At 31.7% G+C, this 121,896-nt stretch overlaps 11 protein-coding genes, 4 long non-coding RNA genes and 1 other non-coding gene across 28 annotated transcripts; 7 read left to right on the top strand and 9 right to left on the bottom strand.

The window, feature by feature from the left end:
- The first annotated feature begins 629 nt into the window (after positions 1 to 629).
- On the top strand, positions 630 to 2,585 carry LOC108322387 (carbonic anhydrase Nec1). The gene is made up of 7 exons (XM_017554461.2): positions 630 to 764; positions 920 to 1,128; positions 1,274 to 1,380; positions 1,728 to 1,842; positions 1,935 to 2,096; positions 2,237 to 2,293; positions 2,408 to 2,585. Exons 1-7 carry the CDS (start codon positions 677 to 679, stop codon positions 2,492 to 2,494), a joined length of 825 nt encoding a protein of 274 aa, XP_017409950.2. The 5' UTR covers positions 630 to 676; the 3' UTR covers positions 2,495 to 2,585.
- Positions 2,586 to 8,386: 5,801 nt separating this feature from the next.
- Positions 8,387 to 10,662, top strand: LOC108322452 (probable pectate lyase 12). The gene is made up of 4 exons (XM_017554553.2): positions 8,387 to 8,517; positions 8,713 to 9,173; positions 9,666 to 10,314; positions 10,399 to 10,662. The coding sequence occupies exons 1-4, from the start codon at positions 8,387 to 8,389 to the stop codon at positions 10,556 to 10,558; spliced, it is 1,401 nt and encodes a 466-aa protein (XP_017410042.1). The 3' UTR covers positions 10,559 to 10,662.
- A 69-nt stretch (positions 10,663 to 10,731) lies between these two features.
- Positions 10,732 to 14,268, bottom strand: LOC108322453 (uncharacterized). 4 transcript variants are annotated; one of them, XM_052872732.1, is made up of 5 exons: positions 13,999 to 14,268; positions 13,768 to 13,878; positions 12,585 to 12,656; positions 11,508 to 11,576; positions 10,732 to 10,964 (listed from the first exon to the last, which is right to left on the bottom strand). In XM_052872732.1, the coding sequence occupies exons 1-5, from the start codon at positions 14,152 to 14,154 to the stop codon at positions 10,914 to 10,916; spliced, it is 459 nt and encodes a 152-aa protein (XP_052728692.1). In that variant the 5' UTR covers positions 14,155 to 14,268; the 3' UTR covers positions 10,732 to 10,913. The 4 variants fall into 4 exon arrangements, with proteins under 4 accessions (XP_052728692.1, XP_017410043.1, XP_052728694.1 ...); XM_052872734.1 differs by having other exon boundaries at positions 10,801 to 10,964; positions 12,585 to 12,612; positions 13,999 to 14,265; XM_017554554.2 differs by lacking the exon at positions 12,585 to 12,656 and having other exon boundaries at positions 13,999 to 14,261.
- A 1,975-nt stretch (positions 14,269 to 16,243) lies between these two features.
- On the bottom strand, positions 16,244 to 22,155 carry LOC108322447 (serine/threonine protein phosphatase 2A 57 kDa regulatory subunit B' beta isoform). The gene is made up of 2 exons (XM_017554547.2): positions 20,598 to 22,155; positions 16,244 to 17,282 (listed from the first exon to the last, which is right to left on the bottom strand). Exons 1-2 carry the CDS (start codon positions 21,681 to 21,683, stop codon positions 16,962 to 16,964), a joined length of 1,407 nt encoding a protein of 468 aa, XP_017410036.1. The 5' UTR covers positions 21,684 to 22,155; the 3' UTR covers positions 16,244 to 16,961.
- An 8,631-nt stretch (positions 22,156 to 30,786) lies between these two features.
- On the top strand, positions 30,787 to 33,054 carry LOC108322431 (uncharacterized). Its single transcript, XR_001831601.2, has 3 exons — positions 30,787 to 30,963; positions 31,110 to 31,183; positions 32,902 to 33,054. It is a non-coding gene; the product is annotated as an uncharacterized LOC108322431 (long non-coding RNA).
- Positions 33,055 to 36,597: 3,543 nt separating this feature from the next.
- Positions 36,598 to 38,910, bottom strand: LOC108322416 (protein NUCLEAR FUSION DEFECTIVE 4). The gene has a single exon (XM_017554490.2). The coding sequence runs from the start codon at positions 38,620 to 38,622 to the stop codon at positions 36,877 to 36,879; it is 1,746 nt and encodes a 581-aa protein (XP_017409979.1). The 5' UTR covers positions 38,623 to 38,910; the 3' UTR covers positions 36,598 to 36,876.
- Positions 38,911 to 39,240: 330 nt separating this feature from the next.
- On the top strand, positions 39,241 to 39,769 carry LOC128195400 (uncharacterized). The gene is made up of 2 exons (XR_008246848.1): positions 39,241 to 39,368; positions 39,517 to 39,769. It is a non-coding gene; the product is annotated as an uncharacterized LOC128195400 (long non-coding RNA).
- A 2,468-nt stretch (positions 39,770 to 42,237) lies between these two features.
- Positions 42,238 to 44,049, bottom strand: LOC108322388 (protein NUCLEAR FUSION DEFECTIVE 4). Its single transcript, XM_017554462.1, has one exon. It carries the CDS (start codon positions 44,047 to 44,049, stop codon positions 42,238 to 42,240), a length of 1,812 nt encoding a protein of 603 aa, XP_017409951.1.
- A 6,744-nt stretch (positions 44,050 to 50,793) lies between these two features.
- On the bottom strand, positions 50,794 to 53,728 carry LOC108322410 (uncharacterized). Of its 6 annotated transcripts, none has more exons than XR_008246847.1 (7): positions 53,113 to 53,728; positions 52,980 to 53,028; positions 52,122 to 52,411; positions 51,888 to 52,001; positions 51,738 to 51,778; positions 51,335 to 51,412; positions 50,794 to 51,096 (listed from the first exon to the last, which is right to left on the bottom strand). It is a non-coding gene; the product is annotated as an uncharacterized LOC108322410 (long non-coding RNA). The 6 variants fall into 6 exon arrangements; XR_008246846.1 differs by having other exon boundaries at positions 53,147 to 53,728; XR_001831598.2 differs by having other exon boundaries at positions 52,122 to 52,253; positions 53,113 to 53,723.
- Positions 53,729 to 57,830: 4,102 nt separating this feature from the next.
- LOC108322389 (uncharacterized) lies at positions 57,831 to 60,585 on the top strand. The gene is made up of 12 exons (XM_052872730.1): positions 57,831 to 58,030; positions 58,308 to 58,389; positions 58,471 to 58,547; positions 58,619 to 58,734; positions 58,872 to 58,983; positions 59,070 to 59,186; positions 59,351 to 59,442; positions 59,540 to 59,606; positions 59,686 to 59,767; positions 59,860 to 59,951; positions 60,057 to 60,200; positions 60,312 to 60,585. The coding sequence occupies exons 1-12, from the start codon at positions 57,896 to 57,898 to the stop codon at positions 60,456 to 60,458; spliced, it is 1,263 nt and encodes a 420-aa protein (XP_052728690.1). The 5' UTR covers positions 57,831 to 57,895; the 3' UTR covers positions 60,459 to 60,585.
- Positions 60,586 to 61,988: 1,403 nt separating this feature from the next.
- Positions 61,989 to 64,910, bottom strand: LOC108322356 (ACT domain-containing protein ACR10). Its single transcript, XM_017554431.2, has 6 exons — positions 64,551 to 64,910; positions 64,248 to 64,466; positions 63,713 to 63,818; positions 63,133 to 63,469; positions 62,615 to 62,899; positions 61,989 to 62,495 (listed from the first exon to the last, which is right to left on the bottom strand). The coding sequence occupies exons 1-6, from the start codon at positions 64,702 to 64,704 to the stop codon at positions 62,358 to 62,360; spliced, it is 1,239 nt and encodes a 412-aa protein (XP_017409920.1). The 5' UTR covers positions 64,705 to 64,910; the 3' UTR covers positions 61,989 to 62,357.
- Positions 64,911 to 71,313: 6,403 nt separating this feature from the next.
- TRNAI-AAU (transfer RNA isoleucine (anticodon AAU)) lies at positions 71,314 to 71,387 on the bottom strand. The gene has a single exon. It is a non-coding gene; the product is annotated as a tRNA-Ile (tRNA).
- An 810-nt stretch (positions 71,388 to 72,197) lies between these two features.
- On the bottom strand, positions 72,198 to 74,638 carry LOC108322358 (dual specificity phosphatase Cdc25). 3 transcript variants are annotated; one of them, XR_008246844.1, is made up of 4 exons: positions 74,483 to 74,638; positions 74,250 to 74,388; positions 73,721 to 73,888; positions 72,487 to 72,623 (listed from the first exon to the last, which is right to left on the bottom strand). XR_008246844.1 is itself a non-coding variant. In XM_017554433.2 (3 exons), the coding sequence occupies exons 1-3, from the start codon at positions 74,593 to 74,595 to the stop codon at positions 72,450 to 72,452; spliced, it is 426 nt and encodes a 141-aa protein (XP_017409922.1). In that variant the 5' UTR covers positions 74,596 to 74,638; the 3' UTR covers positions 72,198 to 72,449. The 3 variants fall into 3 exon arrangements, 1 of the variants encoding a protein (XP_017409922.1); XR_008246843.1 differs by lacking the exon at positions 72,487 to 72,623 and adding an exon at positions 72,631 to 73,626; XM_017554433.2 differs by lacking the exon at positions 73,721 to 73,888 and having other exon boundaries at positions 72,198 to 72,623.
- A 7,578-nt stretch (positions 74,639 to 82,216) lies between these two features.
- Positions 82,217 to 102,975, top strand: LOC108322362 (uncharacterized). 3 transcript variants are annotated; one of them, XM_017554440.2, is made up of 13 exons: positions 82,217 to 82,716; positions 82,872 to 82,947; positions 83,050 to 83,139; positions 83,230 to 83,274; positions 83,409 to 83,489; positions 84,338 to 84,434; positions 84,615 to 84,673; positions 92,899 to 93,009; positions 93,110 to 93,249; positions 93,328 to 93,367; positions 101,415 to 101,477; positions 101,552 to 101,742; positions 102,363 to 102,975. In XM_017554440.2, the coding sequence occupies exons 1-13, from the start codon at positions 82,310 to 82,312 to the stop codon at positions 102,838 to 102,840; spliced, it is 1,878 nt and encodes a 625-aa protein (XP_017409929.1). In that variant the 5' UTR covers positions 82,217 to 82,309; the 3' UTR covers positions 102,841 to 102,975. The 3 variants fall into 3 exon arrangements, with proteins under 3 accessions (XP_017409929.1, XP_052728689.1, XP_052728688.1); XM_052872729.1 differs by lacking the exon at positions 101,552 to 101,742 and having other exon boundaries at positions 102,363 to 102,518; XM_052872728.1 differs by lacking the exons at positions 84,338 to 84,434; positions 84,615 to 84,673.
- A 5,151-nt stretch (positions 102,976 to 108,126) lies between these two features.
- Positions 108,127 to 109,984, bottom strand: LOC108322412 (probable xyloglucan endotransglucosylase/hydrolase protein 32). The gene is made up of 4 exons (NM_001329810.1): positions 109,775 to 109,984; positions 109,580 to 109,680; positions 109,222 to 109,439; positions 108,127 to 108,504 (listed from the first exon to the last, which is right to left on the bottom strand). Exons 1-4 carry the CDS (start codon positions 109,968 to 109,970, stop codon positions 108,138 to 108,140), a joined length of 882 nt encoding a protein of 293 aa, NP_001316739.1. The 5' UTR covers positions 109,971 to 109,984; the 3' UTR covers positions 108,127 to 108,137.
- On the top strand, positions 108,455 to 112,049 carry LOC128195398 (uncharacterized). The gene is made up of 2 exons (XR_008246842.1): positions 108,455 to 108,545; positions 111,278 to 112,049. It is a non-coding gene; the product is annotated as an uncharacterized LOC128195398 (long non-coding RNA).
- The last annotated feature ends 9,847 nt before the right edge of the window (positions 112,050 to 121,896 follow it).

The following is a 121,896-nucleotide window of genomic DNA, read 5'->3' as shown; positions in this document are numbered from 1 at the left end:
TCCAAACTGACTTTACTATTTTAATTCTTTTACAGAGTACCTCTCTACGTCAATAATTCCATAAGGTGAAACATCGAACTAGGTCAACCACAAACGAAAATTGAACTTGCTTTTTCCCACTGTCTGACATCGTAAAATATTCCATCTTGTATCTTATAAAAATCAGATAGTAGAATGATTCTCTTGGTTTTTGTTGGGCAGGAGGTTACCTTACGTTATAGGTTACACAAACACCCATATAACATTGGAACCAACTTTACAAGAAATCGACATCATTCTTTACCTAAAATCTTAAGACAATAAGTTAACGAGTTTTTCACTCTTTATACACGGCTATACTTTCTCATTTTTATCCAACGTAGAACTTGAACTGAGACTTGGATACCCAACAATTTTACCCAAATTAGCGAATTAACGTAATCAGAGGCAAATTGGAGAAGCTGAAAGGAGAAAGATTAATTAATTAAAGAAAAAACTTTGGTGACATTCATATAAAGAAAACTTCAAATAAGATTTCTTCTTAATTAAGACCACCAGACCAAATCCAAAACCACTTCTTGTACTCTTGGCAGTGTATAAATACCCAAGCACATGCACCAAATCTCTCCATCAACAACATATTCAAGAGCTAATAATCTCTGTGGCACTCAGCATTCTCTCAAAAAACACCTGAAACATGAAGCGAATTTCGATTGCAATTTCTCTGATATCCATCTTATTTTGTTCCGCAATGTTAACTAGAGCTCTTCATGAGGATGAACCTGGTAAATTTTATTGCTATAACCTCTCTCGCTCAAGTTTTCAATTCGCTAAATTCGCTCCATAAGAAACATAGAAAAATAAAAAATGAAAAGTAAAGCTACATATAAAGTATGATTAAATATTGGTGTTGTAAATATGTTTTCTTGATATGGTGCAGAGTTTGGTTACGATGAAGATAGTCGAAATGGGCCTGAGTACTGGGGTGATATTAAAGAAGCATGGGCAACCTGCAAAACAGGGCAAATGCAATCTCCTATTGATTTGTCCAGAAACGTTGTGCAACTGATTCCCAAGGCAGGGGGTCTCAAGTATTGGACCTATAACCCTCAATATGCTACTCTCTCCAACAGAGGTCATGATGTTGCAGTAAGTAGTTAATGCTGGTTGCTCATATTGCATTAAATACCATAGAACATAATATGTGACTGATTTACTTTATAAATTTACTAACTTCAACAATCATATACTAAATTTGACTTCTGGTTAAAATTTTACGTTCTCATTGATGCAGGTGGATTTGAGAGGGGATGCAGGCTCAATAGACATAGATGGATCATCTTTTTTCCTCCAACAAATCCATTGGCACTGGCCCTCCGAACACACCATTGACGGCCGGAGGTTAATTTCCCTTCACAATCACTTCTTCTCGTTTCCTTCTTCTCAAATATAAATATTCTAAATTATTCATGTTTTTTAAAGCTTTATGAAGTAGAAACTGACTTCGTCAAGAAGATTTGAAGTTCAAATTATATATATATATATATATATATAGAGAGAGAGAGAGATAATCTTGTCATATCATTAATGTTTTACTTGAAAAAATTTGTCTTCATCTCTTTGATACCTGAAATGATCTTGTTGGAGTTACAGACTGTAGTTGTTTCATATATATATATATATATATATATATATATATATATATATATTTTTCATGGATGACATGTTCTGATTTTGGTGTTTACTAGGTATGACTTGGAGTTGCACATGGTGCATGTTAGCCCACAGCCTGATGGAACAAACAAGACTGCTGTTGTTGGTGTTTTGTACGAGTTCGGTTCTCCTGATCCATTGCTCTCTAGGGTACGTGCAATGATATTTACGATAAACGAAGAGAAAAACTATATGTTATCTTGCATGGATAATATATATATATATTTATACATTACTTTCAGGTGGAACAATACCTAGTGGACATTCCTAAAGAAAAGGAAGAAGAAAGTGTTGGAGAAATTGATCCCTCAGAGATCATGAGTGGTAAGATGTTCTACAGGTACATAGGATCACTCACTGCACCTCCTTGCACCGAAGGCATCATTTGGACCATTGATAAGGAGGTATATAGCTAGATACCTTTTCTATACGTTATCCTTCTTATTCTTAATTAAGTTCCCATGCACGTAAATTTCCTTTAATACATTTACTAACTATCATTATTACCTTCTAATCATTCTGCACTTTTACCAAATTTCATCAGATAAGAACTGTTTCGATAGGACAAGTGGAGTTACTGAAGAATACTGTACTTATACCTGTAAGTAATTTCTTCTGAGTAAAATAAACCCTAATTCAAAATTAAGTTTTTATTCCTTGAAATTTGTTCTTGGACTTCATCTTGAATTAATCTTTGTTATGTACTCTGCCACAGTATGCTCCAAGGAATGCAAGGCCACTACAGCCTCTAAATCAGAGGAACGTACGGCTCTACGTTTCAAAGAATAAGCCTCAGTATTAGTTTGAGCATTGCTCTATTTTTGTTTTTTATTATTCATTTTACATTGTTTTGCTTCATTCTTTTTATGTAAAATAAGCGTTTTCCCGAGGGCAAGCGCATACAGACGAATACATATTTTGAATTGATTTTTCCTCGATTTATTGTTTATTATCTCTATATCGTTGTTATATAGAACCAAAAGGATTGTTTGATATTTTTCGGATTATAAATTTTGTTGACCGAGGAAGAAGAGTTATACTTGGTCTTTTGGCTTATCCAATTTAAATTTATAGTTGAACGATGGGTTTTGAACTTTTTAAATAAGTATTTGGTTGCTTTCATTAATAATTTTATACATGCAAGCATATCTTCACATGAGATTTTTAGCATAAAAGTGAATACTGATCTTCCTTTCATTAATAATTTTATAATGTTGAGATAAATTTATAATTTTTTTCTTAAAACAGTATAATAGTTATGAATTAGAATTTATTTAACAAAATGTATTGTCTAGTGAGTGTATTATTTCGCTTGTTATTAGACCACATTTGATTATCCATTAATGTTATGTGTGCGAGAAATAAAAATATGAAAGTAAATAAAGAAAAAATAAAAAAAGAGAAAAAGAATTAAGGATGTCAAAAATAAATAGAAGAATTACAAGAATAATAAAAACGAGGTTAAATTCTCTTTTTGTTCTAATTTTGGTTTCAATTATTCAATTTCACTTATACAAAAATACTTTCGAAATCACCTAATAGACTTCACTTTCAAGGAAAATGAAATCTTTTAAAATGTTGTGACACTTTTGAATTTTTTTTTGCACAATTATAATATTCAGCTCTTTAAATAATCGAGATTCATATGCTAGAGTTACAATTTCACAAATTTTACCTCCTCCACCAAGTTTTTCCATTGTATCGCTTACACTCAAATATTACGAAACGCTTTTTACAATACGCCATTCCTCCATGCAAGAGTCACACTCCTTCACTTCCTTCTCTTCCTCGTTATCAAATGTGAACCACGGTTTCGTTTTCGTTACCACTCCTACTTTCTCTTCCCTTTCACCAAACGTGAATTGTCACCTCTTTCGCAAACACTCCTCCATTCTCCTCCCTTCCTTTCTCTTTCATGTCACTAACACAAACTGTGTTGTTGCATTATCACTGCGATCCTCTCTTTCCTTCCATTTTGAAAGCAACAAGAGGTTCTTTCTCTTGTCTTGTGATTTTTCTTTTTTGTTTCATAATTCTTTATTCTTAATATAAGTATTATTTGTTTAGGTTCTTCACACAATACGCAATTCCTCACTTGGTGCTCTAAACGTTTTTAAGGCTTGTAGTTGGCTTTAAGATTTTGAGTTAGTTATAGTGAATTTGTATAATAGTTTACTAGAGTAGTTTCTTTGATTGAGTTTTATTTTACTTTATATATGTACATTACAAAACTTTAATTCAAAGTAAATTGACAAAGAATCGTATTTTGTTTGTGTTTTGTAGCTACTATTGTATGTGGTTATAAAACATTTTTTGTTACCCATAACGTCTTATTAGAAGATTTAAATAAGAGAGACACTTTCTTTTCTTAGACGTTGTTTGTTTAAAACTTTTCATACAAAGCGATATTTCTTTTAATCCTTTTTTTAAACTTCAAAGCCAGAGTTGCTTAAATTATTTAATCTTTAGATGATCTTGTCTTAAGACTATTATGATCCCGAAGCCTAATGTCCTACCTTTTTTATTTTGCTTGAATATATGCTTTGGTTAATTGAAGTAGAATTTTCAAAATAACCGGTTTCAAAGTCTTTTCTTGCACCAATGTTTGATCCCTTATTTTCTTTATTTTTTGTTCAACTAATTCTCAATTTTTGTTAAAACAATTCAATTAGATCATTTTCGTTAAATTAATATTATTATTATTATTATACATGTTACATATCATCATGGTATTTTTATAAAAGAAGAACAGAAAAAGAAAACAAAGAGAGACAATGAGTATAATCAGTATTTCAGAAATAAATAAAAAATATATAAAAAAAAAGAAAATACAAATTAAAATTGATTATAAAATAATAAATATACTAAGCATTAATATTTTTAATTATAAATATAATTTTTAATTAAAAAATTAAAAGATACTTATAATAGTTTAATTAAATTTTAATTTTAAATATAGTTATAATTAATGTAATAGAAGTACATTAATATTAAAAAAATAAAATATTTTTTCTTAAATATAATTTTATAATTAATTTAATAAAAATATGATAATACTAAAATATATTTTTGAGGTTTTTTTAAATATAGTTTTATAATTAATTTAATAGAAAATATCAGTAAAAAAAATTTACAACTTTTTTTTTAATTTAAAGCGAATATTTTATCTGTTTTATCCTTTAATAGACTACAATACTTTGATAGTTCCAAAATAACACTGTAGAACGCCAAGGCCCATATAGATCCATTCTATGAATTGCAGAAAATGAATTGCCATTAATTACGTTCTTTGTGAATGAGAATCTTCAACCTCACCTGCCACAAATTGGGGATTACTCATTACACTGTCTCACAGACAGTGGATCCCACATCACTATAACAAAGTCAAAAAGGTGCACATAAATTCTCCCAGTCCGTAGCAGTGTGCTGCATCTTCGCAAAACCTCACTTCCAATTATTATCATATCTACTGTAAATTATATAATCATATAATTTATTTAACATTTTCTTGAACTCTCTTTTTCTTTCACAAGAAATGGTCAAAATAGTTATTAGTGATAAGTGGTAATTATATGAACGTGATAGAGAAAATGTAGGATAATTATGAGTTTTAGTACAACCATAAACTTTGCTTCAAATGTCAGTATGTCGTCCATCACCACTTACATTCCTTAATGACTCCCTAATTCAAACCAAGAATCACAACTCACGTTGAAATTACAACTATTATTAGGTAAATGTCATTTGGGATATTGCATACCCAAAAGATTCACTTTCCTGTATATCAAATCCTCAACGTGAAACGTAAATGGGTCTATTGGACAATAAATTATTCACACTGTGATTTTTTCTTTTAAGTTGATCAAGTAATATAGTTAAATATGTTGGAAGTTCTTCATTGATTAAAGATAAGACTAATTTATAGTACATAAGAGGATACAAACCCCATCTTAAAAATCGATTTTATGGGGTTGAATTAGACTTAAAATCCATCTCTTAACATGTTATCAGAGTGAGTCAATCCTGACGAGATTTGTGTGAATATATTATTTCATCCACTATTGGATTAGCATGAATGTTTATTCTTACGCTCTCGAACTTCTTAACAAGATCAATAAATATATATTTAGAGTATTTTTCATTTTAAAACTTTATCCATCACATTTATCTTTAAAATGTGTCTTAAAAAATAAAATAAAAATATTTAAATTATTTTAAATTTCGACACTTACTTTTTAAAATGGAACTTTTTTGTTAAAAGTAATATGTTCTTTGAGTATTTTTTTTTATTTAAAATTATTTTATACTTTTATTCCGGTCTCTTATTTATGTCTTCCTCTTCATTTATTCTTGATTTCATCCACCTCACAGTCGTGGCAAGGCTCTATTTGAAAGACATATTTGAGATTACATGTGTTAATTTTATGAAGTGAATACACGTGACAACAAATGCAAATTGAGTTACCTAATTGTCAAAACCAAAACACAGGCATTTTGAAATTTAGTAACTGATGAGGAGGACCCACACTCAGAGAGGGTAGCAAACTGTCTGAAAAAGAAAATAACAATATAAAAATAAAGAAGCAGTATCTCGCGGATATAGAGATGTTTTTTTCTACTTTACATATAAGAGACGAAAAGAATATATATATTTGAATGGAATATGCAGCAGATATTTATTTTACTTTCGTAACTATTTTCCGGCGTCATAAAAGCCATTTTATATATTTGGTTCAAAACTACAACAGTTTATAAAGGTTTTGTGGGATAATATAAAAAAAGACAACACTTTGCAAAGCAACTGTATGATTAGTGTGTAGTTGATATAGATACGTATATTATTATTTTCTTTTTTCAATTTTACAATTTTCTTTTGTGGCTTCTTTTGACCTTTTTCTTTAATGTTGGGGCCATAATATGTCACCAAAAGAAAAGGTTGAATAGATAATGTAAGCACTCTCAAAAGTTAGCCGTAGAACAGTGACTGCATGTCATCCCCCATTGATTTGGGTAATAGCATTTCCACAATTTATCCCAAATTTATGAAAACTGATACTTTCACAACTTTCATATACAACACTTTTAACTCCTCAATTATCTGATTCTGTTATTATATTAGAGTTATTAAATGGCTATTCCCATAGTATAATAATCTTGAAAACATAAAATAAAGTCTAACTTTTGTATGTCATGATGTCTCTGTACATTTTTTTATGGGTCTGTAAATTCAAATAAATTTGGCTTATATAGTTTATGATTATGTAAATTCAAATAAATTTATTGCTAAAAATATAAGTTTATGTGATCATGTTTGTGGAATGTTTCACTCTACTTCACTTAATTCAAATAAATTCATTTTTTAATCATTTCTCCTATTTTCTATTTCAAGGTTAAGAGCATTTTTATGTGCACTAACAATAATATAAAATTAAAGCATGTTGATCCCATTAAACATATTGGTTGCATGCAAATACTTGATTAACTTTTAATCTTAGACCATCTTCGTTGTAAAGACATTAAGATTTTATTTTGGCTTAAATATACTCAATTATTGTTCTTAGAAGACTTATACTTTTATGATTTTTTATATGTTGTTTTCATTTTTTACAATTTCAAAAAATTATTATAAATAAATATTTTTCATTCTGGGATCCAAGTTTTAAATTTAATGTCATAACTAAAGCTAATGCATTGGAAATGTTGTTTTAACAAGTATTCTTTATTTTTTTATTAAGTTTGTAGGAAATAGTTTTCAATATAAAATAATACAAAGGACAAATAAGTAGTTAAAGTTTAACCTTACCACACTTTATATAGGGAGAAAAAACAGTCTGCACTAGTTTTGATATCTTAAAAGAAATGAATCTTTAACAATGAATTAAGAAATATTTGCGAAACATTAAAATATTTGTTATTTAAGATATACGTGAATAGAAAATTTGAAAAGTAACAGCAGCAAAATTATAAATAAGTTTGTATTTGTGTCTGCATTCAAAATCAGCGCCTTGTTACATGGATGCTTGAGCTTTCAACCATGCCAAAACCTCGTAACCTGTGCCGCCCATACGTAGGTATAGGTCCAATAGTCAAAAGCCTATTTCATCTTCTTCCATGCATTCATCACTTCATTAACGCTCAGAATTAACGAAAAATCCATTACTAAGTATATTCATAAAAATCTCATACGATATTATGAAAAAGGAAAAAGGGAGATTGTAGTAATATTGATGATGATTTTGTTTGGAACAGTGACAGTGTCTGTGTCTACCTGTCCCGCAAACAAATGAAGAGACCATTTCCTCGAGAGCAGGGTGATTCCTTGACAATGCGCGACCCTTTCTTCTACTTCTCTCACTCACCGCTCCCTTTTTTGCCTTTTTCCATCAATAAATTAATCAAAAGAACCACTCTACAATCATTATTTTTCAGCACCACCGAACATCGTAAAATACCACCACGTATAATTACTATACTTATACACAAAAGTTCGTTTATCCCATGCCTCTGTTCACACTAAACCTCGTTCGTTAGTTATCATTGCAATCACTCACTTTCCCTGCTTATTAATTCGGCTAACCCAACACTGGCTAACACTTTTCGACTACTTGCCATGGTACAGTAACTAGTAACTCTCAGAGTGACTCGGACTGAGAGCATTGCGCAACCAAAAACTGCAACCCATTCTTCATCGACAATGCTCCAGACAAGCTGCCTTTTCCTACTCTCACTTCTAACTTCTTTTTCACCACTTGGAACGGCAATGCTTAACCTAACCCTTCCAGGAGCACATCCAGACCCCGAAGCTGTTGCCCACGAAGTTCATAGGTACATACATTCACACTATGTATACACTGTATACTACATGCTATGCTCATCATCGTAGTTTAACTCGATAATGTAGTTAGTTTTGTACAATATTACATAAATATAGAGTAGATCTGGAAAAAGGGTGACGTTCCATCGCTAGTTGTACCTTTTATAGAGGATAGAGTTTTGACCCTTGTTTTGGTTGTTGTGCAGGAAGGTTAATGCTTCAATTGCAAGAAGGGAGATGTTATCAGTGTCAGAGAGAGACGAGTCTTCGTGTCTAACGGGGAACCCCATTGATGATTGTTGGAAATGTGACCCGGATTGGCCCAACAACCGGCAGAGGCTGGCTGACTGCGCCATTGGGTTTGGTCAGTATGCAAAGGGAGGGAAAGGTGGTGAGTTTTACGTGGTCACCGATTCCTCTGACGGGGACCCTGTGAACCCAAAACCTGGGACGCTGAGATACGCTGTGATACAGAACGAGCCACTCTGGATCGTCTTCCCCAGTAACATGATGATTAAGCTGTCCCAGGAGCTGATTTTTAACAGCTACAAGACCATTGATGGACGCGGTGCTGATGTGCACATCGTTGGAGGAGGCTGCATTACTCTGCAGTATATAAGCAATGTCATCATACACAACATTCACATCCATCATTGTCATCCCTCAGGTCTGTTGTTTTCCTCAACATAATGATACATTGTTGATTGAATGAGAATAACTACAATTATAATGACACCAAATTGGAAGGTTGTGAAAAATGATACATTTTCTTTTTCTTCCAGTAGGGACATCCTTGTTTTATCCGATCGAATCCCCATCTCAGTGACCAAGTCGCTGGGGCTTGATAAATAGATAAATAGATAAAGTTGTGTTTGTTTTGGAGGGGTTTTGTATAAAGTTATAAAGTATTTCAAGATTGGTTTGCTTTATATTTGGACAAGCTTTAAAAAAGTAGTCGTTTTAGTTTTAGTAAATATTGATAAAAATCGTTTGGATAAGTTACTTTAATGATCATACCTATACTCTTTCTTTGGTAGTAGTAGCAGCAATTTTAGGGTTGATTCCTGCATTTCTGTACATGGTTAGATTCCAACATCTAATGAGGATGATGGAAAGAATAAAATTGAGTTACGAAGATAAAGCGGGTTGCACTGTGCAGGGAACACGAATGTTCGGTCAAGCCCGGAGCACTACGGATTCCGGACAGAGTCGGACGGGGACGGAATATCTATATTCGGGTCGAAGGATATATGGATCGACCACTGCACGCTGTCGCGGTGCAAGGACGGGCTGATAGACGCGGTGATGGGGTCGACGGGGATAACCATCTCGAACAACTACCTCTCACACCACAACGAGGTGATGCTCCTGGGCCACAGCGACGACTACCTCCCAGACTCCGGCATGCAGGTAACCATCGCCTTCAACCACTTCGGAGAGAAGCTGGTCCAGAGAATGCCCCGCTGCCGGAGGGGCTACATCCACGTCGTCAACAACGACTTCACGGAGTGGGAGATGTACGCCATCGGTGGCAGCGGCGAACCCACCATTAACAGTCAGGGGAACCGTTACATGGCACCCCAAAACCCCTTCGCCAAGGAGGTTACGAAACGAGTGGACACCCAACAGTCAAAGTGGAAGGGCTGGAACTGGAGGTCCGAGGGTGACATTTTACTCAACGGTGCCTTCTTCGTGGCGTCTGGCGAGGGCCTCGAGGTCAAGTACGAGAAAGCCTACAGCGTTGAACCTAAGTCAGCCGATCGTATCTCTCTTCTCACCATGTCCTCCGGTGTTCTTGGAAATGCCAGGTATCAATGAATTAATCTTTCTCTCTACATGTTATCTAATTCTTGTTTATCTATTTCTGGTTGATCTCACCTCACCATGAACAGGGACAACAACCTCGGAATGTGGAGCAGAGGACCTGGTGATGAATCTACGGAGTCCGGCATGGAATACACCGACGACATGTCCACCACTGCAACAATCCTTCCACCGTCTCTTTTTCTTCTCTTGTTGTCTTCCACCATAATCTTCACGGTTATTCTATAGCAAAACTAACCAATCATGTCACGCTTTCATTTCTCTTTTCATTCGAATCAAATCTGCCTGCTCCTTAAGTCTATCCATGGATCAGGCCTAATTAAGACTGTATATATTCATTCTCCTCCACTTTCATAGCTAAGTTGCTGCTAAAATTTTGCAACTTCATCATCACCAATGAATGCGGAAAGGGGAAATATACTTTCTGATTGCCATTAATAAGCTGGGAATAAGTACCGAACAAAAATACCTCACTGCAATTTTCTCACATACAAAATCAGCCAAATGTTACAGTGTCTATACTTCTAATTCCTTAAAAAAATTCAAATTGCAACTATTTCATTTCTTCGCAACACACGAATCATCAACGCTCTACGAATGATTTGTTCATTAGTTCAACGGCATCATCCATGAACTGCATGCATAATAACAACTACGTCAATCATAACACCTCATCGCATATTTACAAAGGCATGTCTCACGTAAACATATCACCTCGGAAATCAAACAATAAACAGACAAATTATAAATTAGCAACCAAATAAATCTGGCAAAGATGACTATCTAAATTTAGGTAGTTTGAACATAAAGAAAGGTCACTGGAAAGCACTAGAAAGAAGAATATATTGTGGTTAATCTGGTGAAGAGGAGACCAAGAAGGACCATTGGAGAATTTGGTCTTGAAGGATCTCAAGTAAATAACATATCTGACACTTTGATCTTTAACCAAACCAAATGCATTGTATGGTCAGCAGACTCCATGTCAATATATGATTCTCTCATTTGATACATTCCTATTTGCTATTCAAATGCAGTATATCAATTCAGAAATATGCAACAAAATCTATATATGATATATTCCTTATTTCATCAATATTGAAATGCAAATAACTCATTAAGATTGACGTCAGGAAGGCCAAATTCCTTTGCATGTATGAAAAAAAAAAAAAAACCTCACCTTTCCAAGCATCTTAAGTTCTCGCCCAACTGGTTCCAAAAACTTCAGGTCAACATGGATTGGCCAGACCTGTCCAAACAAGAAGGCAAAAGTTAAAACTGCACCTCTATCCCAAAAACAATATATTTCTAAAGAGCATTACCGCAAAGAAAAATATATACTTTTAAATACAATAGAAGGGAAAGCTTGGCATCAATGAACATAACAACATGCTTTTAAATTATAAAACAGGACGATATACAGCGCTTCTTACCCATTTAGTAAGAACAAAAAAGAAAGTTAAAACAAAAATTAACAAATAATTTTAAAAAACAAGAGCAGATTACACCAACCTCCCTTCTATTTTGCATTTCTTATCTTCCAAAATAGACCTTTATAAATACGACCCACATAAACTGGAAACTCTAAAAAAATGAATAAAAATAGTCTTATAATAGATTGTCACTAATTGAACAAAACCTTCTATTGTATATAAATTACAATTAAATAGCTGTACAATAGTACAAAATTGAAAGTACTAATATATAAAAGATAAAATTTTACGATATCATTCAAATAAAAAATAAAATACACAATAAAAAAAAAATTATTAATAACAAAATAATGAATAACGATTACATTAAAGAGCTAGGTTGATAAATGGTATGAATGTGGTTGCCATGCCAAGACCAATTAAAAGGAAATGGTTAAATTCAATTCAAGTAAACAAAGTCAAGTTGCTATTACATTTTGAATAAAAAATGCAGGAAAGACAAAGACGAAATAATAATTCTGACTATATTATATCTGATGACACATGTTTTTCCACTGATGCTCAGAAAATTGGTTATTTTGAAAGAAATGGAAGAGTATCCTGGTTTCATGGATAGATTTGAAACAGAAGTATCCTTGCTAGTTCTTTGTGTTACTAGTGGAGAGCATTTGATAGACAATAAATCAAAATATAACGCAGTAGGTGTTATGAGATGAATTGTCATGTTAGGAAATTTTTTGAAACATAATAGGTAATGATCAATATATCATAACAAAATTGAAGATTAATGGAAACACTAAGATATACAATGAAGATGAACATACCATTTGTGGAGCAAACAACATAGAGGATCTGATAGGACAAATGGTAATGATTGTAAAGTGTATTTCAAAGTTCTGAAGCGTATGCATCAATGTAATCAATATTATGATTGTAGCCCATGAGTTAAGCACCGTAAACAACAGTCAAACTCCCCTATGACATTAACAAAACAACCAAATAAAAGGGTAACGAGTTCAAAAACTCAAAGAGCATTAACTGTGTGGCTATTTTGATTGAAGGAAGATATACAATGGTTGAGACTTTGGAGCCAAAATACTTACAGGACAAATCCCCAAATTTTATCAGTGAAAAACAGTCAATCTAGGCAAAACGCATCAGTCCTTCTCGTTGTCTTCCCAAAAGAAGCATGAAGCTTGCTCAAGTACATTCTAGCATTACCCATCAATCATTCACAGCGTCATTCCACACGAAGGGGAAACGCTAGATGTTTTACAAGGGAGCAAAAGTAAATAAAATGTGCTCAGAGGGGCAAGTGGTTGAATTCACATATTTTTTTAGGCTCAAATAACTTTCAGCTTCTTAACATATGAATGATCTTTATTTTGAGTACCTAATAAAAAAAATTTTTCAATATATTATAGAATTTTGGTTTAAGCATCTGAAAAACAATATTTACTTATACCACTTCTATACTACTGTTGACTTTTTTAATTGATTCATGACATAGTTTTAGATTTTATTTTTATCATAACATCTTTATACTAACGTATATCATTTCTCAACAATTCAACTTGTATAACTAGTGTTTTCAACATGGATAAAAAAAGGGAACTTGAACTACATTGCTTAAGATACTAGGTAACCAAAGTCAAGAAATATATTTATTGGGTATTCAAAACAAAAAATAAATTTGTCTATTTTCAGTCCGCCCGTGGCAGTGCAAATTGATCCTAGTATAATATGAATTAACAGTGCACAATGCAAAATTGAATTACATAGAGAACTCATCGTCCATTGAGTTGAGTTATATGGAAACATTGTTATATCAATTGCTTTTGGGGAAGTCCTTTATAAAAGGAGTGATTGAAAATCCGGCAAAAAGCCATCAATAAGGTTAAAAGGAAAGAATTGAATGTGAGAAGAAGCACACAAAAAAACAGCTGATTGGGCATAACTAAAGCGCTTGAAAAAACTGAAGAGGCAGAAGAAGAGAAAGAAGAGAACCTGAAGGCCAAGTAATTGGAGGGGCATTTTCTGACCAGGTACGAGGCAGTCGGGTCCAGCTGCTTCCACTATGGCCTCATCACCCAATCCACTCCCTATAGGGTCTGGATGCTGAAAAATCACAGCAATTCCCAAAAATATGCAAAAAGGGTTATTGAAACGCAACGATGAGAAGTGAAAAACAATGAGAGAGAGAGAGAGAGAGAGAGAGAGAGAGAGAGAGAGAGAGACCCTCATGACGGAGACGGCGTAATCGGTAAAGGGTGTTTGTGAAACGCGAAGAAGTGGAGAGTGGTGAATTTTGGGGAAGGGTTTCGCAGTAGAAGAAGACGCTCGCCATGGCACGTCCTTTTGAAACGAAGCGCCACTTCCTCCTTTCTTCGACATTTCCACGCCACTACACTTTCTTCTTCACTATTCTCTTCCTCCTCTGCTCTTCTGATACGCTCTTCACACACTCACACGTCATGTGATAAACGAAACTATCACAGACACAAATATATGATTTTCAATTTTATCTTTTTAGATCTTAAAACAACCAAACAACTTCCCATGACCGTCAATAAACTCATTCACCAAAATTAGGTTAAGTTTATTGAGAAAATTATTATTTACAATTTTTTTATTAATTAACTATAGATTTTTGGATGACCAGTCTTGAACGAAAATAATGTCATATTGATTTATGTCAAAACATTTCATGCAAAAATAATAATATTATTTTTAAATTAATCAATAAATTACTTTCTGAAATTATTATTTTCTCGCAACTTAATAAGAAAATGCAATTTTTTTATATCTACATTTGAAACTTGTTAATTCTATATCGGTTTAATAGTTTTTATTTTCACTTTAACCTAAAGTTATGTAAAATTTTGACATAAAAATTTATTTTTGATAAATTTCATTGTAAAGTAGGGGACAACATTCTTATACTAATGTAGTGTTAGCTTTCGAACTTTGAAAATTTATATACATATTCATTTGGCTTGGATTATTCAGATATTTTGACTCACTGGAATATTTAGTTTGATATATTTGATCGGTTATATATGGTATCACTTTATTCAAGGTAAATTTATATGATTCTCGAATAAATGAATATTACATATTTCTGTGAATGATCTTTCTTAGTTCTTGGATTTTTTGAGTTCTCCGCTCCTTTTAAGCTTAGGTGCTTTTGATCCAATAGAGTTGTATCTAGATAAGATATTTCAACGATTGTCAACTATAATAAATGCTAGCATATCAAACCGTCAATGTCTTACTTTGATCACATATTTCTATAATATAATTTTATTTTTTTTAGACCTAACCAGGGTCAAATTACTTAATAACCATTGTTATTTGACTTAACCGAGATTGATATGTATTTTATGGATTTATTTGACTTGTTGTCATAGTATTCCATCTTGGATATTACACTGACTTGAATGAATGTGTTGGCCAAGTAAAGAATACTACAAGTTGCCGGTTATTAGAATTCAAGGTAACAGAGTCTAATAACATCATACTGTACATTACTATTGTCCAAATAAATTATAAAATATTGATATACATTAATATATTAACAAACATAGACCTAACCCAATATCTTGTTAATATATTAATATTTAATAATTTGTTTGGATACCAGCAATAGATATACAATATTATATTAACAAAGATATAACTAATCCAGTATCTTTATTAATATAGCTAATAATATGTTTGGATAAGTATTAGAATAGTCTAAGTTCTGTATTGAGTAAAAATAGAAAAATAAAATATTATATAAAAATAAAAATTCATTAATTCGTTGTTTAACATTTTAGATAGTGTCAATCTTTTATGTGATTCGGTTCATATTTGATTGGTATTGTATAATATCGTATTTATATAATTTTGAATATTCATTACTTGAATAAGATTACATAATATCTTCGTATACCTCGTTCACACATAATTTTAAAAAGTTAAATATATTTTTTATCTCTTAATTTTTAATAAAAATTAAAATTAATCCATTTTTAAAACTTTGAACTAATTTAACTCTTCATCTTTAGAACAATAACGTAAATTTAATCTTTTTATAATTTTTGTTTTTAAAAACATTTAAAAATAGCATTTGAATTGTTTCTTAAAATTTGTGGTTTATATTAAATATTTTTAACTAAAGGTGAAACTATTTGCTATTTAGTATCCTGTTTATTTTAAAATATTTTAACTATATAAATAGCAATATAAAATATTGAAGTTTCTACATTAATATTTCCCTATTTCTCAATGTTTTTTTTATATAAAAAAAGTAAAACAAAAGGTCGTGTGAATAGGTTGTTAAGGTAGAGAAACTCATTGATTTGTTTGTGATTTTAGAAGAACCATTTCTTCTTTGAGTGCAACTTTGGAGTAGGCCTAGCCCTGAGAACAATTGAAGTAAACATATGCAGGAATCAAGTACTTAAGAAGATTAAGAGACTTTTGTAGAACAGACTCATGAGCAAAATAGGGATAAAATATCAATCTAAAACAGGAATATCAGCTTCAAAGAGAACAAATCTCAACAGTTACATCAAAAGGAAAATCAATACAATTAACTGAGACATTTTGAAAGGCGTTCCAAATCAACAACAGGAAAATCTCCAATGCCTTTGATCGGAGATCCAAATTAGGGGAGTGATCATCAATGGTTGGCTACATCGAACATGTTTGCCGCAATGCTTGAAGGCAACGTTGCCCTATTGTACAAGTAAATCACCAGCCCTTTTATATGATACGTACATAACCCCCCGTACAAAACCAGCTCCTCACAAAAATCAGTGCCAAACCAAACCTGCCCTAGTTCCCCAATCAGGCACCCTACTTTTTGTGCCATAAACACAAAGGGCACTAGAATCTGTTTCCAGAAGGAAAAAATTATCCGTATTTCTCTCTGTAAGTGAAAAAAAAAATACAATAAAGTATTTCATTAAACATTCTTAATCTGCAGACATTGCTAACAACGTCTAATTGATTATCCAACTGCACTTTTAAGCTACATTAATCAATGCTTTCTTCAACTTGCGGAGTATCCAACTGAGAAAATAGAGAGGAAAAAGAAATTAAGTGGGAAAGAAAGAAACCAATAAATAATGTGGCACCAAAATGGCGAGGAGCACATGTAATCCTTCACCGATCCAATTCACAGTCCCAGTTCAGGCAGAAAAGTAATTTGACTAAGCTGTGACCATATCCACCCCATTCTGTGCAGCTGCATCTGTCAGTCTTTTCCAATTCAATTCCCGCTGCTCTTCTAAATCTTTTGCTTTAGACTCCCTCTCTGCATACTGTCTCTGACATTCTTCAAATAATTCTGCATCCATTTCTATGAACATTTTCTGAACGTTCACGGTCAGTCCGTGAACAGCCTGGTTCCAATGACTCTGGATATTTTTCTCCAATGCTTCGAATATTATGGGTAATACTACAGTCCTGTTTTGGGCAATTAAGCTGACAATGTGCTCATTATTCCACAAAAAGAGAGTTCGTTCTGCAACCTGCATTGCCAGGTATGCTTAAGTATAGGGTTCAGAAGGATTATTATATAAAGCTAAAAGCATCAATAGACCAAGAATTACAAAACAAAAAATAAATAGAGATTCAAAGCACTCAGGATTCTCACTTCCGTATTTTGATTATGACTGGAAAGATAAGAATTGTAAGAGATGATTACAGAATCAAATCAAACAAATAATTTAAAAAAAGAAACGTGAAGACATCCTGGATCTTGTAATGATAAAAGACCATCATTATAGCACCTTAATGGAAGAATCATTCGAAGATCACCTTAAATATTTTTAAGGTAAGAAACGCACATCCTGGCAAATGTACACTATTGTACTTTCCACAAACACTAGATGGTCGTGGTCAAGACCCTGTTAACATTCAAGTCTTCCTCTTCTGATTTGCTTAAGCTCAAATTATCATTAATGACCAAGATCGTATTTGAAATCTTGACCACAAACATATGGAGCTGGGAATCTTGAAACAGGAGAACTATGTCACTCCTTCCTCCCTGTCTTCAGTTTTATAAAGTAACGCTCAAGTCTTACATCCAAGGATGAAACAAGTGCATTGAAGGGAAATACAAAAAGTTTATAATAATAAACACCCCCACGGTTTGCTTAAGTTTTTGTGAAATTTGTATTATTGCCAAGCTTCAATACCAAATGGCATGAAAGATATCCATAGAAATGCTGTTAAATCAAATTCTTTCTCCCTGACAATATCCAAAGAAATCTAAAAGATCATCCTAATTGCATGCTTTTTGTAGATTATAATCTTGATTGAGAAATCATGGAAAGTAATTAGCATTAAGCTTGAACTTTGGAGGCAGACCAAATGTTTCTATTTTAAATATTTGGGATCTGTAATACAAATGAGGAGGGTGAACCCTAGCCCAATAGTAAAGTTGTACCTTGGTGACCAATTGGTCATGGGCTCAAATTATAACATATGGTAATGAAAGTTGGGTTTTAAAGAGATAACCTCAGAGAAAGGTGGGAGGAGCAGAAATGAAAATGTTAAAGATGCATATATAGAGATACAAGAAACAAGAAGATGTATATAAAAGAAAAGATTGGTGTAGCGTTGATTCAGGAACTTGTAAAATTTAGACACTTTTCCTAGGGGCATCATTCTACATCAATAGCTTTTCAGCTGGAGACAAGATACAATGCACTAAAAGTATTATCTGCACATTAAAGACATGGTGATATTGCACCTCAGTGATATTAGTGAAAACGAGACGGACAAAACCTTTTTAGCCAGAGGTCAAATCAATACACAAGGTAATAATTCTGAACAGACACCTACTCAAGTTTAGTAAATAATAATTATAATACAAATTATGGCTTAAACACAAAGAACTTGCTTCAACTCATCTCCGGTAAATAAGAGCTATATTTCACTAAAACAGAAAAAAAGACAAAGGAAGGAAGGAAATAAAGAAGGTCAACAGAGCCAGAGTTTTCTGGAGCTTTGATTAAAGAAGTGCCCTTAGGTAAAACTTCTCTCAAATTTGTGATTCGGAGGTCTGATTAATTGCATTTAGGTCAAGCTGTGAAACTAGGTAGCACTTTTGATGATAAAGAAAATTCGAGGATATTTGCCAAATATAAGAGTTTTAAGTGGGTAACAGAGGATCGAAGTTAAAGCAAATGTTATTTAAATTTAAGCCAAAACAACATTGCCAAATGCCACCCAAGCATTTGTAAGAAACCAAGAGGCAGTAGTTTCAAACTTCCATTTAATGTTTAATCAAATGAAATGCATGGTTGTCATAATTGTTATAATTAGCAGTACCTTGTTGGGAACAAAGAAAAAGAAGGAAAAAGATGAGTTGAAGGATAATTTATCCTTTGCATCAACATTTATTGACTCAATTGGAAAGTCCTCCTGATTTAACAAACTATCTATTTTACCTTGAATTAACAACATAAATTGCATTAGGCCACTAACAAATCCAGTGTAGAGTTTGGCAGTTTAGGAGTTACAAACAAATCATATGAACATATTACTAAATGGCTTTAAAACAAATTATTTGATAAATAAAATCACGTCAGATTTTCTTTTATGTGTGTATCGATTTGTTCCTCAAGGATTCAGAATTTCAGCATTCTGATTCAAATTTTAGAATGAGTGACAAAAATGAGTGTTCATAACTAACAAGTAATAAGGATGAGTTTAATGAAGTGAAAGTAGATTAGCTTACTATGAATAATTGACCCTAAACCAACCAGCTCCGCAAAAATAAAAATCAGTTTCACCATTTGGTTCCTTTGCCATTCTTAATACATCTGAACATGAACCTCACCAGAATAATAATAACAATATGATTGTAACATTAAGGGGAAAAAAGAAAACTATAACTCAAGATTTCTTAAATAATACACAAATGAAACCACAAACTTACTAAGTTATCGAACAGAAAATTTACTACAATCACATTGTAAGCCATTTTTTTTTTGTCTGAAGATAATAAAAAACACATTTTTTTTTGTCTGAAGATGATAAAAAACACATTTTTTTTTCTGATTTGAGATTTTTAACCACTTTTTTGTCTAGACTAGAGGTATCCTCCATTGAAATCAATCTTGTTCAAGTCAGAAACATCAACAACATCACGAGGCTGGCAATCCAGAATGAATTTTTTTTATATTGCACAATGAAATCTATAGGGCTCGGTAGATTCCACTTAAAAAGTTGCAGTGCCAGGGTGTCATTTAATATTTTCCTCCTCGCTCCTCGCTCCTATCATACCATATCTACATTCCTTTATCCTCTAAGAATTTATAACAACTAATACCATCTTGAACTAGTGTTGGGGCTAATTCAAACCCAAAAGCAAATTCATGAGATGGGGATTGTCCAAGCCTGGAAATATTATGTTCATATCTCTTAGTTGACATGGGATTTTGACTTATGAATAGCTATTTTACCATTTCTACATGCTAGGGGAAGTTTGCTAGAAAATCTTGGTTTTTCCCATCAACCAACACATCATTAAGCTGGCAAATTTAAAAGGCACAACTAAATTATCCAAAAAAAAAACTAGGGGGAAATAAATGGATAAAAAAATCACAGTGTAATTTAGGACCTAAAGGATGCGACAGTTTAGTTACTAATCTAGTACCTAGGGCTGAACCTTATATTAAGCTTATAATTATACCATACATAGCCCCAGATTAGATGTATCTTCATAAACAAAGAAACAGTTGAACAAATTGCACATTCATAACCCGGCTACCCAAAGGTAATGTTGAAAAAAGGATTGCATCAGCAAAGGTGATGAAAAACAAATCCACACGAACCTGAAAGTGAGAACTATTGAGGCAGCGGGCAACCTGTCTAAAAAGAGGGACCATGCAGCGCTGGAATTCCGCAGCTTGCGTGGCCTCCAGCACCTCCTCCAGTTCCCCAAGAAAGAGAACCTCCTTCTGGCAATTAGTTACGGGCCAATACTTCAACAAGCCCCTAATAACTGCATCCGCGAGCTTGAAATCCTTCTCCACAAACTGCGCAATGCAATACGACAACTGCTGGTGATACACCGCAACCGGCTTGGGCTTATGCAGAGGCAGAAGCGCCCTAGATAGAAACAGCTTATGTTCTTCTTTCATCGGCAGAGCAAACCCATTGATAATGCTCCCCAGAATCTCAAGAAGCTCCCCAATACCGCTATGCCGCTCCGTCTCATATATAAACCGAAAAAATATGTTGTTAATGGCCTTCCTAATAAAGGGGCGATGAACCATGAATTTCCCGTACACGCGATGTAATATGGTTTTTAAGTACTCACGCTCACGGGGGTCCTCAGAGTCAAACAAATCAAGCAGTTTGAGGACAAAAGAATGATCTATGTACCGTTTCGCAACCTTTGTGTCAGTATCAGAGGAAACGATGTATCTGAGGAGCAGCTCGTAGACAAGCTGAAGGTGCGGCCACGCGGGATCGAGGCACGGCTCCTCTTCCTCCGGATCGGTGGGTTCCTGGCCGGTGTTCTCGTGCGACGCCGGCGGGAGGCACCGGAAGATATTGACGGACACCATTTTGATCATCTCCTCCTGGCAAGTCTCCGTTATCTTCCCCGAACCCGATTGTATGAAATCCACGAGCTCCATCAGCGTCTGCCTCTTGATTTCCTTCTCACGAATGCTCTTCAGCGTGTCCGAGAAGTCCAGCACGTGGCAGCATATCTGAAGCTTCCGAATGAACAGGGTCTGCCGCTCCGACACAGGCACGTCGCGGAACAGCGGCAGCGGCTCTATGGTCCCCGTAGGCGGCGGCACCACCACCTCCGGAGTAGCGGCCGTCACCGGCGGACCGAAGGAGGACGGATCGCTCGGGTCCGTCTTAGAGGGCTTCTTCTGCCCTCCCTTCATGATTCGCTTAAACATTTTTGGGAAACGATTGAAGAAACCCTAACCCTAGGCTAATGAATTCGGAAGAAGCTCCTTCCCAATCCGCAGCTTGGCCTCCAACGATTTTCGCATCACAACGAGAGCGAAGGACGATGGATCTGACAAGGGAACCGCGCTCCGGGAGGATCAAAGTGGCGAATGAGCGGAATGGCTACGGTTCGTCGTGCGGCGATGAGTTCCGGCGAGTGAAGAGATGGCAGAGGGAGGGAGAGAGAGTGTGAGATAGTGAGTTTATAATGAGAACTAAAATGAGAATGAGAATTGCATAAGGTCAGAGAAAGGAAAGTGAAGAATTGTGTTGTGGATTACGATAATGGATTTGATTAATGTTAGAAGAAAAAAGGAGACTTTGAGATTGAGTTAGACTTTAGAGTCATTTCTACATTTTTAATCATCCTACATGCCAATTCAAATATTGAATTCAACTTCAGCTTTGTCGATTAGATAGGATTGTTCCGTTGCTTCTTCTTTTTTTTCACTTTTATATATGTTTCGCACTCTATGCCATCCTACACTATACATTGTTTTTTCAATGAACACCTTCCATTAACTTACTTTCTGCTAATTCCGGTGAAAACTATTAAAATATAGTAAATGAATTCTTATATTCTTCATGAATCTTAAAATATATTATCCTAAAGTTATTGAATTTTTTTTGTGATAATTATGTTAAGATACTGTTTTATTTGTTCAGTTGATGAACTCATTCTGATTCACCTACTATGAAAGATTTAGAAAGTATGTATGAGATATTAATGGACGAATTTTACATTAACCCTGAAAAATATACGTTTTCAATTTGGTGCCGATTAATTTTCTATTCTAAAATTAAATCATTTTTCAATTTTTTTTTTATTTTAGTTAAAATTTCCCCTAAAACATACTTTTATGAACCTAGTACAAAAATTTTAAAAATTAAATTCAATGTATATTGATAACTCGCTATTTATATTTGCATGGTGATAAAATTTGATTGTACTAAGAGAGAGTAAGAGTAATTAATGTTAGTGTTGTATATAAGATGGATCATGATTATCTAATATAATGTTTCTTATTTCAAATTATTTTTTATTTGTCAACGTGAATAAATAGATACTTTATCAAAGGTATTTTTATATTAAAGTTAATCTGGTTCGAAGATTAGGATAATAAATATATAATTAATGACATTTTTACCTTCTTACTTTATATTTTTATTTATAATTTTTGTAATGATTTTTTTATTATAGTTTGTTTAATTATAATTCAAACTCCAATAATTTTGATTAGGGATTTAATTGGAATTGCATACCATATCCTCTTATTAACCGTTCGTGTAATTGAGAATGGATAGTGTTAGATCATTTTTGGTTGACTGAGCCTAGAAGAAATTCATAATAGTGACGATTGATTATTTTTCAAAATAGGTCGAGACAGAGTCCTTAGCAACGATTATCACTCGATAGGTACAAACCTTTGTGTGAAAAAATATTATCTATTGATTTGGCCTAAGAAACATAATCATCACTAATAACGGTCAACAATTTATTGACAAGAAATTGGAATATTCTACACAAATTTAAGTATAAAACATATCACCACTTTTATAGAACACCCTTAAACGAAGTGTTAAGTTTAAGCTATGAACAATAGCATTGTAGCCAAGCTTAAATGACAATTAAGCGAGACTAAAGGAACCTAAAAGGATAAGTTGCCCGAAGTACTATGGGTGCATCGTTGCTCACTACATGATACAACTAGAGAGACTCCCTTCAATTTGACATATGGCACGGACGCGATGTTGTCTATTGAAGTAAGAGAATCTTATCTCAAAAGACGATACAAGATATGAACATCAATAATGAACAGTTACAAGCAAAGTTTGATAGTTCGAATGAACGAAAAGAAGTAGTTGTTATTCAAAAAAATATTTTATTAATAATTTCAAATCAGAAAAATATTTTTTAATCTTTATGATGTAAGGTAGTAAATTTTATATGATACTCTGACAATAAAATTTTAAAATTCATCCCATAACACATGTGATTTTATATATGAAACTTGCAATATCCTAATAAAGGTGCCAATGAATCTAGAAAATCAATTAAAATGTAATTTAGTTACACTATCTGAATTTATATTACATTAAACCATAGTACGTGTTTACATTGTGAAAAATTACATGTGGAGATATAATTGACATTTCACAAGGTTTAAGTGATTAGTACTCATGCATGTGCAATAGAGGTTATCTTTCTACCATCAAATTTGATCCAGATTCCACCTTTTTAATTCCATTTAATAAAATCAACTCATTAACTAAACTTTTGTACTCAATATTTACTATTATTTGATGATTTTCCTTTTTCTTTTTTATTTACTTCAATGTTCTATCACATGGTAACTTATTAGAAATAAAATAGATAAATGTGCATATTTAAGTGTTTTTGAAATGTTGAGTGATTTATCATTAAATATTTTTTTATGAAACTATGAGAAAAATATTAATAATAAATATAAAATAAGGAATGAATTATATTATCAATATTTGGTGCTTTTATGAGCCATAATTGGTTATCATATATGGATGGAGTAACTAGACAATTAGTATAAGTAATGACTATATTGTGTGAGCCTGATATACATGTACAAATCATCCATCGAATTTATAACTCAGGTAAGCATCGATATGTAAGAAAAATAGTATGGGAACTAATTACAGGATTACTATATTAATTAAGATTAAAAGATTATTAGGTTACCATTAGAAATATTTAATACCTTTTAATATATTGTATTTATTATATTATGTTTTAATCCACTGACTTAGAGTCAGAATGTCTTTTTTCTAAATAACCGATCATACAAACAAACACAAAAATAATGAAAGAGTGACCTATCAACATCAACCAACACGAAAATATGCATAGAAATGTTATCAGAACCCTGAAAAACAATACATATGTATATTAGATTAATGAATAATGTCATTACAACCTAATATTAATGAATTTTTATATAGTAGATTCAACCACCAGTTAAATTATTTAAATTATAATATAGTGTTGTTTTAATTATTGATCAACTAAAAAAAACATTAAAATTTAAATAGAAAAAGAACATAGCAAGTTAAAAGAGATATATCACCAAAAAGTAAAATAGTATTGTAACATAAATGAAATGATAGTAATTTAAGATGCTTCTTATAAAACTTTTGGTTGTAAGAGTAGTGTATAAAATATACATTCAAAAAATAATAGTATCAATATTGAAAATGTATAATGAAGGAATAATAAGATTGAAGCGAGGATTTATATATATATATATTCTAATTTTTGTATAATAGTATATTTTTATAACTGTAAAAGTAGTTTTTTTAGATGTACGGGAAGTAAGTTATTTTTTATATATTTATAAAAACTTAGATAAACAGGAGATTATATTACGCATAAAAAGTATTTAATTAGGGAAAAAATTACAAGAACTTTTTAAAAAAAATCATGAATTAAAATTAGTTTATACATATAACTTTTTTATGATTTTTTAAAAAATTTATGTTTTAATTTGTATACAAGTTAGTTTTTCTTTTTTCTTTTAAAATTCTTATGGGATCATAAGGTCACATATTTTGTTTTGAAATTTAAGGGAACACAGGGATGATTATGATCCAACACTGCGATCATGACCTACCATTTTTGGCTACGTGAGAGTTAGCATAAAAACAGTACCGACATGTAAGATTATAAAAGTTTTTTTATAAATTAAAATAAATTTAACCAAAAAAAGAGTGTTTTTTACAAAAAGAAAAAATAATGTTAAAAAAACTGAAACAAAAAATTATGAGAAGCATGTCCCCTATTTCATGGAAAATGAGGAAAGTAGTGAATAAAATAAATAGATGAAATTGAAAGGAAGTAATGATCAAATTTTGAATAAACGTTGTAATGAAAATAAGAGGAAAGAAAAATTTGATGGAAGATGCTTTTGGTTGGGAGAAATGCCGACCGAAATAGGTTATAATTGGTTTAGTGGTATTTTTCCATTGCCATATTCTATCTTACTAATTTATATCGAGCTCACAGTGTCGAATTTTTTCACTTTATAGATGATTTTTAAACTTTATTGAGGTGAATAAATTATTAGAATTTGTTCGTCTTATGTTCCAAGTTGTTAGGTTAATTTTCAAATCCTTTTACAGTGTTTCGATATCCTTATCACATCGTGTTCATCATTTAAATTTTTCATTCAAAATCTTTAAATTCCTTTCACAGTTTTCATTGGAAATTTCAAAACACTTAGAGAACCAAGGTTTACGATAGCTCAAGTGAGTTTGATTTGGCCGGTGATTGAGTGTTGAGTTTTTGTTTCTAGGATAGAAAATGAGTTTTATGTTATATGGTTAGGGCAGGAGTTTGATGACAGTTCGAAACACTTATTCTTAAGGGTTCAGTTCAAAACAATGCATTCTCACACAACATAAACAAATGAGTTTTATAGACAACTTTCTTACAACGTTATATTCTTAAACATTACATATGTTCAAGATAAAGAAGAACAAGACATGTCTCAGCTGAATAATGTTCGAGTTCCATCTTTGAGAATATCTTATTTCAGAAACATCATATCTTCATTAACAACCCCTTTAAATGTTAGGACAATCATTACATCTATAAAAGGATGAAACAATACGCCAATTATTGAAATATTCAATAATAACATGCCATTCATTAAATATTACAGTTTAACTTATCTTGACGTCGTTTTTGTTCACTTCACTAAATATTATCGCTCAACACGTCTTGACGTAGTTTCTGTCAACAAGTTAACCAAATTGAGATTTTGTACAAATATGAAAACCATGAATTTTAATATTTTTAATTTAATTGATTTTTTAAATTTAAACATTTTTTTAAATTTAACTATTTTAGAATTTAAATAAATAAAAATATCTTCTAAATAAATAAAACTAATCTACGAAACAAATAAAAATTATTTATGATTAAATTATAAAATTTTTTATTTTTTATTTATATAATTATATTTTTATTATCATAAAAAAATAATACACATAAGGCCTGTGTTTTCATCGGTATTGATAATATAAAATATTTTATGTGAATATTTAGTAAAAATTAGAATTGTCAAAACAAGTAACCCAGCTCGACTCGGCTCGGCCCACCACTGGTTGGTCACTCACCACGGGTTGGTCACTTAGTGAACTAACTCAACCCGACTCACTTATTAGAGAACTAAAAAAATTCGAACCCGACCCAACCCACCACAGGTTGGTGGGTTAAACGGGTTGACTCACTTAATTATAATTTTTTTTAAATAAAAAAATTATAATTTGTTTTAATTCAAATCGAAATAAATTTTATTCTAAAATGATGTTAAACTCTCCAAAGACAATTCAAAATAAATAAAAAATATCATACAATCCAAGCGTAATCCAAAAATAAGTGAAAAAGCGAACAAATAAGTTTTTAATATTGATAATTTTTGTATCATTTGTCCGTTCATAATATTAGAGTGTTGAATAGATAAATCTATAATATTTTCCTCCCTTGAAACATCTCTTTTTTTGTCCTCATCTACAATATAAAAAAAAATGCTAACTAATAATATTGAAACACAAAATAATACATAATTAAATTAAATTATGTGGGTTGCTGCGCCAACCCGACTTACCATAGGTTCAATCTAGATGAGCTGGGTTCTAAATGAGACGGGTTGAAAATTAACCCATATAAAAAATTACATTTTTTTCAAAACCAACCCGACTCAAACCCGTGATGGGCTGGATTGACTCGCTGGTTAAGTTTTTATCTTTTCACTTTTTCTTATGACATGGAAAATTAAAATAATTACTTCTTTATTATTAAATATTTGTAGGAAATATTACTAATATTCATAAATTAAATTGTTTACTTAATTCACTTCGACCAAAACAATTCTTTCCATCTTAACCTTAACCGGCCAGAGGTCATGCAGTTTAATTATCATTCAATGGAAAGTCATATACAATAATCCATTAGTTTTATTTATTTATTTAAATATGATTTTAGTTGATAAAATTATTATTATTTTCTTCTAAATATTATTAGTCTTTTAAATTCATGACATATTATTTTTAGTTTCTTGATATAGAAAATATTGATGATATAACAAATTGTTTCTGTTGGATGGGAATGAGGATGGATCCTGCACATTTCTCTTGTCTGGACGAACGTTTGATCCTTTACTGTTTTGTGTGACGGATTAGTTTGAGCGAGGTTGACCTACAAAAAACACTCTAACGTTCAAGTTAGATGTTTTTCCTATGAAATTCTAATGTAATCAAGTTATGGAAAAAAATGTTTTACTCCAAAATTAAACCTCTACTTGCAGGGTTTACAATAATCAAACTTATACATCTTAATGGTCATTAATGTAAACATTAATCATTCATCAATATTAATTACTATATTGATTGCACTTTAATTCTGTTCCACAGTTGTCGTGCTCGACGAGCTATGTCGTTCTTCTCCACACCTCAACCGTTTGGTTAGCTCGAGTCATAACACAATAACACAAATAATGTTTAATTTAATATTTGTTATATAGTATTTATTAAATGATATATAAGTTGATTAAAACCTTAAATATATACTTAATATTTGAATTGATTTTTTTAAATTATTTTTTGGTTATTAAACTTTTTGCTTGGAGAGTAGATTTGAGGAAAAAAAATCAAAATTGGATTATTTGAATTAAAGAAAAGATGGTGAGATTTGAAGAAAAATAAGAAAAACATTTATGAAAATTATTAAGTAATGTGATGAATGTGATAGATTAAAAGATAATTTAATTGATAAAAAAATAAAAATACCATTTTATTCTTATATATAAGTAATGTAAGTTAAGTTGTAAATAATGTAAATTATATTATAATGAAATGTGAGTAATAATTATATTAGGAATTTATTATCTAAAGTGTAATTTATATTATAATTTAAATAAAATCAAGTAATAATTTGATATTATGAATTTATTTTAAATTGAAATGTAGTAGTTAAAATTAATATAAATTAAATGGAAGTACTTTTGTTAAAAAAATTATATATTGACAAAAATAATTTAAATGGAATTGTTTGAAAGTTGATAACAACCTTGAACTTAAGGTTACTCAATATCAAACATATATATTGGATTGGTAGAAGTACTTAAAATATTAAAAGATGTTATTACTTTACTTTACAAACCACAAAATTTTTTATAACAACTATGGAACTGAACCATCTCAATTCATATAACCAATCAATCTCAGTGTAAAAAATGTTAATAAATTTTGAAAAAAAAAATTACAATATATAAATCGAAACATAACCAAATTTTATATTAATTATATTTACTTCTACCATAATTTTCTAAAAAAACTTATAAATTACAAATATATAATATTTTGACTAAAAAGTGTTAGTTCTATTCATTCATACATAGTTAATATAAATTTTCGTATGCAATAAAAATTTTATCCTAAATAACATATTAACTAAATTAATCTAAATATAAATGTAATTTTTAAACGAATTTTCTAATTCTCTTAAAGCCAAAATATAATAACAATTAAAACAGCAAGAGTACCAAGGATAATTGCTACCACTAGGTTGCCAATCAAACGCCTAAGAACAAAGATAATCCTCTGCTCAAACTTTTGCAAACCGATAAACATCCTTTTGTTATTTTTCATAATATATAAATAAATATCATCTTAAGCCAAAAATCAATAATTAAACACATTAGAACCAACAATACATATTAAACTTCCTCCATAAATTCATCAATTAAATAAATTACCATCTTAAAAGCACTACTAAAACAACGAATTTTACCATTAAAAAAGAAAAAAATCAAAATTTTCTCTACATAGAATCACGTAAAAAAGAGAAATGTTAGCTTCCTAAAAACATGTTTTCTCTCAATCCTCAATTGTCCAAATTTTCTGACCTACAAACTAATAAGTGCAAACCCAAAACCTAGTATCTTACGTGTTTAGACTCATCTCTACTGCGTCAATAAATGCCTTCAATAATAATAAAAACTTCAAAATTCCACTTAATGTATAAGAACACTAGGCAAAAGTTGAACCTACCATCTATAACCATATAAGCTACAACATCAAGTTAACATAAAACCATCTTAATAAAATACGTATCCATATCACATATGTTAACTCTAATTCTATAATTTTGAAAATAATAACCAATAAGTGTGATAGGTGAGAGTCAAGCTCATAACTCCTTTATAAATAAGCTCCACACAATTGAGCTATAACTTTTTCTTTTCATGACAAAAGGTAATTTAAATATATTACATCACTCCATTAACTTAAATATTTTCCTAGTAATTTTGGTAAATGTGAAAAAATAAAAAGAAGAAAAAAAGGAAGAAGAAAAACCAATTCACAAGAATTTACCAATGAAGTTATTTTTAATAATTATCGATAAATTTTATAACAATTACCGATAAATTTATTAAACAGATTTTTTTATAATTGGTAGACTATTAATAATTTTGATTTATTAATATATTTTAAATATTATTAATAAATTTTGCATCGATAGTATCATTTTTTTTTATAATAATTTTAATGATAATTATCTGTCCAACCGTTATTAATTCCTTTCATTTTAGACTTTTAACAATGATTTCTCGTTCAACTGTTGGTATTACTTTTAACAATAATTTTTTAAAATCACCTTAAAACGTTTCTTTTATTTTCACACTGGCATTGTAATTTTTTATCACTGACATTTTTTTTACCTGTCATGAGTTGTTAATAGATTTGTTTTCACTAATGATTGTCTCACTGATATTGACTAAAAAAAAGTTTAATATCTAAATATTTTATGTTGAAAATGTTATAAAAAAAATGAATGATTTATTGTTTATTAACATCCAATATCTTCATTATATTTATTCAAAAGAATATCTTCGACACGTATATTGTAAGGACCTAAAAATTTGGACCCAGGATTATTGGGCCTTAATTGTGGCAGCCAGACCTTTAGTAATTTGGGCTCATGACCTTGGTAAGGGGACTCTCCTAAAAAGAAAAAGCTGAAGTTCATTTGCCAATTCTCCTTTCTCTCTCTAAAACCCCCTTTTCCAAATTCTTTTCTGCCTTCTCTCTAGCTCCACACTGATTTAGCCATTGCATGTTCTGTTAGGTGGTACCCTAGCGACCGTCTCGTAGAGAGCTTCAAAACCATCCGATTGGTTTTACGTTCTTCAGCCGGTAAGTGGCTTCCTCTTTTCTCCGCTATTTTCGAAATCTAGGGCTTATGATTCTACTGCTTTTGTGCAATTAGAACTGTCATCTTTCCAATTCCTGTCAAGTTTGAGCTCTAAGGGTTGTTCTCATCACCAATGTGATGGCTGTAGGGCACTGCTTAAGTTCTTCCCGGGGTAGGATACTGTTGAAAGTTGTGTTGTGTGCTAGACTGCTCAACTTTAAGGTAAGGGGAGCTAATTATTTTTGTATGAATTTATTTTATAAAAATATATGCATATGAATGTTGAACTGGTGTGCTATTGTGAAACTGTTTTATGACTTTTATTGTATTGGGTGTTATAACTGAAATTGTGCATGTTGTGATGTGATGAATTTAATCTGTTTTGAATGAGTTTGTTGGCTGAAATTGATCTTGTTGGAAGGTCTGGAGTAAGGGTTCTGTAATAGTATGTATATGGGTATTAAATAGATGTACATGTATTGTTTGAGGTTGCTGTGAGAGAGGAAGTGAAAATATTAAAATTAGGCATTTCAGATTTAGAGTATAAGAGAACAGGGTAGATAATTTAAATAAATTAATTGTTAATTGTTGAGAGCTTTCTTTGTTGGTAGGATAGAGGAACCTTAAAAACCTGAGTTGGCACATCCCTGATCATAGAGCAGCCCTAGCCTAGTCCAGTCAGTTGTGACTAGTCATATGTACTGGCGTCGAAGGTGAGTTTGATGCGTTCAGACATCTGGATTCTCTCCTGTGACCAATTAGAGTAAAGAAAGATCTCTACTAGGATGAAAATAAAATAAAACAAGTTAATTGTAGATACATAAAGTTATCATGTGTTAATTTCTAGTCAATTATAATTTTAGAAAATCAATCACGTTTGGAATTTAAAGTAAGGATCCATATATATAAATATATATATATATATTTAATATAATATATATTAGTTTAATATATATATATATATTAGTTTAATATAATATAAAAATATATATTATATATACGTAACATAGTATATATATTAAATATATGTAACATATTATATACCTAACATATTATATATTATATATTATATATTATATATGTAAATTGGTGCATGCAGTGGCTATATATATACATATTATATATACGTAATATTAAATTAATTTTTGGTGTTTTATAAATGTTTGAAGGGTAGTACGTCATTTAATATTATTATAACATATATTGTATAGGAGTTTAGGCATTGGAAATAAATTATAAAGATTCTGGTATTGAGAAATTTAGATTAAATTTATGGAGCTATTACTTTTATAACTTGTGATGATTGAGTTAATGTACATTGTTGAGATTATGTATATGTTTGTATGCAATGTAAAAGTGAAAGATTATATGTATATGGTTTCATATGGGTCACGGTTGGTTATAAGTATGGTTGATGGACGTAATTTCATGGTCCTCAAGGGAGGTTACATGGTGGTGCCCTGTGGTTGTTGTGATGACCGTATGAATGGGCGGAGTGTCCTTATGGGGTTTATCCTGACATTCTAATGATCATCCATGTTCAAGTAGAGAGTGATGAGTCATGTGGTGAGAATAGCAGGAGGTCCTAGCCCATAGGTTCTTGGGTGAGTTATAACGGACTAACCTCGTGTGGCAGCTGATGGTTTTCCAGTTACTACATCACCCGGGTGCACAAACCCCTGGAACTTGACATTTCATACTAGTCCGGATGGTCAAATCACGTGGTCGGTCATTGGTATCAGGATAATGCATTCGGTCCTAGTTTGTATTGTGTTATGATCCTTGCATGCTTGAAATACTTGATTGTTACATGCTTATAAATGTTAAATTGATATGGGTTGTATGATTTTTATATAACTAGCTCACCCTTGCTTGTTTGTGTTTGTGCCTTCTTTGTCTATGTTTTCTTTTGCGATGATCATCCACTTGGATGTGAGCAGAGGGAGATGAGGCATCTTTGGAGTAGGAGCTGGAGGGTGCCAATGCTGTTGAGTAGCCTAGGAGCTTATAGATTTACCTACTTCTATTCTTTTGAAATACTATACTTTTTTGTAATTCAAGTTTTAATTTCCTAGCTCTTTTGGAAGGATAAATGTAATCCTATTGCCCTAATCACTTGTCCTAACTGCTTTATCGTATTATACTTGATGACGTCTTATATTATATAATTCCTATATAATTGGGACGTTACATTTATTCCAAAAGAAAATCTGTCAAAAATGATAAAATATATCACACTAGTATCTTTAAATGAAAGTGTGTATCATTCTTGAACAAAATTTAATCTATTGAAAATTTTATATCGTTTAGAGATAAAACCAAATTATAATATATATATATATATATATATATATATATATATATATATATATATATATATATATATATATATATATATATATAAAAGTGAGATGCAAATCTCACCATTTAAACCGATTTTGTGGGGTTGAGTTAGGTTTAAAAAATCAAGCCTATATCCTAACGAGATCTATGTGGATATTCTGTTCCATCCATTGTCGGACTACTATCGAATCATCCATTAATTCTACTCTCACATCTCACACTCAAGATGTATATATTATTTTCTAATTTAAAAAATAAGAGATTTCAATATTAAAAAAATTAGATTAAAATTTGTAATTCTTATCATTTCTTTAAAATTTTGTTTAATAAAAAATATATCCATTTGTTTGGCTCTTTCACAAATGTATCGATCTCAATGTCCAATTGTAGTTAGGTAATATGTTTATCTTTATCGTTTAAGATTTTTTAAGGGTTATTCTAAAATTATCAGTAGATATATTTTAATTTATTTTGAAATATGTTACATTTTTTTCAACGATATCTTTATCTTCCTTTATAAAATAAAAATAACTTCGATAAGGAAATCTCACATTGGTTAGCATAGATAAATTAAAATAACATATACCTTATTGAAGTTGAGCTATCTTTAAATTTATTTTTAAATATAATAATTACAATATTTGATTTAAAATGTATTTTAATTCGAATATCTCTTACTGTAGTTATTACAAGCTGACTCCATCTCCAGTCACCATTACTTCCTCTACCTTTAGCCCCAACTTTTCATTGCTTTGCATCGATCTCTTATTCTCTGGCTTTCTATTTGGATAATTCCATTTCATCCCAACTTTTAGTGTTATTACCATATTTATTTATTTTTTGTTAATTTTCTGTTTTTTTTGTTAGGCATAGGAGGCAAACGCACGATAATATGAATAAAAAACAAAAATAACGATAAGATAACACACATTATAAGAATACAGTTATCGTAAAAAAATAAATTTTTATATTAAAAAAAGTGAAAAAAATTAAATAAATATAAAAAATTTATGTATATTAAAATATCATTTCTTAAATATAAAATTATATTTAAAGGTGTTGAATATAGTAAAAAACTATATATGAGATTAATCTCGCTTGTGTTAAATATACACATAAAATCATCTATTTATAATAAAAGAAATATGAGCTACGCCCAAAATAAAAATAAGAAATAATAACAAACAAAATAAAAATAAAATAAATATAAAATAAAGATAATAATCTAATACTCTCCTCAAGTTAGTACATACATATGTACCAACTTGTTACTAGTATAATTAGTCTGGATGAAAATATCTACTTCTGCACTCGAGTAACACTAAATTGTTAATGATTTGTAAGACGATATAAAAGACGAAATATCAATCCAAAATACTCTCGATAAACAACAAATTTGGAATGTTGCTTCATGTAAATCTCTTCTTGCAAATCGTCGTTAGGGAATGTCACCAGTGGATAAATTGTTAGAGAGCCAACACGACTATAAATAAACTAACAAAAACCATCTTTTCCATGAAAAAAAACACATATATGGACAGGTCAAATGTAATGGTGACAAAAGAAATGTTAGAAGAAACAGCAACGGAAGAAGTTATGGATGAATAAGAGAGAGAAATCTTAAAAAATCCATGATTCTCCGATCAAGGCACTTGAAAAAAGGAAAGGAGAGCAACCTCGATGCTCTGAATAGTTGCCTAAGAGGAGACGAGAAGTACAACAACACACAATGAACGTGATCTCGACGCTCTAAATTACTAATAGACATGTCACCATGCACGACGAAAATTTCAATATTTTTTTTAATTTATAATGAAAAGATGTGTGGTAATTGATTACAAGGCCTGATAATCGATTACCGTGTCCTAAAATCGTTTTTGGAGTGCACGACTTCACCTCTGACCACTATGTCAGGGTGAAATCATGCAGGGAAAACACGATTTTTTCATTTGAAGTTGTTTGACTCTGCGACTTACCTAAATCCGTAATTTCAAAATTTTTTGTCTTGATTCGTAATTTTTTATTTAAATTTGTCTATATAGTATAAAAAAACAAGAAATTTACTATCATACCATTTTGCTTAATGAATTGAATTATTAAAGTTTACAGTTTCAAAGCAACTAACCTAGATTCCTTGACAAGGGAAATCACTTAGGTTTTGTTGACTTTTGGCGTTTCTGACTTATTACTTACCAAAAGGAATGTTCATGATATACACGTAAACTTTTTATTGTTGACAAAACATTCTGGTTTGTGGTACGTAGGGGTTGACATGATTGAATGAATGAATTGTCGTGAACACAGTCACGAGTGACGAAAAGGGTTTGGTCCCACCCACGTTATGTTTCTGGATCCATATTCATCTTTCAACGTACAAGTCTAACTCCAGGAGTGTTCACTACTATATATCTTCATGTGGCTGTGAATTAAGGTAGCTGCTGGCAAAGCCATTCCACTTTGCCTTCGTCACCTTTTCCACTGTCACGCCGATAGGTATATGTATATATATATAGAGAGAGAGATACGTATGTGGTTCTCTTTCACTACTGTATTTCATTTTGGTTAATCTTCCATATTCATGAACCACATGTTAAAACAATCAGTTTGTTTATCGAATATCAGGATTCAACGAATGCCAAATTAATTTGGATGGATTTGTTCATGGGGTATACAATTTGCAGCAATAAATTTGAAAAGCAATGCGCTTGGAGACCTAAAAGTAAATATAAAATTAATTAGCTGACCTTTATCTTCCTCATGAAAAGAATGTAATGTAATTATCAAGTGGTCCACTCGTGGGTCTCTTTTTATGAGGAACACAAATTCACAATAATTAAAAACAGAACTTTATGAATTTAATGTAATTATATATATATATATATATATATATATATATATATATATATATATATATATATATATATATATATATATGGTGGAAATAGTTCACAATGTCATCTTTAGATTGGCTTTGATCATGTGATCTGTAATGTAACTAAACAATAACTTGTTCTTATAGGTGAGAACTGAAAGTGTGAGAGGAATAAATTTGAATCAAGTAATTTTTTTTTGTAATATGATCCAAATTTTAATTCTTTTTATCTCTTATGCTTGTCATTGTAAATGGCAGTGTGTGTGTGTGTGTATATATATATATATATATATATATATATATATATATATATATATATATATATATATAAACTATTGTATATAATTCAAAATTCAAAATTAGTCATATTTTCTACCAAATTTTATTACTTATGCTTCTTGAGGAACTTGTGAAAGGTAAATACTGAGGGGAATTCTAAAGATGTAATTATCCTGAAATCTTACAATAACTTCACCCTTTTCACCATAAATTTGACGTGAGAGAAAAATATTAACATGCAGTTCTTTCCTGAACAGATAAAAATGCTCTAATAACTAAAGCTTCTGATACCATTCACTATTTACTAATTCTACAGAACCAAACTTATTAATGTACAACGAAAAGCCATGCATTTACTGCAACTAAAACTTAAACACACTCTTGTATAGTTTTTCTCTGGTTCCTTGAGTGTCCTTGTATTTCAACCAGAACATCTAACACCTTCCTTTGTAATCTCCGTCTCATTCTCTGTTGTTTCATGTTCCCTTCTAAACTTTCTATAGATATCCCCTTTGTAAAATTTTCTAGTCCTCAGCGCCAAGATGAACGAGGCTAAACACGCAACCAACGTTGAAGCTGTGATTATGATAAAAGCCATTCTGTAGCATTGCACTCCTACACAAGTTAGGTCCTTCCCTTCTTCTCTCGTTAGTCCTTTGGCCTTCAATTGTTTCAAAGCCTCTTTATCATACAAAACACCAGCCACTTTCACGTTTAGAATGTACGATCCAACAGGGCTTGCCGCGCCTCCTAAGTTGTATAACGTGGAGTAGTATTTAAGGCCAAATATTTCTGATATGATTGCAAACATCAGTGGCCACTGAGCTCCAAAACAAAACCCAATAATCACCGAAGACAAGTAGAGAGAGTTTGGGACGCCAAGGGCTATCAGAATATGTCCAACACAAGAGAGAAGCAAAACTAGAGTGACCATATAGGGACGAGGAACTTTGTATTTGACTAAGAGGACTTCAGAGGCATAACCTGCAGCTACTCTTCCTAAGTAGTTCCATATGCTCACCAAGGACACAAAGGTTGTCGTGCTTTTACTTGGGTAACCCAATGAGTTTCCAATCTGTCCTAGATTGTCTATGGCTGTTAGTGTTCCGCCAGCACCGAACGTTGTTGCAACGAACAAAGTCAGCATGTCCACACTGAAAAGTGCTTGCAAAATTGTGTAGTCTTCTCCCCTCTTAGGGGGGTTGAGTATGTTCCTGAAACATGAAATTTTCTCGTGTGAACTTGTGGTGGTTGGTAGTACTTCTTGCTCGACGTTTGGAGGTGGAATAACTTCAGTGACTACTTTCAACTCAGGTGCTGAATCGGTCAAACCTTCCGTTTTGGCCTTTAAATGATTTACCTCCTCTCTAAATACCACGGCGAGTGGGAGAAGAAGAAAGGAGAGAACAACAAGGCCATCGACTGTGTACTCAATCCTTGAGAAACTAAGCTTGTTTTGTACAAGGATCAAAACCATGAGAAACCCTGCAAGACAAAGTGAAATATAAAGAAGGTGGTAGAAAACTCTGTTGTTCTTAGGCTGGTGGACTGTGTTGAATATCCGAATTGTTGGAAGGAAAAGGAAGGAAACAGCGGCAGGGAGCCACGCAATGAGTAAGATAAGGGCCTGAGGGTTGTGATCACCATAGAAGGCATGGTAGAGCTGTGTGATGATGGCACCACTTAGACCAACGTAACCTTTGAGTAGGCCTAAAAGACTGCCACGGCTTCCTGGGAAGTTCTTGACACATGTGACCAAAGCACCAGTGTTGGCAAAGGTTTGAGAATTTGCACCAATGCAAATGTAGAGACACATTTTCCAAAGTTGGGGTTTGGCAATGCGGCCAGAGACTGCAAGCCATATCATGAAGTAGCCAAAGAAGTTCATAAGAACCCCTATAGAGAGTACCACCCAGGGTGGTGTTATCTCGTTGACCAACCCGGATACGACTCCAACGTTGGCACCTAGGTCTTTGAAGAAGCTGAGCAAGTTGAGAGTGGACTGGTCGTACCCCAAAGAGGTTTTGACCTCATTAGAGTATGCTCCAAACATATAGGTTGCCCCAGCAACGGACATGATAAGTAAAGATGCAAACAGCATGAACCAACGCCCGGTGATAACGTTGTAGCCGAGACTCTTCATTCCTCTCAACTCTGCCACCACCATTTTTCACTTCTGTTGTATTTTGGGATCAAACACTTTCTTGTGGTGTAAGATAAAAGAGTGTAATTGAAGTGAGATGAGGCTACCCAGAACCACGAATATATATATACAGACAGAAACTTTAACAATTTCGGCCAATCTGGTTGTAGAGATTAACACGAACCACGTGTTCCAAAAAAGAATTTGTAAGATAGGGGTGAATGTATATGGATTGAGTGGGGTGTGGGAAGATTGTTTCCCTATATGTGAGGAAGAAAAAGTTGCACACGGAACAAATGATTATAGTTTGACGCGGTGGATTATGGAAATAAAGGCCGGTGGTATCAGGGGAAGGATGTTATCAGGTATTTTAGGAAAAGAAAAAGGTGTGATAATAATTTTGCGGTAAGTACAATTATATGAATGGAGAAAGTGACTAGCACTAAACGTGGTGGTCCTAAGCAACCACTATTGGAGAAGAGCCTGGAATTAATGGTAAACTGGAGGTGGCCACCGCTTTATACAAAAAATGTGCAAACCAACGCTTTAGATTTCGCCATGACCACTTCTGTTAAGTATTGCCAAGACAAAATTTGAACTATATATTGAATACAACTTGTGTGTCCAACATAACTCTTGAAACTCTACTATTGTCTGGACGAGGATGTCTGTGACACAAATAATTAATCCTGTTTGGTAATTACTCGACGTTAATATCCATGGCTTCTTGCTTTATTTTACGTGGTTTGGGTACTCTCTATCTCTAACTTGTACGTTTTTATCTTATTCTTCTTCTTTTTTTCATCCATTTTTTCGTTCTAATAATGTGACCTGAATCGTTGGGTTCGTTTTTGTTTTCTCTTTTTTGTTCTCGTGATCGACATCCTCTCCAAACTCTACCCGCTCCACTATCCAAAGAGAAGACAAAAGAGTGAGGATTCGATGAATTTCGTTCGAAAATGTACCTAAATTCTGGTCCGGTCCAATGCAACATGGCTAACAAAATAGTGAGATAAGTTGATTTTGGTAGGCCAATGTAAGCCGTGTCCCCGTGAGAGTCACTTATTTCAGCTATCACTTTCGCCTTACAATTCCTGAAATGAGTTCTTATGATATTTATGATGAAGGCGTGAATGAAATTGATATGGTAGATAAACGAGGAATTTGATCACTGGCTAGCAAGTCTTCAAAGTTATTCATTTTGCTTGAAAATTCTCTAATACGATATACTTTTACATTTTTTGACATATTTAATATATAATATAAAAATAAAATGGTTATAAATATGTAAATTTTTTTATTTTCTAAGTCGTGTAATCATGACTTACTTTTAGTTTCTGTTTTTTTTTCTTATGTACATTACGAAATATCATTTATTCATAATTTGGATCAATTTTCACATGACGTATGATCCATAGAATAGAGTTATTCATTGCACAAATTAGAAGGAATATGTCTCATGATAATTTTAGATAATTGGCATAGCTAGATTTGGGTGTGATGAAGCATGCTGTAAAAAACTAGTAAGACGGTGTATTGGTAAGCCCATTTAAGCGAAGCCCATATGAATTCACTTGTTTCAGATGTTGTTGTTGCTTTTCTTATGCTACTTTTAGGAAAGTGTAATTTTTTAACAATGATTGGTTTATCTGGGCTTCTACGATAAAGCAATAAATGAAATTGTTCACAGAGGCATCGATTTAATGGCTTTTTTATTTATTAGAATTGGATAATTTTATTATGAAATTACTAATGGTGTAATTTATAAAAAAAAGTGGGGTTAGATAAGTTATGACAAGCAGAATTTTATAAGTAAGAAATGTGTTATGTCAAAGCGATTTTATTACAACTAAAATGAAGTTATATTAACTTTAAATGATTTCTAAAAAAATTAAAGTTGAAAAAATATTAGTTCAAATTTTATTTTAATTTAATTTGAACATTTAATTTAAATTAATATATTAAAGCATTTTTTAACACCAATAACATCATATTTTTAATATAAACCTACTAATTTTTTTATCTAAACACTAATAATTAGCATCTTCTTTTAAATTAATTTCAATTCATCAAATCTGGCGACAAATGTATAATCTTTTACTTTAACTATTATAATTTTGTTTTCTATCTTATCCCATTTATCAAATTTTTCACTAATTTCAAATCTATTAACTTTCACCTCTATCTCCGAAAGTAAACATCATGATAGTACAATATCTGTTTCCTGAAATCCTGGCATGGAGTCTCGTTCAAGCTCATCCTCCACTGTCCTGTGAAAGTTTGTTAACAAATACTATAATGTTGCAATGTCATTCAATCCGGGTAAAATTGGTCTCAAAATTTCTCTCATGCCTTTCTGCGCTTCAACTGACACATTTCTGCTGCTTTCAAGAAAGAGACAAATTTTAACACAAGAAAAAAAAGCAAAACACATGTGCTGATTTGTGAGCTGAAATGACAAAAATTGAGAGTGGTAGGATTTAAAAGACATGGAAATTAAAAATAAAACGAGGAATGGAAAGAATGGTTAAAATCGAGCTTGTTTAATTTGATGAAATGCCTTAAAAAAATTATAAAAACGGTGGAATTCATGTTAAAAAAAGTTAAAACTAAAAGGCAATTATAGTTTTTAAAGTTATTTTGTGAGAAGAGTGAAAAATCACGTAGAAAAATTTATCAATTTTCCTTTTAGAACTAATAAATTTATGAACTTCTTAAAGATTTATTTTGGTTTTTAAAATTATCTTTTTTCATTTAATTTCTTTAAAAGTTAACTATTTTTTAAAGAAATAGTGGATAATTAATACCAATAAAAATACAAAAAAAAAGTAAAGAAAAACTTTTAAATTGTTTTAATTATTTCTTTCTACTCGTATAAATTATTTTATTTTAATCCATATGAATAAAAACAGTATTTTTTTTATTTACTTCGTGCTTATTACTTTCCTTTGTAACAAAACGATAAATGTTGGAAAGTATAGAGTCTCTGCGCATGGACATCGTATGCGATCATATGAGTGAGGCATCGTGGTGACGAAGATATCCATTAATATATGAGCAGTATCAGCATCGATACCAACAAAAGGACAAATTACGTTCATTGACACGGTCAAATAATAATATTTTGATTATAATTATATTATTTTTTTAATTTAAAATCATAATATATATTATTATATCATTAAAAGTAGTTAAACTAACTTTTTCCTTAATATATATCTTCTCTTTTGTAAGTGGGTGGTTGGTTCACTTTCTATGATTCAATCTTCCCCATTTCCCTTGCCACGTTTCGGATAACTATGTTTCACAATTCAGTTTATAAACAAGAAAATGTATCATTAAATTAATGTAATGCTTTAAAAGTTCACACAAAAAAAATACTTACATTAAACTATATGTTCTAGGCATAAACTTAATAGTGATGATTTAGATTATATAAACGAGATCACATGTTCAACTTTTGAGAATCATAATATTAAAAGATATAATAATTAAAGTTCATATATTACTATTCCATAATAAAATATTTTTATAAATATCAAATACAATATTTTAACTGCAAATATTCCATTTATTTAAGTTAAGAGATAGGCAAAAGATAATAATAACAGCAACTAAACCCTAAAGCAAAAAGCACTTTCATTTTGTGTTTTTCTTATCCTGTTCTCCTAATGCACTTCCGTGTCCTTCAGTTTCTAGCAGAACTCTGATACCAGTTTCGGTGATCTCATTCTCTTCGGTTACATGTTCCACTCTGAAGTTTCTATAGATATCCCCTTTGTAAAATTTTCTAGTTCTCAGAACCAAAACAAACGAAATAAAGCAGGCAAACAGCGTCGCCGCCGTGATTATGACAAACGCCATTCTGTAGCACTGCACTCCAACGCAGTTAAGCTCCTTCCCCGCTTGTCTCGAGAGTCCTTTGGCCTTCAACTGTTTTAAAGCCTCTTTATCATACAAAACACCTGTCAGTCTCACGTTTAGAATGTAAGATCCAACAGGGCTTGCCACGGCTCCAAAGTTGTACAACGTGGAGTAATGTTTAAGGCCAAATACTTCTGATATGATCGCAAACATTAGCGGCCACTGTGCTCCCAAACAGAACCCTATAATCACGGAAGCGAAGTAGAGGGAATTTGGGGCGCCAAGGGCAATCAGAATATGGCCAACACAAGAGAGAAGCATAACAAGAGTGAGCATGAAGGGACGAGGGGCTTTGTATTTGATCAACAATATCTCAGAGGCAAAACCTGCAACTACCCGTCCCAAATAGTTCCATATGCTTAACAAGGACACACATGTCGTGATGCTCTTCCTCGGATATCCCAATGACCTTCCAATCTGTCCTAGATTGTCTATGGCTGTTAATGCTCCGCCAGCACTAAATATTGTTGCAGCGAACAGAATCAGCATGTCAATACTGAAAAGTGCTTGCAGAATGGTGTAGTCTTCTCCCCTCTTTGGGGGGTTGAGTATGTTCCTGAAACAAGAAGTTTTCTCGAGCGAACCTGTTGTTGCTGGTACTTCTTGCTCCACGTTTGGAGGTGGAATAATTTCAGTGACTACTTTCAACTGGGAGGTTGAGTCGGTCACACCTTGAGTTTTGGCTTTCAATTGCTTTATTTCCTCTCTGAATACCACAGCAAGTGGGAGAAGAAGAAGGAAAAGAACCACAACCCCATCGGCTACGAATTCGGGCCTTGTAAAAGTGAGCTTGCTTTGCATTATGATCAAAACCATGAGAAACCCAGCAAGGGCAAGTGAAATCCATAGAAGGTGATAGAAAACCTTGTTCTCGTTGGGACGGTGATAGTAAACGTTGTTGAATATCCGAATTGTTGGAAGGAAAAGGAAGTTAACAGCAGCAGGAAGCCACGCAATGAGTAAGATGAGAGCTTGAGGGTTGTGATCACCATAGAAGGCATGGTAGAACTGAGCGATGATTGCTCCACTTAGACCAACGTAACCTTTGAGTAGGCCTAAAAGACTACCACGGCTTCCTGGGAAGTTCTTGACACATGTGACCAAAGCACCAGTGTTGGCAAAGGTTTGAGAATTTGCACCAATGAAAGTGTAGAGACACATTTTCCAAAGTTGGGGTTTGGCAATGCGGCCAGAGACTGCAAGCCATATCATGAAGTAGCCAAAGAAGTTCATAAGAACCCCTATTGAGAGTACCACCCAGGGTGGTGTTACCTCGTTGATCAACCCGGATATGATTCCAACTGTGGCACCCATATCTTTAAAGAAGCCGAGCAAGTTGAGAGTGGTTTGGTCATACCCCAAAGAGGTTTTGACCTCGTTAGAGTACATGCCAAACATATAAACTGAACCTGCAGCAGCCATGATAAGCAAAGATGCATAGAACATGAACCAACGCCCAGCGATAACATGGCAGCTCAAGTTCTTCATTTCTCTCAAACAACCACATGAGAACTCTCCAACCACCATTTTGCATTAATGGGGTTAAACTCTCTTTCTTGTGGAGAACCAAGTATACATGGGTGGGGAAATTTATATGAAGAGTTGAAAGTCACACCTAAGTTGTGGAAATTAAGACACTTCAATATTATAATATAATATTTTATTATGAAATGTAGATGTATAAATTCAAACTATATTTTTTTAATATTTTATTGTGTATTTTTACATGTTACTATTTTCTTTTACTTTTCTTTTCTTTTAATATTTTTAAGATCTTTTTTTTCACTCTAATAATTTTTAAAAGTTTACTAAATGTGTTCACTTTCACCCTTTATTTAGATTAATTTTCTTTTCACACTAATTCGACGATAATTATTTTTAATTAGTTTTTGTGTATCTCAAACACATATAATGTTTGGTTCTATGCTATCCTCTTCGTCATACTCCCTTTCGGGAGATGTTTGGTCAATAAATCTTATTGTTTGTGGGGGTGTCTTGTCAATAAATCTTATTGGTCGGTAAAATTATTCTTTAAAAAATAATATTTGACAAATGTATTAGGAAATCTAAATGTAAAGTAATTATGTTAAAAGTTTGAGTTTGTATAAATAATTTGTTTGCAACCAAGTATTTTTACAAAAGAAAACAACATTTTAACAAGAATATAGTAAATCTTTACCCAACATTTTTAGTTTTAAAATAAACTTAACTTTCTTACGTTTTCAATAAAATAATACCACTCCTCCTTTAATTTTTAATTAAATAGTTCCATAAGTTATATTTTTAATAAATATCACTCAGATTTTTTATATAGACAAGATTTTTTAATTTATTTAAAAATAATATGTTAAAAAATATTTCAATACAAATTGTATGAATATATATTTTATATGAAATCTAATTATTTAATTATTATTTATTAACAATATAAAAATTGTATTTTTATTTAATTATATTTATTATATCAAAATATATTATAAAATCATCAAAATATATTTTTATATAAATTTAATATAAGAAAAAATTGAAATAAAATAAAATAATACTTTATTGATAACATAAAATATGTAAATGTTTATTTTAAAATTAGAAAATGTGAATGTAGAATGTATTGACATAATTTTAATTTTTGTTGATAAAATTTTTAAGTTTTAATATTTTAAAACTTTAATTTTATTTTTATAACTATTTTTAGTCATTATATTATTTAAAATAAAATAAAAATGTGACTGTTACTAGCCAGTGTAATATGCGAGAGAAAAGGACGTGAGATAGTAGGTCATTTTACTTCCTAGACAGAAGGTGGGTTGGTGTTAAACAGTATGATGAAAACGATGGATGAATGGGTAGCTTCCGACTTCACCAATTCATCACTACTTAAAAAAATGATAACATAATATATAAGAATATTGTAATAAATTTGTTTTAAAAATAGTATACTTTTAACTTTTTTTTAATACATGTCCAAAAATCTTAAAATATAAGTATTTTAGGGTATGTTTTTACCCACCTTTGTGTTTTTATTCTGAATATATAAAAATTCTAAACCATTAATTACATAATTTATACAATAAAAATTATAATATATAAATATAATATTACTAAAGTAATTATAAATATATTACTAAATAAAAATATAAGTCACAACATCCAAAGAATATCCTTTTCAACTCAAGTATTAGAATGCCCAACGTAATCCATAAAGATGCAACTGGAAAATGGTTGAAGGGACTAAAAAAGATCCTGCACTCGTTTACCTTAAATGTTCATAAAATAACATATTTTGCCATTCTCAACGTTCATCGTTGTCGCCATTTCTACCACATAACATTTTTATCCCTTTTTTACTTTTATTTTATTCATTTTCTTATATATTACGACGCAATAATTACTGATCCCACTTCCTTTTCATATTCATGATTACTAGTGCCATATTAGTGTCATTGGAATATGATTAGGTTTCAACTTATCCCTTGAAAAATGTTTTTGACCATTTTTTTATAATCTTATTTCAATTTAGAAATGTATAAAACTAAATTAATTTATATAACAGCTAGTTCACAAAACTTCTCTCGTATATTATTTTAAATACTTTTATTTTTTTAATTTAAGTATATACTAACCTAACTTAAAGAGGTTTTTTCCTAAAAAAAATATGAAATTCAAACTATTTGAACTTGTGAAATTGCATGTAGAACGTGTGTACGATGAGGAGAATGGTCAAATCTATATGTAATCACAAATAATTAATTATCTATGATACTTTCACATAGTAAATATTAAAATTGTCAAAAAAATAGGTAACTTGACTCGACCCGGTTCAACTTACCATTGGTTGGTCATTTAGTGAGTCAATCCAACCCGGCTTACTTATTAGCGAATTGAAAAAATTCGAATCCGACCCGATCTACCATGGGTTTGTGGGTTAAACGGGTTAACTTACTAGCCCATTTAATTATAAGTTTTTCTAAAATAAAAAATTATAATTCTTTTTAATTCAAATCTAAAAAAAAAAAATCACACTAAAATGATATTAAACTTCAAAGATAATTCAAAATAAAAAAAAATATCATACAATTTAAACTTAATCTAAAAACATGTACAAAAGTGAACAAATAAATTTTTAATATTGATAATTTTGGAATCACTTATACATTTATAATATTAGAGTTTTGAATAGATAAATCTATAATATTTTTCTATCTTGAAACATCTTTTTTTTATCACCATCTACAATATAATAAAAAAATGATAACTAATAATATTGAAACACAAAAATAATAATAATGAAATTAGATTAAGTGGGTTGGTGAGCCAACTCGGCTCATCACAGGTTCAACCCAGTGAGCCGGGTTGAAAACTAACCCGTATAAAAAAATTACATTTTTTTCAAACCCAACCCGACTCAAACTCATGATAAGCCGGGTTGGCTCGCAGGTTACAACCTATTTTGACAGTACTGGTAAATATTTTTACATTCATTTGATATTGTTTCTTATTTTTACTTTTTTTAAAATATAAAAATTTATTTTTTTATAACTATTTTACTATATATATCAAATAAATATAAAACTATATTATCATCCCATTATTTTTTATTATTTACATGAATGAGTTAATGTATGGCGACATCTCTTATACCTTGTGTTAAATTATTTTTTTTCTAATTTAAAGTATTTTTATTGAATGCAAAAACAATGTTAAAATATTATCCATATTTACTTTCAATAATTTTTCTTTTGACCTCGGGCTATGTAAATATTAGGGAATGGCTCTTATGGCCTCACATCAAACTTAAGTTAAAAGAAATTAAATTTTCTAAATTATTTGATAAAAAATGTTAAATTTTAATTCACTCATTAATATTAATGCTATTATTATTAAGGACTATATATAGTATAATGATTCAATTATTATTGCATTAAGTTTATAGGATAATTGTTTAGGTACATATAATGCTTTAAAACTAAACACTTGGTATTTGTTTTAAAATAATATTTTTTCATAGAAATTTAAAACTAAACCTGTTTACTTATATATTAGCTTCAAAAAATAAAGTGATAGAACTGAAAAATACCTCGTACATTATTGAAGAAGACATTAATGGCACGTTGAAAGCTCATGAAAATTCACTTATAAAGTTAAGAAAATAATGTCTTGATCTTTAGAACAGAATGGGGAGGTAGGGTCTCTGAATAAATTTTTGTTATTTATTTGAATGAATTTAGAGGTAAGTGAGAGTAGATTTGGAAGTAAATTTTTTTAATTTGTCACATCAATCAAATCCTACACTAATTCTTCTAAACTTTATTTCCAAATCCACTCTCACTTACCTCCAAAACTCAAATAAACAACAAAAAGTTTACCTTCAAATATTCTCAAATTCATTCAATTACTCTCCTTCAAATCCATTCAACTGAACAAAGTCTAAATGATGAAAGTAACAAAAATTAACACCAATATATATGGATAAGGATCAATCTTGAAGTTGTATGTGAGGAGAAAAGGAAAATAAATTTGAGAAGGAACATAGCAAAACCATAATATTACTATCACAACTTTACTCTTTTTTTCTTTTCTGTATCAAGAAATTCAAGATTTTCAAAGCATTAAATGTACATCATTTTCATAGCATCTTATTGCATAAAACAGACATGAAATAACCCTAGTTGCCAATAATGACTTATTGCAATTATTGAAAGTTTAGCGACTATTATATGTGGTTCTATTATTGAAATGTCATATTCTCATTTTAGTTTGTTTATCAATTACTATTCTATAGCTGTCACACGATTCACACTGTCTAATTCAAAATTAATGTAAAACAAACTTCCTAATCATAACTACTACTACTACTACTACTATTATTATTATTATTAGCATTTAAGTATTATTAGCATTAGCATTATTAGTATTAGTGTTTTTTTTATTTATTATTATTTGGTATTATTATTAATATTAGTATTATTATTAATAGTAGTAGTATCAGTTTATTATTATTATTTTCATTATTATTAACATTGGCATTAACAATATTATTAACATTGATATTAGATTTATTATTATTATTATTATTATTATTAAAGTTAAAACATTTCATTTAATATAATATTTAATTCGAAATTTTAATCATATGATTACGCATCATTAAACATAACTAATTATATTTATAACTATAATAATTATAACACTTAAATATAATTATATAAATAAATTATTTATTTAAATATGATAGTAATTATATTATTTTTTAATATAAATTTAAAAAAAAAACAAAAAAAAGAGAGTCATGACCTAACAATATAAGAAACTTATGAGTTAAGATATAATCTACTTTCGCTATAACTAAATTTAATTTCTTCTGACTACTTATCTAAAAATACAATTCTATCACTGAAAATTTATTTGACTTGCAACGGAAAATTCAATCCATAGATACTCCTTTAAAAAATAACTTTCAATTTTTATGGATATCATGAATATTTTTAAAAAAATTATAGATTTTTAAATTAAAATGTAAATGAAATTACAAAAATATGTAAGATATAATGTTAATTAAATTAAATATAAATTAAATTTTAATTTAATTTAATTTAATTTAATAAAATATTATTTTAATTAAATTTAATCTAAAATATATATTAATATTTTTATTTTATTTACTAATAATATAATATTCACATTCGATTTCATTTATATGCCGATATTAAATTATTTACTATTTGTTATTCACGAATATACATTTAAGTATCTATATACTTTTATGTGTTTATATACTTTTCATAACAGATTTTATGTGTAAATACTCGGATGATACAAATATTTTTGTCATCCTACTACTAAAACTTGTATTGATCATTACCAATGATATTGAAGAAATCCTTCGAATTAACCACCAAGATAGAGCTTTCATATAAACCTTCCAATTGAAATTCAAATAGATCAAAATCTTCCAATTAATGCATTCGAGTGTAAATATCCGCATTATTAGTAGGGTACACTCTAATCGACAAACGGTACACTTATATAGGGATTTTAATGACTACACCCTACTAATTTCTCTTTGCACCCTTCCTATTTCAAATATATCTTTCGATCTCTAATTTCACAACCATATTAACTCACCAAATCAGTCTGAAATAACAATTTTCATTACTAATATTATCCTGACCAATGCCAACACCGTTTTAATATTTCTGTATCTTTAATTATATCTACATGTGATTTTATTTAAAAAAATATAACATCAATTTCATATTGTATTTATTTTGTAGGACCATATTACACAATGTATCTATCTTTTACTATAATATATAACTCAAAAGTTTAACACAAATTTTAATTATATAATAATATTATTTTACTACATATAATTAATCATAAATTTTATAATTTAAAACAAACATATTGATATCTAACCATTATTTTTTAATTTTATTAATTTTTATTATTATTATTATTATTATTATTATTATTAATATAACCCATCATTATTATTAATATTAGTATTACTAGCTGTATTTTCAATCCATTACTTTAACATAAAAAATTAATATTAAAATAATTATTTATTTTTAATTTATTTGTTATAAAAAATAATAGTACTTAATTATTTAATTTTCCTTCTATTATTTAAATATTATAAATATAATTATAATTAATTATAATACTTAAATATAATTATGTAAATAAGTTATTTATTTATAGGAGTTTTACAAAAATCGCCAAAATTAACAAAGATTTTGTGAAAACCATCGAGACTGGCAGGAGTTTTGTAGAACCGTTAGAATTGATAGGAGTTTTGTAAAAACCAACGAATTAGCAAAGGTTTCACTCAAATCGTCAGAAATGTATAGAAATTAATTTTCTTTTATTGCCAGAAATGTATAGAAATTAATTTTCTTTTATTGACTGTGATAAAATTGATTTTAATAACAAAATGGACAATCAAAAAATATAAACTAAAATAGAATGTTATTATATAAAATAAATTATATTAATCAATATATTAATATGATTCATACAATTGTTCTTAGATATTAATCATAAATCATAAGCCTTCTCAACACAAATTTACAAAACCTATTTGGCTACACTTCTCCACCAAGATAATCATACAATACATATGTAGTTTAGCTCCACTGTTTTTTAAGACTCCACTATTTTTTTAAGACTTTCCGCCATTTAATGTTTAAGATCCTCCAAACGTGGAATCAAAGCACGTTTTGGAGTTTTTCAACATCATCCAACCAATCATTATTGAAACCACAATTAGGCAGATCTTTTAACAATTCAACAAATTCAGAGTGGCTTAAGTGATCTAAGCAAGTTTATCTTAAAAGGAAGGGAAAGGTAACCATAAATGTCATTCAAAAGAAAAACAATAAAAACACATTCAAGTGATAAAATTCATGTCATCTCTCTTAGAACAATATGAAGATAACAAAAAGTAAAAGAGATCTTCTAATAACCTGGATAAGCTTCTTGAATGTCTCCAACACCAACATCTTCAATGATTTCCAGTTCTATATTCACAACTGAAAATGGTAAACATATTTGAGCTTCACCATCTTCCTACATAGATTCAATCAATCAGTTACAACATCAGCTTCCTACGATATCTCTTTATATTTTATGAATAGAAAACATGCAACACTAGTTTTTAGCATGGGAAGTTATATATATATATATATATATATATATATATATATATATATATATATATATATATATATATATATATATATATATATATATATATATATATATCACTACATTCAAAAGTAGCTGATAAGTGAAGTAATGAACTAACTGATTCTGAAACAGTTGACAACGCTATTGTCTCTGCATGTGGTGATATGGTTCCTTCTTCACATGTTCTCTTTATTCCCTACATAAAATAAATAAGATATTAAAATACTTGTTCACATTATGTTTTCTTTGTAAGTGGAAAGAGTTTCTGTTAAGCATTTGTTTGACATGGAATCCTGTTGATCATTTAAATTAGTATTTGATTTTTGTGTAGTATTTTTTTATTACATCTACAGTGTAATAATGTGAGATTAATTCTTTTAAGGAGGGTTGATAGAAGGACTTTTGTTTTATCCTCGTGGTTGTTGACCGTTCAAAAAACAAAAGCAATTATTCAAATGGGAGGGTTAAAAGAAACTAAACAAGAAAAACAAAAAAATAGGCAATGCAGATCATAAACTTACCTTTTGATGTCCTCAAGAATTGCTTTTGCACCTCTAGATATCTGCAGAAGAAAATCCAGCATCTCATCGATAATATATATATATATATATATATATAGTAGATACCAAACTATTCACATAAATTACTTTAAGAGCACAAATTGCATATACCTTATCAGTTGGTCTCACAGGCACACTACTGTCATTATTATTCCTTTGGTTTGGAAGGGGCTCTATTAAGAAATGAGGCATGGATGTTGATGAAGTTCCTGATGAGACATTCACCTACATGTTAAATGTACCAATTTTGTTTTATTACAAGGGAATAGAATGTGATGAACAAATGACAAAATGAAAACCACAAAAATTCTAGTAGTCGAGGAATGCAGTGATTAGTTCTTTAACCTCATAAGAAACACTGATGCTAGTAGAAGCTGGCTGGCGCAGAGAAACAGAAGAAACAGTCCCAATTCCAGTTTAGCTGCACAAAGCCCTTGACCTCTGCTGTGAAAATGAAAATAACTTTGCTATAATGTCCTGAAACAAAGAAAGTCTACAATCAAGTAACATTTAAATTTAAATTAATGTACAATTATAAATAACATATTAATAAAAGATAAAAACTACAACTGTAGGACAGCTGCAGCAAAAAAAAATGAAACTCTGTGTGAACTGGTACTAAAACTTAGTAGAACCTACAAAAGCAACACCAGTAAAAAGAACGTTAGAAACAACAAAGAGATGTTAGTGAACTGAGATAACTCAGCAAAACAGGGTTAGTAAAGTTAGATAACTGACTAAGGCAGCAAAAAAAATGTTAGTCACCGAAAATTAGAACAACTGAAACTGTTAGTATTCCCAGAGAAAAGCTTGGTTAGTAACATTAATTCGTAAAATAAAATTCAAAACTAAAATAAACTAAACTAACTCCTACTTATAGCAAAATGTAATCACACATATCAAACTACTACAAGAAACATCTTAATAAAACCATTTAATAGAAATTAGTAAAATCTAAACCTACCAATTCAAAGGTTAAAAACTATTTAAACTACTTCAGTAAGACAGAAAACAGATTTAAAACTACTTATGACTATCTAAAATATAAAGAAAACTAGACACAACAATTTGTTATACCAAACCCTCCAAAAAAAGAAAATCTACTACAGCAATCCACAATCTTTACACAACAATAGAAAGGGACTTCAAACCTTGATAGTTCACCAGAGCGAAAAAGAAAACAAATAATAGAACAATACAAACCTCCAATTACTTGCTCTTCTCAGTAGATAACTAGTGTGCATCAGATGACCTACACAATACCATAACATAATTACTGAGAAATCCCAAAAAACAAAAACAAGCAATGAAAAAGGGAATGTAAGGAAGTTAGCACCCAATCGGCAAAAAATTTGATGATGAAGGCTCACACTTGCATCTCCAAGACACAGATATAATCACCGGCTTCTTCTAGAAGCTTCGGGGAACAACACCTTCCGGCAACTGGGGATTAACCGTCCGAGAGAGCGCGCCTTCTTCTGCAGCGGCGGGGCCATTCTCCGAATCTCCGGTGCCCTCTTCTTCATCAATTCAGGCGGGACTTCCTGGCCTTCATGTGGTGCCTCCCCTTCCACCGGCGAGAATCGCGCGGCTCTAGCGACTACGGCCTTAGGCCGTGGCGGCGAGGGCACAGTCGGCGGCTCCGCGGACATCGCTGGCAGCGGAAGGCTGTGGACATCACTCGCATGCCATGTCGGTTGTTTCGTGCGCGGCGTAGGGTTTCGCTTTTTGTGTTTCATTGATTGAGTTCATCTGATTCGCGTGCATAAGAGACGGCAGAGGAAGGGTTAGGGAAAGTTAAGAAGGGAAAGAAAAATAAAGACAGAAAAGTGGAGAAGAAAGGATTTTGGAGCTTGGTAGTGGAGAAAACGATAAGAGAAGTGGAAAGAGAGAAAAATTAGGGATTGCACAGGAGAGAAAACGAGAAGAGAAGCACCAACAGATAAATAAGAGATTGCAGTGGCGCGAAAAAGGAAAAATGAAGAGTTAAATATTTAGGGGCGGTTACATAAAAGCCGCTGGAAATTACTGGAGGTTCTATATTACATTATTTTTATAGTAGCACTAAATTAATAATTAAAAAAGTATAACAGTAAACAAAAAAAAACACCATTTAGACATTAAAATTTTCTATTATTATTTTAAGTAACAAGATAGTAAGATAAAAATTTCATTTAAGTAAATTATTTTAAATATGAGTAACGTAAATAAACTAAGTGCTATTAAAAAAAGTTATCTTATTAAATAAAGTTTATTAGAATTTCATATATTATTTTATCTATAATTTAGATTAAAAAATGTATCACCACACTCTTAGTTAATTCTTATGTCTTTCTTTGCAGTTTCAATCACCAACATAAAGGAAAGCCTCACTTCTAGAATTGTTAAAGAATAGTTAAATTCATTTAATCTCATAAGCCAACAACCACGCATCTACATATAAATAACATACCTGTGACACCATGTTTATTATTTTACCATACTTAAATTATAATCTTGATAATTAATTACTATTTTTTTATTTTTATTAAATTATGAAAAAATTTAACTAAAATATAAAATCAATTTAAAGTATATATATTTAAATTTAAACTTCACTTTAAAAAATAATTTTGTGATTGAATTAGATTTATAATTAATATTTTAACGTAAATGTTAAGTGAATGAAAGTGATGAAAAGTCTGTTACTAGAAACTAGGATATCAAGATATGGCATCATCTTTGGGTGCTTATTAAGAAAATGAGTAATTAACTACTTTTTTGAAAGCTCTTGTCTGTTTATCATCTTTGTTTTATATTTTACTCTATTTAGCCGGACAATTAGCACTATCCAAACACATTCAAAGAAATAATTCGAAGTTTAGACTAATCATAACAGCTGCTGAAACTGATATAACAAATGAGAGTGTTGACCTCTTCCCTGTCTTTCTCTCCAATGTCTTTATATATATATATATATTTGTTTGTGTTGAAAAAAAATTCAAACTTCCATCTGTCGCTTTGTATTTGTAATGTAATATTAAACACTTCCACCTTGACGATGAAGCCAACAAAGCCGGCCTTCTGCTTCATTAATTTGGACCTCTCTGTCACATTAATTCTTTATTTCTATCTCTCCCTATAATTGTTGTGTTCCACTGCAAGAGGAAGAGACAAGGACAACATTTGAAGTTTGTTGAAAAGAATTCAGTATTGATCGATGGATGAAGGAACTAAGAGGATGGAAGAAGGCCTGAATTCACCATTGAATGAAGATGGTAATAAGAATGATTTGAAGAAGCAGGTAACCATTAAAAGCAGTAACGGAGGTTCTACCGTTGAGCATGACAGAGACACAATGGCTGTGGATGAGTCGGCGGAGCCACCACTGGTTAAGAAGAAGACCAAGAGAGTTGCGACGCTCGATGCATTTAGGGGTCTCACCATCGTGGTTAGTCTCCAAACCCTTTTATTTCCCAAACATTCCGCACACAACTACTATTTCGTGCATCTATCTTAATATTTAATGGAATATTATGAATACAACAATTGATCGTGTTTCAAATTTTGTAGTCACAAATTTATATTTGTTTTAGTAAAAACTCAAGATATCTTTAAGTTAGAAACATTAAATATACACTTTTCTATAGTATTTTAGTTTTAAAATATTTAATATCCGTCCTATTATTTGGTGGTACAGTGCACTTGTAGAATAAGATCGAATAAAATTATAATTTTTTTCTCCGATGAATCTCAATCCAAATCTAATTATATTAGACTTCAAGACTTCCTATCTTGAATCGAGAAAATTAAGTCACCAACCAATGAATATATATATATATATATATATATATATATATATATATATATATATATATATATATATATATATATATATATATATATATATATATATATATATATATATATATAAATCCCAAAAACTCTTATTTATCTCTCTCATTCTTTTCAATTGAAAAAATTGGAAACACATGTCTAACCCTAATTCATCTTTCTCACTTATTTAATTTGTTTCTTTCTCATCTCCATACTCTCCCTCACCCACATACAACACCCGCGACACCGTAATTTGTTGTTCTGTTTGTTCATTTGTTTTCCACTTTAATAACAAAATAATTAATGATGTTGAGGTTGATTTTTTATTAGAGGTCTGTCTTATATATTTTTCCTTCTTATTATTATTAAATTTCATTTTTAAATTATTAAATTTTATTTTTAAATTATTAAATTTCATTTTTAAATCAAGTTACGTACGCGCTTATTTATATATATATATATATATATATATATATATATATATATATATATATATATATATATATATATATATATATATATATATATATATATATATATATATATATATATATATATATATATATATATGAAAAGATATAGAAGTAAGTCTCTCACATAATGAAGGTTCAAACAGGTCAACTTAATTAGGTTTTCTCTAACTAATGTCATATGACAATTAATTAATTAATTATGTAATATAACAAGATGAATGATTTAAATTGATTACATTACTCCTTTTTAAGAAAGTAAAATTTAAATTTAAATCAATTCTATAATTATTTTAATATAGAATACATATTTTTGGATAATTCACGAGTAGTTCTATAGTGAGTGAGAAAGTAAGTTTAATAAACGATATTATATGAGGAACTTCATTACATATAATAATGTTAATATTTATTTTGACATATTTTAACTTATTTTCTAAAAATTTTAATTATTATAAATATATATAATAAAAATGTAATTGGTTTAATAGTTAATAAAATATTTTTTTTATTTTTTTTATACTTCAAAATAGTAATTAATGTAAGATATATAATATTTTTACGTAATTATTCATAAATATACAATTTCAAGATCAAGATATCATTTCTGATCCAATTATAAATTTCATCCTCTAAAATATTTTTCTGAGGTTGAGATAGATATAATGGAAATTTCACAACTACTAGAAAAAGATAATATTAGAATACAATTTGATTTTGTAATATTGAATTAGATTTAAAATTCATTCTTTAAGATTTTGGTTTTATGAGGTTGATTTTATTACAAGAATTTCGTTAATTATCGACGACTTATTGTGGATGACAATAAATTCATCAATGAACTCAAATTTATTAACAGATTTTTATCGCTTTTCAAAATTTAATTTTCAAGAGATATTTTTATCGATATCAAATTTGTTTGTAACATACACTGAAAAGATCGAAGAATATTTTCGTCGATAACTTATCATTACAATTACTGACAATTTTATTCTATTAGTAAATCCGCTGAAAATTTGGACAACAAAGTTTTTGTATATTAAGGGAATATGTGAGAAGAAAATAAGTAGAAGAAGAGAAGGAGGTGGAGGAGGAGAAGGTGATGCAACAATGGCTTCATGGTGTCTTGGTGGTAATGCGGTGTTGGCTCAGTGGTGACCTTTCGGTGGGTGAGCATTGACACAAAGGCTTATCAATGATGTAGAGGCTTGTCGGTGATGCGAAGGAACGCTAGTGATATGGCGATGACATGGAGACACGATAGGGGTTACTGGAGTTAAAGAATGAGGTGAAGGAGGAATAGGAAGAGGAAGACAAATAGGAGAAGGAGGAAAATGATGAGGATGATTTGGAGGTGGAGGTGGTGGTATGATCACGGCGGGAGGATGATAGGAGGAAAAAGATGAACAAATAAAGGAAAAGGTTTTTTAGTGACTTAAACTTAAAGTTCTCTTCTTAAAATAGTTTCAATGTCATTCGAAGTCTATTATAACGAGATTTATTGTTTGTTGGACCTATTATATTACTGCTATCGAAAAATTTGTTTTTTAGATCTATCGTGTCATTGTTATCAAACTATCCATTAATATTTAGTCTCATGCTCAACATATATATGTTTTAACATGAGAGGTTTGTGGTAGAGATCTCGTATTAACTAAAAATAAAACGAGTTTATAATATATAAATAAATAGAAACATTTTTAGAATTAATTTTATAAGATTGAGTTAAATTTAATATTCATTGCTTAAAAAAACTTATAGTCCTTCCTATCACTATTTTATGAATAAGGATTAATTGGTAAACATTTTTCGCTCTTAATTTATGTGCAGTTGATGATATTGGTAGACGATGCTGGTGAAGCTTATCCACGCATTGATCACTCCCCATGGAATGGATGTACTTTGGCCGATTTCGTTATGCCTTTCTTTCTTTTCATTGTTGGGGTTGCCATAGCCCTTGCACTCAAGGTATGAATATATGCCACCATGTTCTGTGTTATACAATTAGTCAAATAACTCAATGTAATAATGATTCGTGCAAGATATATACAATTATCAAGATGCTCTTCTTCATCTCCTACTAGATTAGTTTTCTCAAATGTCCTGTATTATTGATTGGGACTATGGCTTTATCTGAATAACTAGATAAGCAAGTTATGCTTCACTTTTTTCTATATTTTTTTAAGTTACTCATCTATAAATTAACATTTGGATGGGTTAAATGTTATTGATGGACATGATACAGAGAATCCCCAAGAAAAGGGATGCTGTAAAGAAGATAATTCTTAGGACAATGAAACTTCTCTTCTGGGGTATAATTTTGCAAGGTAAAACCGAAATTGTTGCATTTTCTGATACATATAAATCCTGATGCAGTGATAAATTTGATTATACATAACATCTTACAGGGGGTTACTCTCATGCTCCTGATGATCTTGAATATGGAGTTAACATGAAATTTATCCGATGGTGCGGCATTCTCCAGGTATATATTCTTCAAATTGAAGCAAATGCATATAGGGCTAAATAACCCCGTTTCTGAATCTTTGTTTGCAGAGAATAGCTCTTGTATACTGTGTTGTAGCTCTAATAGAGACATTTACCACCAAGCTTAGACCCACAACGTTGGGTTCTGGACACCTATCCATTTTTACTGCTTATAAATGGCAATGGTGAGAAATACAAAATCTTCAAACTTCAAATGTGCTGCTTGATTGATAGAAATTAACAGGATTCAACTGAAATTGATAATTGAAACTTGTGAACTAGCTTTGATAAACATTAACATTTTTACACACGTGTGGCTTAGGCTTGGAGGTTTTGTAGCATTTCTTATTTACATGATCACAACCTTCACTCTCTACGTTCCTGATTGGAGTTTCGTGGATCATTTTAACGGCGATGAACCGAAGAGATACACGGTACACAATCAAATGACTGGTGCAAATCTTTGTTCTATTCTATCTTCATAAACCTTAAACCTTTTTGTTTTTCTTCGATGTATTAGGTCATTTGTGGGATGAGAGGACACCTAGGGCCAGCATGTAACGCTGTCGGACACGTGGACCGACAGGTTTGGGGGGTCAACCATCTTTATTCTCAACCTGTGTGGAGACGCTTAAAGGTTAGTGTTGACTATTCAGCACTTTCTGTCACATGATTCTGCTGCTAAATTTGTCCAATACTTTTATTTCAATTTTTGTAATTTTCAAACTAACACTATTCTGCTATTATTCTACACATATGCATTCCACTATTGTTTTTCTAATTTTTCTATGACGTTTATAGGCGTGTACCCTCAATTATCCTGGAGATGGTCCTTTCCGTGAGGATGCTCCAAGTTGGTGTCGTGCTCCTTTTGAGCCTGAAGGCTTGTTGAGGTTTAATTATCTTCATCTGTTCAAATAAATACTTGTAAAAAATTATCTCAGTTTATATCAATCAGAAATACTTAACAAATAGTTTTTGTTTGATTAGTTCTATATCAGCGATCATCTCTGGCACTATTGGGATCCACTATGGGCACGTCTTGATTCACTTCAAGGTTACAAAACTTCATCACTTTTATACAAACATCTGTTATATATATCTAAACTTAGTTATAAATGTATGAAATTTCACAGGGTCATTTGGAGAGGCTAAAACACTGGATCTTAATGGGGCTTGTGTTACTCATCATAGCCATAATCCTTCACTTCACAGATGGTAATTACGCCAGTCAAATAAAATCCATCTAATTAGTTAAACTTGCAATGCAAATAAGAGTAATCTTAACATTTTTTTGTGGCATATTGCAGCCATCCCAATTAACAAGCAACTCTACAGTTTCAGCTACGTTTGTTTCACAGCTGGGGCAGCTGGAATTGTTTTCTCTGGGTTCTACATACTGGTAGGTACAAGTGTGGAATGCTTTAACTGGAGTAGACAATAAATTCGAAGTTACTACGTACTAATTTGGTTCTATCTGTGATTGTGACTGTTAATTTTAAAACAGATTGATGTTTTGGGGCTCCGAACTCCATTTTTATTCTTGGAATGGATAGGAATGAATGCTATGCTAGTATTCGTGATGGCAGCTGAGGGCATCTTTGCAGCTTTTGTAAATGGATGGTATTATGAAGATCCACGTAACTCCCTAGTAAGAACCAACCTTTATGATTTATCCTACATAGTTAATTTCAGAAATTGTTTAAGGTAGGTAGAAGAAGGTGCTGACTTATACCGTTGCATGTGAAACAACAAAAACCAGGTACACTGGATCAAGAAGCATGTGTTTGACAATGTCTGGCACTCGGAGAGAGTGGGAACCATAATGTATGTCATCTTTGCAGAAATCACATTCTGGAGCGTGGTTGCTGGCGTCTTACACAAATTACGAATATATTGGAAACTATAATTCCATATATAACAATCATCCAACCTCTGTTAATTATATTCTTCTTTTTCTTAATAGCTTTCTCCGCAATTTGCCAAAAGTTTCCTTCATCATTCCTTTGTTAGAGTATATTAGTTAGGCCAAAGTTTCGTTCATCAAACCTATTAGCAAACTATAATATCAGTTTGAACAAAATATGATTGAATTCTTCCATTTTTTTCAATAACTTTTGTATTAATAATAATAATATTATATAAACTGATAACTATAATTAATTGTCTTAATTATATTATTTTTATTTTATTATATTTCTTTTATCAGTATATATTTTTTTCATTATTGATACGATAAAATGTCCAAAACAAGTGAAATTTTGAATGTTTGCGAATAAATAAAAGTTTCATACTGAGTCCCCAACGAAAGCTTTCTATATCTTTTCCCTCACCACCTTTTCAAAACGACACACAGAAGGACAAGTGAAGGGCAACCAAATTCTATCTTATTGAAAATGAAAAGAAAGAAAGAACCATTTTTCTACAGTAAGTGGCACTAGATAAAAATATAACAGAACATTTTAAAATATAAGACAGCGTTTTTTTTGTCAAGTATTTCAAGATTCTTGTTCCTCACGGAGTCTATATAAGATGCCGACAAACGGGGATAACAACAATCAGAATCTTAAAATATCGGTTTGTGACATGTATGGGAAGAATTTTTACGGCTTAGAAACAAATGGGGTCTTTTCTTGATGTTAACGTGTTAAGTGAAAACAGCATAAAAAATGAGATCTAAAGATATTTTGTTTAGCAGCAAAAGACGAGACAAAAACCTGTGATAGTGTTTCTCCATTTGCAATTGCCATGGAGTCTCCATATTTAACAAGATCAGTGATCAAACTATGTCTACGTCAGTGACCGAAAGGTGTCCTTATAAAAATGCAGCGGCAAACAATGGCCAAAGACCGCTGAACATGTGCTTAGAAACTCATGAATCAATAGACAGAATCAGCGTTTGCCATATGTGGATGTGACATGATGCTCCCTATGATGTTCATGTAGGTGACATCTGGTGAGGTCCTTGTTGAACTAACCTATTAAAGTAGAATACAAGATAAAATATTACAATAGGGGACAACTTGCTCGTAGAATAGAAGCTGTATCTAAGGAAAGTGACTTGATAAAAAATGAACAAGCATAAGGAACAATCAGCAGTTAGGTGAGGAAACCAGCTACCAATTCATGGTTGCATCCTATAAAATGAGTAAAGATGGCAGCAAAGGACATCAGTCCATAAATCAGACAAACTTTTGTCAACCTATTTTAAACGTGTTATTGTTTCTTTAAGAAATTCATTAATCAACACATCAGGGTCCCAGATTTTCAACCTTGTGTTTTAATCACAAACTGTCTTTGTATTTTCAATTAAAGATTTAATAAAAGCAATAAAAAAATCATTTCAGTGTTTTCTAGACACGTCTTTAAAAACAAAAAATGAAAATGAAAAAAGGCCACAATGTTATAATAAAAAACTGATGCAGAAAACAGTTCCAATTAGTTTGTGAGGATGCTTTCATTTTTGTAGAATGCAACCAATTAAAACTTTATATATACATATAGGCATATAGTACGAAAGAACGGAGTATAACCACTTTACAATAGTTCACTTTTTCAGTTATAAATACTCTAAAGAATCCACCTTTCTTTCTCCTTTTTTTCCCTATACTTGCTAGTTGCTACTACCCTTCTTTCTACGCTAAGTTAAAATTACAAAAGCTCAAAAAATACAGCGTGAACACGACCACTATTTGCACAATATACATTTCTTCGTTACAACAAGTTACATATCATAACTACATGATAATCATCTTATCTGTACACAGGAACAGGTTCATCTCAGATGAACAATGCCACCAGCCAAGAATCACACCCAACCCATCAACATCTTCCAAACTCCTTTCTCAATCTTGTTCCTCGGAACAGATGAACCCTCCCCCTCATCAAGCAAGATTCTGTAAACTTCCCACTCCCTATCTCCAATCACGTGTCTTCCAACTTCAGCCTGTTGAAACAAAAAATAAATAAAAATTGGCATGTTGTCATTCTAATTTTGTGAACATAGTTCTAGAAATTGGGAAAGGGAACAGTAGGAAGTAGCATAGTGATTAGATCAGTAAGTACCGAGAAGATGCAGGGGCCAATCATTTTGAGAGCAAGAGTAATGTCATAGAAAACAAGGGGTCTTCCTTTGCCAGATAACTCCACAGGGTTTGCAACCAGCAGCTCCGTATCAGGGCCCCTGCTTACAACGGTTACTCTGAAGGGACGAAGTAGTTCAGTCCTAAGGCGTGATGACAAAGACTTCTGCTTGTTGGGGTCAACTATTTTTTTCCCATCTGCTTGCACTATGAACAAGTCAAGCTCACATTTTCCTCTGGGTTTTGTTGAGAATCTCCCATAAGAAATCTGTTTAAATGGAAAATTAGGCCTAGTTTTAAGAGACTTGATAAGAGAACAGCTCATGTGGAAAGAATATGTAATTTCACAGCACAGTGTTCGCATGCAAAAGCTTCACATATAATATGAAATAGAAGTGTATAGGCTTACCAATTTTCTCTTCCGACAACACTATCGAAATCATAGCAGTTTAAAAGTATGACTAAAAATTATTGTATTATCCAGCTCTGGAATTACTATACCTGAATATTGTAGTCCTTCAGAGTTCTCATGATGTCATAAAGAAGACCTTTGTGATCTGGGCATATAATTTGGACGAGCGTATGAGCAGGACTCAACGAATTGTCCATTACAATAGAAACAGAATCAGATGTGGAAGTCCCGCTTTGTAATGAAGCAGGTAATTCCAAATCAAAGATATCTTCTGTGATTGCACTTGGAAGGAAAGAAGATGCTTGAGAACAAGCAGTAATTTCTGGGCCAACCAATTCAATGTCAATGGTAATTGAGGGATCCCCCAAAACAACTGACAACTGTTCAATTGTGTCGTCGCTTCTCTTCTTTGTGTGTAGAAGTTCCCTGATTGCATGAATATAAGATTATGCAGTATGTTAGTTTAGTGAAAATATAAGGAATTGTAATCGAAGGCGCATTATACATCAGCAAATTAATCTCCACTCTCATCAAATAAAGTTCAACATTCTCTAGCAAAAGAGTAATGCTTCAGAAATGGTCAATTCGATTGAAATGGTCTACCAATAAAAGAGTACCCAATTACAACACAAGCATGCACAGAAAACTGAATGTATAGAAATGTTCAACCTGGTATCCGTGATAAAAAACAGATCCACCACTCTGCCATCAGGTGTAGTAGAAACCTTCACTTTGTGTATGATGAGCTCTAGCTCACTAAGAACCTCTGTAATATCTGTCCCAAATTCAATAATAAAAGCATTTAGTTATTTTCTCAACTTAAATAATACACAACACGGCGTCAACCAGATAACTTGTGACAATTAACAATCAGTGAAATATCTAGAAAACATAGCGAAATCCAGGGCAGGCAAAGAATCCAAGAATAATACAAAATTAAAACTTCAGAGTTTGAAAGTATTTCACACTGCAAAACAATAAGCTTATTTGATAGTGGCATGATTTTCTTGAGCAACAAACAGAACCATAAGACCGTTCACCACTCCAACCAACAAGTGGGAACAAAAGGATGGAGAAAAATAACACCAAGATGCAAAGCTATAAAAGTGAAAAGCAATAGCACATCAGAAAACTAGAAACCCCAATCCCTGACAAGCAAATTCAAGACAACAAACAAGTACACGCAGTAGGATTCCAAAATTACCATGTAAAAGGCCTTTTCGATCATGGCAACAAAATTTCAAGAGGAACACATCAGAGGGCTTAGGAGGCTGCAATTCTGAACGGTAATACGAAATCCCAGAAGCTGAGGAACAAGAAGGACACGCCTCAATTAGCCTCTTCTTCAACAAACTCCAATTAGTCCTTTGCTTCCCCGCCACCCAGAAAACTATGTAGCACCATTTGCCATCAGTGGACACATCTTCATCGCAAACAAACAAACGAAACAATCTCAGCGTGTAACAGACACCACACAGTTAACTGAAACAGAAGATAAGTGGATTACCTCCCCGTACAATGCTAAGACCGAAGAAGAGAATTATACGACACAAATCACAACCTAGACCGGTCTTGTCGGGGCAGTTGACTGTTATTACGGTGCTTTCACCTTCTTTCTCGGCCTCCCTGATAAGCACTACGTCGTCGTGCAGTATCCCCATAATCTTCTTCTTCTTTCTATGTTTCAGAAGGGTTGGTCCTCTTCACACAACTTGTTTCTCCTACTACAGTTCTACACTACTCCTGCTCTACTCACACAGAGAGAGAGACACGGAAATTGTATAGTGAATGCTTCTCTTTCTCCTCGTTGAGAGGTAGTGGATTGTGACTAATGAACTGGGTGGAAAAAGAAGCTGAAATTACATTCATGGCCTTCCCACTCTCTTAAATTACGCACGCTTTCTTAACAAACACTGAGTGCCGACTAAACATGTTTAAGAATACTTTTTGCACTCACCTTGGGAGACAAGGACGTGTTTGTTTGCTACGCAACCTTTGCCACTGTTTTGTGCTATTCGATTCTACTAAGTTCATCTCCAACTCACGTTCACTTTCACTACTCTTAAGAGATCTATTTGTACTATTATTTTAAAAATATTATTATTCTTATTATTATTATTATTATTATTATTCCTAACTAACTATAATAAATAAAAAAATGCATCTCACTTAAAATCATAAAAAGTGAGGCGCTAACAAATACTTAAACCTACTATTATATTTACTAAAATTATTTAAAATCTTATTATTTGTTAAAATTTTGTATTAGGAACTAATTGAGAAATTGAGTAATAGAAAGAGAGAATACGTGGCTTCCTAGAAGTTTCATAAACTGGTGCGGAGTTGAAAGGAGCCATCTCGTGCACGCGCAGAAAGCGTTAGAATATAAACATGTTTTTAAGATTAAATAAAAGAAGCCACGTCACGTGTTCCCAACTAACAAAGTTTTTAAAATACAAACGGGTTAAAATGTTCCAAAATATAAGTTGGAATTAACCATAATTTAGGTTTTACCATAACAAACTTGTTTTATACATTCTAAATATAAGCTTTTCTGTGACCTAGTTCTTCAAAATCTCAAGTTATTTACTTCATAGTTTCTAGACGTCTGTTTTTATATAATTTGACTCTAAAATTAAACAAATTATTTATTTATTTTCTATTAATATCCGAATCTGACTCCGTGATTTATGTAGAATGTCATGTAGATTATGATCTATCAATATCACTAATATGATTTTACTTCATGAATTAAAAATCACATGCTATAAAATTAAAGAGTTAACAAAATCTTTTAGCCAAATAACTTAAATAAACAATGTCTCCCATATCACTAATATGGTTTAATTACGATGAGCCAAAATGGCTAAAATTATGAAAAACTTAAAAGATTAAATACATAATAAAATTTTGCAGAAATTGAAATTTCACATTTTTAAAATTACATATACCAAAAAGAAATTTAAATAATCGGTACACAAATATTTTTAATGGTGCTCAAAAATACAAACATAACAAGCGAATGGTGTGCTTTTTAATTTGATGTTGTATGTGTTGAAAAATATATGAGTGTGTTTTTGGTCGAAGGAAGAAAATATAAAAGAAAGATTATATATTCTTTTAGAAAGAACAGAGAAAATCTAGCCTCGTGATTCTGTCTTCCCCAATCGTGGAATGTGGGTGTCATTGCACTTAGACCCAAAATAAGAAGATATTATTATTATTATTATTATTATTATTATTATTATTATTATTAATAATAATATTATTATTATTATTATTAATGTTAAGTTAATCCATGTAATAAATAGTATTTATCTGTGGAACCCACTGTCACAGTCCCACTCCCACCACTTCCAACCAAGTCAACAAGGCAGCGTATTTAGTTGAACTTATTTTATACTTTTCTACAAAATAATTCTGTGACTTTAGTTATAATTGAAATAATAAAGTAGAAGTAAAATTTATTTATTTTTCATTATTGTAAATTATTTTAAATGATTTCAAAAGTATAAATTATGATTTTTAAATAACTTTCTGTAGCCATGATCAAATAATAAAAACTGTTATTTTTTTTTTACAAATCAACTTTGATATTTTCTTAAATCCACCCTTTAATAATTGAAATAAAGAGAGTCATTATCTGTGTTTTTGATTAATAATTTAAAGGACGTAGCTGTTTTGTCGGATTTCTTTTGATTCCACTTAATTGGAAAGAAAGGGAAAGCCATCCATCCATGCACCAAGTTGTCTCCACTGGCAGCCTGCTCGATAAGTAATAAATAAATAACAAATAAAAATTATTAAAAATGTTTAATAAATAATAAATTATATTCAAAATCTGGAAAGGGAAAGAAAACAGAAAAATTAACAACTAGCGTATATTCTCTATTTTATAAATAGATTTGTCAAAAGTATATTAAAAAAAGATAAATAAAAGGAAGTGACGTCATTCCCTAACGTCGCTATGACGTTGGCGCGTTCTGATTAACTGGTCCAGAACTTCAACTTTATTCTTTGCTTTAAATGCGTTGATAAAACAAATTGAACATCAGGATCAGCTTTAAAGGAATCAAAATTAATAAAAATGTTTACTTTACATTTTAATTTTTTAAAACAATATAAAATTAATGAAAATTTTATTTAATCATGTGATATAATGAATAGTTTAAATATGATTTAAAAAAAAGTAAAACTTTTGATAGATATGTAGTTTTCCATGGCTTTCTAATTCAAGAATACTACTGTATGTTCTTCACATAAATCACAATAGAGATATTATCCATGAAAAACTGAAAATAAGTTCTTTAATCTCATTTTTTTTTCCATTATATCTCTTGATTTTTTATTTTCTTCCATGATTAACCGTATTCCTGTTATTAACCAACTTCCATAAATTTGATTATTGTAACTTTTTTTAAAAATAACTTATCATAATGCTTATAGGTTCTTCTATTTTTATTAAATTATATTTAGATCATCATTATATATTTCGGAAATTAAATTAATTTATTTATTTATTAATTCTAACTAGATAAATATGTGTGTGTTTTTTAAATGTTATTTTTATGTTGAAAGGTTTTCTTATAAGTTTACAGACTTAATTAAATAAGTCAAGGGAAAAAATAGCTTAGTTCGATTTATATCATAGATTTTTTACTTTGTTATGTTTTGTATATTTTTTTATTAAACCGTCCATTTATTTATACCGTTGCAATTTGAATTTATCACTGTAGGTTGAAATTACTAAAACAACTACCTCCACTTGATAATTTTATTTCAGAAATAAATTAAGAAGAATCGAAGAAAAAGCATTTAAAAAAGTGTAAAACTCTCACTCAAGTGACTCCTTAGTGGAAAAATAATTGAAAAAAGCATCAAAATTGATTCATAGTATATAAAATGGAGTTAATGGGGTTAGAGTTCGATCTTACTGTATAAGTGGGTGTATATTTCTGTATATAGATATTAATTTATATCTACTTGTTCATAAAAAATAAAAAAAACATGCATCCATAGTATTATTTTGGACGTCATTTTAACTTCTGAGATTCTAAGTATCTACTGTTTCCATCCTCATTTATAAATAAAAAATATTTTTTCGTAATTCTAAACAAATTTAATTAGTTTTACTTTATTCAAAGATATTTTTTAGATACTTAACTGTAATTAATGTCATTAATTAAATGCTCGTATAATTTATTGCAATTAATTATTTTTCTTAACTAAGTTTTATATACATGATAGTGAGGGAGGCGGAAACATATAGAAAAAGTGGTGAATAATGAACATTATATTTGATTTTTACCGTCCCAATCAAAATGAAAAAGAAACTAATAAATAGAAGAAATCATCCAATAATGTTTAATATTTAAATAGTATTACTAAAATGACTTCCAAAAATAATACTTTAAAAAACATTTATTTAACTTCTCTTTTTTATAACTTAGTCCCTCCAAACATTTTTTTTAATCTCTAGCAATGTATGCAGACAACGTTGTGTTATCAAAATATTTTACAAACATTCAATCAACGTCAACTTTAAATAATGAATTTAACGTATAAAGTCCAACTATTTGAACCACTATTAACTAGTGTACAATATTAATATTAATTAAATATGATATTATTGAAGTGGGGAAAATATACAAATCGATTAAATAATTATTAATCGTAGATTCTATTACGTACCTAAAAAAAGAGTAGATTCCTATGTGTGATCAATGTCGTATGTATCTATTGTGGATAAGTGCACAAAGTATGTGCCCACCTTTTCTTTCGAAGGAAACTTACGAGAAATAACATGCTTTGTCGTCTTCATGATCCCATTTTCGTCCACTTACAATAAATAATATTAATTCCAAATTAACTTTATCTGCACTATTTGTATTATTATACTACACGTAGAGAAAAATTATATTTACATAACAATAAATACATGGAAAGTAACACGCGAACTTGTACAGTGAATTTTATATTATTTAAAATATTTTTGAGTTTTTTTTTTTAAATATGTTTAGTTTTTTAATTTTGATGTAAAAGTGGAATTTGCCTCTATCATATATTTTATTTGATTTTCAAATTTTGAAAATAAATAGATATAATCATTTTTAATAAAAATTAGTTAAATATCTTTTTACATGTATTTAGGATGACTTTTGGGATTATAGATGATAAATTCTACCTCCAATGTTAGTTTCAAATATAATTTATTATTAAATGTTGAATTGAGAGAATTATATTCATTAAAGTTGAAAATTTAAAGGGTATCAAAATTTGAAATATAGATAAATTTTAATTTTACATGCAGAATTTAAATATTACAAACATATTTAAAACTTAATTATTTGTATCAAGTAAGTTTTAAAAAAATTAGTATCGAAATTAATGACATCAAAGTTACATAACAAGACAATATCACATATCACAGTCAATACTAAATATTATTATTTTGATTTTAAAATGACACCAAATTATTATTTATCTAAATATTATATTGATCTTTTATTAAAAATGAATTTTTAACCTATTACTATATTATTAATTCATATTTGTTAATCCATGTTTTTTATAAGATTAAAATTAGTTGATAATATTTATACAATCGAAATGGTCTTGAGATCAAATTTATTATTTGTATAAATATTATAATAATATTTATATTAAAATTTATTAAAAAATATAGATTAAAATATACAATAATATAATATGTTAAAAAGTCATTTTTAATAAAAAATATCAGTATAACGTTCATAGAGATAATAAATTTGGTTCCAATTTGCAGAAAAACAATATTGTTTCGTTTTTAAAAAACTGGGAGTAAATTAAATTAAAGAAACATATACAACAACTAAATTAAAATTAAGATAATGACATTTAACATTGATACTAACACATGACATTGTCGTGTCACACTACAATGTTATGTATCACACTAAGAACTTAACATGTGAAAAAAATTATAAAAATTAATAATTTTAAAAATTCTAAAAATTACATATTGTTATTAATGCTGTTAGTAATTTTTTTAACGAATCTTGAGACATTTTTTAATAATTAAAAGTATTAATCTAAAAATTTTCAACTAAAATGGTAAACAAGTACGTAATTAAACATATGTTTAATATATATTTTTACATATTATTTTTTTTAACAAATATTAATTATCAAATTTATTAGTAGAAAAGTTGGACGAATAAACTTTTTCTTTTTTTCTTCCAGACCCTTGAAGCCAATTTTATGTATATCAATAAAAATAGTTAAACCCACAACCTTTCCTCTCCATTGTTTCTAACTTTTACTTCTACATCAAGCTTATAACTTCATACATTTTTACATGTTGACAGTGAGTTCTATGAACTTTGCTATGATTCTACCATATTTTATTTTTCTTCATTTCTTGTGTTGCTGAATTCACTCACAGACAGTGTCCGATGTAACGTGATCGGTTGGTTGTCTCTTCTTCGAAGCTGTATCAGTCAAATTGTTCAGCCGAGTCAATTCTTTTGTTGGAAAAACCAAGAATATCAATTTTTTAAATTCATTTTTCTCGGTGCCTAGTTTATGTTTCTCGCACCCTATTATTATATGATATTTACAGATTTTCGTATTCAAACTTTAGGACAACCATAAGCACAACCACCGAACTTTGACAATTTTCAAAGCCCTTTTTGGAAAGTGGAAAACAAGTAATCAAAAGGTTGAATCTTTCATTCAAGGATGGAATCTTAAAACGAATATAAAAAATACCATCTTTACTTTAAATTTAAATTTTCTATACATGTATTGTTAAAATAAATAACTAATTTACAGCATTATTAAATGTGTTTGTAGCACATGTTGTGATATTCAACAATTATTTATTTGACTTGTATCGACAATAGTCACGATAGAAATGTTGTAGCCGGTGGAGATAATGAAATAATTTAAATTAAACATATACTAAAGAAACCCTGAATTGGTGCAGTGGGATGTATGATACAGAATAAATAATTCTATATAATATTGAGTTGATGCAGGCAAAATGTGTGGTACTAAAATATGCAATGAAATTTATAACTTAATGTTTCTAGAATCTCAGTAATCCAGCCAAGTAAACAAGTCAAGAAAAACATAAAAAATCATGCAGGTCTCGAACTTGCAACCTTCACGTTATTAGCACAACACTCTAACCAACTGAGCTAATAGGCCGTACGTTAAAAATGTAAAGAGTTTTTGCTTTAAATTGTTTTTATAATAAATGGAACTATATGAAAAAAAATGAAATTTTGTGGCCCATGCAGGTCTCGAACCTGCGACCTTCGCGTTATTAGCACGACGCTCTAACCAGCTGAGCTAATAGGCCATATGTTAGAAATGTGAGTTTTAAATTATTAATTCGGGATTTGTGATCTCAACAAGCTAATAACCCTCAATACAAAGTACAAACATATTTGCGGCAAACAAAACTCAGTCAATCACCATACTAATTAAAAAGTATAGAGCCAGAACATTACATATCTTTGATGATGATATCCACCATTTATAAATTAACTTGGTTCAAAAGCCTGACACGTAGGATGCTGCAAGATGTTCCTCGAGATTTTTATCTGATGGAAAATCTTTAAGATTAAATGTCATGCTAATCTAGAGTAAGTGTTGCTAACCAGACAATTTCCTATATCCCATTCTAAAAATAAGTTCAGTTAAAAAGATAAGTGAGGAAAACATTCCAAAACAGGATGGATTTTAAGGATTTTGACGGTGTTCAGTCCAAAAGAAAAACATTATTTGATTCCTTCCAAAGCATTTTATGGCACAAGTAACTACGGAAATCCTTTTGCAAACTTAATTTTGACGCTAGGACCGGTCTTTCAAAAAGTAACAAAAGTAGCTAAGGATTATACGTAGTTCTGAGAAATTCTTTTTTCTTCAGTCAAGTGGAACTCAAGCTAATTTTCGTAACATGCCAAAGGTTAAATTTGTTGTGCCATGAGGCCACAACCTTGGGATTCACTGATATGGCCGTTAAGCACATCCAATTTCATTTTAGCAAACTTGTTACGGACAACTTTAATTGAGTTTCAGGGAATTCCCAAGTCTTCACTACGACTAGCCCATGAAAATTGCCAAAGTAGAATCCCCTCAATCATTGTTATGCAATACATTAGGAAAGTTCACAAAGAAAAGAAGTACCTTGGTTATTCTTAGCAATTCTCATAGTAGGATTTTGTTACATATTAAGTGATGGACAAAACAGAAACACGGTATTCAGTTTACCTATGATGATATATAGGATTCTACCAAGATATAATGATGCAATCATAGCGGTCATCCAACTGTTTTTACATTTTGTATACAAATGCGTGCACCCACAACAAATTTCATATGCCTCCTTGATTCCATGCAACCGCAAACGCGACTTTGATTAAGGCTCACACTCTCCTTTGCAAGGAATATTAGTGCAGCGGCAAACAGGTCTACCAGAAGCTTCCCACCCATTGAAGCCACGTTCCAACACCATAATGTTCTTTATCCCTGTATCTTCCTTGTTCTCCTCGAGATAATTGACAAGCCTCCTAGCACAAGTTGGGCCACGAACCTACAAAATAGCTTACGACATGTTCAGTCTAGAGAGAAACATTCTTGTATTGTACAAAAAGAGAATAGGAAGACACGCCCCCTTACAAAAAAATTGTCAAATTCTATGAAACTTGTTTCTGACATGTAGGTTTTACGATGTAACTACGAAGTTATATGTAAAAATGTAATGTCTGCCTTATCCATTGTATCTTGGAACCAACTCAAACGAAGAAGCTTTGACACAAGAGTTAAATATCAACTGCGTCAGGTATTAAATTCTGAAAAGGCACGGGTAATATGAAAGCAAAAAATAATCTGAGTAAATCAGCATATGCATATAAGAAGCTAATCAATCAATTATGTAGATTGCAACTCTATATGAATAGATCATCCTCAGAAAAGGAACCAGTTATAGCATATTTAGTGACACACTTTGGCATGGCCAATGGAAGACGGTAAAAACAGTCAAAAGACAATACTGCAAAATTCGATTCCTTATTTTTCTTTCTAAAGGATTTTTGTCCCCTCAAATAGCTGCAGGTCTTTCGTCTCAAACTGCTGCCTTTACTCAATATTGACTTTCTTTTAGCCAAATCCCTTCCCTTCTGAAACACTTACTTTGCATCAAACTACTATGTTAGGAAAAACGAACCAACCAACAAAACGAAAAGAACAGAATATTTGACCAAACCCAAAAGAATTAAAGAAGAGAGGAGTATCATTCACTATCAATAATTGTTACAAAGAACCAGAGCCAAGAGGTCCTTTGGAGATTGTCTCTCAGCCTTACAACAGTTTTTCTCCCCCTCTTCTGTTTACAGCTTCTCTTTTTATTTGGTCAGCCCATTAACTACTAACAACTGGCAGCTCATCATAAATGACTAACTAACCAAATCTCTAATCTTTCTTCTTTTTCTTGGAATACACTTTCCCTACTCTTGACCTAATGCTTCATATCATCTATTAACTGATACATGCACGGACCTTGGTCCCTAACTCTGTGCCAGTTCGCGTTTATTTGACTACAACAAATAAGAAAATTCAGTTATAAACCAATAATGATTGCAAAGCCAACTAAAATAAAAGTTGACATCTAAGGACACAGCAGCTACAAACCTGAGAAAACAAACCCCAAAATGAAGAACAATGCCTCTCACAAAGCGGAGATGCTCACAACAGGAATTCTTATCGTCATGATTTGTGCCTAGAGAGAACCAGTGAGAAGCAGGGTAAAACACTGCCATGTGATAATGAAAACCGTATTCCACCACCTCCGACTTCCCACTGACAAAATATAAAATATTTCCCTCAAGTTTGGGCTAAAGTATGACAGATGACAATTTTCAGCACATGATCGATGCAATCAAATGTCCACAAAACCAACTTGCCCAGAAGTCTAACATTGTTAGACGCACGATTTTACACACTACACACGCAAGAAACAGCCCTTTAGATTTGACAAAGTCCAACTCCTGTAGTAAATCAAAAAGAAAAAAAAAATCCAGATTCCTAAAAATTTCAGTCACATCGTTACACCAATACACCCAATGGACAGAAGGATCGGGATTGGATCACTGGAATTGGAATAACACAAATCGAAGAAGCAGAAAAGAGTATAATAAATAATTAAAGAGAGAGAGAGAACCTGGCTTAGAGCGCAGTGGAAGACGACGGTATCTTTGCCTTTAACCGCCTGAACGAGGTTTGAAATGTTATCGGAGAAAGTATCGCTTGCGTAATGAAGAGACCCCGATATGTGTCCATCGTAACCCCTCTCATCGTCCCTAAACAATAAGGAGTAAATAATAAGGTTTTGAACAGAGCCAATTGATGAAAAGAGGAAGCAATTAGCAGATAGTAAAACATAGATAATGGTACCTGACATCGACGATGGCGATGCTTGGATGGCGTCTGAGAGAGAGAAGTTGTGTGCCTGTAATGTACGATATACTGCGAGCCATAATCTCGTATCGCCTCTCCACTCTTCTCATTTCAAATTTAACTCAAATTTCCACACGCACCAACCCAATTTCCCGTTTTTTTTTTTACCTAGTTCTGTGCACGTCTTCTTTGTTTTTTGTTTTTTTTTTTATGTTATGTTTGTCTGAAAAACTAATTTTATACTAACAAATTATTAGAGTGAAAAGAGTTAAATTAATGTTAAGTTGAATTGGATACAAACAAACAAAAGAACAGTTTATTAATGATTTAGTTCTTTAATCTTTTCTCATATTTAGAGCTGTCAAATGAGCCCCTTTAATAAGATTTGGCCCTAGCCCATGTGGGTTGGGGCCAAAAAAACCCACAAAGCCAAAAAAGCACTTTATTTAAAAAGTCCACAGGGCTAAAAACTCCTAAAGCCCTATAGGCCAGGGCCAGCCTATGGGCTTTCCTGTTTACAAAATTTAATGTCTAGAAACATAATATCATCATACAAGTAATCACAAATTATGTATATTTTTTTATCCAGCTTTCATTTTATCTTTGTTAGTAATAACTTATAACCATAATTGATTCATGTGTAATTATATTTTTTTACCAATAAAATTAATTTTCTACTTCATAATTGTTTCTATATTAATTAGTTTAATAATAATGCTTTTATACAATTATTCCTTAATTTCCAAATTTTGTTTTGATAATTTTTTCATCTTAATTTTGGTTTCTTAATTTGACGGTTTAGAGATATCCACATAAAATAGGTTTAAAAGTTAAAAAATTTAATTTAATTTGTAAAATTTTGATGGACTAACGAATTTATTTATAGATGGTAATCTATTTTGTCACTAGTTTAAATTAATATCATTCGATTAAGAATTGTGATCAAAATTACATTATTTTTAATTGGTGTGAACATGTTAAAATTTTGACTTAATAATTTTTTAACTTTTTTAATTTTCCAAATTTAATAAAATTAATATTTATTATTTTTAAAGTTATATAATTCTTTAAAAAAAAATTTATGAAACGTATAATTTAGTCATTTACATCAATTTATATATTTTTATGTCTTTTTCATATATTTTATATTATATTCATTTGTCTTTTTTATTAGTTTCTTATTAAGAGACATTGATGTAATTTATTATTATAATTATTATAATTTTTATTTATTTTATATGTTAATAATTAAATACAATAATAATTTTAATTTTAGTATTATAAATTATAACATTATATTTATTTAAAAATATTGTATCTATTATTTAATTAATTTTTATTACAATCGGCTCAATTATGATAAATAATTCAATAAAAACGATCTTTGTTGGATAAAGATAAGTCTAATTTTAAAATATTAATTTAATCTAAAAGGTTAGAAAAAAAAATCTGATTTTATAACCACTAGGATTACATCTAGATCTTGTATACTAACATATATGATATTTATAACAATTTTGCCTAACAAGGATTTTCACTAAAAAGTTAGTTCTTTTATTATGTGAAATTAATTTTAAACTTTATAAAGTTTGTGGTTTAATTTTTTATTGTATATATATCTATACAAAACATTCAACAAAAGAATTTTATATGACAAACTATAAAAAATAAAATTTTTACACCGATATTAAAAATTCATCCAATCAGTAGATTTGAATTTAAAATCTATCCATAATTAATATTTCAAATATTTATATAGATATCAGAATTCGATTATTGAAAAATCAAATTTTCAACTGTGTTACTTTTATAATTTCTTTTTTGAAATTTTTTTTATTTTCTTTTAAATAAAAATAATAATAAAAGTTTTCTTTTTTAAATTTCAAAAATAATAAAATTATATATTTAAAATATACTTATAATTAAAAAATAATTTTAAATAATTTTTTATAAAATCAATATTTATACGTTTATATTTAATTAAAAAGATATTAAATATCATGTAAATTTTGGAAATTATTGAACTTGTAAAGTAAATAAAAGAAATAACTAAAAAAACATTAAAAGTGAATTAATTTAGTTTGGGGGCTAGTCCCATCCTAACCCTATCCCAGCCCACTATCTCAGCCCACTTTATGTGGGGCTTTAGGGGTTGGGGCTTTTAAAAAGCCCCCTATTAAGTGGGCTAGAAAAATTGGGGCTTGATTTTAGAAGGGGTCAGGGTCAATCCATGGGCCAGAGGCTCAAATGACACCTCTACTCATATTGACTTGCCCTTAAAAATCAACAATAAGTGGCTAATGTCAAGTATTATTTTCTCCTGAAATAACCTTGCAAATAATAAAATTATATAAATGTTTTAGTTTAGATTTTAAGTTGATGTAGTTTTACTTTTTTACATTTTTTAAGTTCGTATATTGAGACATTAATTTGTGTTTTTTAATATTCAGCATAATTTATTACATCCAAAAATATTAGTTATGATGTTATTTAATTTTTTAGTTACTATTTAAAAAGGAAAGTGTTGCATTCTTTAGGAAAATCGATATGGAGATTGGACAACGGTAAATTATTATGAGGAAATTCCTGCAGGAAATAAAAATATCATTTTCAGCTTTAACAATTTATTTTGATACTCCTAGTTTTAATCCTTGCTATTAACTTAATTGCTAAAATAATCAAATTTATTTTAGTGAATTAAGTGAGTACATGGAGAGACTTGATTAAAATTTTAATATGATTTTAGAAATTAATTAAATAATTAAAAGGGTGCTAATTTTTAATTAAATTTTGAGGACGTCTAGTTAATTTAATTCGTTGTTTTAATTTCTTAAAATTGATAAATTAATAATGCATGGTAAAGGATACTAGTATATATTTTATTAATTATAGGAAAAAGTGTCAAAAGAATAATGTAATGAGAGACATGACAGAAGAATATAATAGGTTTAGTTTGGTGCAATTCAAGGTAGAAGAAACATTTGTTTATCATGGAGATATGTTGTAGTTAATTACAAATAATTATTCTTATTGAAAACCTAGGATGAAAAACTATGTATACTATAAGGATTTATATAATTCAATCACAAGTGAGGAGATGCAAAAGGGAAGATCTGAGAGATTTTAAATCATAAAGTTGTGACTATAATTGGAAAATACATCACTAAAAGCATGAGCATGTGTTGATTTATATCAATGCATATAAGTTGTGGATGAAACTTGAATTCATGATTCAAAAGAAAATTTCTATAAACAAAACTCATTTTGTTAGACAATTGACAAAGTTACTCTCTTAGCTTATTTTCAGTTACATTGATACTCAAAGTTATTCGTTTAGTTTGAAAACAAACTTGAAAACATATGCATGAGTTTACTTGTTTGTCCATCTCTAAGCAACCTATGAACAATAGAAGTCGTATCTATTTGTTTGTTTGGACAATGTACTTTTATTTTTCTTTTAGCATAAACATTGTTATTTAAAATTGTTTGATGTTTATTGCAAGTGAGTATTTGACCTTGGAGGCAAACCTCCAACCCTTTAATAATATGATACTTAATTATTTTCGGATCTAAATTTCATTTTAATAGAATTTTTATTTTAATTTATTTTAGATTTGTGTCTTCGGTTTAAGTCTGTGTGAGAGATCTTTTAGAATTCGACCGAAATCTCTTTAAGAAGGGGACGATAATGATAAACTTATTAGGTCCAAAGGAACTACATCTCAAGAGAAATAAACTCCTACAAGCAATCATCCACCTCATGAAAGGATAAGGATAAATTTAAGAAATATGAAGTTACTCCTATCATTACCAAACTTATGAGTATGAATCTTTGAGTGGTACGAATTTGATGACAAATTAATTTTAAGAAAAAAAAAGTATGATAGAGTACTGTCTCATGAATCTTCAAGTGATAACAATTTGAAGACAAATTTAGTACGAATTTGAGAAAAAAAATTATCTTCAAAATGGATAGTATGATAGAAGACTATGTTCCAATCCAATACAATCCATGAAGCTTGGAATTCAAAAGAGATGCTTGACTCATAGCACAATTAATAGTTTTATGCAATTAAAAACATTTGTAATTTTCTTTTAATTTTAACAATTTGTAACTATTGTTGGGTGAGTGAATTTGTTGGGCGACGAGTTTAAGTCTATTTTTGAATTTTATAGTTATTTTTTATTTGATGTCTTTATGTTTTCTTTTATAATTTCTTAGGTTGCTTAATCATCTGGGGCTATATATAGAGACACAAAATAGACATCTTCGATAGTCATTATATGAAAATTATTTTTTCATTGAGATATGATTCTTTTGATTTATGGATTAGAATTTTGGTCCTTATAAAAAAATGAATTTATCACAAAATACATCGGTAGACATCTTCGATGGTCATTATAGGAAAATTATTTTTTTTATTGAGATATTATTCTTTTGATTTATGGATTAGAATTTTGGTCCTTATAAAAAATTGAAATTTTTTGTCATAAATTTTCCTTTCTTGTCAATCTATTAGTTTGAGGCATCTTCAACTTTGATTCTTATAAAAAATGACAATCTTTATGACAAATCTTTGTTGATTTATCAACTATTAGATTGTGGTATCTCCATCTTTGTCTTATTTAGTATTTTTTATTTATTTTTTAAGGATCTAAATTCAGAATTTACTCACGACTAATGTATTAAATGTACTGGTGAAAATTTTCACCTATCACACTTACTTCATCACAATTCTTTAATGATGTTCTAATACTCACAACCAATGTTTTTCACCAATATTCTTCACAATAAGGTTAATCCCACTAGCTTCATAAGTATGATCATCTTTCATATTATACTATCTACCATGTGAAGTCTTGACCCGCACCACTTAAGTATCATACTTTATAGAACTGGTAAGATACTAATTGAGTCAACATAATTTTACCTCTCAAAGTTTCCCTCAACACACTTTAACATCTAAGCAGTAGTATTTTTCCACTAAAATAACTATTGAAAGTCATCCATACATTACTACTTCAAACAAAATTCTAATTTAATCATTTAATAAAAGATTAGGTTCAAAAAGTCGTCCATCACATCTACCGTGTTGCCTAACACTCACAAATATACTCATTTAATACCTTTTATAAATTTAAGTTTCATCAACTCGAACAATAAAACATCATAACACGCCGGACATAAACCTAAACATCAACAAAGTCTTTTTCTCACATTATGCATATTTTAGTTCACAATCAAAGATTGTTATACATGCACCACATTTCACTGCCCACACTATATTTCCTTTTCTCCTAATTCACTATTAATTCAAATGTATCATAATTTCCATTTCCTTTTCTCCTAATTCACCATTAATTCAAATGTATCATAATTTCCTAACATTCACATTAGACAAGTTATCATTTAATGTTAACACCTTTATTCTTCTCTCCCACATTCATAACAATAACTTATTAAGATCACAACACTTAATATTTGTATATTTTCGAACTCATTGAATCAATTCCCCAACACCCACATCAAATCACACTCCAACATTCAAAACCCCCAATTCAATTTCAAAAATAGATTTAACATTTATAGAAAATTAACAATTTAATCAAATTATGTTTGTGATTAAAACATTTAAATTATTAGCTATCTTTAAGGAGTTAGTTAACATTCTCCTTGAACATCACCATCGTATTACTTAAGTTTGATTTATTTACTCAATAAAATCTCTAATGATTACAGATTGCAATTCTATGTTAATCATGAAACAAGAGTGTGTTTAAAACACAAAATAATTATATATAACTAAAAAATTTGCATGCATTGAAGATTATAGTGGTTTTTAAAGAAAATAATATATTATATTCACCTAAAGATAAATCGAAAAAATAGTAGTAGAAGTCTTTGTTTTAATTCTTAAAATAAATATGAAGGTTGTTAGATCTTAGAATGAGTAGAGATGAAGGAAGAAAGAGCTGTTAAAGAAGATTAGTATAAGAGTTTTCCCAAGATTATTTCTTAAAGAAACCCATTTTTAAGTTTCTTTAACTTTTACAATAAAAAAATCATTTTAATATATCTATATATATATATATATATATATATATAAAATAAAATATATATTTTTATTTTAAATGTGTAATTGTTATTTTATAAAATAAATATAGTTACAAAACTATCACTAAAAGTTCAAGCTTATTAATATAACAAACTAATAATTAACAAAAAAAAAAACGTCAATGAAAATATATATAATTTTTGAAATTTCATTTTTGAATTAACCAAGAATACTAAATACCTAATACGGAAACTAGTGGTGTTAGAACAGGTTACTCAGCTTGACCGAGTCCGGTTCACCATAGGTTGACTACTTAGTGAGCTAACCCAACCCGACTCATTTCTTAGTGAGTCAAAAAATTTCAAATTCAGCTCGGTTTACCACGGGTTAGTCGGTGAAAGGGGTTGTTGAATTACTAAATCATTTAATTACAAGTTTTTTTTTAAATTAAAAAAATAACATTTTATTTGGTAATTCAAATCAAATAAATTTCATTCTAAAACGATGTTAAACTCCAAAGACAATTCAAAATAAAAAAATAACATACAATTCAAATGTAATCAAAAAACAAACTCAAAAGTCGAATAAATAAGTTTATAATATTGATAATTTTTGTATCACTTATCTATTTATAAGATTAGAATCTTGAATGAATAAATTTATAATATTTTAATAAAATACATATATTTCTTTATTTCAATTTACAACACAATAAAAAAAATATTAGCAAATAATATTAAAACAAAAAATAAAAAATAATTAAATTAAACTAGAAGGGTCAGTTCATCACGGGTTCAATCTGGTTGAGCTGTGTTCTAAGTGTACCGGATTGAAAATTAGTCCGTATAAAAAAATTTCAATTTTTTTAAACCCAACTCGGTTTGAATCTGTGATGGATCGGATTGACCATCAGGTTGAAAATTAACTCGTATAAAAAAAGTTTCATTTTTTCAAAACCCAACCCAATCTGAATCTGTGATGGACTCGATTGATTATCAGATTCTAACCCATTTTGACAACATTAAATATGACGAGAAATACATAATAAAAAATAAACACACAAAAATTGAAACTAGTTTATTACATTAAATATTTAATTTTAAATTGAAAAATCCAAAATGAGTAAAGAAAATAATGGAATCAAAATTACATTAAAGGTTTAATTTAAATAAATAGTTTATTTACACCTACATATCTATATTTTAGATGTTCACACTTTTTTTTTTAATTTTACCTGTTAAATAACAATTTATTAAAATTAAAATAAACTTTTATCAATTTTATCTTGTTTCTTAATTTTTTTTATTTGATCGTTCTTTTCAAATTTAATAATTTTTTAATTATAAATTATGTAAATAAATTTTTTTTATGATAAAAATATACATTTTTTAATTTAATTTTATAATAATAATAATAATATTTTTATTTTTATTATTATCATAAAAAATATGGATGTATTTCCCCTGGTAAAAAGTAAACACTATCCATATTTTTTTATTGAATTTTGTTACTATTATATGTTTTTATATTATTTTACTATATTAAAATTATTATCGTAAAATGTCTTTTGAAGGGTGGGTTTAGCTAGCCATAGAGAGAGTTCAAGGTGAAAACATATCTCATTTTAAATTATTTAAATCCCATAAAAACAGAACACATAATTGGCGCGCTTATTTCTGATTTACCTCCCAACGTTTAAACGGTCGTGTAAGGTCGTCTTTAGGTTTGGGGCCACTCTGCGAACTTGCTTAGCCTTTCCTCTCTTGGAATGGCGTCTCCGATTGAATTCGCGGACTACGAAGAAAACCTGATCGTGGCGCCGCAACTTATTGGAAACCCCGCAGACTATGGAATCACTGACGATGAAGAAACCGAAGGTGAAGACGAAGACGAAGACGACGAAGAGTACGTTCCCGGTGTGGCCACCCCTAGGGTTTCGCATGACACTCCTCCAAGCGTTTCATCCGATAACGTAATTGTTATCCCCGACGAAACACAGGATTGCGTGGGAGAGGAGAGGAATAAACGCCGTAGGTTCGAAAGAGGCGGGGCTTCTTGTTCCTTCGCGACTGGGAGCAGCAACGGTAGCCAAGAAAGCGACCATACCAACATTGATGGTCTTTTTTGCCCTATTTGCATGGATGTTTGGACCAATAACGGCGAACATCATATCTGGTGCAACCGCATTTCCTTTGCCCTAAATTATACACTCACACACGCCCACTCACAGTGACTGATTGTTAATTAGAAGTTTTTATGTTGGTGAAATTGTTGAATGTATGTGAACGATGTGGTGAATTTTTTTGAATTTTTGGGGTGAATGAGTTCAGTTGTCTTCCTTGTGGACACATATATGGCATGTCTTGCATCAAAAGATGGCTTCAACAACGCAAAAGTTCCAGCAAGGTAAATACACACTATGTTTAGGTGAGGCTTGAGTGGTGCTTTCTGAAATTTATGCAACCTAAAGTGGTTCTATATTTATCTTTTGTGTGTTTTTGGTCCCAGTGTCCCCAATGTAATAGGAAATGTACGTTGAAGGATGTGAGGAAACTGTTTGCTTCCCGAGTAGTTGCGGTCGAGGAAGAATCTCAGAAGGTTTGGCCATGTTTATGTGCGCATTTTATGTGAAAAGAAACCTTTTAAGAAGATAGGTTACCTGATTGATTACTTTTTCGCTGTTGGCAGAGAATTCAGTCACTTGAGGCCAAATGTGCTGCCCTTGACAGTAAGGTAGTGGGATACTGTGCAATATTATTTTACATGCTATTTTTTCTTCCTGGCTTTGTGTGGGTTTTGAACTTTTGATCATGCTCGAATATGAATCTGTATTCTTGGTTAAAACAATATATCAAATACATTCTTAGGTCAGTGATTGGTGCAAGAAAGAAGAGGGATGGAAACTTCGAGAAGTCACCTTGCATTCTCAGGTTCAGACTCTTACACAGGTATAACTTCTGCATTACTACAGAATATACAAACATTTTGTTGGTAAATCTGCGGTTTTCCAAATTTAAAAACATTTTTCATTTTCAAGTTCAGAATCTTACACAAGTATCACTATGCATTACTATAGAATATACAAACAATTTGTCAGTAAATCTTTGGTTTTCCAAATTTAAAAATCTTTTAAAGACTATGGTTGGAGCCACTCATATTACCCTAATATTTTATTTTATATGAAATAGATGATGATGCCATGTCATGTTTGCCATGCCACACCGTTGCATGTTCTAACCCTAACCTACTTTTTTGGACCATTACCACTCTTGATGTTGTTGTTTGCCTCTTTACTTCCTTTATAATCAGTAATTTAACATCTTCCACTCTTTTGTTACTTTGTCTGAACCTATTAGGATATAAGAAAAAGGGGGAGTAAGTTAATAGTTAGAATGTTAATGAGATGGCTAGTTAGATATGAGTAGGAGAAGAGGAAATAGGAGAGAGGGAGATTTGTTGCCATTGTATTGATCAATGGTTGGCTCTTAGTGACGGGGCACCCTTGGAAGGTAATTTGGTCTCCTATTCATTGTTCTTCTCACCCTATTCCATTAAATTATTTTTTTTCTTCTCATTTCAATTTTTAGTTTGTAACAGAAACCTTGCATCAAAAACCATTTTCATAGTTTCGACAATTTGATGTTGAAAATTGAGGCATTTGCTTGAGGAGCATTGCGAACAGACATTTATGCAGTTTAAACTGGTTTAAATATTTCGTCCAAATCATAAAACCCTCTTCGATCGTTTTGGATCTTTGTATGTATGGCTTAAACTGTTATGTACATTTGGCCTGTAGAGAAACACTTATTTGGAGCAGCTGCTACTAGATATGCAGAGCAGGGAATCTGCATCGATAAGTCACAATGGAAGCTCTCAGGGGAGATGCGAATCTGGTATTCATTCTTTCAGCATTCAAATGAGATGACTGATTTCTGCCTAATAAAAGTTGTCTCCTTTTGCTCATCCAGCACCACTCCCACTTTCTTTCTAAAACAACAAACTCTTTTTTCAAGAAAAAGTTGCTGTTGATTTCATTGATTGCTCAAGTTTATTTCCCTTAATGTAACTTGTAGAGCACAACATGGGCCCAAAGTACTGTGGAAAGGGATCCATTTGTAATTTTGAATTGCAGGTATGCCATTATATCATTTCGCCCTCTCCTCTCCTACCTAACATCACCACTTTGGAAAAGTTTCACCTTGTTCTCCTTTTGTCTATCCCTATTTACCTCTTAAACTTTTTTCCCGTTAGCCCCCCAAAGTTTGTTTTAACTTGAAATAACTATGTGTAACATCCCAAAATATAACATGTAACTATATAATAGTCATCACATAGTTAATATGATAGATCAGTTAACAAGATAGATTTGGAGTATAGAGTTATTCTTACAATCATTCAAAGAAAACTATAACTCTAACTTTATATACAACATGTACTAGTATCAAAACTATGTACAATATTGGTGTATCAAAAGTCCACCAAGAGACTATAAGTACTCTAAAGAAAACAGTCTAAAACACTATACATCAGAAGCCACTCCGCCTAATGCTTGCTCGACGGACACGTCATCTTGCTCTGCTCACACCCACCAGATGATCATTGCCACAAAAAATACACATAGAACAAACAACCAAGAAACATGCAAGAAGGGTAAGCTAGTTGAAAAAGAAGCATTCATGCTAAAGTAAACACAATATACAAGTTCAAGCACACCATAGATTTCACATTATTTCTCTTCACATATACTAACTCAGGCTTAGCCAAACCCATTACCATCTAGTATAATTGTCGAGCCATGAATAGTTCTGCACCTGTGTGGTGAAACAACTGACCCACTCAAATCTACCACACAGAGTTAGTCCTTAAAACGCTCTTTGACACCATGAAGAACGACCCCATACTAGGATCTCCTGCTCCTCGCACGACATGACTCATCACTCTCTAATTGAGAACAGATGATCATTAGAGGTTCAAGATAACAATCATATAAGCTTCTTACAATTTATACTAGTTTCCCATAAAATCACCAATAAGAGATTCCTCCTTGGAACTCTTCCACAACTTTGAAAACCATACTTTCACTTTAAATCTCAATTCATAACTTTGATACTCATAATAACTCATACACGATCATACATCATCCCCAAATGAATCAAAGCATAATTCAAATCAATCAAGAATAAAGAAGGAAAGAGTAAACTAAACCTGAACTAGTCGCTCAACGACCATACTCGCTGGGCGATCACACTCGCTGGGCGATCACATAATTCTCTCGCACAGCGACCCAACTCGCTGTGCGAATACTCAGACATTGTTCCCCAGACCTCAACCTCTCGCTCAGCAACCACACTCGCAGGTGAGACTAGAGACAATGGTCTAGACCCCTCAGTCACTTGCCCAACTACCCAACTCGCTCGGCGAATAAGAAGACAGTGGTCTAGACCTCTCATCCACTCGTCCAACGACCCAACTTGCTAGGCGAATAAGAAGACAATGGTTCAGACTCCTCAACCACTTGCCCAACGACCCAATTCGCTAGGCGAATAAGAAGACAGTGGTCCAGACCCCTCAACCACTTGCTCAGCGACTGTTGAGACTTTGGCAAGTATACCAAATCGTTTCAAGTAATAAAACTGGTAAGACCGGATATCGTTTCCCAAGAGACTCGTGTCACTAAACAATCGTATAATTTCCAACTAACTTAGACTAAAGAATGCTTCATAATTTGGGTTTTAGTGCAATTAAAGTAAACATGCAACATAAATGATAAAAGTGATCTTAGATACTCAAACACTTGGAAATGGAAAGTTTAGAGATGATATGGAATGGTATTGTTGGGGGTGTGATTTCACCTACTTCACTCTTATGTAATAAAAATCACTTCCTCTTCATTAATATGCCAATGTCAATCTACTAATTTACTCAAACCCAATCCCTTGGTAGAGAGAGCCTAGACTTCCTCATTAGGCTTCAATCCCTTGGAAAACCTAACAATTATTTCCGCATTAAGATTTGAGATTTAAGACAACCAAAAGTCCTAGTTCTATTATCCCTAGATACTATTTTCTTTAGGTATTTAATCCAAGTCCAGATTTACCCAACATTTCCCAATATCAAGCAAACCCTAAAATCATGTCATGGGTAGCAACTTCACAACAAGCATTAAGAGAAGGAATTAAACACTAACAATCAATGAAAGATGCATTTTTTCATTCAAAACACAGTAGTTTGCATAAGAGTTCAGTGGCTACATCAATTCCCAACAAATGAAACTAGCTCTCCATGAATGGAGAGCTTGAACATACAACAATGGTGGAAATGGAAGAAGGAAGAAGACCCAAGGAAGAAGATGGACTGTTTCCACAACTACTAGCTCACCTCCAAGTGCTCCAAATGAGAGAAAACGCTTCTGGGTGTCAAAAGATGTCAAGCTCTTCGTGCCTCTGAGTTAAATAGGGCAAATCTGCCATATCAGCAAAGTTGGCGCTCAAGCCCCCAAAAGCCAGAGGCGCCCGGGCTAACTTCAGCAGAATTCTGGTTCTTCATTTTTGTTGTTTTTCTTGCTTTCCTTGGTTTCCAGTGCCTTTATTTGATGCATAAACTTCTTCCAACTACTTTAAGCACATAAAAGCAGGGATTAGTGATTAAAATATCTCATTAGAGCTTAAGGTGAAACCACTTAACAAACTAAAAGAAAACTAGTATTTACAAGGTAAAAAGTTAAGGAAGGGTTGACGTTTTCTCTTAATTCATTATTGAATTCATGGTAAAATATGTCATTATCAACTCCCCCAAACTTAGAACCTTGCTTGTCCTCAAGCAAAAGGTATCTGGCTCCAACACAAAATATATTTTCACAGACATAGCAGAATTCACAACACTTGCTTAACTTGGAACGGCTAGAAATGTGTATAGATTAGCCTTCCACTGTGGTGCTCACAACATTTTCAATCAATCAAATGCTACAGTTTATAAGAGATCAACAGTCATGGCAGAATGCTTTACTGAATTATGTAGAACCAATCCTCACCCAAGATAGTGTTTCACTTGCATGCACTGGTGTATAAGGATGTGTATCTATCACTCTACTATCACAATGTCACACAAATCAACTTTGCCATTTGTTTCAACCAAATTAAACACATTCAAAAGCAAGTTAGCATCACAAGGACTTTGATTGGCTTGTAATGTGGCTGGGCTAAGAAAGAAACATGGTTTTTCTGGATAGCAAAACACCTTGAGCTAAGAGATTAAACAATTCAAATCATTGCACATAAGTTTCTCTTTTACTTCACTTAAATTACAACCACTTTCGAACTTATATCCCACCCTTCTTTCATTCCATTCTTTTTCTTTCTTCTTTTTCCTCATTTTTCTATATTTCTATTTTTCTCAATACACCCTTACAGAACAAACTTCCCCAAACTTTAAACCATTCACCTGCAGCAAACATGATTCTTCCATTCAGCTCAAGTAAGTAAGTAAATCAGGGAATTTTCATTAGGCTTAAGGTTCAAGGAGGGAAGGCATCTTTCATTAAGGTTCAAGAGGTTTGTATATGCTTATTTGGCTCAAACATATAAAAGATGTAGAAGAGTAAGATGGTCTTGATCATGTGTAACAAGCAAACAAATGATTCTATTCAGAGAAATTCAGGCAAAGTCAACTGTGATCTAACATGATAGTATTTACAAGAAAATCTAAGGCACAACATCTCACAAGGTTAACTCAAAGTTCCACAAACATCATCAAGCAACTGCCAAGAATATTGATCGCAGTTAAACAAAAAAAATTCTCAGACTTTTCATGAAGAAAGCAACCACAATTTGAACTAAATTGACCCATCCCAAATATCATTTCAAAGTCAAGCATAAGCATCATGAATCAGCACAGTCTATCAGGCCAGATAACTTAACCAAAATGTTCATTCAATCATAAACTAAGAACTGAATTTCAACCAAGTCTAAAAGTTAAACTAGAAAAGAAACCAAAAGAAAGCAATATAAAAGGTCCAGTGAAACTCATGATGTGCTCTAATCACTCATATATGCATCCTCATCAGCATCATCTGCTTCTTCCTCCTCGTCATCATCATCTGTTGCACCATGTGTGCTGGCTCCACCTCCCCCGGTATATTGGGGTTGGTCCCTAGGCCATGCTACTCGAGCAACATATTCTTTAGGTGTCATAAAAGCAGATGATGATGACGAGGAGGAAGAAGCAGATGATGATCACGAGGAGGATGAGGATGATGATGATGAGGATGCAGATATAAGTGATTAGAGCACATCATGAGTTTCACTGAACCTTTTATATTGCTTTCTTTTGTTTTTTTTTCTAGTTTAACTTTTAGACTTGGTTGAAATTCAGTTCTTAGTTTATGATTGAATGAACATTTTGGTTAAGTTATCTGGCCTGATAGACTGTGCTGATTCATGATGCTTATGCTTGACTTTGAAATGATGTTTGAGATGGGTCAATTTAGTTCAAATTGTGGTTGCTTTCTTCATGAAAAGTCTGAGAATTTTTTTTGTTTAACTGCGATCAATATTCTTGGCAGTTGCTTGATGATGTTTGTGGAACTTTGAGTTAACCTTGTGAGATGTTGTGCCTTAGATTTTTCTTGTAAATACTATCATGTTAGATCACAGTTGACTTTGCCTGAATTTCTCTGAATAGAATCATTTGCTTGCTTGTTACACATGATCAAGACCATCTTACTCTTCTACATCTTTTATATGTTTGAGCCAAATAAGCATATACAAACCTCTTGAACCTTAATGAAAGATGCCTTCCCTCCTTGAACCTTAAGCCTAATGAAAATTCCCTGATTTACTTACTTACCTTGAACTGAATGGAAGAATCATGTTTGCTGCGGGTGAATGGTTTAAAGTTTGGGGAAGTTTGTTCTGTAAGGGTGTATTGAGAAAAATAGAAATATAGAAAAATGAGGAAAAAGAAGAAAGAAAAAGAATGGAATGAAAGAAGGGTGGGATATAAGTTCGAAAGTGGTTGTAATTTAAGTGAAGTAAAAGAGAAATTTATGTGCAATGATTTGAATTGTTTAATCTCTTAGCTCAAGGTGTTTTGTTATCCAGAAAAACCATGTTTCTTTCTTAGCTCAGCCACATTACAAGCCAATCAAAGTCCTTGTGATGCTAACTTGCTTTTGAATGTGTTTAATTTGGTTGAAACAAATGACAAAGTTGATTTGTGTGACATTGTGATAGTAAAGTGATAGATACACATCCTTATACACCAGTGTATGCAAGTGAAACACTATCTTGGGTGAGGATTGGTTCTACATAATTCAGTAAAGCATTCTGTCATGACTGTTGATCTCTTATAAACTGTAGCATTTGATTGATTGAAAATGTTGTGAGCACCACAGTGGAAGGCTAATCTGTACACATTTCTAGCCGTTCCAAGTTAAGCAAGTGTTGTGAATTCTGCTATGTTTGTGAAAATATATTTTTTGTTGGAGCCAGATGCCTTTGGCTTGAGGACAAGCAAGGTTCTAAGTTTGGGGAGTTGATAATGACATATTTTAAAAACTTGTTGGGTGGTTCGGCAAGTGCACCGAATCGTTTCAAGTAATAAACCATGGTAATACCATGTATCGTTTTCCCAAAAGACTCGAAATACTAGAGAATTGTGCGATTAACAACTCATCTAGACTCAATAGAACAACACTCATACACATATATGTGCAATAAGATAAATTCACAAATATACAATGGTTGGACTTTGGTCATTAAAGGCACTTAGATATGGACAAGACTAGAAATCGTATGAAATGACATTGCTAAGGTTAGTTTTCACCTATTTCAATCTTGTGCTTACCCAATTTCATGTCCTCTCCATCAATTTACTAAAGTCAATCCACAAAAACACTCTAGCCCTAATCCCTTAGGTAAAAGAGCCTAGGTTTTCCCTATTAAACTCCAAACCCTTGGAAAATCTAACAAGCAAACTCGCATTAAAGAGCTAGGATCTTAAGACAACATGTGAATCATCTTCCATCCCTAGAATCAATGACCACAAGGACTCTTGTTTCAGTTCTAGGTTCCATCTTACGTCTCCATAATCCATGAAACCCCAAATTCAAGTCATGAACATTCATATTACATGCAAGTTTTAAGATTGGAAACAAGAATACTAGCCATTGATAGAAAAGGCATATATATAATCAAATCAATCATCCATTACACAAGAATTCATAGGTTACAACAATCCCTAACAAGATGAATCTGATTTTCCACTTCCATGAAGAACCCTAAAGCTTACAAAATGGAAGATGGAAGAAGAAGGAGACTCAAAGGAAGAGGAGGAGATGTTCCCACAAGCTCCTCACGGCCTCCATGAGCTCTAGCAGTGAAATCGTGCCTCCAAAGAACCAAAGACCCGAAGCTCTTCGCGTTTCTGAGTTAAATAGAGTAAATCTGCCATGTCAGCAAAAATAGCGCTCAAGCGCCCCTAAAGAGTGGGGGCCCGGGTGCGCATCAATCAAACTCAGCAGCTGGTGCACTGGCGCTCAAGCGCCCATGGAAAAAGGGGGTCCAAGCCTGACTCTGCTGCACTGCTTCTTTTTTTGGTTTTTTCTGCAGATTTGCTTGCTTTTGTGGTTGGTTCGGTTCTCTACATTGTTGGAGATTCTTCCAAGCATAGTTTTAGCTACAAAATAATGGGATTAGTGATGAAGTTACATCAATGTAGCCTAAAACACATTTATTTAGAAAACAAGACAAAAGAAGATTAAGCAAGTTAGAAGTTAGAAAGGAGTTGATTTTGCTACTAAAATGATACTTAGATAATGGTAAGAATTAGCATTATCAGCGACCCAACTCGCTAGACGAATAAGAAGACAGTGGTCCAGACCCCTCAACCACTCGCCCAACAACCCAACTCGCTATGTGAATAAGAAGACAGTGGTCCATACCCTAAGCCTCTCGCTGAGCGACTCCACTCACTCAGCGAGTCTGCATAAATCTATAGCACCAAAACTGCAAAATTTGCACCACCACCCACTCTTGACCAATTTGAAATATTTTTCCAACTTCTAACACTCCTAGATCGTGTTATACCATCAATTTGACTTAAACAACTTCCTACAAACCATCTTCTACTCATTTTTAAGAGATTGTGTGCAAGATTCCATTCTACCATTTCACAATTCTCAACTTATAGGCCTAAAATGAATTAAACCATTTTCAACTCAAACTTATGCAACTTAGGGGTCAGGACAAGTCACAAATGACTTTGTTACAGACCCCAACCACTCAAATTTGTCTCAGACCATTCCCATCAAAATTTCACTACTCAAGTTCCCAAATTTGCACCTAAAACCATTCAAATCATCACCAAACTACAACTACCAACTTTCTAAATAGATTCTTCTTTGCTGTAATCACTTTATACCATCATCCTTCACCACACCGACCACACATACAAACCAGAAATTACCTTTAATCAAAAATCATTCGGTCAATCATGCATATGAAAACACCTTACAATTCAAACAGCAAAAGTTAGCATACATTGAATTTACATACTATTACATACCAACACATACTTTGCAACTCAAATTAAAAGAAAAACACTAGCTTCCCTTACCTCTAACCCGACTGCCCAATTTCTCAAAACACTCCACTGAATTCTTGCAAAACAAGGAACTTTTAAAACACCTACAAATCACTGATTGGTGATTGGAGACCAACTTTAGAACTTCAATTGAATCAAGAATCAATGAAGAGAAATTCTTGACCCATGCAAAAACATAATCGCCTTGTATGATCAAGAACCCTAAAATACCAAAGAAAAGGGTTTTTTGACTTGCTCTAAACAGTGAATTGATCTGTTGAAGTTGTAGAGCTTGACGCAGTGATCGTCTAGGTACCTCCTGATCGTCCAACAAATTATCAAGGAGTTAGATTACTTAGAGAGATAGTAGAGAAGTTAAGAGAATAGTGTTTTAGAGAGATAGAAGATGATTTAGATAATGAGACAAGTTTAGAAAATTCTATTTATATTATGATATTATTTTATAATAAAATACTCAGTCTCATTATTTTAATACACTTATTAACTCTAATAATCTATTTTCTAGGTTCTTACACTGTGACCATGGTTAAAGCCGTGGCATGAAACATAGAACTTTAATGGAATTTATTGAATTGATAGTTTACTTTAAACCAAACTCAGAGAGGTTAAGTGGTTTTGAAAAAAAAAGTTTAGGATGGTAAGCTAGGAATATGTGGAATGGAACTATAATACCGTACTTTTTTTAATCACATCTCCTCTTATAATAGGCTTATTTTGTTAGAAGAATTTTATTTAACTAGTGTGTACTTGTTTTAGAAAGAGATTCATCTCGATGGTGCACGCATTTTTGATATGGACATTTCTAATCAAATTTTATTAATCGCACAAAAGCCAAAGGAAGTAGGTGGAATGCACTTGCTAACTAAAGTAAGATTCTTCAATTTGAAGTATTTATTTGTATGTGGCTTTAGTTTCTCTTGTGCAAAAAGGATTTCGATTTAACTTTCATGGAAACTTGGCTTTGTAGATGAGCTTGTTGTCTCCATCTGAGATGCAAGATATCTTACTGCCTTCTGCTACAAGTGGTGTTAAAGACCTTCATATTTCTCCTTCTAATAGTAGTATGGCTCTCTTTTCTTCATTGGGGAAGAAACTATCAGTGCTCAGGTATAGCTGCATTGAGTACTAATCGGTCTTGTTTGACATAGTAAACCTCGGTAATTGGTGTATTTTCCTGTGTTACAGCTTGGACAGTGGCAATCTTGTTATCAATTATGATCTACAGGTGAAGTTTGATTCAATATTTTCGTTTGGTAAACTAATAGTAAATAAAGCTTGTTGCAATAGTGTATAATTGCTATGCTTTGTGTTTTTTCAGATTTGTATTGCTTGTATATTTAACTTGTTATCCTCCTTGAATGGAGCAACCAAAAACCTTAAGGACCCCAAAAGACCGCAAGCTATCTAAGTAAAGGTTTCCAATCTCTTTTGAAAGTTTTCTAAAGATGCTCTTTTACAGTAACCATGACAGGTTTCTGGTAAAGAAACCTATTCAAGAACCTCTAGAAACCACACTTAGGCGCCAAGAAACTAGAAAGAAAGTAAACAGAACTAGATATTATTCACAAGGTCAAGTCTGTACACTCACAATAGCAAGGGCTTAACCCCTTTCACAGGCTTAATCCTGTCAACTAACAAACTGTCAAAAGTCCCCACACAACTAACCCCTCTACTATTTATACAACAGCTATTCCCGCCCTACCCAACTGTAATAAGCAGTTGGGTTGCTCAACTAACTCATTCTCTTCCTTCTCTCATAAACTCTCCAACTCTTCTCATTCCTAACATTGCCCTCTGCCTGAAGTTCAACCTTGTCCCCAAGGTTGAAATCGGGGTACTGTTCTTTGATAGCCACTTCATCTTCCCACGTTGCTCCTTCCTGTCTGCCATCCTGCCATTCAATTAACAACAGTGACACATCCTCATCCCCTCTTTGCGTGACTCGTGTCCCTCGAACACTGATGGGCCAAAAAGAGGGTCCATCGGCCTGCAAGTCTGGAGGCAACTCATTCTCCACTCTCTGCTCCCCTATTGCCTTTTTTAATTGGGACACATGGAATATAGGGTGTATGCGTGCTGTCTTTGGTAACTGGAGTTTATAGGCCACTGCTTCCACTCTCTGGATCACCTGAAATGGACCAAAAAATCTGGCTGCTAATTTCTGGTGAAGTCTGGTTGGCATGGAAGATTGTCGATGGGGTCTGATCTTCAAGTATACCCAATCCCCCACTTCAACATTTGAAGGTCTCCTCCTCTTGTTGGCCTGTTGTACCATAAGCTCTTGTGCCCTTTCCAAGTGGAACTTCATCTACTTTAAAGCTTCATCCCGTGTCTGCAATTCCTGATTCACTGCCTCAACCAATGATTCTCCCGGTATAAATCGTTGCAGGGATGGAGGTGGCCGTCCATAGACCGTTTCAAACGGTGTACACCGGATTGCTCCCTGATAACTGGTATTATACCAGTACTCAGCCCATGGTAAGGCTGTCATCCATCCTTTCGGTTGTTCTGAACAGAAGCATCTAAGGTATCCCTCCAAAACACGGTTCAGAACCTCCGTTTGGCCGTCGGTCTCAGGGTGATAAGCTGTACTCATCTTCAATTGTGTACCCTGCCCTTTAAATAGCTCTTGCCAAAAAATGCTGAGAAAGAGGGGGTCTCGATCACTCACTATTGATTTCGGAATGCCATGCAGCCTAACTATTTCCTTGATGAATAACTCCGCTACCATTCTAGCTGAATAAGGATGCTTGAGTGGTATAAAATGACCGTATTTACTTAAGCGATCTACTACCACTAGTATAGCATCAAATCCCTGAGATTTTGGAAGCCTCACTATAAAGTCCATGCTTAACTCTTCCCAAATGGCATTCGGAATTTGCAATGGTTGCAGCAGTCCTTGAGGAGAAGAGGACAAGTACTTGTGCTGCTGACACACCAAGCATCCCGCCACATACTCAGTTACCCTCTTCTTCATATCAATCCAATATAAGGATTGAGCCAACCTCCGATATGTCCTGTAAACACCCGAATGCCCCCCGTCTGCGTAACATGGAACTCCGCCAACAACCTGGGAATCCATGTGGAATTGGCTGACAAAACTAACCTTCCTTTATAGTGTAACCTGTCCTGCTCAATGGTATAAGCTGGATGGGTATTTGGATCCCTCCTAAGATCCTCCATCACCTTCTTCAACCTGTCATCTTCCTCCACCTCTCTTAAGATCTCGCCAAAGTCCTGCCAATATGGCCTGACCATCACTCCCAATTCTGTTACCTCCTCCTTGTCTCCCTCCTCCCTCCTTGATAGGGCATCCGCCGCTCGGTTGGTAGCCCCTGCTTTGTATACTATCTCAAAATCATATCCCAACAATTTAGCAATCCAATTCTGTTGGTTTTGAGTAGTTATACGCTGCTCTAACAAGTGGCGAAGGCTTCTCTGGTCAGTATGCACCACAAATCTTTGCCCCAGCAGATAAAGCCTCCAATGCTGTATGGCCAATACCAAGGCCATCAGTTCCTTCTCATAAATTGATTTGCTCAACGTCCCTGCTGATAGCGCCTTACTAAAATAGGCAATGGGTCTTCTCCCTTAAGTCAAAACTGCCCCCACGCCTATACCCGAGGCATCACACTCTATATGAAAGGGTTGTTGGAAATCTGGTAAGGATAACACCGGGGCTGTCGTGATAGCCCTCTTCAGCTGTTGCATGGCTTCTTCAGCCCTTTCATTCCATACGAATTCCCCTTTCTTCAGTAACTCAGTCAGGGGCTTGGCAATCTTCCCATAGTCTTTAACAAACCTCCTATAATAACCAGTCAAACCCAAAAATCCCCTCACTCCTTTTACCGTTTTCGGCCTGCTCCATTCAGTCACAACTCTCACCTTCTCAGGATCCATCTCTACCCCCTTGCTTGATATAGCATGACCCAAGTATTTAATCTGTGCTCGCCCGAATTCACACTTCCTTTGGTTTGCTACCCAACTGTTCTGCTCTAGAGTATCCAACACAATAGTAACATGTTCAAGGTGCTCTCCCCATGTGGTGCTGTAAACCAATATATTGTCGAAGAACACCAAAACGTATTTCCTTAGATAAGGCTGAAAAAGGTTGTTCATGGCATTTTGGAATGTAGCTGGAGCGTTTGTAAGGCCGAAGGGCATTACCATAAATTCATAATGCCCTTGGTGCGTCCTAAAAGCCGTTTCCTCAACATCTTGCTCTCCCATACGGATTTGATGATAACCCGCTTTCAAATCAATCTTCGAAAAGTAGCAAGCCCCCCTCAACTCATCCAATAGCTCCTCAATCACCGGTATTGGGAATTTATCCGGCACCGTGGCACGATTCAACGCCCTGTAATCAACACAAAACCTCCAACTACCGTCTTTCTTCTTTACTAAGATGACCGGACTCGAATAGGGACTGTGGCTGGGTCTAATCACCCTTGTTTTGAGCATTTCCTTGACTTGCTGCTCGATCTCCCCCTTCATCACATGGGGGTACCTGTAAGGCCTAACATTGACAGGATCCATGCCCTCTTTGAGAGGTATGTGATGCACCATGCCACGATCAGGAGGTAGCCCCACTGGATCCACAAACACCCCTTTGTACTGGCTCATCAACAACTCCATCTCCTTTCCTTGGCTTTCTGTTAAACTCTGACAGTTTTCACCTCCTTCCTTTGAATCTAAGTATCCCAACTCCCATACCAACAACCAAATCTCTACCTCGGCCATTTTTAGTAAAGCACCTGGTTCCACCATCTTCCTTTCTAAAGTTGGATCCCCCTGAATTCTTACCTTTCTCCCTAGCTGTTGATATGCCATGGTCAGTTTACTCCAGTCCAGGGTCACTTCTCCTAATTTTTCCAACCACTCCACTCCTAATATTACGTCCACCCCTCCTAGCTCAAACAAGTGGAACCTCTCTACCACTTCCACTTCGCCCAACACAATCGTCACCTCCTCACAACAACCCCTTGTCTTTTTTTGATAACCGTCTCCCAAGCTGACCCTGTAAGGTGGGGTTTCCACCACTGTCATTCCCATTTCCTCCACTAACTTCTGGCGTATGAAGTTGTGACTGGCTCCACTGTCAATGAGAACCAACACTTCTCGACCCCCTATGTTTCCTCTTAATTTCATAGTTTTAGGAGATGTCAATCCCCCTACTGAAAAAGCGGATAACTCCATCTGGGACTGATCCATCTCATCCATAGCTTCACTCCCATCTTCCTCCTCTTCTTCTGCCAGAATTAACATCCTCAATCCTCTTTCTGGACATCTATGCCCTGGGCTAAAAGGTCCCCCACATCGGAAGCACCTTCCCTCTTCCCTTCTTTTTATGAATTCCGAATAGGGTAAGTTTCAGACACTTCTTCTGATAGGTTCCTAAATGGGGAACCTAATCACGAACTCTCTTCCTCCCAGAAAAAGACACAGAAAGAAGGAAACTGAATTCTATTCACAGTAAGAATCACTGTACAGAATGGAAACCGAGGCTTAACCCTCGTCACAAGTCAATACCTGTCAACAAATCAATTCATCAAAAGTCCCTTCTAACTATACAGTCAATCTATTTATACTGTCCTCTCCCTTCTACCCTAATCCCCTTTCCCCTTACTCTATATCCTAACAATACACCCCCTGCAGAACAACCTTGTCCTCAAGGTTGGAATCGGGAAGATTGAGCCGATGGCATTGTGATATGGTCTGATCATAGGAAGGAACCCGCTGCTACTACCTGCACTCAAAAGTTTCACTACTTTTTACATCATCATTTTCAATTGGGATTCCATTAGCAGTGGCAATAAACTGAATCCCACGTTGTGCAATTGTGCTTGCAGCCATTGCTTCATGTTTTGTACCAATCTCATCAATTACCATAACTTGTGGCATGTGATTTTCAATTGCTTCTATCGATACCTGCAACTTCAAGTCTGGGGGTTTGGGTGGTGGTCGAAATAAGAGACCGAATTTATGGGACGCGCCACTGTCCATCAAAATTAAAACTCGTTTTCCCTCAATTTCTCCTTGCAATTTCATCTTTTTGGGTTGCGTCAGGCCCCCAGCAGAAAACGCAGAAAGCTTCATCTGCATCTGAGCCAACTCTGTCTCTGCCTTTGTTCCATCTTCCTCCTCGTCCTCAACCATCATCAACATCCTCAAACTTCTTTCTGGGCATTGATGACCTGGGCCGAAAGCCCCTCCACACCTGAAACAACTTTCCTCCTTCCTACGTTTCGCAAACGGTGAGTAGGGTAAATTCCCAGAATTTCTCCCTCTGTTATCGAAGTTTGACTTCGCAAGCCCGCTCGCCTGTGTCACCTCCTTGCGCACCGACCCACTATGCTCCGCTGGCCTCGTTCGGTTCTGGGTTTGTCGACTGGGTTCAACCCGCGACGCCACCCCGCTCGGTCTACTCCAATTCGTCAGGTTTCTTCCCATTCCTCCTCCTCCGGTCTTCGCTCCTCCGTTAAGTTCCTCCCCATCCCGTGCGATTGGCATCGCGGCCATCAATTCTTGAGGATCGAGAAGACGCACCTTGTTGCGTATCGGTTCTTGCAACCCAGCCTCCACATCCCTTGAGATCCGCTTCGCTACCATCACTTCCTGTGAGTCATACGGTTGGACTTGGTTCCGAATGTCCTCTTGCAATCCCGCCAGAAAATATCCTGACAGCTGCTCGTCCGGTACCCTCTTCGTTTGTCCTGCCAATTTCTTGAAGTCTCGTACATACTCGTCTACCGTCCCCGTCTGTTTCAACAAACGCTCAACAATTGTTCCAAACCTTATCACCATAGCTTTCTTCAGTCCTTCCCAAGAAGGATTCTTGGCTTTAGCCTTCCAGGCTTGGATCCAATACCCAACACTTCCCTCCATGCTACTGTATGTCCGACGCACTTTTTCTTCCTCTATCACCCCCTGGGTCTCAAAAACTGTCTCCGCCCTAGCAATCCATCCCATAGGATCAAACCCTTCGAAAGTGGGTAATTCTACCCTTGTCCTCCAACTGGGTTGCCCTTCATGGCGTTCACCCCTTGCCTCTCCCACTTCCTCCTCTTGCCTCCTTTTGTTCTCGTTGACGGAGGCTTGGCTGTCGTCCGACTGTTGGCCCTCTTGGTTGCTGGTTCGCCCACTCAACCTTTTCATAATTTCTTGCAAATCTTGGCGTATTGCTGCGTAATCTTGGCGTATTGCTGCCATGTTCATTTTCAGTTCGCTGGTCCTCCTCTCCACGGTATCGTTTCTTCCTTCCATGCCTCCACCCTTTCTTGATTACTTCTTGATCTATCAGTCCCCTCCCAAGCGAATATCCGGCAGGTCAGACCAATTGATAGGTTCCTAAATGGGGAACCTAATCACGAACTCTCTTCCTCCCAGAAAAAGACAAAGAAAGAAGGAAACTGAATTCTATTCATAGTAAGAATCACTGTACAGAATGGAAACCGAGGCTTAACCCTCGTCACAGGTTAATACCTGTCAACAAATCAATTCATCAAAAGTCCCTTCTAACTATACAATCAATCTATTTATACCGTCCTCTCCCTTCTACCCTAATCCCCTTTCCCCTTACTCTATATCCTAACATCTTCCTCTTCCCTCTACATTAGGCCTGGCAACCCCACTCCCCTGGTTCGTCTCCCGCCTGACCGATCCCACACTCTCGGCGGTCCCCCCTCTTCCCGGTACCTCGCGACTGAATTTGCTTCTTGTGGCTACCCTCATTGTTGCTCCCCAAACATTCCTACTCTTGGTCGATTGTTCCCCACTGACCTTCGATTGGGAACACAACTTTTGTACGTCCCGAGCGATACGCATAGCTATCATTAAATCTTGCGGGTCATGGGGCCTCACAAAATCGCTTATCTCCTCTTGCAGCCCCGCCATAAAGTATCCCAAGAGTTGTTCCTCTGGAATCCCTGTCGTCTGCCCCACCAACACTTCGAAATCCCTAACATACTCGCTCACTGCCCCTACTTGTTTAATGGCGGCCAATCTCTCATAGACGGACCCTCGTCCACCTTCTCCAAATCTGATCACCAACTCTCTCTTCAATCCTTCCCACGATCTGTGCCGTGTTTTTTCTCTCCAAAAGCGAAACCAGTATGCTGCATATCCTTCCGTACTGATGAACGCCAACTGTACTTTCTCGTCCTCGGCCACCTTTTGCACCTCAAAGAATTTCTCTGCTCTACTTATCCAGATCAATGGGTCGCCCCCTTCAAACCCCGGTAATTCTACCCGTTTCCTCCAATTGGGAGGCCCTTCTTGATTTCCTTCCCGTCTTCCCTCTCTATCTCCTTCGATTCCGCCACCGTTGTCGTTCACGGACGACTCACTGGCCCTTTGGCGATTTCCATTTGGATCGCGGTTGCGGTCCCCCATCATCTTCAGGATCGCCTGGATATCCTGCCTCATCGCCTCGTAATTTTGTCTCAAAGCCCCTGTATCGGCCTTCGTCTCGTCTCTGCCACGGCGATCTCCACCGCCTCTAACTGACCTTCAACCGCCACTACTCTTCCCTCCATTCCGCGCACACGCTACTCCTCCAATTGGGATCCGGCAGGTCGGACCAATTGATAGGTTTCTGGTAAAGAAACCTATTCAAGAACCTCTAGAAACCACACTTAGGCGCTAAGAAACTAGAAAGAAAGTAAACAGAACTGGATATTATTCACAAGGTCAAGTCTGTACACTCACAATAGCAAGGGCTTAACCCCTTTCACAGGCTTAATCCTGTCAACTAACAAACTGTCAAAAGTCCCCACACAACTAACCCCTCTACTATTTATACAACAGCTATTCCCGCCCTACCCAACTGTAATAAGCAGTTGGGTTGCTCAACTAACTTATTCTCTTCCTTCTCTCATAAACTCTCCAACTCTTCTCATTCCTAACAAACCATCAACCCAACATCATAACAAAGATAAGAAAATCACTGAATCCCAAAAAGGATGCAGTGTTGTAAGTAACTATCCCAGAAAGTCTAGCTTTTTTCTCCAACCTCAGGCACCAAATAATATTTAATAGCGTACAGCAGGAGGGCAAGGCAATCCTCGTTAGTTCCTGTGATTGTAAATCCTTGGAAACGATGTATATAAGAGGGAATTCTCTAAACTACTTATAGAAATAGATTTTTAAAATAGTTTTTTCATGCACCTTCATGTGTGCTAATTTACTAATTTGTTGCCTCAGATATTGCAATTTATCTCCCATCATAGTTTAGTAGTACCTCTTTGTTTTTTTAACCTTGAATTCTATTACAGGATCCTGCATGGTCTTGTTCGTGGGATCTGAACAATTCGCATAACATATATGCTGGACTACAGGTCAGCAATTTGGTTTTTGTATTTATTGGATGTGGGAGCTTCAAATTCTAATCTTCATATTTATATTCCTGCAGAATGGTTCTGTCTTAGTGTTTGACATGCGTCAAACTGTAGGCCCCATGAAATCTTTAGTTGGTTTGACTAATAACCCTGTGCATACTGTCACTTCTCTTACACAAACTTCAAGTCTTTCATCGGGTGTTAAAACCATCCTATCGGCATCTGCCTTTGGCCTTTGTCAGTGGAACATTGATTCTGAAGAACGGTAGGCTGTTTGCCTTTTATGGACGTCCGCTTTATGTATATAATATTATAATTTCCTAATAAATATTGTGCAAAACTTGATTTGCTGGCACTATCAAGTTAACCCTACAATATTCAATTATGACGAGCAAATATTTCGCTTTACCCATTTTGTTTTTGGATTTGTGTGGGCCTACCTGTTGGCACAATTCGTTTTGTTTTCCAAAGTATGCGACATTTCGAATTGTACATTTCCAATGTTTGGTCCGTCATTGTACCTTTCCCTTTTCACTCCTTTAGCTCCTATTATTCTTCATTTTGTATGACATACATGCTATCTTCCTTGCTTGTATTGCCAAAATTATTTTAGATTATTTTCTTGTGTTAGAGTCGTATTTCTTTTGCATTTTTGAAACTTACATTTTTTTTTAATTTAATTAAATCAGCTCTCGACTTTGGAATGCTTTCCTGCATTTATAAGATACTATATGATGGATCATTCCTATTTTCTTATGCGTAATTTCAATTTGGTTCCACGAGGACAGTGGTGATTTTGCAAGCAATCATGTACGAAGTGTCATCCTCTATTTTTTTTTGGCTGTAAATAGCTGTCCTAATACTTCACCTTTTTTAAATGTGAAGGCCGCTTGTGGTTCCTGAAACTGATAATCAAGGAGTCTGCATATCCCTTGCCTATTGCCCTAGCAGTGATGACATTGTTGCTTCATACAGACCGAAATTAATGGATGTGCCTCTATCTCAACCGTTGGCCACTCCTCTTAGTGCTGGACAAGGAGTACAGGGCACTCATGTCTTGTTCAATAGAATGGGTAGGCATCATTTCCAAAAGTTGGGTTCCTCCCTTGCAAATGTGAGTAAAATTCGACTACCAAAATGTGTAATTATGGACATAGAGAGTCAGAGCAGATTGTTAGCATCTTTGGATGAAGTTACATGTGATTTGGTCTTGCATGAGTTGCCATCTTTTAGGCTTCTTCAGCAATTCAAAATTCCAGCTCAGGCCCGTGATCTTAGGTACTCACCTAGACACGGCGTACTGGGTTGTCTAAGTGAGAACACGTTGCAGCTTTTCTATTCCAAACACTCGTCGGTAAGGTAATTCTATGTTTCGCAATTGCTCTTATCACCGCAACCCTTTCAAGAAAGAAAGGGATCATTGGCTTTGATATCTTATAAATTATTCTATATTTGAATTTAACTGTCCTTAAAGTAGTTGGAATAGTTATTTCTCTGCCCCGAGTCTTCGTTTTTCTGTAATTATGTTGTATGTTATTTATTAATTTTTTGGTAATATTGGGGCAATAATGTATTAATGTTGATATTGCTATTGTGACAATAATAAGATCAGCACTGTCATTAATAACTATGATTACTGAAAGTTGCTGGTTTTCAATGCAATAGGAAACTATTGGGTTAAATGTTTTTCATCTCCACATGTTTTACAAATTTTACCTCTAGTTTGAGTAAAATATTATTAACCCGCTTGGTAATCACATATGTAGTCATGGGATTTGCAATGTGGACTACTTTTTTTTTTTTTTTTTGCAAAAATCACTGTAAAATGTTGGTTCGAGTTTTTGTTGGTATACAGTAGTTAGAAAATAAGTTTCAATTTTTTTGATAAAAGTAGACAAAATTAAAAAAAGTTTGTTTTTTTATAAATTCACTCGAAATTTTTTTAACATCGAAACTTGTGGTTGCTGCCAGGCGTATGTATTCTATATACGGTTAATTGTTGAACAAAAAAATGTTTGATAGTGAGATTGGAAAATAAGAGTTTTGAAAGAGTTTGAAGATTAAAGTTTTCTTAATTGTGGATTGTTATTATGTTTATTGTGAGTTTCTGATTTTGTGTTTTGTATAATTATTTAGTCGCTTGTTAACTTGTGTATTGAGTGTTTATGTAGTGTCTTATTATGGTTAAGAAAGAATTTGATTCAAAATTTAATCATGTGGCTTTGACATTAAATTAGTTGTTCACATAACTAAATTACATTTAAAATTTAGAATTGCCATCATTCTATTTAATACTTGTTACAAAATGTTCAGATAAATGGTTAGAATAATGCCCTGGCCTACACGATGCTAAGAAAGCGGTTTTCTTTGTCCTTATCTAATTATAGGTCCCTACTTAATTGCATTATGATATGTTGAAGCTGAAGGACTTTTTTACATTAAGTCAAATGGAATTAATCTTGAAATGTTAAATGTAATTGGAACGTATGATTAAATTAATTTCAATCATAAATTTTTTATTAAAATGTGCTAGAATGAAAAAAAAAATTACTATATCCAATTTGTTCGAATATAGGTAGGCATGCATTGGGCCATTATCGTCAGCGTAAAATTTCAAATAAAACATCTCACATCAATCAAATAACTAATCCTTAAAATATGCCAAATGAAGAGAACAGAACTGTAGAAGGGAACTAATGATTAAGCAATGCTTAACCATATATCGCTTTTGGAAAACATGCAATCATTGTCACTCCATTAATGGTTTAAAAGCTATCCACCAACGACCTTTTTTTGTTTGATCCTCGCATTATGGCCCTCTGCTTTATGCATTATTATCGTCTTCCAGCATCTTCAGCGATCAATAATTCTCTGTTATTCAGGCGAAGAGTTCTATTTTCATAATTTTTAGGCTGCCATGTAGATCACCGTTTTCTATGTTTGCTTTCCTTTCATTATTGCTGAATTGCTCTGACATACACCACACAAGCATGATAGCACTACTCTGTTTATTTATATATAATAAATTAAGAAAAATACATATTTATTGCATACCTTAATTTTTAATAGAGAAAAACAAAAAAATTATACATGAGCAAAATACTCTGTAACTACTATTCTTTTGTAAATTTAACTTTTATTTTCTTGCAATTTCTCATCAAGATATTTAAGAACATAATTTAATTTACACAGACTTATTATTTTTTTTTAAAAGGAGTTTCTGGTTCAATTAAAATAAGTTCGAATCAATACATTTAAATTAGTGTTTTTAACCGAATGTTAACTTCCATGAAGGGTTAAACAAAATTTATAATTTAAGCATTTATTAAGAAATAAAATATTCATCTGACATGTACACACATGGATAGAATTAGTAATTGTTAATGGATTCCAAACCTCAAAGCAAAACATAACTTTTTTAAGGGAATTTGCTGAATCATGAAACGGCAAGTGGTGTATTTGATTCATTGAATCCTGTCGAATAAACCAATACCATTGAATTTTGCCAACTAATTACGTTTATAACTTTAACTGATGGAAAAACATGAACATTTTTTCTTATTCTTTTAGTTATATAAAAAGAAGCGAGTGCTATATTTTGTAAGAACATTTGTAAATATAATATTGAATCATCTTCATCTGTGAAGTTAATTTTAATTAAACTTTTAGTAAGTTATATTTTTCTAACCCTTTTTTTGCGACACACTTAGTTTATGAACAATTTTGTTTAAATACGAGGTAGGCATCAGTTAGAATTGATTTTTTGTTTGTACTTTTCTGGTTTTTTCAAAACTTCATCTGCATTATATTTTTCTATTAGAAATTCATTAAAATGGTACAAGTTTCTTCATATGAGGTTGTGATGAGAAGATTTGAAGTGAAAGCAAAAAAAAAAAGTTTTCTTTACACGCATTTGTGAATAATTTTAGATTGGATCACAATGACACCAAGTTTTAAACACTTACATTCAATTTGTGTTTAAGATATAAAATCTAAATCGCCCACTTATATGAATTTGAGTTTGTATTAGTAAACATGATATAGGTGGATGAGGAGACATGTAAGTTAGTGATCAAAATGAGTATTCAACTATAATGTTATTGATAAATCTTTTAAAAGATTAATAAGAAAAAAATAACACAAAAACATATATCAAATTTACATAAGAGATTAACATTATACTAATATAAAACATTAAAATAATAATTTTATCAATTTTATTTTTACATGTTATTTAACTTTGTTATTTCTAATTAAATTCAAACTTAAATTTATTTTTGAATTCTCATTAAATATGAGAAAAAAACTTACTCTATTTATGTTTTTGAAATGAGATGTTAGATCCGAAAAAAAATATTAAGCCTGTAGTTAGAGTTTGTCCAAAGCTTGATGCAAATCATAAGTTATATTGAGTTAGATAAAAATGTCAAATTCAATTCAAACTTTTAAAGTGAAAACTCAGATTATGTGAGCTTTTTACAAGATAGGTCATGATCATGCTAAAAAGGTATATATTTAATTTATGTCCATAATTTAATGGCCTAAAATTTCAATTTTCCTGGGTTTGAGATGAGTTGATTTAAAACTATAATGCATTGGCCAACCTGCCCAATTAGTTTAAACTTCTCCAAGTCAATTTGTATGGTTTTACTAACTAATCCTAATTTGAGATGATCCAAAGAGTTGAAAAAAAATTCAAATTTAATTATATTAAAGTTTAAAGGTAAAACTTTACAATCCATTAAGAAAGTTTAGGTTAGGTTAATTATGAGATGAATATGAACAATTAGCTACTGATGAAATATATACATAAAACTGAATTATTATAAAAATGAACTGAATTTTAAAATCAAATTATTATAAAATTGAATTAAATTTATATTATAATTGAATTGAAACTAAATTATATTATTGTTCAATGAAACCGAATTAAGGTAAACTATTTTAAATGGAAGTGTTAGAAGTATCTAAATTAGTTAAACTATTATTACTTCGGAGTCTTATTTTAAAAATATTTTCCAATATAATTTTCTGAGTGTAAGGTCGTTAAAATAATTTTTTTATTATTTATTTTTTGATTTATTTTTCTTTTGGATAATATTTTCTGGTAATGTTATAATAAATACGTAGTAGTAAAAAGTTTCAACAACCATATTTTTAATTTGTATTTATAATTGTTAGATACATTAAATTATTAGATATCTTGTTTTCTCTATGAACTTTTAATTAGGATTGATATAACACAATGCAATTTTGTTTAAACATGATTACTCATCTTTTTAGATTATTTAGATGATTAATTGACTCTAATCATAATCAATTGATTCCTGATTCATCACGGTATTTTAATCGGGATAGGTAGATAGAATGCAATAATAAATTAAAGTTCAGTTTAATTTAAGAATAATTCTTTTGTTAAAACTAGTTTAAAATAACATTTTGGTTTAATTTTCTTTTCCCAAACATTCAAGTTTTTCAAGTATATATAGGATCAATTTGGTTTAGTTTAATCTTTTCTATATAGCCCTACTGTTGCATACAATAATAGATTCAATAAAAAACTACATAACTCGAACTTAATTAGAATTTTGTATGAATCTTTTAGAATAAACATGTATTGGACTATGGTTGAATTCTACTAAGAAATTAGTTCATTTTGAGAAAAAGCTAAACATAGAATGCAAGGGATAAAGGAGTGAAGAAAGAGACAAAACAAATTCTAAAAATCAGAATTAGATATTTTTTTTTTATATTTCAAACATCAAGTTAACATTATTTTAAAATGATTTTGACTCCTCACAGTTAATAAGGACATGCTAATAATTTTTTAAAATCAAATATATTTTTAACCTCTTAAGTATTCTATTATTGAATAGAAATATCTATAAACATTACTTGTTTAAGAAAATCTAAAACCAATTATTAATACCTAACACACGTATTATGGAATACATCGACAAAAGTAATGCAATTATTTATCCATTAATAAAGTTTTCCATATGATTTACATGCTCTTTTAAATATTCCCATTTCCTTTTCGATTGCTTTCCAATGAAACCAAAGGTCCACAACCTCCTACATAATCATGCTACAAATAATATATATTTTCATGCAATAAGCTTTTTCATGGTAGTAATAAAGTTTCACATGCACCAAAAAGTCATGCAAGAAAACACACTTACCCCTCTCCCCATAACACAGAGAGAGAGGTTCTGGTTTTCATCATTGAAATGACAATAACATTATTAAATAAAGTGTGTGGTTTTTTAGTATTCGCACTCAATGGAGCTACATTCACCGACCCATACACATTACCCATTTTTCATTTCATTGGACATAGGCATTCATATTATTCCTTTTCCCTCTCTTTCTTTTCCTTTTCCTCTGTCTAAAAGAAAGAAAAAATAAAACACACAATCTTCCAAATATTCTCGTGTCTTGAGAGCCTTGGACGCACAACCCCGTACACTTGCATTATGCAGCTGCCAAGCCAGGGGCCCCATCACAACTGACCCACATAAAGTAAATCAAACTTTCTCAAACAAAAAAACAAAACAAATCACAAGACAACAGTGTTTTAGTTTTCGCGACCAAAAAAAGGTAACATTTTTTTCACTCCCAGATAATCAAATCTTCAATAACACTTGAACACTTCAAAGTTCAACCCCAACACTCAGGTGTTAGACTGTGATCTCTTTTGGGGTCTTGACAGTAGTTATAAACCATCAGGTATCTCTGCACCCATCTCATGGCTCTGTTCTGTTGTCTTGTCAACCCACCAGACCTATATGGTGAGGCTGAAACTGGGTGGCACCACCGTGGTGCATAGGCTGAGCAACCACTGGCTTTGAAGTTCGAATACTTTGCCACAAAGGGTTGGTATTTGTAATCAGCTTTGTACTTTCCATCTTCAGTTGCCCATGATGAAGCATCCCATATTGAACCATATAGCCACATTGGCCTCAGAGGAAACGTTGCACCACTCTTCCTCGGGTACCTTCTTATTGGCACATCATCCACTAGGAATCTGACACGCATTTCGATGTCAGTGAAAGCAATGTTAACCAGGTAATACAAATCAGACACACCCTTTTTTAAGATTCACCCTATGCACCACTCAACAATTGAAACTCATTTTATAATTACGGTTGTCTAAGGAACTAGTAGATCAATTAATTAAATGTTACTTTTAGCTTTTTCATTAGCTGGGAGTCAGCAGATTTTGCTTACCCCACACTTTGATGCTTGGGTTTTTTGTGCCACTCATGTGACCTTGATTCTACCATTTTTCTACATGATTGTCTATTCCTGTCAAATCCCTACTTGCCTTAACTTCACAAAATGAAATTATTGCCCTTCCATCTTACAAAAATATCAGTCCGGTTATACCATTCCTACATTTTTCAATAATCATATCACTTATTTTTAGTCCTTTTCTATAGAAAATTATATCAAAAAAGTATTCTGAATATCAAATGTCTAGCCAATCAGTTTTGGCTGGACCGTGACACCTTATGATAAGAACCAATCAATCTGATGCCACATACACAGAATCCAATCTTACTAAGTTCCTTTGATCTTCACTCCTACCTATCTACTTCAGAAGAAAACGAAGTAGTTCCTACCTTGTCTATCCTTTTCTTTCGTATTAGGACTGAAAATCTATGCATTTAATTTCAAATAGAGCCACAGTCACACACATACATTCAGAAACAGTAACAGTGTATTATGCATAGTGACTCACATTATTTCCTTGGGACTCCACAGAATAGCATAGTGATGAAAATCTTTGGTAGGATCAAACCAGAGATGGAACTTCATCTCTCTACCTATAATTCTCCCATCTCCACTCCCTCTTATGTAAACATTCGTCTGCAAAGTGTAAGGCTTTCCAAATGTTGTCCCAAGAAACTCGATGTCCACTTCATCATGGAAACCAGGATGTGCTTCATTGTTTGAGAGCTGCCATTAGTCAAATAATCATTATATTCACTAATAATAGCAATTAATTAACTAGCTGCACTACGCAAAAAAGTGTAAGCTTTCAAGTTAGTTTCAACCGATAAAACTTTATTATATGATCTCTTGAGGCCATATCTTACATAGAAAGCTGTGATAACTCCTGCAGTATAGCCAGGTTGGACCTTAATGGAAGCCCCAAAGTAACCGGATCGAAATGGCCTTACTGACTTGAAGCCACTTCCTGTTCTCCAGAAACAAAGCAGTGAAGGTGGATTAAGATTTCAATGATATCATGCAAGAGAAAGAGAGAGCATTGAAAGTGATCGGATTCATACCTGAGGTTCTATCAAGCCAGATTGTTAATGCATTTTGGTCTAGACTTTGGTGCTGAGGGCCCCAGAGATTTCGAAACCCTTTGTAAAAACTCATAGAGCTGAATTTGGAACTTGGCCAGTAGCCAGGTGAGGGTGGCCAATAGGCATTGCTTGAAGGGGCCATCAAGACTAAAATAGCAAAGAGAAAGAGAGCCATGAAGAAAAGCTAGTTAAAGTGTTAGCAGAAAGGAGAATGATGCTGTTTTGTATAAATGAAAGTTGTGAGAGAGAAACTGCTCAAGGTAAGGTGCATATGGGAGAATAGTGTGGTAGTCAGTTTGATATAAATAAGAAAAATAGTGGGGCCCCATTTGAGATCAAATGATGGTATTATGGAGGGACTGGATGAATTAAACATATCAGTAATAATTATTTATACATCATTAGAGACAAAATGGAGGTCTTTAATAGTTGGATATCATATCATTGATTCAATTATAACTTGCATTTTTCACAGCTTTAGGTTGGTGTAACTTTCTTTTTTCCCACAGGAACTACTTTTTCACACCTCATCTATTTATGACACAAAATCTGTAAGCTAGGTTGGAAAGCTTGAAACAGGTGATGGGATCCAGAAGGGGTAGATGGATGTGCCTTAAATGTGGCTCTTTATTTTGTGTTGCATGGCTTTCACATTCAAACTAGAACCTAGGCTTGTGTCTGTAGGCTTTTCCCTTTTCATTGAAGGCTACAGGTATTTTTGTCTGAGCTGTGAAAGCAATAGCTGGATTAACCCCATCGTATGGTGCTTTTCACCACACGATTTCCCTTCCCGTTGTGTCACTTACCATTCAGTCAAGCATAAAATGTCTATATAAGGACCAAAGCGAGCCAATGAATAAATGATAAAACAGATAAAAGTTAAAACGAAAGGCAATGTGGGGCAGATTCTGATTTAGTCAATTCTCATGAATCAAAGTGAGTAACGGTGTGTTATAGCATGTGAATTTCATCAATGGAGTGGTGGGTCAGTAGCTATCCATTAATGGACCCCAAAGCTTTATTTGATTGGAAATGGGGGCACATGAATGATTGATCGACACGTATAGTAATCCTTCTTACTCATGGTAGAATAATATACCTTATATTCTTAATATGTTGATCAATCAAGAAAATGAGTCCATATAGGTTGCAACCAATGCACATTTTTAGCATAAACAAACCTTCAGAATAGGGACAAGTACTAACCATACTGAATTTAACTTCAATTGCCCTCAAATGTTTTTCTTTTTTTTTCTCTTTGATAAACAAAAAGGAAAAAAACATGTACACTCACACTGTTCTGCTAATAACTCAGAATTTGTTAACTATGCCATTATAACTCCAAATATACAGATAAGTAGACTGAGAGGAAGATCATGTTGTATGAGTGAATTTAGATAATCAAAACAAAAGTGACCATGTTAAAGAAATCTGTGGTGAGCCAATAATTTGACGTTGAATTTTGTCTGCTAATGGAAACAGAAGGTTCGAAGCTCTTTTCGAATTGATCTTGTGGATCAGTGCCCCATGAATCCAACTACAATTTAAGTATGAGGTGTTGAAGTACATGAACTTGAGGCATGCATGGTTCCCTTGAAACAAACCACAAAATCACAAAACACGGAGGTACTATTATTGAAACACAAGTCTTGTTATACACACGGCTTCAAGAATTGGTAGAAATAATAATAACCCCACAAAATAGATTTGAAAGTAACAGCAGGTAGTGCAGCCTGATCAAGCGAGCAAATAATTAATGTGCTGCTTAATGGGGACTTGTGCACCCTCATTTTTCAATTACAACTTGCAAGAGAGCTTCTTTCTTGATCTCTATGTGTAGACAAATTTTACAAGATTGGGGCAAGCACTGTTTTGTCGGTCACACACGGAGGAAGAGAAATGGAGGAAGGTTGGAAGATGGTGGCCGGTAGGGTCACTTTGGCCGACAAGTCAAAAACTTCAATACTTCACTTCTTGTAAAAACTCTGCAAAAGTCAAATTAACCTTCTATTTCTATGCATTCTTCTTGCATCACACATGTTAGAGTCTGAATAATTTGTGTTTGTCATGTTTTCGGATTAGTAGGTTCAATGTGGATGCTTTTGCTTTAATCACATTTTTCATCCAACAAAAGCCTATATCATAGCCTTTTTCACACTCACTGAGCCTTTGCTTTTGAATATGCCTGTCAGCTACTAATATTCATTTTGTTACAAACACCGAATGATGAATGTATATGAATTATGTTTTCCTACATATAGGCTCACATCAATGGCATAATCACCTCAATTTTTAAAACTATATATTGTGCACAATAATTGTAACAATGCCAACATTACACTTGTATGTTCAAAATTTTTGTTCAAGTGGGTTTTAATATATAATCTTTTTTTTTCTCTATTTTTATTGTTCATCTTCAGACTTTTACATTACAATCAAACATTCTTCTTTGAAAAATCAAAAGGTTAATTGGATTTACTGAAATTTGATGCAGACTTTAAAGTTGCACTAACTTTCACGTAAACAGCTAGTAGGAAGCATCCAATTTTTCAAGTAGGTAACCACTACAAATCCTTGATTATATATATATATATATATATATATATATATATATATATATATCCTTTTCTACATATCATGTTCATCACGTAACTTCGTGGGATAAAACGTATTTAATTATAACGTTTTATATAATATTGTGATTTATTTTTGTCCACCGACTAACAGTGAAGGCTAACCTTTTTAAGACCTGTGTTAAGAAATTAATATTTATCATTTTCAACAAAATTCTCTTGAAAAATAAAGTATCAAATATGTAAGATTTTCAAAATATTTTATTTCGTTTTTCCTGTTAATGTTTTATTTTTAATTTCTTTTTAATACTATTTTTTTTAATAAGGGATGAGGCAACTTCTTTATCTACTGACCATGAAAGTCAACTAAATTTATTGAAGGTAATAGTAGCCAATTTTTATCTACCTTGTTAACTTGAAGTGATAATAATATAATGTGAAGGTGTAAAAAAATATTCTTTTTATGGTAAGAAAGTTGAAAGATATTATAATTATTCCGTTAATATTTTAATAATGATAGTTATAGTGTGGCAATGGCATGATATAAACTTAGGAAGATTAAAATTACTAGTTATGTTTAATATGTAAATTACGAATTTGTTTTTTTTTTAATTTTATAATATATTTTTTAAAATTTTGAGATAATTTATTATTTTTCTATCTCATCAATATTAAGAGCTGTCAAAACAGGTAACCTGGCTCGATCTAGTTCAACCCACCATGAGTTGGTCATTTAGTGAGTCAATTCAACCCGGCTTACTTATTAGCGAGCTGAAAAAATTCGAATCTGATCCGACCCACCACTGGTTGGTGGGTTAATCGGATTGACTCACTAGCTCACTTAATTATAAGTTTTTTTTTAAATAAAAAAATTTATAATTTTTTAAATTCAAATTTAAATAAATTTCAATCTAAAATGATGATAAACTCGAAAGACAATTCAAAATATATAAAAAAATATCATACAATCCAAGCGTAATCTAAAAATAAGTATAAAAGACGAACAAATAAGTTTTTAATATTGATAATTTTTGTCACTTGTCTATTTATAATATTAGAGTCTTGAATAGATAAATCAATAATATTTTTCTCTCTTGAAACATCTTTTTTATGCCCATCTACAATATTAAAAAAAAGTGCTAACTAATAATATTGAAACACAAAAGTAATAAACCGGGTTACCCGCATAAAAAATTACATTTTCTTCAAACCCAACCCGGTTCAAACCCGTAGTGGATCGGATTGATTCGCGGGTTACAACCCATTTTGACAGCACTAATTAACGTGATTTTAATCAATCAGGTTTTTCTTTCCTATATTTTTTTCCTTTTTAGTTGTCTAATTTTTCCGTTTTTATTACATATTAGTAGTGTTATGTTATAATATGATATATTAACTAAATAGATTAATTTGTTAGTCTGGATACCTAGTTATATGTTTTTTTAACCAACTCTACGAGTTCTTAAACTTTATCTTTTTCTTTTTTTTTACTAATATATAAAAAAATTGAGACTAAAAGAGTTAATTAATTGTAGTTAGGTAGTACATGAATAAATTTGATGGTTAGAATTGGATTAAAGTTTGAAATAATTAGAATATAATTTATAGATAATTTAGTATGAATAGTTGAGTTAATTAAAGCTATTCATGTGTATATAATAGAGTAAGGTCGGTGAATTATATTTTTAATAATTTGAAATAAATTCCTATATGTTAAGAATAGGAAAATGATTTTTATATTTGAATTGAATCTACTTTTATTCTGTTGAAATTGATGGTTTCTCATTTGATTTTAAATCACTTAATTATTAGAAAAATGTTTTATTTATAATTGCAAAACTTTTTAGAGACAAGTGGTTTATGCATCTCTATACCTATTTGGATTGTCATATAATTATTTTGTGTTATGATATTTTATTTAAGTGATAATTTGAGCAGTTAAGTGAATTTTAAATTCAGACAAATATTTTTCTTTATTATTTAAATCTTGATTTGATTATCTAAAAAAAAGCATGATGAAACAATTTTATTTATTTCTTTTAGTTTCCGTTCAAATGAAAATATTTTCTCAAGAGACATTTCTATAATAAAAGAAATATACATGCATTCATAATTATTAGACGTGTTATAATATGTATTATATATAGTATATGACATTATATATAGATAATTTCATTGTGTTATATGTACACATAAAAAAATACTTAAAAAGATATAAAATTGTATAATATATAATAATTATGTTTGTACATAGATATCTACCATAATTATTGTATTACTATTAGGTATGAAATAGTTTATATTTATTTTTGAAAATAACCTAAGCTTTTTTGAAATAATAGTTTAATTTTTAACTTGTAAATTCTCATTTCATTCTTAACTAAATAAATTTTACTGAAATATATTTTATGAAATTTAAGATCCATTAGAGTGATAACATAAATTTGAGAGTGGTGAATACTTCATCTATAATTACTTCTTTATTTTATATAAAGTCTTCATAACAAAATAAATAAACACGCATTTCAAAGTAATTCAGATAACGCATATTTTTTCCATGCACTCAATCAACAACCATTCCGAATGGGCAAACAGACAAACTAAAAATATTAATATTTTAGTTTAAATAATTCAATAAGAATAATACATTTACACTCAAATAATACACACTAAAGATTAAAGATATTCTACAGAAGTTTTTAGTTATTTTGAAAATTATTAAATAATACTTTACAATGAATACTTTTGATGATTCTTTTCCTTGAGACAGTAAAGTTCCTTAAAAAAAAGGAAAATGTAATAACTTAAATAAAATTAAGCTTATTATTAATATTAGTAAAAATACACGGGTTTCTGAAATAATATAATTATAAATTATAAAAACTAATAAAAATGAAAAGACCTAGGAAATAATATTTTAGAACTCGTAACAGTTTAAAAAAAAGTGAGACTCAACTATTTTAATATTAAAAAGTTTTAATATAAATAGTTTTGTTATAAACGACTTTCATTATTTTAAACAATCATCTTTCTAAAAATCACTTTGATTTATCTCTAAGGATTCTCATTCTCTGTCTATTTGTTTAAAGATCATAGATCACCTTAGTAATCCTCGTGACGAGATTTTCAAGTCTAACTAATTGTTTTCTCATATAGAGTAAGTTGATTTTTCTCCTTTTTTTAGTCAGTTTTATTTTCCTACGTGTTAGCTTTCTTTGTTTTGAATGTTAAGTTTGAGTCTTCTATAAGACTCTCTATTGATCAGTGGTCTTAATTGCATACCCTGATCATAATTTCGTTGTTTGTTGGCACAATTAGTGTCATTTGATCTGTAGGAGTTGTTTGGGGTTCTTTAGGGTTGTTTGGTCTTCTAACAAATAAGGGAAGCTAATATTCACTTTGATTTTTCTATGAGAAACATGAATTTGTGTTTGAAAGGTAATGAAATTTATGCTTGGTTGAATATGATACTAATTGAAATGCTTGTTGAGTATGTTGTATATTAACGGGTGAATAATTTCCTATTTATGAATATTTCGATGTATTCTTGTGATTTAATAATGGTGTGAACTTTGGATGCTACTATTTTGAAGTTCTATAGGTACAAATGTGTTGTAGAGTTGAAAGTATGGAATGGAAAGTGTTGTTGGACTATTTTTTAGTCCAAATTTGAGATTTTGATAAGTGAATTTCTAGAGAAGGGGCTTTAAAGAGATATGTAATGTTTGAGGTATGTTTTTAGATCAATTTAAACTTGTCTAGAACCTTAATTAACCATAAATATGTTGTGATGGTAAGTAGTTGATAGGTTATGTTTTAGGTTACTTTTGGTCCATTTTAGAGTTTTAAACAAGTGAAATTTTGGAGGAATGGTTTTGTTAGTAAAGTTGTTGTTTGTTGGTTACTTTGAGAATTTAGGACTTAGTTGGCTAGTTAGTGCATTGAAAATATGGTTTAAAGCATTAGAATTTTGATTCATGAGTTGTGAGTTGTAGGTTGATCGGTTGAACCTTGATTCTTGACCAAATCACCAAATTGGTATCTAATTTAAGTTATAAACCTGTTTTTGAATAATTTCCAATGTCTATGATGCCATTTTGATTATTTGGATAGGTATTGGGGGCAAACAAAGCTAGTTTCGAGTTTGCTATCATCTGGTATAGTGTTGAGCGACCCTGTATGATGCTCAATGTTGCCAAAATAGTGAGTCCCTATGATACACGACGTTGAGTGCCACGAAGCCAGTGAGTTCTTTGACTTTGAGGTGCTGAGTTGTGTGTTTGTGCCCCAAGTGCCACTTGCCTACTTCAAATCAGGTGTTGGGTGCCCTCTATGGAGTTTTGGTTTGTATTCTTTTTCTTTTGTGTCTTGCTAGGTTTGAGTTGTATCGGTACTTTGATGCTTGTTTGATGCTATCTATTGAATTGTATGATGTATGATGAGGATGAGTACGTATTGATCATGTGCATGGTAGATGGACATAATTCCATGACTCTCGTGGAGAAATTTCATGGTGGTGCCTTGTAGTGTAAGTGTTGGTAGGAAGCTCAATCTTGGGAGTTATCCTGATGCTCCAATAGTCGTTCCATCTCAAGTAGAGAAGGGAATTATATGTTGAGGAGTAGCAGGAGGTTCTAGTCTAGGTGCTTCATCTTAACCTAAGACGTGAATGTGTTAACCTTGTGAGTGTGATAGGACGAAACTCATTGGCAATGACTCTGCAAAGCAATAGAGACCATCACAAGTGCATGACCCACCATAACTCGACATCTATACCTGTAGCCGAATTTGTCAAATCTAGAATATGTTTAGGTTCTTGTTTGATTTTAAAGTTAAATGTATTATATGCTAATTTATAATTGTATGATTTGATTTTTTTACAATATTAGTTTATCCTTGCTGTTTTTGTCTATTTGTGTATTTGTTTTCTCTTTTGTAATGATCATCTTAATGATACGAGCTTAACAGATATTAGGAGTGAGCAAATGCTAAGACATGATGGAACTAAGATATAGAATAGAAAATTTGGTTCTAGCAATATCTTATTTTTGTAAAGACCTTATTATGTTTTTGGTTAAAAGTAAGAAAATTTTGGAATGTAAGAAAAAACATATGTCGGGGTATATTTTTTTATTATATCAAAAGTTTTATTAAATTACAAAATAATTTTTAGTAATTAAAATAAATATTTATTAAACTATTAAATTGTTGTTATAAAAAGTAACTATGAAAATAAATAATTTTTATAATTTTATTATAAGTAATTTTTTATGTGTAAATGATTTTTTATTATGAATAATTATTTAAATTTAAAAATAATTATTTTTTCTTTTATTTTAAATAATTATTTAAATTCAAAATATAAAACTAGAAGAAAGGTTTGTAAAAAAAAGATAATCTTCTTTATTAAGGGTATAGGAAGATTTAAAAAATTATTGCAATTATATTTTAGCTACAAGAGCTTTTAATTACTTTTGAATAAAAAATGTATGGTTATTTATTCTTTAACAAATTGTTTTAATTTAATAAAACAGAAGTTATTTAATTAAAAATAATACTAAAAATAGTATAACAAAATTCCTTTATGTCATGATAACGACAATAATAAGGATTAAAATAAGATTTATTAGAAGTATTAGTAAAAAAATTATAAATGTTATGTTACAAAATAAAAATAATAATTATTATAATATTCAATATTTTTTCACAAAATATGATTTATAAAGTATTTTGTTTACTGATTAAATATTTGATTTAACCTGTATTCAGTCTAACTTAATTTCTTAACTAAAATTTAGGCACAATCTTCCCTTTCTTTTCCTAGTTACCAAATTGTATTGATGACATTATACTTGTTTCTCTTCTATGGTTGCCACATGAAACATAATCTTCATTTTTCTTTTGAAACATAATATATATTTTAAATTAAACGAATTAAAATAAAATAAAAATTATTTTATTGTATTTGTAGACATTCTATTTTAATAAATTTTTATCTCAATGAACTATTTTTTAATTACTTTTCATTATTTTAAATTTCAATTTAAATATGTCATTATGTAATTTTTTTTACTAAAATTAAAATTGCCAAAAGATCATTATTTGACTCTAACTTAATTTATTTAACTTTTATTATCCAATAATTGATATTATATGCAAGAAACATCTTTCAAAAACTGAGTGCAAACATTATTTGACACTTCCACATGAAACTCTTGAAAAACTATCCTGACATGAGATGGAGTCCAAAACTTGAATATATGCATGCAACATTGCAATTTGTCTGATAAATTTTCTAGTCCTCTTAGAAAAGTGCAGGCTTACTTGAAAGTGTATTGATTGTTTTGGTTACTTTTAAATGGAAAGTTGCAAAGAATACACCAATAACTAAATTTAAGATTAAAGAGAATTATTAACAAAAAGAGTTGAGTTGATATATGAACTTTGTGGTAGAGGAGTTGATACATATATGTGGTGGCTTTTAGAAATGACATCAAATCACAGAAAAAGAATGAAAGAAGATTCATTGATGATTTTTCAATCACATATAATTCATTATCAAGACATATACACATTTAGGTGTAATATTTATCAACATTTTAAAAAAAGTTGTTATATGACTTTTCAACAACTAACCCATAAATCCTTCATCTTTTTTAAGATTCTTAGAAAATGAAAACAATCATTTTAAATCTATTATAAAAAATTAATTAATTATAAAATATATTAACTTTTATTTTTCCATTCACTCATCTTGTAAGACTCCTTTTATAGGTTTTTTTTCCCTTTCATCTCTTTAATCTTATGAAGCAAACTTTGTTATCAACTAGTATGGATATGATGATGATCAATTTTGAACAATCAAAATTTTAATTATAATAATACTTTTCTTAAATATTAATTTAATTTTTATTTTCGTTGAGTTTATTTGATGTGATTTTCCATTTTTTTGTTAATGAAGTCTTAATTTTGGTTAATTTTGTTAATTTAGTCTTTTTTTTTATCACCGTTTAAATAGTTAACAAATGTGTATAAGATACATGACTTTTTTTCTTAATTTTTTTAAAATATTCATGTGTCAAGTCAACACGGTCTCATGTGATAGTTTTAACACTGCATGTCAATGTCTCATATTCTATTAGGTTCCTATATTTGTTATTTTGATTTAATTAAGTTCTATTTTTTTTAAATAGAACAATTTTGTTCATCTCTAAATTGGGATTAAATTTAAGTTTTAGAAAAATGCTATAATGATATTTTTATTTAAATAGGAGAATTTTGTTTTTCTCCAAATCGAGATCAAATTTATTTTTTATTAAAATGATATACTGATATTTTTATTAAAATTCAATATATTATTATAATATAATTATTAGACTTATGTAATTCTTCAATAGATTTAAAAAATAGGGTTAGACTTAGTTTAAAATAAAAAGAAAATTTCTTCATTATTTTTAAACCAACACTAGCCGTATTTTTTATATGTAACAAAAATTAAACATAAATCTAATAATTTTATTCTAATGATATAGTTAGAGTTGGTTTAAAAATAATTTTAGAAATATTTAATAAAAATGTGAATTGTAATAAAAATATAAGTATAACATTTATATAAAAATTAAATTTGGTCTACTTTAAAAAAAATTGGAACTAAGTTGAATCAAAATAAAAAACATAGGAACTTAATTGAATAATTGACATGTAGCACTAGTAGTGATATGTGTCATTGTTACTACTACATGATCCGACACTGACTTGACACATAACATTTTTTTAATTAAAAATAAATAAAAAATAAAAAAACAAAAAATAAAAAACCGACACGTTACATACTACGTTTACATGCGTTAATTATTTAAACAGTACTAGCAAAAAGATTACATTGATAAAAATTAACAAAAATTGAAACCTTATTGACCACAAAAAAAAAATGTATCACATTGAATAAATTCAATGATCATAGGAACTAAATTAGTCTTTTAAGTCTTTTTTTCGACAGATCTCAAGTTCCTTTTAATTATTTAGTTACATTGTAAGTATGAGTTTTTTTTTTGCTATATTAGTATTAAAGTCAAATAAATTATTTTCTTCTACATTATACTCATAATATAAGTTTGGTCAGGTTTTTGTTGAGAATTTAAACGTGAGTTTAAGTTTTACACTTGGTAGAGATAAGAAAATTGAGTAACATATAATAAGGTGAAAACTCATAAATCCATTATATTAAGGTTTTGGATTAAAAATTGTGTCAATCTCTTATGTGTGTTAGGTCCAGGTCTCATTGGTATTGTTTCTCCAATGAACTTCCTTTCTAAAGATCCATAAGTGATATATCAGACTCGATGACAAGTCTTGATGACCAACTCATACGAATACAATATGATTCATGTATCTAAAATTTTCATGATAAATTCAAATAAACATGTCATTTAGTAAAGTTGAACAACGTATAAAATAAAAATTCATTATCTTTTGCATTAAAAATAATGTCAAATCTCTTATGTAAAGACCCATCAGTTTTGTACCTAAAGTTAGAATTTCTCTATCTTATATAAGTGTTTTTAGTCTTTCTTACAAAAAAAAAACATGAATTAATGTAAATAGACTTATTTTTAAAGTATCATTATTGAAATATAGAATCTGACACATATTTTGAACTAGTTGATATTAATGATCTATGATATGCATAGACTTAAAACTTTGAATGTTAAGTTTGAACTAGGAAATTTGAGCATATATTTTAGATGAGTTGACATCCACGTAGGTTGGATATAACTATTTTATTATTTAATTTTTCATTATGATTGTAATTTGTAAATGACAGATAGAAAGTTATGCTAGTTCAAGAAAATAAACTAAAGTAATATAGAAGTGTAGTTTATTACATTAATTGTTTTTCTTTTCTTATAAGTACCAATAGTGTAAATATGTTGGAGAATTAGTCTTTTTAACTTTTTTTTTTCAAACACTTAATTTGTTTTTTAAATTTTTGAAGTGTTACATTGTATTTTGAATGTTTTTTGAAGGCTAAATTGTTAAAATTGTCCTTTATCATACAGATTAATTCAGTTTGATTTTTTTAAAGTTTAATTTAGCAGTTTACATTTTTTTAAAGAAGCCAAAATAGTCATTTTGTTAGTTTAAAATTAATTTATTAACAGATAAAGCTTATTGATATTTCAAAAGTCACTACAATATAATATTTTTATTACACACATTGATGACCTTTCAAAATTACCCTCCCTTTCCTTGTCAATCCAACATCTTCTTATATACTTTTAATTTAATCCTTATTAATTTAAACTTAAACATGCATAAACAAATAACGGTGATAAAACCATATCAGTAAAACCTTCTACTTCTACTCAGTATAGAGACCGCAAAACATAAAGTTTTACATATAGATAAGAACATGAAAATTCACTGCAAACTATATTTTATACTTAGCTTTTTATTTCAAAATATTATAATAAACTTTTATATATAGATATAGTTGTATTATATTGTAGTTTATTTACGAGATGCAAT

The sequence above is a fragment of the Vigna angularis genome, chromosome 2 (assembly GCF_016808095.1).
Source record: "Vigna angularis cultivar LongXiaoDou No.4 chromosome 2, ASM1680809v1, whole genome shotgun sequence".
NCBI classification, from domain to species: Eukaryota; Viridiplantae; Streptophyta; class Magnoliopsida; order Fabales; family Fabaceae; genus Vigna; species Vigna angularis.
The sequence above is the reverse complement of the archived record's forward strand: the minus strand, read 5'-3'. Positions and strand labels throughout refer to the sequence as shown.

Coding starts and splice junctions, on each gene's coding strand:
- LOC108322387 (XM_017554461.2), top strand. CDS start 677: ATGAAGCGAATTTCGATTGCAATTTCTCTGATATCCATCTTATTTTGT. Junction 1,843..1,934: donor CTGATCCATTGCTCTCTAGG/GTACGTGCAATG, acceptor CATTACTTTCAG/GTGGAACAATACCTAGTGGA. Junction 2,294..2,407: donor AGAATACTGTACTTATACCT/GTAAGTAATTTC, acceptor ACTCTGCCACAG/TATGCTCCAAGGAATGCAAG.
- LOC108322452 (XM_017554553.2), top strand. CDS start 8,387: ATGCTCCAGACAAGCTGCCTTTTCCTACTCTCACTTCTAACTTCTTTT. Junction 8,518..8,712: donor GTTGCCCACGAAGTTCATAG/GTACATACATTC, acceptor GTTGTTGTGCAG/GAAGGTTAATGCTTCAATTG. Junction 10,315..10,398: donor GGTGTTCTTGGAAATGCCAG/GTATCAATGAAT, acceptor CACCATGAACAG/GGACAACAACCTCGGAATGT.
- LOC108322453 (XM_052872732.1), bottom strand. CDS start 14,154: ATGTCGAAGAAAGGAGGAAGTGGCGCTTCGTTTCAAAAGGACGTGCCA. Junction 12,657..13,767: donor TCCAATTACTTGGCCTTCAG/GTTCTCTTCTTT, acceptor CATACGCTTCAG/AACTTTGAAATACACTTTAC. Junction 10,965..11,507: donor AACTTAAGATGCTTGGAAAG/GTGAGGTTTTTT, acceptor TTATGCATGCAG/TTCATGGATGATGCCGTTGA.
- LOC108322447 (XM_017554547.2), bottom strand. CDS start 21,683: ATGTTTAAGCGAATCATGAAGGGAGGGCAGAAGAAGCCCTCTAAGACG. Junction 17,283..20,597: donor TCAATAGTTCTCACTTTCAG/GTTCGTGTGGAT, acceptor CTGGCAATGCAG/GTTGCAGAACGAACTCTCTT.
- LOC108322416 (XM_017554490.2), bottom strand. CDS start 38,622: ATGGTGGTGGCAGAGTTGAGAGGAATGAAGAGTCTCGGCTACAACGTT.
- LOC108322388 (XM_017554462.1), bottom strand. CDS start 44,049: ATGGTGGTTGGAGAGTTCTCATGTGGTTGTTTGAGAGAAATGAAGAAC.
- LOC108322389 (XM_052872730.1), top strand. CDS start 57,896: ATGATATTGGTAGACGATGCTGGTGAAGCTTATCCACGCATTGATCAC. Junction 58,735..58,871: donor ACTGCTTATAAATGGCAATG/GTGAGAAATACA, acceptor CGTGTGGCTTAG/GCTTGGAGGTTTTGTAGCAT. Junction 58,984..59,069: donor ATGAACCGAAGAGATACACG/GTACACAATCAA, acceptor TCGATGTATTAG/GTCATTTGTGGGATGAGAGG.
- LOC108322356 (XM_017554431.2), bottom strand. CDS start 64,704: ATGGGGATACTGCACGACGACGTAGTGCTTATCAGGGAGGCCGAGAAA. Junction 64,467..64,550: donor TCTTAGCATTGTACGGGGAG/GTAATCCACTTA, acceptor TTTGCGATGAAG/ATGTGTCCACTGATGGCAAA. Junction 62,900..63,132: donor TGAAGGACTACAATATTCAG/GTATAGTAATTC, acceptor CCATTTAAACAG/ATTTCTTATGGGAGATTCTC.
- LOC108322358 (XM_017554433.2), bottom strand. CDS start 74,595: ATGAGAAGAGTGGAGAGGCGATACGAGATTATGGCTCGCAGTATATCG. Junction 74,389..74,482: donor ATCGCCATCGTCGATGTCAG/GTACCATTATCT, acceptor CTTATTGTTTAG/GGACGATGAGAGGGGTTACG. Junction 72,624..74,249: donor TCCACTGCGCTCTAAGCCAG/GTTCTCTCTCTC, acceptor GCTATTTTGTAG/GTTCGTGGCCCAACTTGTGC.
- LOC108322362 (XM_017554440.2), top strand. CDS start 82,310: ATGGCGTCTCCGATTGAATTCGCGGACTACGAAGAAAACCTGATCGTG. Junction 84,674..92,898: donor TTTGTAATTTTGAATTGCAG/GTATGCCATTAT, acceptor TACTTGTTTTAG/AAAGAGATTCATCTCGATGG. Junction 101,743..102,362: donor AACATTGATTCTGAAGAACG/GTAGGCTGTTTG, acceptor TTAAATGTGAAG/GCCGCTTGTGGTTCCTGAAA.
- LOC108322412 (NM_001329810.1), bottom strand. CDS start 109,970: ATGGCTCTCTTTCTCTTTGCTATTTTAGTCTTGATGGCCCCTTCAAGC. Junction 109,681..109,774: donor CTGGCTTGATAGAACCTCAG/GTATGAATCCGA, acceptor TCTGGAGAACAG/GAAGTGGCTTCAAGTCAGTA. Junction 109,440..109,579: donor GAGTTATCACAGCTTTCTAT/GTAAGATATGGC, acceptor GACTAATGGCAG/CTCTCAAACAATGAAGCACA.